The sequence below is a fragment of the Callorhinchus milii genome, unplaced genomic scaffold (assembly GCF_018977255.1).
Source record: "Callorhinchus milii isolate IMCB2004 unplaced genomic scaffold, IMCB_Cmil_1.0 Scaffold21, whole genome shotgun sequence".
NCBI classification, from domain to species: domain Eukaryota; kingdom Metazoa; phylum Chordata; class Chondrichthyes; order Chimaeriformes; family Callorhinchidae; genus Callorhinchus; species Callorhinchus milii.
Window position 1 is genome coordinate 7,693,603 of NW_024704762.1, and position 118,291 is coordinate 7,811,893.

Consider the following 118,291-nt stretch of genomic DNA (forward strand, 5'->3'; position numbering starts at 1 on the left):
GGCGGAGTCGCGTCTGTTTCTGTCTGTGTGTCTGTGTCTGTGTGTGTGTCTGTGTGTGTGTCTCTCTGCGTGTCTCTCTGTGTCTGTCTGTCTATCTGTGTGTGTGTGTCTGTGTCTCTGTCTGTGTGTGTGTCTGTCTATCTGTGTGTGTGTGTGTCTGTGTGTGTGTCTCTGTCTGTGTGTGTCTGTGTGTGTGTCTGTCTATCTGTGTGTGTGTCTGTCTGTCTATCTGTGTGTGTGTCTGTCTATCTGTGTGTGTGTCTGTCTATCTGTGTGTGTGTCTGTCTATCTGTGTGTGTGTCTGTGTGTGTGTCTGTCTATCTGTGTGTGTGTGTGTCTGTGTGTGTGTCTGTCTATCTATGTGTGTGTGTGTCTGTCTATTTGTCTGTGTGTGTCTCTGTCTGTGTGTGTGTCTCTATCTGTCTGTGTGTCTCTGTCTGTGTGTGTTTGCAGTCAGTCAGTGCAGGGATCCTGGTGGCCTCCTCTCACACTCTCTCTCTTGATGTCCACCAGAGATCTGAGCAGAACACAGCCCTCAGTGAACCACAGATCCATTGGGAGTTGTGACTTATTTGACACACAAAACCAGCCTCACTTCACTCACTCTCTCACCACTCCCTTTCCCGTACTTCATCCATCTCCTCCTACTCTATTCCTGCTTCCTCTCCTTCTTCCTGCCTGGAAAGCACTGATTTCAGCCTGGAGCCCAGTTCTACACAACAACAACAAAATTACATGTAGAGCGCCTTTCACGTCGGGAGGACGTCCCATAGCGCTGGGTTCGGATTCACTTGCAACGAGAGAGGGAGGGAGGGCGAGAGGAGAGGAGGTGGGGTGAGGAAAGAGAAGTAAAGGGGAGGGTGGGTTCTGCGTCTGTGTTTTAAAAACAAAATGAAGTGGCAGCTCTTTATTCCAAAGTTCTACTTCCCTATCAGCGTCTTGGGGAAGTCCCCTCCCGACGTGAAAGGCTCTATATAAAATGTAATCTGTTGCTGTCGTTGTTGTTGCTGTATTTTTGCTTCCCCCACACACACGCACACGCAAACACACACAATCTCCAATGGCGATTTATCACTTGTGAGCTTTGACTGCGCCTTGAGACGTCTTGCCGACATGAGAGGCGCCTGTACGAGTGTAATTTGCTGACACGGATGGGGTATTTGAGCGATGGCAGGGTAATTTAATTAGAAACTGGTCATCCGCTTCGCGGCTGTTTGTGAGACGTCGCTGTCTGCAAAGTGGCCGAGGCGTAGCTTACAAAATACACAGTCACTACACTCGACAGTAAATCCCGTTAAGCCTTTTGAGACATCCTCCCGACATGAAAGGCCCCTTAGCGAATGCAAGGATTATCACAACATTTTATTCTGTCTCCAGGATGGACTCATTTTGCCTTCTGTCAATGACTGAAAATTCTCTCAATAAATTCATTTCAGGACCTCTGTAAATGATTCCATTCCATTAATACCTAATCCAGAGTATTGCTCATGTATATAAATTTGTCCTTTCCTCTGCGCATTGTAATTGAATGAATCTCAACACACGAGCAATTTTATGGCTCTAATTCTTAGCAAAACATATCCTAACTGCACACTTGCAATCCACTGACTGACCCAACTGGGAGATTGTGAAGGTTTATGCAGCAATAAGGAAGTAAATACAATGCAATACTATTCACATTTCTATAGAGCCTTCACACCCTGGGTGGAAAGCGCTTCACAGAATATACTGTAAAGTGGCCTAACTATGTATTCTGCGGGCGAAACCCAGCAGCCAGTTTGCACACAGCGATGTCTGACAAACAGCCATGGAGTGGGGGATTGCTTCTAGGGTCCTGGGAGAAACACCCTTTCCTTTTCAAATCATGCCATGAATAGTGCCAGATGTTAATCCATATGAACAGTGCCTGTTTAACAGTGCCTGGGACCTCAGTTTAACGTTAAGAATGGCACCTCCGACAATGCAATAGACCCCCAGCACTGCATTGGAGTGTCAGCCCAGATTGTGAATTCAAAGTTTCGAAGTGGAGCTTGAACCGACAACATTCTGACCCAAGTTCTCTCTTCTATCTCCCTCCTCAACGTTTCCTGTGTTTCCTTTGTGAGAGGAGAGGTTTGATCTAAAAGCAAACTGTTCCATTTCCTTCTGACGTAACAAGTAAAAAAAGGTACCAGTATCTGGGATCTGGTCCAGTCGTCAACTGCTGTGTGTTTTCTGTAGATTATTTGGGGCCCAGAGGGTAATTTACAATTTCAAAGAAACACTCTTTGTTTTATTTTATGAGTCATTTTCTCTCATCTTTTTCCAGCTGTAGGGAGACTAACATGGATCATTGGTAAAGCTGCTTCTGAGAAGCTCTGCTTTTTCTCTCTCTTTCTCTTGCTCTTTCGCTGTTCAAGACTTGAATACAACTCCCTCATCCAAGATGATTTTCTCTGCTTTTACCTTCGACGGGCAGAGTAGCAGAGAGTACAGGACAAAGCTTCACATTCGGTAGGCAATCGATTTCTCACCTCTAGTCTCCCTCCCTCCTATTCTAATCTTTCTTGCCTTCTCCAGCCCTTGCTTCTTCCTCTGGGGGTTCTTCACTTGTGGAAGCCCTTAGAGTAGTGGTTAGCGCTCTCGCCTCGCAAACGAGTGGACCCGGGTTCGATTCCCTGGCAGAGCAAAACCTTAAGCAAGTTTCCTTACGCCACACGCCTGTTTACCTAGCAATAAGTAGGAACCTGTTGTTATTTGACTGGCGGATCACTTTCTGGGTGTAATAATCCAATAAAAATCCACACCTGTTTGTGGGACATTGCTATGCGTAATTGGCTGCCGCATTTTGCCCACAAAATACACAGCCAATTCGCTTTACAGTATATCCTGCGAAACATTTTGAGAGCCAATTGCGCACCGCAGTATCCCACAAACAGTCGTGGATTGATCCGCCAATCGACTAACAGCTTAATGCACCTACTTACTGCAAGCAGTTGTTGTTGTTTAGCTCAGTCATCCATTCCTTCTGGCCTCACTGTGTGGTACAGAGTTGGAGCTTGCAGACTGTACGCTCACAGGTTCAGTTCCTGGTGTGGCTAAGACGATACAAAACTTTGGCTTTTAATATATAATATACGACTGTTTGTGGGACATTGCTGTGCGCAATTGGCTGCCGCGTTCGCCCACAAATATACAGTCAATTCACTTTACAGTATATTCTGTGAAGCGCTTTGGGACGTCCTCCCGACGTGAAAAGCGCTATATCAAATGCAAGGATTATTATTATTATTATTATTATTATATGTGATTGCAATCTACAGCCTTTCCCATTCTCAGATTCCCATCTTTCTATCTCATTCATGTGGTTATGTATATACTGGTATGCTGTTGCCTGTTTTCTTGATATACAGTAAAACTCTCATAAGTCTGATCTGTATAAATATAATTTATACATAAATAAATATGTATATATCTCTATAAATCGTATAATACAATACATAATATAATATATAGAACATAAATAAGAACATAAGAATTAGGAGCAGGAGTAGGCCATTCGGCCCCTCGAGCCCTGCCCCACCATTCGATAAGATCATGCCTGATCTTCAGACATAACTCTAATTACCTGCCCTATCCCCATATCCCCTAATCCCTCTGTTTTTTAAAAATCTATCAGTCTCAGCCTTGAGGATGTTCAAGGTCTGAGCAGCTACAGCCTTCTGGGGAGTGAATTCCATAAATTCACTACCCTCTGAGTGAAGAAATGTTTCCTCAACTCTGTTCTAAAAGGCTGACCCTTAATTTTAAGATTGTGACCCCTGATTCTCCTTCCAGGGGAAACAGACCCTCAGTGTCTACTTTACCAGCCCTTTAAGAATCTTATATGTTTCAATAAGATCTCCCCTAATTGTTCTGTACTCTAGAGAATATAGCCCTATAATACAACATAATATAATATAATACAAATATACAATCAATTCACTTTACAGTATATTCTGTGGAGCGCTTTGAGACGTCTAGAAGAGGTGAAAAGCGCTATATCTAATGCAAGATTTATTATTATTATTGTTATTATAATCGCCCAAGTCCCATTCAAGGCTTTATATTCTATATAATTTGATCAAATCCCTACTTAGCATATGTCATATTAAATGTACGGTCCTAACTAATATGACTTATGTGAGGTTTACTGTGGTGAGAATATTATGTTAGTATATAACTACTGGGTATTAGCTGCTGTTAATTACTCTAGTCTCAGAACTGAGCCCTCACTTTCGGTGGGTGTGACCGCTGAGGTTTCTCTCCCACCTAGAAATTGATTTGATTGCGTTTAAAAACAGGATGTCGCCGCAGAAATGATGTTTTCAACGGCACGCTGTTTGGTTTGTGCAAATGCACACTTCCTTATTTTTACACGGTGTCCAAATCAGATTTCCACCATCCACATCTAGGCAGTCACTTCCCATCATGCAGCCTCTGTGTACAGAAGATAAGATTTAAAGCATCATACATTAAGCGTTTCGGTTTTGTGGGCCAGAAGACATCTGTGTGCTTCAACTGTGAAGTGAAAGCTTGCACACCCTTGCAAACTGCTGTGCTCTTTAGTGTTTAATTGACTACACTTGAGCAGGAGGTAAGCAGAGTCTCCTTAGGCTGTGAAGTGTCTGGGAAAGGAATTACTACGAATTGAGTGAATCCTTTGCATCATCAGAATCTTAGGGAATAGAAAGCTGTGGGAGAGAGTAAGGTGTGAGGAGACTCTTGTGTAGTAGACTTGGACTTGTTAGGTCAATTGCCCTGTTTCCATGCTGTACAAGTTCCTTAACTTAGTTCCTGAATAATGACAGTTACAGGAGAAGTGTATTGGATTAATGGCTGTGTTTCTCTGGTGAGTTTATCTAATTTTGAATTGTATTACTCTTTGCTCAGTTTGTTGCTGAACTCAATGCAATGTAGGAAAGAGGCAGTTAAGGAGTGACCTAATAAGATATCTTTAAAATGATGAAGCATTTTGATAGGGTAGAAATAGGGAAGATGTTTCCACTTGTGCGGGAGACCAAAACCAAGGGACGTCAATATAAAATAGTCAGTAATTAACAACCACAACAACAAGATTACATTTGTATAGTGCCTTTCACATCGGGAGGACATGAAGGGAGGAAATATGAAGGGAGGATGTGAAAAATGTAATATATCAAATAGGGAAGTTAGAAGAAATTTCCTCACACAGAGAGTAGTGGGAATGTTGAACATGCCACCACAAGGATTGTTGAGGCAAATAGCATAGATGTATTTAAGGGGAAGCTAGAGAGGTACATGAGGGAGAAAGGAATAGAAGGTTATGCTTGAAGGCTTAATGAGGAAAGGCAGGAGGAGGCTCATGTGGAGCACAAACACCGGCATAGACCAGTTGGGCCGAACGGCCTGTTTGTGTGCTGCATATTCTAATGTAATGTATTCTAAGGCAAATTTGGCCCCAAGAACACGCAATACCTCATCTGGGGACTGTCCCCACAAATGGGGGATAAATGGTCACCCTACTTAAAAGGCCATCGATTTTATGAAAATGTAACTTGTAGGCTACAGGATAAACTAGCCCCAATCTTGATCATTAAGAGTTCCTCCAAGTGAAAATGATGAGACCAGGTTAGTTAAACAGAGTGCTATAACTAATAATACTACTAATAATAATACTCCTTGAATTTGATATACTGCTTGTCACATCTTCTAGACGTCTCAAAGGGCTTCACAGAATATACCGTAAAGTGAATTGACAGCGTATTTGTGGGCGAAACACGGCAGCCAATTGCGCACAGCAGTGTCCCACAAACAGTCGCGGATTGAGTGACCAAATTCATAGAATCATAGAATTATACAGCTCAGAAGGAGGCCATTCGGCCCACCGTGTCTGTGCTGGCTCTTTAAAAAGAGCTATACAAATCAATCCCATTCCCCGCACTCTCCCCATAGCCCTGCAAACTCGTCCTCCCCAAATAATTATCTACTTCTTTCCTAAAAGTTGTTATCCAATTGGTGTCCACCAGCCTTTCAAGCAATGCATTCCAGATCCCAACAACTCGCTGTGTGAAAGCATTTTCTCCTCACCTTCCCTCTGTTTCTTTTAACAACTGTTTTAAATCGGTTTCCTCGGGTTACCGACCCACCCGCCAGTGGAAATAATTTCTCCTTGTTCACCCTATCGAATCCCTTCATAATTTTGAAAACTTCTATTAAGTCTCCTCTTAGCCATCTCTGCTCCAAGGAGAATAATCCTAGCTTTGCTCGCCTCTCCTGATAAATGAAGTCCCTCATTCCTGGTAAATCTCATTTGCACCCTCTCCAATGCCTTGACATCCTTCCTAAAGTGTGGTGCCCAGAACTGAGCAGTCTCCAGCTGAGGCCTAACCAGTGTTTCCTAAAAGGTTCATAGTAACTTCCTGATTTTTGTATTCTCCGCTCCTATTTATAAAGCCTAGTATCCCTTATGCTTTTTTTAACAGCTTTATCTACCTGTCTCTCCACCTTCAAAGATTTACTTATATGAGCCCCCAGGTCTCTCTGTTCCTTCGCCCCCTTTAAGATTCTGCCGTCAGCTTATATATTGCCTCTCCTCATTCTTCCTCCCAAAATACATCACTTTGTATTTCTCCACATTAAACTTCATCTGCCACGTGTCTGCCCTTTTTACCAGTCAGACTATATCGATTTGCAATCTGCTACTATCCTCCTCATTGTTTGCTATTTTTCCTGGTTTAGTAACATCTGCAAACTTGGAAGTTGTACTCCCTATACCAAAGTCCAGGTCATTTATATAGATCATAAACAGAGGTGATCCCAATACTGACCCCTGGGGGACACCACTGCACTTCCCTCCAGTCAGAAAAACAACTGTTCACCACCACTCTCTGCTTTTTGTCTCCCAGCCATTTTTGTCTCCTGTATCCATGCTGCCACTTTCGCTTTAATACCGTGGGCTTCTATTTTGCTTATAAGTCTATTATGTGGCACTTTATCAAACCCTTTTGAAAATCCATATAAACTACATCAACTGCACTGCCTTCATTCACCCTTTCCGTTACTTCATCAAAAATCTCTTATCAGGTTTGTTAGACATGATTTGCCTTTAACAAATCCATGTTGGCTGTCCTTTATTAACCCATATTTTTCTAAGTGACAATTAATTTTGTCCCGGATTATAGTCTCTAGAAGTTTCCCCGCTACTGGGGTTAGGCTGACTGGCCTGTAGCTCCCGGGTTTATCCTTCTGCCCCTTTTTATACAGTGGAGGAACATTTGCAACCCTCCAGTCCTCTGGCACCACCCCGGTGTCCAAGGAGGATTGAAAGATTGTGACCAGAGCCTCTGCTATTTCCACCCTTGCTTCCCTCAGTAACCTAGGATGCATCCCGTCCGGACCGGGTGACTTTACCTTGAGCACCGACAACCTTTTTAGTACCTCCTCTCGGTTTATTATTATCTTATTCAATTTCTCTCCCCTCTCCTCCCATACTGTGGCATTGGCTGCATTCTCTTCTTTTGTGAAGACAGATGCAAAGTATTCATTCAGTACATCAGCCATGGCCTCTGCCTCCACAAGAAGATTTCCTCTTTGGTCCCTAATTGGATCCACCCTACCTTTGACTAACCTTTTATTCTTTATATGCTTATAAAGTACCTCAAGGCTCCCTTTCGTGTTACCCGCTAATCTTTTCTCATACAATCTCTTTGCCCCTGTTATTTCCTTCTCAGTTTTCCTCTGTGCTTTCTATATTCTATTTGATAATCATCTGTATTTTGGACCTCACATTTATCATAAGCCTCTTTTTTCTGTTTTATTTTAATCTCTATTTCCTTATTCGTTCAGGGAAGTGGATTTTTTTTTGAGTGATTGTTACTCCCCGGAAAAGCGATCTGCTATCGACCAACAACTGGGATGCAAGTGACTGTTAGGTAAACAGGCACCTGTGGAGTAAGGAAAGTTGCCTAAAGTTTTGCCCCGCCCGAGAATTGCCTAACATCACGCCCCCCTCTCCCCGGCTCGGTGTCATACTCCGCCACTATCAAGGGCTCTGGGATACTACTATGTTTGAGGAGCGCTTTATAAATGCAAGTTGTTGTTGGTGGTGCAAAATTGGCTAATGAGAGGAGTTGCTTACACTGATAGTTTCAACCCAATAAGTCAGAGTGATGCGAGGCTGACAGGCAGTTTACCAGACAGTGTTTAAAATGCATCACTGCAGCATAGTATTAGCTGGTTAAACTCCAGCAGTTCCGTACCCTTCCCCCACCAACCCCCTAACGTATACTCTGGGGTCCCCAAAGCCTTGGCTCTTGCCAACCTGCGACTAATATTTTCCGGGATTAGGTAAGCGGTTTGCTGTAGAGTTGTACTGACGGCAATACAGTGTGTGTTTCAAGCTCCGGTTTTACTTGTAGCATCAGGAATTGCGGTACGTTCAATTTTTTTTTATATATGTCTCCCTAGTATTTGGGTAATTTGATAGTTTACAAAACATGGATATCCTCCCTTTGGGCTTTAGCTTGCAGGGTTAACAGGAGCTGAATGGGAAGATTCCCTGCTTCGCCTATTCTTTTACGTGGACTTCTACAGATTTGTTCAGATTGTACAGAATGGAAATAGGGCAGGTAGCCCAACTAGTCCAGGTCTGTGTTCATACTCCACAAGATTCTCAACACTCCTTACACCCTCCCACATCGCTTTCTATTGCCAAAGGTTTCCGATAAGCCAGGCTGTCTGTCTGTCTTTGAAGGTGACCAAATTATTATTATTACATGGACTGGCACGTTACACAGAGGAGTAGAAATTGTGTTTTGACAGGGAAAGAAAGAACACGAGCTTGTATTGTAATAGCATAAATAATTATATATGAATAATTATAGCTGACTGAAAGAGTTTCGCGATAATTACAGTCAGGGTACAGTGACTGAATTGGAGATCAAAGTGGCATCCATTGTGCTCACAGCCATGAAGAATGGCCAATTGACGCGGGGAGAGAAACTCCATTCAGCATTTAAGCATCTATCTGAAGAACAGGTAGACGGGACCTGGGTTTAATTTTTCCTCTGGAGGACGTTACCTTAGAAGGTTGCAAAGTTCCCCCAGCATTGCACTGGAGTGTCAGCCTAGGCTCTGTGAAGTAGTCCGAACACAGGGCTTGAACCTTCTACTGCAAACCTCACCGGATGCCGTCACAACGTCAACTCACTTTGGGGAACGAAAGGATGGTGGGTGGGCTGGCATGTGGGCTAGAAGGCATCAGCAGGCTTTGCATTGTGACCACATGATATGAAAGCAGCAGGTGTGAAACTGGAAATGTTATTGCTGAAATACTGCGGAGGGTGGGGTGTGTGTTTGTGTGAGGGTTGTGGGTAGTGTTCTCTTCAGTCTCTGTGTTAATACCAAAACGTCAGCTGTTGTTTTGTCATGGTTCCTTGGCGACAGCAGGTTCTCTGTGTTCAGACATGCAAAACTTTCCAAGTCAAATTCTCCTCTGTCCAAGTTGACCCTGAATGCCGATAAGGGGTGGAAAAATACAGTGTTTCGTTGCAGGTTTTCAATGGGACAATTATGAGGTTGAATCTTTTAGGTAAAACTGTATAACGATCCACTCGGGTGTGAAATGGGGGGAAGCAGGGAGATCGAAAGCACGGTTGAAGAGGAGGGTTTTGAGGTGGGTCTTGAAGGTGGCGAGGGAAGGGGTGAGATGGAGGGACTGCGAAATGGAGTTTCAGAGGGTGGGTTCAGAGTGGCAGAAGGCCCGCCCGCCTCTTCACCCTCTATATGCTCCCCATCGGTGACATCATCCGCAGACATGGAGTTAACGTCCACATGTATGCGGATGACACCCAACTCTACCTTTCCTCCTCTACTCTCAACTCCACGACCACCGATGTCCTGACAGCTGCCTGTCCGACATCGAGTCCTGGACGAGAGACAACTTTCTTCAGCTCAACGTGCGAAAAACCGAGGCCCTCCTGATTGGCTCACGTCAACGCCTCCGCACCTCAGGCGCTGACACCATCAGCATCCAAGGCTGCACTCTCCACCTCTCAAAGCCAGTCAGGAACCTCGGGTTTTGTTCGACCCTGAGCTGTCCTTTCTCCCTCACATCCGCACCACAACTGGCACCGCCTTCCATCACCTTCGGAACATCGCCAGACTACGGCATTACCTCACCCCTCACGCTGCTGAAACCCTGGTCCACGCCTTTGTCACCTCAAGGCTGGACTATGGGAACTCTCTCCTCGCCGGCCTTCCCGCCACCTCCCTCCACACTGCAGGTCATTCAGAACTCTGCAGCTCGTGTACTGTCCCGCACCAGACACCGCGACCACATCACTCCCACCCTCGCTCGCCTCCACTGGCTCCCCATCCCCCAGAGGATTGATTTCAAGATCCTCATCCTCACCTACAAGGCCATTCACGGCCTTGCTCCCTCCTACCTCTCCAACCTACTATCCCCCTACCTACCTGCCCGTACCCTCCGTTCCTCTGGCTCCGGTCTGCTCCACGTCCCCCGCCCCAACCGCCCTACCATCGGTGGTCGGGCCTTCAGCCTCTCAGCCCCCAGGCTCTGGAACTCCATCCCCCAGTGCCTTCGCCGCTTCCTCCCTTTCCTCCTTCAAGGCCGGTCTCAAAACCTTTCTCTTTGACCGTGCCTTCAGCTCCCCTCTCGACTCTCTTCCCCCTCCTCGCTCCCTCCCTTCCCTCCCCTCACCCTGACCATTTCCCCCCTGCTCGGGTCATGACCCAACTGTGCAGCGCCTTGGGACGTCCTCCTGACGTGAAAGGCGCTTTATAAATGGAATCTTGTTGTTGTTGTTGTTGTAGTGGGGCAAGCAAGGTGGGGGACGTGAAGCAGGCCGGAGCCCGCTGAGCGGAGGGAGCGAGCAGGGTGGTAGGGTGTTAGGTGGTCGGAGAAGTAGGGACGAGCAAGACTGTGGAGGGCTTTGAAGGTGAGGACCAGGATCTTGAACTGTATTCTCTGTGTGATGGGAAGCCAGTGGAGTCGGGCAAGGATGGGGGTGATAGGGTCGCGGAGCCTGGTGCGGGAGAGGACACAGACTGCAGAGTTCTGGATGATCTGCAGCCTATGGAGGGAGGATTTGGGAAGGCTGACAAGCAGGGAGTTTGCATAGTCGAGCCTCAGTGCAATGAAAGCGTGTATGAGGGTTTCAGCAGCCTGTGGTGTGAGACAATGTCGGAGTCGGGCGACGTTGCAGAGGTGGGGAAAGACAGATCGGGTCATGGCGCAGATGTGGGGTAGAAAGGATAGTTAAGGGTCAAACAAGACCCCAAGGTTCCAGACTGGCTTAGCAAGGTGGTGGGTTTCATACGGGTTATGGTGGTGGTGAGAGCGGAGGGGAAGATAGGTTCAAAGGTGTGGAGGGAGGGGTGGGTAGGGGCTGGGGTTGGAGGGGGAGATGGGGAGGGGGTAGCAGTTGCATTGGCAGAGGCAGCTGAGCAGATTCCCTTGACTTTGGATTCGAGTAAGTCCAGCTTCGCCTCGCAGTTGGCATTTGAGGTGAGGATGGGTGAGGCGTGAGAGAGTGGCCGGAGGAGTCGGTTTGTGATGGAGAAGAGGAGCCTGGGGTTGTCCTTGGAGTAGAACAATGATTTAGGGGAGGCGAGGGCAGAGTGGTAGGATTTGACACGTGCCTGGGCTTTAAGGGAGCGGAGGTGGCTGGTGTACCAGGGTGATTTGCGTGAGTAGGAGACAGTTCAGGAAGAGAGGGGAGCGAGGGAATTGAGAGTGGAGGAGGGAGCTGTGGAGAAGTTTGACTGAGGAGGATAGATCATTGCAGGAGGACGCCCAGAGGGGAAGGAGTTCAGATAACTCCGAGGCAGGCGAGAGAGAGAGGGGGAGCAGTAGATAAGGAGAAGTTTGAGGGAAAGATTGGAGCGGTGATAGAGGAGGGGAAAGTTCCAGAGGAGCAAAGGGATCGTCTGAGCCGGGAGGGACGAGTTGTGAAATTAGCAGGCGATGCGGTGACTTAATGTTAAGAGCACAAGTGTTTCTTGAGCCCTGTCCTGCTGCTGGTTCCATCCTTAAAATAAAGCATTGACCATCATCTATTGCACTTATTCAAGGACCCTTGTTTTTGTAAATTGAAAATGACGCAACTGGTTTGGGTTTGTAGAGTCCTGACTAGAAACTCAGATTGAAATGAGCAGCCAGGACATTGTGTTGACTGCGATACACTATGTACAGACCCACAGGCACACAGTCACTGAAGAGATAGAGGGGGATCTTATCCAGACCATTAAACCTTTTTTTGGGGGGGAGGGGCGCGGGTCAGCGAGAGAACGAGAGAGAGAGAGAGTGGGTAATGTTAGGAATTGGGGAAAGAGAAAATAAGCAGAGAGTAAAGAGAGGGGAGAGGCGCAGAAGGAGAGAAGAAAGAAGGGAGGAAGACAAAAGGGAAGGATTGTTAGAAAATGTAATTGATTATTTCTCGTACAAAGGCTTGGGCAAACTGAGCTAACTGGAATCTAAGTAGGTAAAACAACATAGTTTGTCAGTGAGAGCATCGTATCTGTTGATTGATGAGTCATGAGCTGGATTGCGCTAGAGTCGCCCTGGAATACTGTGGACCCGCCTGCCTCAGGAACCAGACTGGAGACCGCTGCAGAGGGTGGGATCGATTCCGACACATCACCTCGGAGCCAGGAGACCCTCTTGCCTCACTCCTCTCCATGCCTCGCTGGGAGAAAGTGAGTGAGAGAGAGGGAGAGAGAGAGAGACAGAGACAGAAATGGAGGGTGGCAGAGTGGTAGTCATGTGCAGTGTCTATCACAACACCGTGTAGCTTCTGCTGTTTGCCTCCACTCCATCAGGGCAACACACCTCTACCCGGTACACTGTGTGATCACATCAATTTAAGGAGAGGAGGTGGGGGGTAGTGCTTACGGTCACCTCACCCCTCCCCCTGGCTCGGGGTCAGACTCCGCCACTGTCAAGCGCTCCGGGATGCGATCCCCCCCCATGTTACTTAACCACGAGTTCTAGTCACTCAATCCTGAATCCTGACCTGCGTCACGTCCTCACCTTGTAGGACCTGAGGATGAATCCCATTTTTTCTCTGTTGCTCTCGGTCTATCTCAGGGGTTTTTCTCCCGGGGGAAAGAAACAAACAACAACAACTTGCGTTTGTATAGCACCTGTCACGTCGGCAGGAAGTCTGGCTTAGCAAGGTGGTGGGTTTCATACGGGTTATGGTGGTGGTGAGAGCGGAGGGGAAGATAGGTTCAAAGGTGTGAAGGGAGGGGTGGGTAGGGGCTGGGAGGGGGAGATGGGGAAGGGGTAACAGTTGCAGTGCCAGAGGCAGCTGAGCAGATTCCCTTGACTTTGGATTCGAGGAAGTCTAGTATCGTCTCGCAGTTGTCATTTGAGGTGAGGCGTGAGAGGGTGGGTGGAGGAGTCGGTTCGTGGTGGTGAAGAGGAGCCTGGGGTTGTCCTTAGCCTCCAAGATTGTCTAGGAGTAGAACGACGATTTAGTGGAGGTGAGAGCGGAGTGGTAGGATTTGACATGGTCCAGCCAAATCTGCCGGTGGACAGTTAGATTTGATTTAAACCAGGTGCGCTTATCGGAACGCGCCTGGGCTTTAAGGAAGCGGAAAGAAGACCGAGGTCCACCCACAACAAAACCAACAACAACAAATTGCATTTGTATAGCGGCTTTCACGTCAGAAGGACATCCCAGGCTGGAGCGTCAGCGATTTGGACCTGAATTGGGGTTTGTGATCAGGAGGGAATAGGAGGCTCAGGCGAAGAGGAGGATCTTGAAGGAGGCAATTTTTTTTAAAAGTCGAATTCGCCATCTTCAAATCCCACTAAAAACCTGCCTCTTCGACTGCATCCGGTCGTCTTCCCGATTCTCCCTCTTCTTGTCGTCTGACCCGACCACTGCCCAGCGCTCCGAAACGTTATCCCACGCGAACGGGGAGATGTACGAATGCAAGTTGTCGTCGATGTTGACAATCCGCTCCCACAGGCTGGAATTCTGAGCCTCACTGGCGAGAGAACAAAAAAACAACAACACGTTTAACAAATGTGCAAGTATCCTTATGGCTTAAAAATTATTTTGAGCTTCCTGCTCCTGAACAGAAAGGGTTAACGCAACAGCTACCTCTGCTGCTTTCTGCAGATTTGCCTCACAGGTATGCTGGTTGCGAGTTAAAGTGGAGGCTACGAGATCCGACAGATTACAATCCTTGTGGCTAGCGATTGTTTTCAGCCGCTTTCAATCAGCTAGAGTTTAAGGTTTATCGTGCCGGTGCCAGCAAATTGACTGTTTCTGTCGACAAGCCAACTGCGGAGTGGAGCGCTCGTTGCGTCCCATTATCCAGTTCTCAGAGAGAGCTTTCCAGTTTTCTGATACTGAAAGGTAATCGCATAATTACCTACACTTGGCACCGGGTATGTTCTCTTTCCTTAATCGACCTTGGCCGCAAATTTCTAATTTTTCTAAACGACTTGTTGCAGGCAACCGGAGTCCGGCAATGATAATGTAATAATAATCAGAATCTGTGTATTAAGAGTCCTTCCCATTATCATTTTATGTTTCTGCTCTGGGTGTAGCTTGATTGCCATTTTGTAAAAACTTATTGGTGGTCTGTTTTCTTACTCCACTCAGTGTTGCTGTCTCCGTCGTTCATTCTTTTCTGATGTCTTTCGCTGACTCTCTCTCAGTCACCCTATCTCTATCTACCTGTTTGTCTGCTCGGTGAACAGACAGCAGAAAGAGAAGCTCTGGGATTCTATCCTCCCTGAGGGGCACTATATAAATGCAAGTTGCTGGTCTGACTTTCTCTGTGTGTATATATCTTATCTCTCTCTTGCCTTGTCTCTGTCTATACATCTCTCTCTCTCTCTTCTATCTGGATTTATCTGTTTCTGTGTGAAGTTTGGTAGAAAAAATATAAAAGCAGATTATTTTCTCGATGGGGAAAGGTTAGGTCGTGTCAGTATTCAGAGGGATTTAGGTGTCCTTGTACACCAATCACAGAAAGTTAGAATGCAGGTACAGCAAGCAATTAGAAAGGCTAATAGCATGTCAGCACTTATTGAAAAGGAGTTAGAGTACACGAGTAGCAAAGTTTTGCTGCAATTGTATAGAGCCTTGGTGAGATCGCACCTGGAATATTGTCATCCTCAAAGCTTACTCTCCCACCTAGCTTAGTATCATCTGCAAATTTAGATATTTTAAGTTCTATGTCCTTTTCTAGATTGATATAGATTGTAAATATTTGAGGCCCAAGCACTGATCCTTGTGGCACTCCACTCGTCACATCCCACCAATCTGAGAAGGACCCGTTTATCCCTACTCTCTGTTTTCTTCCCGTTAGCCACTCTTCGATCCATGCTAATACATTGCCTTTAGTTCCATGTGCCCTAATCTTGTGTAGCAGCCTTTTATGTGGCACCTTGTCGAATGCCTTCTGAAAATCTAAATATAGTACACCTACTGGTTTCCCCCCCTATCTAATCTGCTAGTTACATCCTCAAAAAACTCTAAAGGATTTGTTAAGCATGACTTCCCTTTTGTAAAGCCATGTTGACTCTGCCTAATCATATTATGGTCCTAAGTATCCCACTACAATGTCCCTAATTAAGGATTCTAGAATTTTCCCTACCACCGATGTCAGACTGACTGGTCTATAATTCGCCATCTTCTCTCTCCCACCCTTCCTAAATAGTGGTGTTACGTTTGCGACCTTCCAATCAATGGGAACCATTCCAGAATCCAAGATCAATTTTGCAAGATCAAAAACAAAGCATCTGCTATCTCTACAACCACCTCTTTTAAAACCTGAAGACGCAGGCCATCAGGTCCAGGGGATTTGTCATTTTTTAATCTCAACAGTTTCTCTAGTACTAATTCTTTACTGATGTTAATTTTCCTAAGTTGCTCACTAACATTGGCTTCTTGGTTCCCTCTACTTTTTGTAAGAAAGGATAAACTCGCTTTAGAGGGGGTGCAATGTAGGTTCACTAGGTTGGTTCCTGGGATGAGGTGGTTGATGTATGAGCAGAGGTTGAGTATTCCTGCTCCTAATGTTCTTATGTTCTTTCTCTGTTTCTATTATTTTTCGGTCCTATCTCTTTGGATTTGACACTTCGCACAGACAGCCTGGATCATCGGCAGACACCCTGCTGACCAAAAAAACAATTTGCAATTCTCTGTCCCCTTTTCAAATAACACAATTGTCTATGTGGCTTTGTGTATCAGAGAATTCCACAATCTCACAGCAATGTAAGCAAATGATCTCTTATCTCAATTGTACCAGGTTTAGCTTTAATTTAAGACTATAATGCTTTGCATTGTATTCTTCCGCTGGGGTCTAGCGTCCAGGGCTGCCATTAATCTAAAGATTATAAACCAGTTTTTNATTAACCTTTCACTAGAACTAATAACTACAAGTGGCACTTCACCGAAGATAATATCTCAGGGATTAATCTAGATAAATATTGCCAGGTGGCTTACAAACTGAGAAGATATTTTCTAGCATCTCATGCAGGAGTTAATAATAATAACCCTTAGCATAGCAGTGTCCCACAAACAGTCGTGGATTGAGTGACCAAATTATTATTATTTTTTCGAAGGGATTATTACACCTGGAAAAGCGATCTGCTAGTCAACTAGCAACTGGAAGCCTTAACAATAACAGCACCCCAGAGTGCTTGCCAACTCACAGAAAACGATGACTCATAATACAATAGTTCAGGGCTTTGCATTGTGACAATTATTAATTTTGTTTGCTCTTCCCCTGCCTCCTTCTCCCCACTCCCCCCTACACACCCTCCCCCTCCCCACTTTTCTCCTCATTGCCATTGATCCACATTAGTGTGGGGTTTTAATTAATGTGATTGAGAAACATGAATGACGGTTTTGGTAAAACGCAAACAGGATGTGGTCAAAAAAATGTCACTAAATAATATTGAAAATATTGAAACTGGTTAGAACACTTGCTTGGTAAGCGAGAGGACAAGGGTTTGATTCTTGGTAGGGTGAAACCTTAGGCAAGTTTCCTTACAACGCACGCCTCTGTTTACCTAGCAGTAAGTAGGAACCCGGTTGTTAGTCGATTGATGGATCATTTCTCCAGGGGTAATAATCCCTTTAAAAAAATAATAAATTGGTCACTCAATCCACGACTGTTTGTGGGACGTCACTGTGCACAATCAGCTGCCGCGTTTTGCCCACAAAATACACGGTCAATTCACTTTACAGTTTATTCTGTGAAGCACTTTGAGACGTCTCGAAGACGTGAGAAGGTGCTACATCAAATGAAAGGATTATTACTATATAGGATTATTATAAAACTAGCTTGGATGGTTTTGCAAAACCTGTTTGCTCACTTAAAACATTCTGCCACATTTCTCCTCCTCTAAACCATTTAACTGCGTTAAGAATAGAGTAAGCACGTTATTCCTGGATGAAAAGTATTCTGTGATGAGTTTGTGCATTGATGTGCATTGAGGATATTGCTGGAGTCTTAACCAGCTAAACACCCAAAGCTTACCATGGGGAGCAAGCACTGCCTCCAAACAAAAACTTCCAATACCTGAAAGGTTCATAACGAATGCCCCTTTTTAACAGATAATTTATCTTGCTAAACCACTCAATCAACACTCCAATGGATCACAGCAGATTGAGACACTTCATGCAATATAACAATTGCTTTGTGGGTGGGCGGTTAAATACCGGTCAGTTTATTTATTGATCTGAATTCGGAACATCTCCGGGGGAAAAAACGTAAGTGAAAGTGTTCTAGAAAGAAGTAGGTGAAAATATTCACCCCAGGACATGATCTGGAACAGTGGTGGGACAACTTTGGTTCTTGATTGTTCTTGATTGATAGCTACTGGAAACATTTATTTGACACACGCAGTCATCTAGAACACGGTGATGATTGACAGGCCATTTTATGACTCATCCGGGCTGACTACAGCAGATCTAGACACTAGAGAATCATTGTTGGATGTCTTACAAGCTGAGCAACAACAACAACTTGGATTTATATAGCGTCCTCCACGCCAGACAGCGTCTCAGAGCGCTTTACGATAACGGATTCCGGGACCGAGCCGGGGGAGGGGGAGGAAGATTACCAAAGCGGCTTTTTGGGAGAGATATTGGCGGAGACGGGCGATGTGTCAGAGGTGGTAGAAGGCAGTGCTGGTGAGAGACTGGATGTGGGGGAGGAAGGATAATTGGGGGTCGAAACTGCTGCCTAGGTGGCATACGGGTTCAGAGAGTTTTAGCGGGAGGTCGGGTAGGTGGAGGAGGTGAGAGCCGTGAGATTTTAGACATTGACGAGAGCCAAAGAGTATGGCTTCCGTCTTGTCAACGTTCAGCTGAAGGAAGTTTGCGCTCATCCAGCCCCTGAGATCTGACAGGCAGAACATCAGGGGACTGGGGGTCGCAAAGAGAGGTGGAAAAATAGAATTGGGTGTCATCTGCATACACGTGGAACTGTACTTTTCTGCAGTGAAGAACTATCACACATAACAACAAATCAGCACTATCTCTGCTCACAGAGAGAGGAGATACAGGCTAGCTCAGAAAATAACCTTTGAGAACAGGAAGGAGAAGAGGGAAGTTGAAAAGCACTTTCTTCCCCTCGCAAGCTGGTCCTTGAAATGTGGAAGAAAATTTAAAATACAGCACTTTGCACTCCTCCCTGGAGCTGATATACATCAGAGTGGGTAATATCATGCTTGTGACTTGCGTGAATGTTGGAGGCTATTTCCAAGTGTGGTTGGAAAAAATGTCACCAAAGAACTGTGGAAAATGCTGAAATGGTTTGGCATATTTTGCCTTAACCTAGAGGACATTGGTTTCAATTTCCGGGCAAGAACCTTAGGCAAGGTTCCTAACTCCACACGCCTCTGTTGACCTAGACGTAAGTAGGAACCCGGTTGTTAGTCGATTGGCAGATAGCTTTCCGGGGGTACTAATCACTTCAAAGCAAAAATGTGGTCACACGAACGATGACTGTCTGTGGGACACTGCTGTGCGCAATTGGCCTCCGGGTTTTGCCCCAAAAATATACAGTCAATTCACTTTACAGTATATTCTGTGAAGCGCTTTGACACGTCCTGAAGAAGTGATAAGGAGCTATATCAAATGCAAGGATTATTATTGTTAATAAGTAATAATAATGATAATAGTCCTTTCATTTGATACATTGCCTACAAGTAGGGAGGAGTAGGCATCCAATTTGCACACAGCAATTGGTCAAACAGTGACAAATTTTACTGGCAGATTCTAGGCTTGGACACCTCGGTAGAAACTCTCTTCTCTTTCCTAATAGTGCCATCCACTTGAATGGTTAGACAGAACCCCAAACCATATTAAGATTTCTTGGAGACCTGGGGACCAAGAACGTTTGGGGTTCCTCCACAACCTGGAGACAAATAACCCCACCCCTGTTGGTTGCATTAGACAAGTGATATAATAATAATCCTTGCATTTGATATAGCGCTTTTCATGTCTTCTAAATGTCTCAAAGCGCTTCACAGAATATACTGTAAAGTGAATTGACTATATATTTGTGGACGAAACGCGGCAGCCAATTAGTACAGCAGTGTTCCACAAACAGTTGTGGATTGAGTGACCAAATTATTATTATTATTATTTTTATTATTGTAAACTTTTGGGACTGACCCTCCTTGTAGCTTCCAAACTAACAGGAGACACTTGCTGAACAGGTTTTACAGGAGGTCAGAGGAGGTTGGACTAATCATGTTGCTTAACATAACACTTTGGGTTAAATTCCTGTCATTTAGTCTCATTCTCTGAATTTGGCACACCTCTTGAAGTAAGTAAGCATGTTATATAAGGAAAGAAAGGTAGAAAGAAAGGTAGAAAGAAAGGTAGAATGAGAGAGAAAAAGAAAGAAAGAAAGAAAGAAAGAAAGAAAGAAAGAAAGAAAGAAAGAAAGAAAGAAAGAAAGGTAGAAAGGTAGAAAGGTAGAAAGGTAGAAAGAAAGGTAGAAAGGTAGAAAGAAAGAAAGAAAGAAAGAAAGGTAGAAAGAAAAGTAGAATAAGAAAGAAAGGTAGAAAGAAAGAAAGGTAGAAAGAAAGAAAGAAAGAAAGAAAGGTAGAAAGAAAGAAAGAAAGGTAGAAAGGTAGAAAGAAAAGTAGTAAGAAAGAAAGAAAGAAAGAAAGAAAGAAAGAAAGAAAGAAAGAAAGAAAGAAAGAAAGAAAGAAAGAAAGAAAGAAAGAAAAAGTGTTTACTGTGGTCCTTTAATTCTCCTCAGGTGAAGAATGAAGAAATTGTACAAGACACTCTTTGAAATGATTCTGCTCATGATGGTCGGGTCTTTTGGTATACTCTTTCTACTGTGCAGTCCAAAGGAATCAGCCACACACAGCCACGTTCAAAAGGCTGCCCTCAGGCGTGTACTCCTCCCAAAGTCTACCGTGACCAAAGCCAAGATAACAAAAACGGGATCCGTCTGCAAAGTAAATGCCTCCGTTCTCCAGCTTCCCGGCTTCTCTGAGCAGCTAGCCCACATCCAGGACTATCTGAAATACAGGCATTGCCGGGCATTTGAACTGCTCCGCAACCTTCCTGACAAATGTAGGGAGGAAGTCTTCTTGTTGCTGGTGGTAAAATCCAACCTGTTCAACTATAATCAGAGGGAGATGGTGAGGAAGACGTGGGGCAAGGAGCGGGAGATACAAGGGGTAAGAATCCGAAGGATCTTCATCGTGGCCCAGACCCCAAACCTGCAGGAACGGGGTAAAGCGAACCAACTGTTGGAAATAGAAAACAAGGAGCACCAGGACATCCTGCAGTGGGATTTCCTGGACTCCTTCTTCAATCTAACCCTCAAACAGTATCTGTTCCTCCAATGGATGGATGATTACTGCCCATCCGCCCAGTTTATCTTCAACGGTGATGATGACGTCTTTGCTAACACTGACAACATGGTGGAGTTCCTGTTGTCCTCTGGGTCGGGCCAGAAGCATCTGTATGTGGGATACCTCATTTATGGCGGCGGGCCTATACGTGAGAAATGGAGCAAGTATTTCATCCCCGAGATAGTGACCACCTCAAAATCCTACCCATCTTATGTTGCGGGAGGGGGCATACTCATGTCGTACTTCACCTCCAAAGCCATCTACAAAGCTTCCCAGACTCTGGAGCTGTATCCCATCGATGACGTGTTCTTTGGGATGTGCCTGGAAAAGGCTGGACTGAGCCCGAAGTCGCACATGGGCTTCAGGACGGCTGGTGTCAGAGATCCATCTTCGAATCGCATATCCTTTGATCCCTGCTTTTACCGCGAGCTCCTGCTCGTCCACCGCTTCTGCCCTTACGAGTTGTTGCTCATGTGGAAAGCAGTTCATGACCCCAACCTGAAGTGTAGCCTATCGCAGGACACCCCAACGTAGCGGACCTGCTGCCATCTCAACAAGTCGGTTCCACCTCCTAAACACAGAGAAACCAACCTTAACGGCCGTGGACCTGAGGCTTCAAAGGAACGTTGGTGCCTCTCGAGATTGGTTGGAGTTTTTCTACCAGTGATTGACTGGGAGTTGTGAGTTTTGCACTGGGATAGTTGCGAATTCCTCGCCTCCACAATGTACTGACTTGATTTGTCACATTGCCATTTAATTGTCAGTCTCGTTGAGACTCTATCTCTGAGGTTTACTCTGTGAATGGTCTTACATCTGTACAGTAGTGAGACTTTGGGAGGGGGTGGGCTGTCGTGGCTGGGGTGTGTGGGAGGGGATTGGGGGGAGATACGGTGGGGAGAGAGATACAGGGGATGTTGGTATATTAATTCTAGACACCATTCTCCTGCGAATGATACAACTTGGGGAACATGAGAGCAAATATTGCTTATTGCCCTGCTTTTTAAAAAAATATACAGTATATCATGAAAACTTAAAGCCACTTGATTATTTTTCATAAAGAAGGGGGAGGTGGGCATTATCCCAGTGCACACTCAGCAATGGCTAGACAGCTTCTAGTGGAAATTTCCTTCAGTCTGGAATGAAGAGAGAGCCATCAACATCCAGTCGAACTAGAAGTACCTGAACTGCTGTGGTTTTAATACATGGTCGCCACTAGATAATCATAATAATAATAATCCTTGCATTTGATATACCACTTTTCATGTCTGTGGATGGCTCTGAAAAGCACAGCATACCTCTACTCTGCTGCTGCTCAGTAATAATGTATAATAATCCTTACATTTGATATAGAGCCTTATCACATCTTCGAGATGTCTCAAAGCGCTTCACAGAATATTCTGTAAAGTGGATTGACTGGGAATTTTGTGGGGAAACGCGGCAGCCAATTGCGCACAACAGGGTCCCACAAACAGTCGAGGATTGAGTGACCAAATTATTATTTCATGTGAGACTCCCCTTGGTGTATTTACTGTGATGGGACAGTTGTCATCTGCATACTGTTGGGATCTCAACTCCCATTGTTCGAGTCAAAAGACCAGACAATAAAGTTTTGTGGCTAACTCAGTTGATTCAAATGTAAGCACAGCAAGAATACGTGCAACATACACTACCCAGTCCTGGAGCAGTCAGCGAGCTTTGGCCCTCCGCCCCTGTGTGCCTGGTTCCCTGCTGATTCTGCTGCTTTATGTCAACAATCTTTCAACTTTATACCTTTTTGTTTATCCAATTATCAGGCACGTAGGCCTTTTGCAACTGGGCAAAGAGTCAAGCGCTCTGTTACTTCTGTTTAGCCCAAGAACCGGGCATTTTGATTGCAAAACAGCTTGTATCCTCCCAAGGCCAATGATTGTCTTACTTCAACATTTCATATTGACCATTTCTTCTTAACCAGACAAAAATAACTTATGTTATTAACAGATGCTGAGTGATGATTCAAGTACAAAATGGTATTATCCGCCATTTTGATTCATATAAACAAAATTAACAACTTAACCTTTACAATTTTATTCAGCTCTGCCTTGAAGTGTTTCATTACATATATCATATTCTAACAGTCCCCACCTTGAGGGAGAAAGATCCTTCTTGATCCCTCACACATGGCTATGTTTTTTCGCAAGGCGGCAAGTTCATAACATTGAAGTTTAGACTGCATCTTAGTAGTAAAGGGGCGAAGGTAGGTTAAAGCAATCAGTAAGATAAGTAGTACAATAAGATGAGCAATTACAAAGGCATACGAGAATAAAGTAATCAATATGACGCCCATCTATTGATGTCAGGATTTGTTTTCGTCCATGAAGCCAGAAAAGGTGTCCGATCCACAGGAACCGCAATAATTCTTTCACGTTCTTGGTCTTTTGCGCCTTCAGCTTCTGCAAAATAAATCAAGCACAGTATCTTTAATTATTCCTTAGCAGTTTTCAATTGATTAATATGATGCCATCGTCCAATTTTCCCATTTCCTTTTTTAGAGGAAATTGTATCAAATATACCGATGGATTGGCTTTGTCAATGATGGGAAATGGCCCTTTCCATTTAGGATCGAATGGCCCACCTTTGTTGCCATAATCCCGAACCATTACGTTATTCCCAATTTGATATTCAAACGTTTTTACTGTTTTGTCAAAATGCTTTTTCGTTTGTACTGTAGATTTTCCCGTGTTAGTGGCTACAAAGGTATTGTATTTTCGTCACCCAATTTTCACTAACTACTCCAAGTGTCAGAGGGGTGCAGGTAGGTATGATACTATGGCCCAGAATGCGCATTACCCTGCCTGTCATTGCCTGGTGCGGGGATATTCCGATAGTGGAATGGGGCATGGCCCCTAAGACCATCCAACACATTGGTAACATCTGAGCCCATTTTGTGGGATCCGCACAATACTTTTTCAATAACATTTTAAGGGACCTGTTTCCCCTTTCCACCACTCCTGACGATTGAGGGTGGTGGGCAATATGGAATTTCTGTGCTATTCCCAGCATATGTTGCAATTCAGTAAAGATTCATCCTGTAAGATGTGACCCCTGATCACTATCTGCCTGTACAGGCAGTCCCCACCTGCAGATCACCTCACAAAGTAGTACCTTGGCCGCATATAGGGCTGTGTTAATGTGAGTGGGGAACGCTTTGATCCATTTGGTGAATTTATCCAGTACAACTAAGCAGTATTTGTATTCACCTTGTACTTGGGGTAAGGGGCTTATATAGTCAATTTGGAGGTGTGCCCAAGGACCGTCAGGAGGAGGAGCTGAAAGGACAGCCCTATTGAATGAGGGACCTGGGTTGTGTTGAAGGCACACAAGACATCGTTGGGTGGTTGGGCCACATCTAATTGACTGCAGGCCACCATGCAGTGGTAAGAATCTTTGCAGTAGTGGAATCGGTTGACATGTGGCCACCTGTTGGGTGAGTGTGGAACAGATGGAATAAATCCTCCGAAAAGGGCGGATGGTACATACACAACCAAAGGCTTGTCTACGGCGCCTGCATACATCAAGACATGTCCGGTCCCGAAACACTCGTTGTGAGGTAGCCCATGAGGTAGGTTGTGGCAGAGGGCAATTCTGATCATGCCATGCTTTAACATTACAGTAGGGCTCCCAATGATTCTGGATTGAGACGAGATCATCGGTAGTCATTTTTTGTCTTTGGACCGCCATCACTTGATATAGATCAGTTGGTGGTGTGGTCCGCCTGTGTATTTTCCCTTATGTGTTTGGAGTCTATTTTGGAATGTCCCTTCACTTTGGACAGACATAAGGGTGTCTGTCTATCCTGGAGAGTCTTCCAAATCGTCGCCAGGAGGGATCGATGGGTGAGGGCCTTCCCGTCAGGTACCATCTGAGCCCTGAGGTGTTCCTCTTTAGTTTCGGTAACAATCAAAATGTCATCAATGTATTGTAAAACCTCTGGACTTTTGCAGGGTCTAAGGACTTCAGTCATTCACTTGGGGAAAACAGTTATGGAGAGTTATGGAACCCCTGAGGTAACCTAACCCAGGGGTACTGGCGGTCTTGGAAAGTGAATGTAAATTTGTATTGGCCTTCTTTTTGGATGGGAATGCTCCAGAAACCATTTGAAATATCTAAGGTGGAAAACCAGCGACCCCCCCCTCCTCCACCCTTTGGGTACTTGGGACCAGAGAGTGGGAGAATCACTCACCACCGGGGAGGAAGCCGGAGCGATAGCATTCAATTTACGGTAATCGATAGTAAGACACCAACTGCCGTCAGGCCAAGTAGAGGAGTTGGTGGTGAAAGTGCCTTCTCGGATCACCCCTTGCTCTAATAAAGAGGAAATAGTGTCCTCCACATCGGGATGACTTTCGATGGGGATAGGATGCTGCTTAGCTGTCCCCTGGGACGGTCTGTTAATGCCTTTGTCCCCCTTTAGAAGGCCACAGTCATATTTATGGCGGGTGATCGCACTTAGATTATCAGCCAACACTTGCTGCACCTCCAAGTCTGTGTGTTCGGGTGGAGGGTAAGACTCAGGCTTTTTTACCGCGACGACAGACAATACATCAGATATCACGTGTGGGCCATAACCTGCATTATTGCCTCGCACCCAAAGGCATTCGTTAGCATAATCTACAGTAACTGCGTATTGGCACATAGCATCAGACCCAAACAGACCTCGACCATTAGGCATAGGCATTGCCACCACATCTCGCAAACACATCTGGATGTTTCCAGCCATTAAATGAACCTGGCTTAATTGCATCGCATTCTGAGTCGCCCCCATTAAACCCACTTAAAGATTCCCATTTCCCCCTTGGTTCCTGGATAGTTTTTGAGGTTCAGGGGTTTGTGAAATGGTGACATTCGCCTCAGAGTCAACCAAGAGCAATTGCTGAGGGGCCCCTTTGTACGCGAACGATGATACAAGGACGATTATCCCGAGTTGGGAGGAACTTAATGCATCCCGAGCTCGGGCTCGCAGGGCCCCAGATCCTGTCAATGTGGCACCTCCGTTGGAGGAGCGTAAGGGGTGGTGGAATTAACTTCTGCCACCTGACGAGTAGAGCTCCCCCCCGCGTAACCTGCTTGGCAGTTAATAACACCACAAGTTTTTCCAATGTATCTTGTAACGGGTCTGGGCGTTTGGAGCCACCTGTTGGCTGATCAGGATAATCCCTGGACTAGTGTCCATCCCGTCCGCAATGGTAACAGGCGCAATCACTGGTCCCTTGTCCAGCGTCAGCGCGCCGGAACCCGGTGCCGTTTCGTCGACCACGTCCGCGGCCAAAACCCGCTCTATTTGACTTTCAGTTAGAGTGTGAGGGGTCCTCCACCTCACACACTTGCTTTTTCACCTGCACTTCACAGCGCCTAACCTAGTTTATCAGCCTGACAGACTTTAACCAACAACTCATCCCAAAGGGTCTTAGTGGACACTGAGGCCAAGACCCCAAGCGCGGTTTTAGTCTTTTCACTCAGCTTATCCAAAAAGGTTCGCTTATATTGGCGGGAGTCTCGGAATGTCATGCCCACCTGTGCATTTTGCTGGGACAGTTCGTAAGTCTGATGGAGGCAAGCCTCAAACATTTGAGTTGTTTCACCCCTTCTTTGGGGTGCATTGATGTACCTGATCCATGACATTCAAATTATTCAGCGCCAGCACATTTAGAATGTCATTTAGAACTTCTCCGCCACTTCCTCACCCCTCAGACCGCTGAAACTCTTGTTCATGCCTTCATCACATCCAAGCTCGTCTATGCAAACGTCCTGCTTGTCGGCCTTCCCGACTCCTCCCTCCATAGACTGCAGATAATCCACAACTCTGCAGCCCATGTCCTCTCCCGCACCAAACTCCGTGACCCCATCTCCCCCATTCTCGCCCGTCCTCACCTACAAAACCCTCCATGGCCTCGCCCCACCCTACTTCTGCGACTTCCTAACCCCCTATCAACCCTCCCACTCCCTCCGCTCAACTGGCTCCGACTTGCTCTATGTCCCCTGACCCACCCGCCCCACTATTGGCGGGAGAACCTTCAGTCACTCTGCCCCCAACCTCTGGAATTCCATCCCCCAGTCACTCCGCCTCACCCCCTCCTTAGCCTCCTTCAAGTCCCGCCTCAAGACCTTCCTCTTCGACCATGCCATCGGCCACCTCCCCCCTTCCCCTCCCCTCTCTTCTCCCCCCCCNGATCCCAGCTCGGGTCTGCAATGCTGTACATTGTCCAGCGCCTTGGGACGTCCTCCCGACATGAAAGGCGCTATACAAATGTAATCTTGTTGTTGTTGTTGTTCGTGTTGGGTGGCGGCAGGCAACCGAGTAGCCGCTTGCAACTGTCCTTTAATGTTAGGCATTGAAGGCAGTTAGGAGCGCTCGTTTGCAATTAGAGGCGGACAATTCTGGGTGAGTAGCGACAAAGTAGTCCCGCGTATTTTGTAATTCAAGAGGGCTTCTTTCATCAGTAATCATAGAAATCGCCTGTACTAATGCCTGGCACTCACCATGGTTAATGGGTCTTTCCTCCTCATACAGGGCTGTTACGGCATGCGTTATGGGGTTAGTGCGGGCATTTCGATATACCACTTCTATCTTTCGGTGGCCCGGGCATTGAGGCTTAATCGGGTTGCCCCCCAACAGTAGTTTGGCGTATCCTCGCGATAATTGGCCGCCTTATCCTCCAGGCTATCCCGCCCTACATCATAATCATTATCTCCTCTCGTTACTGCAACTATGACTGCCTGACGTTGCCCTAGCTTACGCTGCAAATCTTTGATCTGAGCCTGGCATCTAGTATGATCGTCGGTTCCCGTCCCGATTTATTTTAATTCTTCTCCTGGCACCCCTCGAGGGTCACTCAGCTCCTTCTGCAATCGACTAATCTGCTGATCCTTTGCTCTCACTTTCCCTTTCTCTTTCTTTCTGTTCTTCTTTAGCTGCCCTTTGCCAAGTTAACAACAGCCTGCTGCTCCCCCACACGACAGTTCAATTCAGCAATTCTCTTGTACCCGACCCCTCAACTCTCTTACAGTTTCTTGGTATTGTTTGGATTTCCGATCCCACAGCCCAAAATTTGACTCGACAATCCAAATATGGTGTAGCAAGGTTTATTATGAACAGAGTGAACACAACATGTATTAACATATTACAACGTCACGGAAAATCTTCCTTGTGATTCTTAAAGGGAACTCTCCAAACTGGTCTCTCTCTCTCTCTCTCTCTGGAGCCTTCCTGTTCTTCTAACCTAGAGGTGTGATAGTTATACCCTTTCTTCAAGTGTCCTTCCTATGGCCCCTCTACCCCTTCCTGATACAGTCACGTACTCACGTTGATCAATCATTTGGCTTGGTGCCAACCTGACTGAGTCTCCCCATGGTCTTCCCTTTGTCCTGTCTAAGATAGGAGATTGATCAGTTTAGGGCTTTATCTGGTGCTTATTATTTTATTATGTGGGATCATTACTGTATTCCTTTTATGTGACTGGTTATTTCTTATTAGTATCCTAGTTTAAGTCCTCTCGTTTAAACAACTTGCTCATCAGTTGCTATTCTTGAGGGTTGCCTTTTGTCGCTTGGCAGGGCCTGTCAGAATCAAGCTACGACTGTTTGTGGGACACTGCTGTGCGCAATTGGCTGCCGCGTTCGCCCACAAATATACAGTCAATTCACTTTACAGTGTGTTCTGTGAAGCGCTTTGGGACGTCCTCCCGACGTGAAAAGCGCTATATCAAATGCAAGGATTATTATTATTATTATTATTATTATTACATTTGTTTAATGTTTCATTCTTCTCATTTTTGACGCCTTCTTCCTTAAGGCATCCCGCTTGCATCTCTTTCTCAACCCTTTCTCGGGCTTGAGTATAAGGGTCTTGTGCACTCACTATACCCATTCCATTGCCTTTTACAGAACCTTTAATCTTCTCCTCGTACTTTTCCCATGCCCTCGTCATATTGAATAATTTAGTTAGTCACTTGTCTGCCGCGGTTGCCAATTTGTTGGGATCTCAACTCCCGAGTCAAAAGACCAGACAATAAAGTTTTGTGGCTAACTCAGTTGATTCAAATGTAAGCACAGCAAGAATACGTGCAACATACACTACCCGGTCCTGGAGCAGTCAGCGAGCTTTGGCCCTCCGCCCCTGTGTGCCTGGTTCCCTGCTGATTCTGCTGCTTTATGTCAACAATCTTTCAACTTTATACCTTTTTGTTTATCCAATTATCAGGCACGTAGGCCTTTTGCAACTGGGCAAAGAGTCAAGCGCTCTGTTACTTCTGTTTAGCCCAAGAACCGGGCATTTTGATTGCAAGACAGCTTGTATCCTCCCAAGGCCAATGATTGTCTTAATTCAACATTTCATGTTGACCATTTCTTCTTAACCAGACAAAAATAACTTATGTTATTAACAGATGCTGAGTGATGGTTCGAGTACAAAATGGTATTATCCGCCATTTTGATTCATATAAACAAAATTAACAACTTAACCTTTACAATTTTATTCAGCTCTGCCTTGAAGTGTTTCATTACATATATCATATTCTAACAATACTTTGTTTATTTGTTAACCCAGATCTCACAAAGCTGAGATGTATTAATTCTTGCTTCCTCTATGGATTCACCAGCGTATAAATCTTTGTAATTCCTATACCATGTCTGGTGAAGGTTGGATTTGTGCATTTTTGGAATGGAAAATAAACCTTTGAAGGGATTATTCTGCTCCTTTGTCTGTCTTCCTCTTATACTTCTCTTGGTGAGGTAGAGTTCAGCCTAGCGTTTCCATTTCTATAGTGCCCTTCACACGGAATAGCATCTCAGAGCACTGCAGTGTGGCAGGGTTGGATGTCAAGCAAAGGGGAGCATGGGGTTGACCAGCGATGCGGTTGGAGAGATGAATCCTAATATACAGTCAATTCATTTTACAGTATATCCTGTGAAGTGCTTTGAGACATCTCAACAACGTGATAAGGCGCTATATCAACTGTAAGGATTCTAATTATTAGTAGTAAAGCATAGAGGAGGTAATAATAATAATAATAATAATAATCCTTGCATTTGATATAGCGCTTTTCACGTCGGGAGGACGTCCCAAAGCGCTTCACAGAACATACTGCAAAGTGAATTGACTGTATATTTGTGGGCGAACGCGGCAGCCAATTGCGCACAGCAGTGTCCCACAAACAGTCATAGATTGAAAATGACCAATTAATTATTGTTTTTGGTTTTTTTTTGAAGGGATTATTATTAGGCTCTGTGTGGAGTAAGGAAACTTGCCCAAGGTTTCGCCCTCTGCCTGGAATTGAACTCAGGTCTCTCACTTGCAAAGCGAGTGCTCTAACCACTGAGCTACAGGACGCCACGATTACTAGTTGCCTTCACTTGTCCTCTTCCCACTTACCACTCCTTCTTCGTTGATACTGATCTAAGTCAATGTGAGTTAGTGTGAATATGTGTGGTAGAAAAATGTCACCAAAGAAAATAAATTAGTACATGAGGGAGAAAGGAATAGAAAGTTATGCTGATAGGTTTAGTTGAGGAAGGTCAGCAGGAGGCTCATGTGGAACATAAACATGACCAATTGGGCCGAATGACCTGTTTCTGTGCCGTGTATTCCATGTAATTCTATGACAAGATAGTTTGCCTTAATTAGTAGTAATATTGAGAATTATCGTAATGTTGACATGTGTTCCGCCCCGAAATATACAGTCAATTCACTTTACAATATAAAGTTCACAAACACAGAGGTTGCGAGTATATTTTCTGGTAGAAAATGCCTAGATTTTTCATAGTACCATTGTAGTAAAGCTCTGCCTTCCCTAACAAACAAACACCTTTGGAATTTCCGTGTATAGGTGGGATAGTAATAATAATTCTTGCCTTTGATATAGCGCCTTATCACATCTTCAATATGTCTCAAAGCACTTCACAGAATATACTCTGAAGTGAATTGACTGTGTATTTTGCGCAGCCAATTGCGCGCAGCAATGTCCCACAAACAGTCGTAGATTGAAAATGACCAATTTATTATTGGTTTTGGAGGGATTATTATTAGGCTCTGTGTGGAGTAAGGAAACTTGCCCAAGGTTTCGCCCTGACCTGCCGGGAATTGAACTCAGGTCTCTCGCTTGCAAAGCGAGTGCTCTAACCACTGAGCTACAGGACTCCACAAACCCGCACTAGGCTCCATGACCCTATCACCCCCATCCTCGCCCCAACTCCACTGACTTCCCATCTCACAGAAGATACAGTTCAAGATCCTGTTCAGTTCAAACAGGCGCCATTCAAATGTAAATTTATTGCTGAATGCAAAATTTCGAGATCAACTGGTTTGACAAGTGAATAGAACATTCTGGGCAACAGCTGCAATACAAGGATTGCCTTGTGTTGAAATCCAGCCACTTTATTTGCTTCTCAGAATCCAGAGCAACAACCGAAAATAATCGAGTGAAAAGAGTGATTAGTTGTAGATGTGCTATTTTAATTACCATTATTGTCCCTCTTCCTCTCTCCTCAGATTGAGAATGCCTAATTGCAGCAGGTTAGTCTTTCTGTTCCTTGTCACTTTGACTCTGGGTTTAATCTTTGTACTGTTTTTCATTGGGAGCTATAGCATTTCAGAATCTTGCCTGAGCCCTGTGTGGCACCCAAAATACACCCAGAGCAAATACAAGACGACAAGAGTAAGGTCCATCTGCAAAGTAAATACCTCCGTTCTCCAGCTTCCCGACTTCTCTAAGGAACCAGCCCAGCTCCAGAACTTTATGAAATACAGGCATTGCCGGGAATTTGAACTGCTCCACAACCTTCCTGACAAATGTAAGGAGGACGTCTTCTTGTTGCTGGTGGTAAAATCCAACCCGTTCAACTATGATCGGAGGGAGATGGTGCGGAAGACGTGGGGCAAGGAGCGGGAGGTACAAGGGGTAAGAATCTGAAGGATCTTCATCGTGGCCCAGACCCCAGATGTGCAGGAACAGGGTAAAGCGAACCAACTGTTGGAAATAGAAAGCAAGGAGCACCAGGACATCCTGCAGTGGGATTTCCTGGACTCCTTCTTCAATCTAACCCTCAAACAGTATCTGTTCCTCCAGTGGATGGATAATTACTGCCCATCCGCCCAGTTTATCTTCAACGGTGATGATGACGTCTTTGCTAACACTGACAACATGGTGGAGTTCCTGTTGTTCTCTGCGTCGGCACAGAAGCATCTGTATGTGGGATACCTCTTTGAAGGCAACAAGCTGGTACGTGACAAACGGAGCAAGTACTATATCCCCTTGATATTGTCCACCTCAAATATCTACGCGCCTTATATTGGGGGAGGGGGCATCCTCATGTCTTCCTACTCTGCCAATGCCATCTACAACGCTTCCCAGACTCTGCAGTTATTCCCTATCGATGATGCGTTCCTTGGGATGTGCCTGGAAAAGGCTGGACTGAGCCCAAAGTCACATGATGGGTTCAGGACGCTTGGCATCAATGACCTGTTACGCAAAGGCAAAACTGAACAGCCCTGCATTTTACGCAAGCTCATGTTAGTCCACCGCTACCTGCCTCTCGAGTTGCTGCTCATGTGGGATGCTGTCAACAACCCCAACCTGAAGTGTGGCCATCAACCCCATCCATGAAGCCACCTCACTGTTTCTTGACCTGAAGCTTTAAATGAACTTTCGTGCCTGTCAAAATCACTTTTGGCGGTTTTCTATCCGTGATTGGGAGTTGTGAGCTAATAATTCTTGCTTTTCATATACCACCTCGTCACATCTTCGAGAACAGCTCAAAGCCCCTCACAGAATGTACTGTGAAGCGAATTGACTGCGTATCTTGAGTGCGAAACGTGACAGCCAGGAAGGTTATAGCGAATGGGGCTCCAGCAAATCAATCTTTGTAAATCTTTGTAAGTGTCATGTTCTTCCTGGGGCAGTTTGGTTGGATTCACTGTTGTGCACAATTAGAATGTAAAATAGTTCATTTTCTATCCTTTTTTTCTTCTTTCTTCTAGCAAATTCTTATGTTCTTATGAAGAACTCTCAACATGATGTTAAATGACTTAGGCAGATCCTTTGAATCCCTGTGAGTGTTGATTAAATGTCGTGAGGCCACAGATGTGGCTCTAAAACAATTTTATATCATTTTCTTGGGATTAACTTTTATGGTCTTCCATGCAGTTACCTGGTTATACTATTGGGGGTCGCAACAAGCTAACCCCCCCCTCCCCACCCCCACCCCCCGCAGGGGGAAATTGAACGCAGGTCTCTGTACTGTTACAGTAAAGCAGTCACTTGTTATTCTCTGAATTCGAACCCTCCTTGTGACTCTCATCTCACAGTCTGCGCTGACCCACCGGTGCGACACTGAGGGGAGCGTTGTTGCGTTGTCACAGGCGCCGCCGTTCGGATTACGTAACAATAATAATAATCCTTGCATTTGAGATAGCGCCCCATCATTTCGTTGAGACGTTTCAAAGAGCTTCCCGGGATACACTGTAAATTGGATTGACTATATCTTGTGAGCGAAACGCGGCAGCCAGTTTGCGTACAGCGGTGTCGCACGAACAACAACAACAACCAAATTACATGTGTTACAGCGCCTTTCATGTTGGGAGGATGTCCCAAGGCGCTGGACAGACAGAGTTACGGACCCGAGCTGAGGGTCGGGAGGGAGCGGGGAGGGCAGGGGGAGATCGAAAGCACGGTCGAAGAGGAGGGTCTTGAGGTGGGTCTTGAAGGTGGTGAGGGAGGGGTGAGATGGAGGGACTGCGGGATGGAGTTGCAGAGGGTGGGTGCAGAGTGGTGGAAGGCTTACCCGCTGATAGTGGGATGAGTGAGGTGGGGGACGTGAAGCAGGTCAGAGCCACCTGAGCGGAGGGAGAGAATAGGGTGGTAGGGGGGTTAGATGGTCGGAGAGGTCAGGGGGAGCAAGACTGTGGAGGGCTTTGAAGGTGAGGACCAGGATCTTGAACTGTATTCTCTGTGTGATGGGAAGCCAGTGGAGTCGGGTAAGGATGGGGGTGATAGGGTCGCGGAGCCTGGTGCGGGAGAGGACACAGACTGCAGAGTTCTGGATGATCTGCAGCCTATGGAGGGAGGAGTTGGGAAGGCTGACAAGCAGGGAGTTTGCATAGTCGAGCCTCAGTGCAATGAAAGCGTGTATGAGGGTTTCAGCAGCCTGTGGTGTGAGACAATGTCGGAGTCGGGCGACGTTGCAGAGGTGGGGGAAGACAGATCGGGTCATGGCGCAGATGTGGGGTAGAAAGGATAGTTAAGGGTCAAACAAGACCCCAAGGTTCCAGACTGGCTTAGCAAGGTGGTGGGTTTCATACGGGTTATGGTGGTGGTGAGAGCGGAGGGGAAGATAGGTTCAAAGGTGTGGAGGGAGGGGTGGGTAGGGGCTGGGGTTGGAGGGGGAGATGGGGAGGGGGTAGCAGTTGCATTGGCAGAGGCAGCTGAGCAGATTCCCTTGACTTTGGATTCGAGTAAGTCCAGCTTCGCCTCGCAGTTGGCATTTGAGGTGAGGATGGGTGAGGCGTGAGAGAGTGGCCGGAGGAGTCGGTTTGTGATGGAGAAGAGGAGCCTGGGGTTGTCCTTGGAGTAGAACAATGATTTAGGGGAGGCGAGGGCAGAGTGGTAGGATTTGACACGTGCCTGGGCTTTAAGGGAGCGGAGGTGGCTGGTGTACCAGGGTGATTTGCGTGAGTAGGAGACAGTTCAGGAAGAGAGGGGAGCGAGGGAATTGAGAGTGGAGGAGGGAGCTGTGGAGAAGTTTGACTGAGGAGGATAGATCATTGCAGGAGGACGCCCAGAGGGGAAGGAGTTCAGATAACTCCGAGGCAGGCGAGAGAGAGAGGGGGGAGCAGTAGATAAGGAGAAGTTTGAGGGAAAGATTGGAGCGGTGATAGAGGAGGGGAAAGTTCCAGAGGAGCAAAGGGATCGTCTGAGCCGGGAGGGACGAGTTGTGAAATTAGCAGGCGATGCGGTGACTTAATGTTAAGAGCACAAGTGTTTCTTGAGCCCTGTCCTGCTGCTGGTTCCATCCTTAAAATAAAGCATTGACCATCATCTATTGCACTTATTCAAGGACCCTTGTTTTTGTAAATTGAAAATGACGCAACTGGTTTGGGTTTGTAGAGTCCTGACTAGAAACTCAGATTGAAATGAGCAGCCAGGACATTGTGTTGACTGCGATACACTATGTACAGACCCACAGGCACACAGTCACTGAAGAGATAGAGGGGGATCTTATCCAGACCATTAAACCTTTTTTTGGGGGGGAGGGGCGCGGGTCAGCGAGAGAACGAGAGAGAGAGAGAGTGGGTAATGTTAGGAATTGGGGAAAGAGAAAATAAGCAGAGAGTAAAGAGAGGGGAGAGGCGCAGAAGGAGAGAAGAAAGAAGGGAGGAAGACAAAAGGGAAGGATTGTTAGAAAATGTAATTGATTATTTCTCGTACAAAGGCTTGGGCAAACTGAGCTAACTGGAATCTAAGTAGGTAAAACAACATAGTTTGTCAGTGAGAGCATCGTATCTGTTGATTGATGAGTCATGAGCTGGATTGCGCTAGAGTCGCCCTGGAATACTGTGGACCCGCCTGCCTCAGGAACCAGACTGGAGACCGCTGCAGAGGGTGGGATCGATTCCGACACATCACCTCGGAGCCAGGAGACCCTCTTGCCTCACTCCTCTCCATGCCTCGCTGGGAGAAAGTGAGTGAGAGAGAGGGAGAGAGAGAGAGACAGAGACAGAAATGGAGGGTGGCAGAGTGGTAGTCATGTGCAGTGTCTATCACAACACCGTGTAGCTTCTGCTGTTTGCCTCCACTCCATCAGGGCAACACACCTCTACCCGGTACACTGTGTGATCACATCAATTTAAGGAGAGGAGGTGGGGGGTAGTGCTTACGGTCACCTCACCCCTCCCCCTGGCTCGGGGTCAGACTCCGCCACTGTCAAGCGCTCCGGGATGCGATCCCCCCCCATGTTACTTAACCACGAGTTCTAGTCACTCAATCCTGAATCCTGACCTGCGTCACGTCCTCACCTTGTAGGACCTGAGGATGAATCCCATTTTTTCTCTGTTGCTCTCGGTCTATCTCAGGGGTTTTTCTCCCGGGGGAAAGAAACAAACAACAACAACTTGCGTTTGTATAGCACCTGTCACGTCGGCAGGAAGTCTGGCTTAGCAAGGTGGTGGGTTTCATACGGGTTATGGTGGTGGTGAGAGCGGAGGGGAAGATAGGTTCAAAGGTGTGAAGGGAGGGGTGGGTAGGGGCTGGGAGGGGGAGATGGGGAAGGGGTAACAGTTGCAGTGCCAGAGGCAGCTGAGCAGATTCCCTTGACTTTGGATTCGAGGAAGTCTAGTATCGTCTCGCAGTTGTCATTTGAGGTGAGGCGTGAGAGGGTGGGTGGAGGAGTCGGTTCGTGGTGGTGAAGAGGAGCCTGGGGTTGTCCTTAGCCTCCAAGATTGTCTAGGAGTAGAACGACGATTTAGTGGAGGTGAGAGCGGAGTGGTAGGATTTGACATGGTCCAGCCAAATCTGCCGGTGGACAGTTAGATTTGATTTAAACCAGGTGCGCTTATCGGAACGCGCCTGGGCTTTAAGGAAGCGGAAAGAAGACCGAGGTCCACCCACAACAAAACCAACAACAACAAATTGCATTTGTATAGCGGCTTTCACGTCAGAAGGACATCCCAGGCTGGAGCGTCAGCGATTTGGACCTGAATTGGGGTTTGTGATCAGGAGGGAATAGGAGGCTCAGGCGAAGAGGAGGATCTTGAAGGAGGCAATTTTTTTTAAAAGTCGAATTCGCCATCTTCAAATCCCACTAAAAACCTGCCTCTTCGACTGCATCCGGTCGTCTTCCCGATTCTCCCTCTTCTTGTCGTCTGACCCGACCACTGCCCAGCGCTCCGAAACGTTATCCCACGCGAACGGGGAGATGTACGAATGCAAGTTGTCGTCGATGTTGACAATCCGCTCCCACAGGCTGGAATTCTGAGCCTCACTGGCGAGAGAACAAAAAAACAACAACACGTTTAACAAATGTGCAAGTATCCTTATGGCTTAAAAATTATTTTGAGCTTCCTGCTCCTGAACAGAAAGGGTTAACGCAACAGCTACCTCTGCTGCTTTCTGCAGATTTGCCTCACAGGTATGCTGGTTGCGAGTTAAAGTGGAGGCTACGAGATCCGACAGATTACAATCCTTGTGGCTAGCGATTGTTTTCAGCCGCTTTCAATCAGCTAGAGTTTAAGGTTTATCGTGCCGGTGCCAGCAAATTGACTGTTTCTGTCGACAAGCCAACTGCGGAGTGGAGCGCTCGTTGTGTCCCATTATCCAGTTCTCAGAGAGAGCTTTCCAGTTTTCTGATACTGAAAGGTAATCGCATAATTACCTACACTTGGCACCGGGTATGTTCTCTTTCCTTAATCGACCTTGGCCGCAAATTTCTAATTTTTCTAAACGACTTGTTGCAGGCAACCGGAGTCCGGCAATGATAATGTAATAATAATCAGAATCTGTGTATTAAGAGTCCTTCCCATTATCATTTTATGTTTCTGCTCTGGGTGTAGCTTGATTGCCATTTTGTAAAAACTTATTGGTGGTCTGTTTTCTTACTCCACTCAGTGTTGCTGTCTCCGTCGTTCATTCTTTTCTGATGTCTTTCGCTGACTCTCTCTCAGTCACCCTATCTCTATCTACCTGTTTGTCTGCTCGGTGAACAGACAGCAGAAAGAGAAGCTCTGGGATTCTATCCTCCCTGAGGGGCACTATATAAATGCAAGTTGCTGGTCTGACTTTCTCTGTGTGTATATATCTTATCTCTCTCTTGCCTTGTCTCTGTCTATACATCTCTCTCTCTCTCTTCTATCTGGATTTATCTGTTTCTGTGTGAAGTTTGGTAGAAAAAATAGAAAAGCAGATTATTTTCTAGATGGGGAGAGGTTAGGTCGTGTCAGTATTCAGAGGGATTTAGGTGTCCTTGTACACCAATCACAGAAAGTTAGAATGCAGGTACAGCAAGCAATTAGAAAGGCTAATAGCATGTCAGCACTTATTGAAAAGGAGTTAGAGTACACGAGTAGCAAAGTTTTGCTGCAATTGTATAGAGCCTTGGTGAGATCGCACCTGGAATATTGTCATCCTCAAAGCTTACTCTCCCACCTAGCTTAGTATCATCTGCAAATTTAGATATTTTAAGTTCTATGTCCTTTTCTAGATTGATATAGATTGTAAATATTTGAGGCCCAAGCACTGATCCTTGTGGCACTCCACTCGTCACATCCCACCAATCTGAGAAGGACCCGTTTATCCCTACTCTCTGTTTTCTTCCCGTTAGCCACTCTTCGATCCATGCTAATACATTGCCTTTAGTTCCATGTGCCCTAATCTTGTGTAGCAGCCTTTTATGTGGCACCTTGTCGAATGCCTTCTGAAAATCTAAATATAGTACACTACTGGTTTCCCCCCCTATCTAATCTGCTAGTTACATCCTCAAAAAACTCTAAAGGATTTGTTAAGCATGACTTCCCTTTTGTAAAGCCATGTTGACTCTGCCTAATCATATTATGGTCCTAAGTATCCCACTACAATGTCCCTAATTAAGGATTCTAGAATTTTCCCTACCACCGATGTCAGACTGACTGGTCTATAATTCGCCATCTTCTCTCTCCCACCCTTCCTAAATAGTGGTGTTACGTTTGCGACCTTCCAATCAATGGGAACCATTCCAGAATCCAAGATCAATTTTGCAAGATCAAAAACAAAGCATCTGCTATCTCTACAACCACCTCTTTTAAAACCTGAAGACGCAGGCCATCAGGTCCAGGGGATTTGTCATTTTTTAATCTCAACAGTTTCTCTAGTACTAATTCTTTACTGATGTTAATTTTCCTAAGTTGCTCACTAACATTGGCTTCTTGGTTCCCTCTACTTTTTGTAAGAAAGGATAAACTCGCTTTAGAGGGGGTGCAATGTAGGTTCACTAGGTTGGTTCCTGGGATGAGGTGGTTGATGTATGAGCAGAGGTTGAGTATTCCTGCTCCTAATGTTCTTATGTTCTTTCTCTGTTTCTATTATTTTTCGGTCCTATCTCTTTGGATTTGACACTTCGCACAGACAGCCTGGATCATCGGCAGACACCCTGCTGACCAAAAAAACAATTTGCAATTCTCTGTCCCCTTTTCAAATAACACAATTGTCTATGTGGCTTTGTGTATCAGAGAATTCCACAATCTCACAGCAATGTAAGCAAATGATCTCTTATCTCAATTGTACCAGGTTTAGCTTTAATTTAAGACTATAATGCTTTGCATTGTATTCTTCCGCTGGGGTCTAGCGTCCAGGGCTGCCATTAATCTAAAGATTATAAACCAGTTTTTTATTAACCTTTCACTAGAACTAATAACTACAAGTGGCACTTCACCGAAGATAATATCTCAGGGATTAATCTAGATAAATATTGCCAGGTGGCTTACAAACTGAGAAGATATTTTCTAGCATCTCATGCAGGAGTTAATAATAATAACCCTTAGCATAGCAGTGTCCCACAAACAGTCGTGGATTGAGTGACCAAATTATTATTATTTTTTCGAAGGGATTATTACACCTGGAAAAGCGATCTGCTAGTCAACTAGCAACTGGAAGCCTTAACAATAACAGCACCCCAGAGTGCTTGCCAACTCACAGAAAACGATGACTCATAATACAATAGTTCAGGGCTTTGCATTGTGACAATTATTAATTTTGTTTGCTCTTCCCCTGCCTCCTTCTCCCCACTCCCCCCTACACACCCTCCCCCCTCCCCACTTTTCTCCTCATTGCCATTGATCCACATTAGTGTGGGGTTTTAATTAATGTGATTGAGAAACATGAATGACGGTTTTGGTAAAACGCAAACAGGATGTGGTCAAAAAAATGTCACTAAATAATATTGAAAATATTGAAACTGGTTAGAACACTTGCTTGGTAAGCGAGAGGACAAGGGTTTGATTCTTGGTAGGGTGAAACCTTAGGCAAGTTTCCTTACAACGCACGCCTCTGTTTACCTAGCAGTAAGTAGGAACCCGGTTGTTAGTCGATTGATGGATCATTTCTCCAGGGGTAATAATCCCTTTAAAAAAATAATAAATTGGTCACTCAATCCACGACTGTTTGTGGGACGTCACTGTGCACAATCAGCTGCCGCGTTTTGCCCACAAAATACACGGTCAATTCACTTTACAGTTTATTCTGTGAAGCACTTTGAGACGTCTCGAAGACGTGAGAAGGTGCTACATCAAATGAAAGGATTATTACTATATAGGATTATTATAAAACTAGCTTGGATGGTTTTGCAAAACCTGTTTGCTCACTTAAAACATTCTGCCACATTTCTCCTCCTCTAAACCATTTAACTGCGTTAAGAATAGAGTAAGCACGTTATTCCTGGATGAAAAGTATTCTGTGATGAGTTTGTGCATTGATGTGCATTGAGGATATTGCTGGAGTCTTAACCAGCTAAACACCCAAAGCTTACCATGGGGAGCAAGCACTGCCTCCAAACAAAAACTTCCAATACCTGAAAGGTTCATAACGAATGCCCCTTTTTAACAGATAATTTATCTTGCTAAACCACTCAATCAACACTCCAATGGATCACAGCAGATTGAGACACTTCATGCAATATAACAATTGCTTTGTGGGTGGGCGGTTAAATACCGGTCAGTTTATTTATTGATCTGAATTCGGAACATCTCCGGGGGAAAAAACGTAAGTGAAAGTGTTCTAGAAAGAAGTAGGTGAAAATATTCACCCCAGGACATGATCTGGAACAGTGGTGGGACAACTTTGGTTCTTGATTGTTCTTGATTGATAGCTACTGGAAACATTTATTTGACACACGCAGTCATCTAGAACACGGTGATGATTGACAGGCCATTTTATGACTCATCCGGGCTGACTACAGCAGATCTAGACACTAGAGAATCATTGTTGGATGTCTTACAAGCTGAGCAACAACAACAACTTGGATTTATATAGCGTCCTCCACGCCAGACAGCGTCTCAGAGCGCTTTACGATAACGGATTCCGGGACCGAGCCGGGGGAGGGGGAGGAAGATTACCAAAGCGGCTTTTTGGGAGAGATATTGGCGGAGACGGGCGATGTGTCAGAGGTGGTAGAAGGCAGTGCTGGTGAGAGACTGGATGTGGGGGAGGAAGGATAATTGGGGGTCGAAACTGCTGCCTAGGTGGCATACGGGTTCAGAGAGTTTTAGCGGGAGGTCGGGTAGGTGGAGGAGGTGAGAGCCGTGAGATTTTAGACATTGACGAGAGCCAAAGAGTATGGCTTCCGTCTTGTCAACGTTCAGCTGAAGGAAGTTTGCGCTCATCCAGCCCCTGAGATCTGACAGGCAGAACATCAGGGGACTGGGGGTCGCAAAGAGAGGTGGAAAAATAGAATTGGGTGTCATCTGCATACACGTGGAACTGTACTTTTCTGCAGTGAAGAACTATCACACATAACAACAAATCAGCACTATCTCTGCTCACAGAGAGAGGAGATACAGGCTAGCTCAGAAAATAACCTTTGAGAACAGGAAGGAGAAGAGGGAAGTTGAAAAGCACTTTCTTCCCCTCGCAAGCTGGTCCTTGAAATGTGGAAGAAAATTTAAAATACAGCACTTTGCACTCCTCCCTGGAGCTGATATACATCAGAGTGGGTAATATCATGCTTGTGACTTGCGTGAATGTTGGAGGCTATTTCCAAGTGTGGTTGGAAAAAATGTCACCAAAGAACTGTGGAAAATGCTGAAATGGTTTGGCATATTTTGCCTTAACCTAGAGGACATTGGTTTCAATTTCCGGGCAAGAACCTTAGGCAAGGTTCCTAACTCCACACGCCTCTGTTGACCTAGACGTAAGTAGGAACCCGGTTGTTAGTCGATTGGCAGATAGCTTTCCGGGGGTACTAATCACTTCAAAGCAAAAATGTGGTCACACGAACGATGACTGTCTGTGGGACACTGCTGTGCGCAATTGGCCTCCGGGTTTTGCCCCAAAAATATACAGTCAATTCACTTTACAGTATATTCTGTGAAGCGCTTTGACACGTCCTGAAGAAGTGATAAGGAGCTATATCAAATGCAAGGATTATTATTGTTAATAAGTAATAATAATGATAATAGTCCTTTCATTTGATACATTGCCTACAAGTAGGGAGGAGTAGGCATCCAATTTGCACACAGCAATTGGTCAAACAGTGACAAATTTTACTGGCAGATTCTAGGCTTGGACACCTCGGTAGAAACTCTCTTCTCTTTCCTAATAGTGCCATCCACTTGAATGGTTAGACAGAACCCCAAACCATATTAAGATTTCTTGGAGACCTGGGGACCAAGAACGTTTGGGGTTCCTCCACAACCTGGAGACAAATAACCCCACCCCTGTTGGTTGCATTAGACAAGTGATATAATAATAATCCTTGCATTTGATATAGCGCTTTTCATGTCTTCTAAATGTCTCAAAGCGCTTCACAGAATATACTGTAAAGTGAATTGACTATATATTTGTGGACGAAACGCGGCAGCCAATTAGTACAGCAGTGTTCCACAAACAGTTGTGGATTGAGTGACCAAATTATTATTATTATTATTTTTATTATTGTAAACTTTTGGGACTGACCCTCCTTGTAGCTTCCAAACTAACAGGAGACACTTGCTGAACAGGTTTTACAGGAGGTCAGAGGAGGTTGGACTAATCATGTTGCTTAACATAACACTTTGGGTTAAATTCCTGTCATTTAGTCTCATTCTCTGAATTTGGCACACCTCTTGAAGTAAGTAAGCATGTTATATAAGGAAAGAAAGGTAGAAAGAAAGGTAGAAAGAAAGGTAGAATGAGAGAGAGAGAGAAAAAGAAAGAAAGAAAGAAAGAAAGAAAGAAAGAAAGAAAGAAAGAAAGGAAGAAAGGAAGGAAGAAAGAAAGAAAGAAAGAAAGAAAGAAAGAAAGAAAGAAAGAAAGAAAGAAAGAAAGAAAGAAAGAAAGAAAGAAAGAAAGAAAGAAAGGAAGAAAGAAAGAAAGAAAGAAAGAAAGAAAGAAAGAAAGAAAGAAAGAAAGAAAGAAAGAAAGAAAGAAAGAAAGGAGAAAGAAAGAAAAGAAAAGAAAGAAAGAAAGAAAGAAAGAAAGAAAGAAAGAAAGAAAGAAAGAAAGGTAGAAAGAAAGAAAGGTAGAAAGAAAGAAAGGTAGAAAGAAAGAAAGGTAGAAAGAAAGAAAGGTAGAAAGAAAGAAAGGTAGAAAGAAAGAAAAGAAAAAAAAAAAAAAAAAAAAAAAAAAAAAAAAAAAAAAAAAGAAAGAAAGAAAGAAAAAAAAAAAAAAAGAAAGATAGAAAGGTAGAAAGAAAGGTAGAAAGAAAGGTAGAAAGAAAGGTAGAAAGAAAGGTAGAAAGAAAGGTAGAAAGAAAGGTAGAAAGAAAGGTAGAAAGAAAGGTAGAAAGAAAGGTAGAAAGAAAGAAAGAAAAAAGGTAGAAAGAAAGGTAGATAGAAAGGTAGATAGAAAGGTAGATAGAAAGGTAAGTAGAAAGGTAAGTAGAAAGGTAGATAGAAAGGTAGATAGAAAGGTAGATAGAAAGGTAGATAGAAAGGTAAGTAGAAAGGTAAGTAGAAAGGTAAGTAGAAAGGTAAGTAGAAAAAGAAAGAAAGAAAGGTAGGTAGAAAGAAAGGTAGGTAGAAAGAAAGGTAGGTAGAAAGAAAGGTAGGTAGAAAGAAAGGTAGGTAGAAAGAAAGGTAGGTAGAAAGAAAGGTAGGTAGAAAGAAAGGTAGGTAGAAAGAAAGGTAGGTAGAAAGAAAGGTAGGTAGAAAGAAAGGTAGGTAGAAAGAAAGGTAGGTAGAAAGAAAGGTAGGTAGAAAGAAAGGTAGGTAGAAAGAAAGGTAGGTAGAAAGAAAGGTAGGTAGAAAGAAAGGTAGGTAGAAAGAAAGAAAGGTAGAAAGAAAGGTAGAAAGGTAGAAAGAAAGGTAGAAAGGTAGAAAGAAAGGTAGAAAGGTAGAAAGAAAGGTAGAAAGGTAGAAAGAAAGGTAGAAAGAAAAGTAGAAAAAGAAAGAAAGAAAGAAAGAAAGAAAGAAAGAAAGAAAAAGTGTTTACTGTGGTCCTTTAATTCTCCTCAGGTGAAGAATGAAGAAATTGTACAAGACACTCTTTGAAATGATTCTGCTCATGATGGTCGGGTCTTTTGGTATACTCTTTCTACTGTGCAGTCCAAAGGAATCAGCCACACACAGCCACGTTCAAAAGGCTGCCCTCAGGCGTGTACTCCTCCCAAAGTCTACCGTGACCAAAGCCAAGATAACAAAAACGGGATCCGTCTGCAAAGTAAATGCCTCCGTTCTCCAGCTTCCCGGCTTCTCTGAGCAGCTAGCCCACATCCAGGACTATCTGAAATACAGGCATTGCCGGGCATTTGAACTGCTCCGCAACCTTCCTGACAAATGTAGGGAGGAAGTCTTCTTGTTGCTGGTGGTAAAATCCAACCTGTTCAACTATAATCAGAGGGAGATGGTGAGGAAGACGTGGGGCAAGGAGCGGGAGATACAAGGGGTAAGAATCCGAAGGATCTTCATCGTGGCCCAGACCCCAAACCTGCAGGAACGGGGTAAAGCGAACCAACTGTTGGAAATAGAAAACAAGGAGCACCAGGACATCCTGCAGTGGGATTTCCTGGACTCCTTCTTCAATCTAACCCTCAAACAGTATCTGTTCCTCCAATGGATGGATGATTACTGCCCATCCGCCCAGTTTATCTTCAACGGTGATGATGACGTCTTTGCTAACACTGACAACATGGTGGAGTTCCTGTTGTCCTCTGGGTCGGGCCAGAAGCATCTGTATGTGGGATACCTCATTTATGGCGGCGGGCCTATACGTGAGAAATGGAGCAAGTATTTCATCCCCGAGATAGTGACCACCTCAAAATCCTACCCATCTTATGTTGCGGGAGGGGGCATACTCATGTCGTACTTCACCTCCAAAGCCATCTACAAAGCTTCCCAGACTCTGGAGCTGTATCCCATCGATGACGTGTTCTTTGGGATGTGCCTGGAAAAGGCTGGACTGAGCCCGAAGTCGCACATGGGCTTCAGGACGGCTGGTGTCAGAGATCCATCTTCGAATCGCATATCCTTTGATCCCTGCTTTTACCGCGAGCTCCTGCTCGTCCACCGCTTCTGCCCTTACGAGTTGTTGCTCATGTGGAAAGCAGTTCATGACCCCAACCTGAAGTGTAGCCTATCGCAGGACACCCCAACGTAGCGGACCTGCTGCCATCTCAACAAGTCGGTTCCACCTCCTAAACACAGAGAAACCAACCTTAACGGCCGTGGACCTGAGGCTTCAAAGGAACGTTGGTGCCTCTCGAGATTGGTTGGAGTTTTTCTACCAGTGATTGACTGGGAGTTGTGAGTTTTGCACTGGGATAGTTGCGAATTCCTCGCCTCCACAATGTACTGACTTGATTTGTCACATTGCCATTTAATTGTCAGTCTCGTTGAGACTCTATCTCTGAGGTTTACTCTGTGAATGGTCTTACATCTGTACAGTAGTGAGACTTTGGGAGGGGGTGGGCTGTCGTGGCTGGGGTGTGTGGGAGGGGATTGGGGGGAGATACGGTGGGGAGAGAGATACAGGGGATGTTGGTATATTAATTCTAGACACCATTCTCCTGCGAATGATACAACTTGGGGAACATGAGAGCAAATATTGCTTATTGCCCTGCTTTTTAAAAAAATATACAGTATATCATGAAAACTTAAAGCCACTTGATTATTTTTCATAAAGAAGGGGGAGGTGGGCATTATCCCAGTGCACACTCAGCAATGGCTAGACAGCTTCTAGTGGAAATTTCCTTCAGTCTGGAATGAAGAGAGAGCCATCAACATCCAGTCGAACTAGAAGTACCTGAACTGCTGTGGTTTTAATACATGGTCGCCACTAGATAATCATAATAATAATAATCCTTGCATTTGATATACCACTTTTCATGTCTGTGGATGGCTCTGAAAAGCACAGCATACCTCTACTCTGCTGCTGCTCAGTAATAATGTATAATAATCCTTACATTTGATATAGAGCCTTATCACATCTTCGAGATGTCTCAAAGCGCTTCACAGAATATTCTGTAAAGTGGATTGACTGGGAATTTTGTGGGGGAAACGCGGCAGCCAATTGCGCACAACAGGGTCCCACAAACAGTCGAGGATTGAGTGACCAAATTATTATTTCATGTGAGACTCCCCTTGGTGTATTTACTGTGATGGGACAGTTGTCATCTGCATACTGTTGGGATCTCAACTCCCATTGTTCGAGTCAAAAGACCAGACAATAAAGTTTTGTGGCTAACTCAGTTGATTCAAATGTAAGCACAGCAAGAATACGTGCAACATACACTACCCAGTCCTGGAGCAGTCAGCGAGCTTTGGCCCTCCGCCCCTGTGTGCCTGGTTCCCTGCTGATTCTGCTGCTTTATGTCAACAATCTTTCAACTTTATACCTTTTTGTTTATCCAATTATCAGGCACGTAGGCCTTTTGCAACTGGGCAAAGAGTCAAGCGCTCTGTTACTTCTGTTTAGCCCAAGAACCGGGCATTTTGATTGCAAAACAGCTTGTATCCTCCCAAGGCCAATGATTGTCTTACTTCAACATTTCATGTTGACCATTTCTTCTTAACCAGACAAAAATAACTTATGTTATTAACAGATGCTGAGTGATGGTTCGAGTACAAAATGGTATTATCCGCCATTTTGATTCATATAAACAAAATTAACAACTTAACCTTTACAATTTTATTCAGCTCTGCCTTGAAATGTTTCATTACATATATCATATTCTAACAATACTTTGTTTATTTGTTAACCCAGATCTCACAAAGCTGAGATGTATTAATTCTTGCTTCCTCTCTGGATTCACCAGCGTATAAATCTTTGTAATTCCTATACCATGTCTGGTGAAGGTTGGATTTGTGCATTTTTGGAATGGAAAATAAACCTTTGAAGGGATTATTCTGCTCCTTTGTCTGTCTTCCTCTTATACTTCTCTTGGTGAGGTAGAGTTCAGCCTAGCGTTTCCATTTCTATAGTGCCCTTCACACGGAATAGCATCTCAGAGCACTGCAGTGTGGCAGGGTTGGATGTCAAGCAAAGGGGAGCATGGGGTTGACCAGCGATGCGGTTGGAGAGATGAATCCTAATATACAGTCAATTCATTTTACAGTATATCCTGTGAAGTGCTTTGAGACATCTCAACAACGTGATAAGGCGCTATATCAACTGTAAGGATTCTAATTATTAGTAGTAAAGCATAGAGGAGGTACAGGCTAGTTTAGAAGAGAATGTTTGAGAAACAGAAGGAGCTGGAAAGAGAGGCGTGAAGTAAAAAGCACTCACTTCCCTTCACAAGCTGTCCTTTGGAAACCGCAATAAAAGAGTGAATTCAGCACTTTGCGTGGGACAATTACTAGTTGCCTTCACTTGTCCTCTTCCCACTTACCACTCCTTCTTCGTTGATACTGATCTGAGTCAATGTGGGTTAGTGTGAATATGTGTGGTAGAAAAATGTCACCAAAGAAAATAAATAAGTACATGAGGGAGAAAGGAATAGAAAGTTATGCTGATAGGTTTAGTTGAGGAAGGTCAGCAGGAGGCTCATGTGGAACATAAACATGACCAATTGGGCCGAATGACCTGTTTCTGTGCCGTGTATTCCATGTAATTCTATGACAAGATAGTTTGCCTTAATTAGTAGTAATATTGAGAATTATCGTAATGTTTGACATGTGTTCCGCCCCGAAATATACAGTCAATTCACTTTACAATATAAAGTTCACAAACACAGAGGTTGCGAGTATATTTTCTGGTAGAAAATGCCTAGATTTTTCATAGTACCATTGTAGTAAAGCTCTGCCTTCCCGGACAAACAAACACCTTTGGAATTTCCGTGTATAGGTGGGATAGTAATAATAATTCTTGCCTTTGATATAGCGCCTTATCACATCTTCAATATGTCTCAAAGCACTTCACAGAATATACTCTGAAGTGAATTGACTGTGTATTTTGCGCAGCCAATTGCGCGCAGCAATGTCCCACAAACAGTCGTAGATTGAAAATGACCAATTTATTATTGGTTTTGGAGGGATTATTATTAGGCTCTGTGTGGAGTAAGGAAACTTGCCCAAGGTTTCGCCCTGACCTGCCGGGAATTGAACTCAGGTCTCTCGCTTGCAAAGCGAGTGCTCTAACCACTGAGCTACAGGACTCCACAAACCCGCACTAGGCTCCATGACCCTATCACCCCCATCCTCGCCCCAACTCCACTGACTTCCCATCTCACAGAAGATACAGTTCAAGATCCTGTTCAGTTCAAACAGGCGCCATTCAAATGTAAATTTATTGCTGAATGCAAAATTTCGAGATCAACTGGTTTGACAAGTGAATAGAACATTCTGGGCAACAGCTGCAATACAAGGATTGCCTTGTGTTGAAATCCAGCCACTTTATTTGCTTCTGAGAATCCAGAGCAACAATAATAATAATCCTTGCATTTGAGATAGCGGCCCATCATTTCGTTGAGACGTTTCAAAGAGCTTCCCGGTATACACTGTAAAGTGGATTGACTATATCTTGTGAGCGAAACGTGGCAGCCAGTTTGCGTACAGCGGTGTCGCACGAACAACAACAACAACCAAATTACATGTGTTACAGCGCCTTTCATGTTGGGAGGATGTCCCAAGGCGCTGGACAGACAGAGTTACGGACCCGAGCTGAGGGTCGGGAGGGAGCGGGGAGGGCAGGGCAGGGGGAGATCGAAAGCACGGTCGAAGAGGAGGGTCTTGAGGTGGGTCTTGAAGGTGGTGAGGGAGGGGGTGAGATGGAGGGACTGCGGGATGGAGTTGCAGAGGGTGGGTGCAGAGTGGTGGAAGGCTTACCCGCTGATAGTGGGATGAGTGAGGTGGGGGACGTGAAGCAGGTCAGAGCCACCTGAGCGGAGGGAGAGAATAGGGTGGTAGGGGGGTTAGATGGTCGGAGAGGTCAGGGGGAGCAAGACTGTGGAGGGCTTTGAAGGTGAGGACCAGGATCTTGAACTGTATTCTCTGTGTGATGGGAAGCCAGTGGAGTCGGGTAAGGATGGGGGTGATAGGGTCGCGGAGCCTGGTGCGGGAGAGGACACAGACTGCAGAGTTCTGGATGATCTGCAGCCTATGGAGGGAGGAGTTGGGAAGGCTGACAAGCAGGGAGTTTGCATAGTCGAGCCTCAGTGCAATGAAAGCGTGTATGAGGGTTTCAGCAGCCTGTGGTGTGAGACAATGTCGGAGTCGGGCGACGTTGCAGAGGTGGGGAAAGACAGATCGGGTCATGGCGCAGATGTGGGGTAGAAAGGATAGTTAAGGGTCAAACAAGACCCCAAGGTTCCAGACTGGCTTAGCAAGGTGGTGGGTTTCATACGGGTTATGGTGGTGGTGAGAGCGGAGGGGAAGATAGGTTCAAAGGTGTGGAGGGAGGGGTGGGTAGGGGCTGGGGTTGGAGGGGGAGATGGGGAGGGGGTAGCAGTTGCATTGGCAGAGGCAGCTGAGCAGATTCCCTTGACTTTGGATTCGAGTAAGTCCAGCTTCGCCTCGCAGTTGGCATTTGAGGTGAGGATGGGTGAGGCGTGAGAGATTGGCCGGAGGAGTCGGTTTGTGATGGAGAAGAGGAGCCTGGGGTTGTCCTTGGAGTAGAACAATGATTTAGGGGAGGCGAGGGCAGAGTGGTAGGATTTGACACGTGCCTGGGCTTTAAGGGAGCGGAGGTGGCTGGTGTACCAGGGTGATTTGCGTGAGTAGGAGACAGTTCAGGAAGAGAGGGGAGCGAGGGAATTGAGAGTGGAGGAGGGAGCTGTGGAGAAGTTTGACTGAGGAGGATAGATCATTGCAGGAGGACGCCCAGAGGGGAAGGAGTTCAGATAACTCCGAGGCAGGCGAGAGAGAGAGGGGGAGCAGTAGATAAGGAGAAGTTTGAGGGAAAGATTGGAGCGGTGATAGAGGAGGGGAAAGTTCCAGAGGAGCAAAGGGATCGTCTGAGCCGGGAGGGACGAGTTGTGAAATTAGCAGGCGATGCGGTGACTTAATGTTAAGAGCACAAGTGTTTCTTGAGCCCTGTCCTGCTGCTGGTTCCATCCTTAAAATAAAGCATTGACCATCATCTATTGCACTTATTCAAGGACCCTTGTTTTTGTAAATTGAAAATGACGCAACTGGTTTGGGTTTGTAGAGTCCTGACTAGAAACTCAGATTGAAATGAGCAGCCAGGACATTGTGTTGACTGCGATACACTATGTACAGACCCACAGGCACACAGTCACTGAAGAGATAGAGGGGGATCTTATCCAGACCATTAAACCTTTTTTTGGGGGGGAGGGGCGCGGGTCAGCGAGAGAACGAGAGAGAGAGAGAGTGGGTAATGTTAGGAATTGGGGAAAGAGAAAATAAGCAGAGAGTAAAGAGAGGGGAGAGGCGCAGAAGGAGAGAAGAAAGAAGGGAGGAAGACAAAAGGGAAGGATTGTTAGAAAATGTAATTGATTATTTCTCGTACAAAGGCTTGGGCAAACTGAGCTAACTGGAATCTAAGTAGGTAAAACAACATAGTTTGTCAGTGAGAGCATCGTATCTGTTGATTGATGAGTCATGAGCTGGATTGCGCTAGAGTCGCCCTGGAATACTGTGGACCCGCCTGCCTCAGGAACCAGACTGGAGACCGCTGCAGAGGGTGGGATCGATTCCGACACATCACCTCGGAGCCAGGAGACCCTCTTGCCTCACTCCTCTCCATGCCTCGCTGGGAGAAAGTGAGTGAGAGAGAGGGAGAGAGAGAGAGACAGAGACAGAAATGGAGGGTGGCAGAGTGGTAGTCATGTGCAGTGTCTATCACAACACCGTGTAGCTTCTGCTGTTTGCCTCCACTCCATCAGGGCAACACACCTCTACCCGGTACACTGTGTGATCACATCAATTTAAGGAGAGGAGGTGGGGGGTAGTGCTTACGGTCACCTCACCCCTCCCCCTGGCTCGGGGTCAGACTCCGCCACTGTCAAGCGCTCCGGGATGCGATCCCCCCCCATGTTACTTAACCACGAGTTCTAGTCACTCAATCCTGAATCCTGACCTGCGTCACGTCCTCACCTTGTAGGACCTGAGGATGAATCCCATTTTTTCTCTGTTGCTCTCGGTCTCTCTCAGGGGTTTTTCTCCCGGGGGAAAGAAACAAACAACAACAACTTGCGTTTGTATAGCACCTGTCACGTCGGCAGGAAGTCCCATAGCGCTGGACAGTCAGGGATGTGCACTGGGTTGGGGTTTAAAATACCAGCCTGGCTCAGCCGGTAGCACTCTCGCCTCTGGAGTCAGAAGGTTGTGGTTCAAGCACCGCATTGGGATTCAGTTGGTCTAGACTGATACACACAGCACACCAATGTGGTGCTGGAGGAGTCGGAGGAATCATGAGATGTTTAAACTGAGGTCCTATCTGCGGGTAAAATATATACAGTCAATTTCATTTGACACTTTACAAAAAAAATCAATTAAAACAGAATGTTGGCCTGATGTTGCTACATGTGAAATGACTGCCATGTTTGCCTGGTGGGGGGGGAAAAAAACCCATCACTGCATGACAGTAATTGAAGTGAAGCACTTTGTGGGGGTTTTGAGGTGATTAATAATAGAAGGCGATTTCTCTCATGAGCTCATTATGGAATGGAAAGTGTGACACGGGTGTGGATACCAGCAATCTGTACCGAGATGGTCTGCTCCTGTTAATAATAATATTGATAATAATCCTTGAACTTTACATAGCTCCTTATCATGTCTTTCAGACGTCTGAAAGCGCTTCACAGAATATACTGTAAAGTGAGTTGGCTGTACATTCTGTGGATGAAACACGGCAGCCAATTGCGCACAGCAGCGTCCCCACACAAACAGTCGTGGATGGAGTGACCAAATCTATGTATCTATTTATCTATTTATTTAGTTTATTGAAAGGTTTATTATGTAATGGGGTAACGTGGCCTTTTCTGGGAAGAGACGTCAGCAATGAGGTAACTTCATCTCCGGACTGCATCATAGGGCGGAGAGGGTGTTGGAGATTTAGTTCTGCCTTTCGATGTGACTGCGCTCCTAAGATAATAAAAGTTGCCTTGATGTTAAACTCTGTACTTTGAAAAGAAAAGATAATGAGTCAAGGCATTGCGCTATCACACAGCTACCCCTGACCCTTGGAACCGCAGCTCTGATAATTAGCACAAAAATACTTGACATTGGGACTGGATTGAGTAGTGCTTGAGTGACAAACAAATAGCCTGGACTCAAAGGGCAAGGCGAGATGGAGAGAGGGGAGCACAGCAGATGGGGTGGTGGTGTGGGGGGATGCGGTGTGTGAGGGGGATGACGGGTGGGGGAGAGGGGGGTGAAAGAGATGGAGTGGGGAAGGAAGTGGAGAGGCGTCGGGAGAAGATTTTAGTAAGTGGGGTTGTGTTTGTTACCATTACGTCTTGAAAAGTATAATTATTGCTTAATTAAAAATAATTGTAGGCCCACAGCTGTCGCAGAGCTTCAACAAAATGTGTCCAAACAGTGGCCATTTTGCTTGTCAGATGTGGAGGCACTTCCACATTGGTGAACCAACATCCAATTCAACCTGAGGGATTGAAATGGATCCCTTGTCACCTTATCGCATCAAAACACCTCAAAGGCTGGTATACACGTGACCAGTAGCCACTGGGTTGGACAGCGTCGGTTAAACATCTCAATCGAAGGACAAGATCTCCAACATTGCTCCCCCAGCTCTGTACTGGGGCGAAACCTTCGGCAAGTTTCCTTACTCCACACACACACACGCCTCTGTTTACCTAGTATTAAATGGGAACCCGGTTGTCAGTCGATTGTCGGATCGCTCTCTGGGGGTAATAATCCCTCCAAAATAATAATAATTTAATCACTCAATCCACGGCTGTTTGCGGGACACTGCTGTGCGCAATTGGCTGCCGCGTTTTGCCCACAAAGTGCACAGTCACTCCGCTTTACGTTGTATCCCCTGAAGCGCTTTGAGACGTCTCGAAGACGGGGGGGCAAGGCTCTGTCTCAAATGCAAGGATTATTATTAGTAGTAGTATTACTGACCGCCAGCCTGGACTGTGAGCTCAAAGTGAGTATATTCGCCAAACACAAGGAACACGCTCACAAAATAAATGGTACCGTAAGCCCGGCAGGTTATGCGGCAGATAAACACCGATCTCAGGTTACGCTCAAAAAAGTTATGATACAAAGTGGAATGAATTGAACCAAATTGTAGAGATTGGAGCAATGCCTTGGGAATCACAGCAAAAGCGCGCCAGCCTGTGGCCAAACCAAGAAATAGCAAGTCTGTTCGTAGATTCGAGCATCCTCATATCGTTTACACAAGTTGCATAATACAGAGTCTGGATCGAACTCTGTTGTTGTGAAATGTGCCCAATCACAAAGCAGGGAATGTGATGTTAATGAGCTGGTCCTTATTAACCAGCCAGATAACTAGCTAACTAATTGCTAGTTGCAATAAGCTAGATATAATTCAAAAATATCAAATGCAAGGATTATAATTATTATTATTATTATTATTAACTAGGAGCTTTACTTGTTATCTTCTTCAGGTGGACAGTGTAGCGGGAGCTTTACTTTGTATATAACCCATCCTGTAGCTGACCCGGGAGTTGTGAGAAGTGACGCTGTGAGCCTGAAAATGTGAAAAAGCTGCATTTTCAGCAAAAATATCCCTTTGTCTGAAGGAAAAGGAAACAATTTATCACAGTTGCATCTCAGTCACTTGTATTAGGTCAGCTTGGCTCAGTTGGTAGCACTCTCACCTCTGAGCCAGGACGCTGTGTGGTTTCAAGCCCCACATCGAGACTGGAAACTCACATAGACTGGGGTGACATTCCGGGGCAGTGCTGGGGGTGTGGGAGATTCACCATGTTCTGGATGAGACGTTAAACTGAATTCCCATCTGCTCATACCTTCCCAGGTATTCAGGTTAATGTTGAAGATCCTGCAGCGCTATTTGAAAAGAGAAGGGAATTTCTCCCAGTTTTCCTGACTCAACAATCCTCGAGATAAAAATGGCCATTCACTTGCACGGCTGTTTACTGCGCGCAATTTGGCTGCCGCGTTCACCTACAAAACCCATAGTCACTACACGTTACAGTAAACCCTGCGAAGAGCTTTGAGATGCCTTCCTCCTGGAGCAAAGGCGTTGTATCAAACTCCAAGCGATGGGGGAAGGAAGAGAAGCCGGGTAGACAAACATATCTTGTCCTTATAATTTAAAAAGGAAAAAAAATACATGTCGAACAACATTTTCATATCAGTGTAACTTTCAAGGCCAAGCCGAACGACAATCCAGCACATTCTATCAACCACCAAGGCCGTGAGGGTCAGAAGCCAGCTCCCCTCCAAGTAACACATGGCCAGTTGAGCCAGCAGCTGATAGCTGATGGTATAAAAGTAGCCATCGATCCACCAGGAGCTCAGAGCCCGCGTCTGTGCAGTGAGTCCCACTCCAAGCCGTGTGGTTATCTGCTTCCTCCGACCGAGCTTTGTTTTTACTTCATCTCCTCCGACCAGAGGCCGTTCTTCCTTGACTGAGACACCAGCCACTCCTCCACAAGCAGAATGAAGCTGGTTCTCTGGGCCCTGAGCTGTTGCCTCTTGGCTTCCATGCCGAGTGCGAGAGCGCAGGTGACTGAATACGGAATCAAGGTCTGCGGCCGGGAGTTTGTCCGCATGGTCATTGACTCCTGTGGAAGCTCCAGGTTGAGGAGGCATTCCTCTGAGAGAGCCCAGAGGAGGCACAGCCTTCACGGTAAGTGATGGCACCTGTGCCTATTGACGCCTCTTATCTGAACATTAATGGAGCTTTATTCAGGTGGGGAGGAAGAGGGGTTAAGAAGAAAAGTTTTCAGGCAGAGATTTACACTTGTTTTTCCACACAAAAGGCAGTCATGGAAATCTGGAACTCTTTCCCCCTCAAAAGGCTGTGGATTCTGGCTGGATCAATGGAGATTTTCCAGGCTGAGGTGGATAGAGCTTTGTTAGGTGAGGGTAGCAAGGGATATGGAGCAAAGGCAAGGAAATGGCACTGAGGTACAGGTAAGCCATGATCTAATAGAATGGAGGAACAAGCTCGAGTCACTGAATGGCCTACTCCTGATCCTCGATTCCAATGTTCCTAGAGAGCCATTTAGGACATGGAATGACTCACCACAGACAAACTTGCGGTCGAATTGTGTAAGCGTTGAAAAGGGATATTGTATAACTGCTGGAGGGAAGTGAATGTAAAGGCTGTGAGAACCAGTGTTGGGCATCTCATGTGGTTCAGAGCTGCGAGTTTTATGTTTACTAGAAACAACATAAAACACCCGCTCAGGACTTTTAAGGTAACCTGGATATTCGACCATCTAACCAATAATATCGATCATCATAATGATCCTTGCATTTGATATGCTGATGAAATTTTTATTTATATTTATATTTTAGTCATGCATTCGGTTTCTTGATTGTTCTGGCCAGGATTGTGTGGGTGAGGGGGTAAGTGGATGTGGAGGAGGGGTGGTGTTTGAGGGATAGAGGTGGTTAAGAGTACAAATGGGGAAGGGACCAGGTTGTAATAATCAAATCCTGGCATTTGATATATCGCCTTATCACGTCGTCGAGATGTCTCAAAGCAGCCAGTTGCGCACAGCACAAACAGCCATGGAGCGAGTGACCAATTTTACTTGGGGGGGGGGGGATTGTTGGCCAGGACATTGGGAGAAAGAAACTCCCGACTCTTTGCGAATGCCTCTGAAGTGGGCAGAGAGTCACTGTGTACAAAGACAGCAGGTTACCCTCCCAGAGAAAGTGATGGGGAACATTCAAGTCGACTATTGGTGAATGCAGCAAGTTCTGCAATTACTTTCTGTGTAATTTTAACTGGATTTTTTTTTAAGATACTTAGTCTCATCATCAACAACTCCCAAGTCATGTTTAGCGTGGGCCAGAGCCCTGGGACATCTTTCCGACATGAAGGGCACTATACAACTGTAATTTGTTGTTGTTCTTGGTCAGATCGAGAGCTCTTGCTCCAATCCAATGTTAAGAGGAGCGCATGGGTCTGATATTTCCATCTCGTGCCATGTTGAAATCATGACGACGATAATAATCCTCGCATTTAACAGATCGCCTTTCAATCCACGACGGTTTGTGGGACGTCGCTATACGCGATTGGCTGCCGCGTTTCGCCCACAAAATGCACAGTCAATTCACTTGACAGTATGTTTTGTGAAGCGCTTTGAGACGTCTCGAAGATGTGACAAGGCGCTATATCAACTGCAGGGGTTATTATTAATTATCACCTCCAACTTTCTCAAAGCACTTTACAAAGTTTTTTTTGTCAAGTGTCTTGATAAGGGCAAGTGTCCAAATTGTAGGCAATGCAACAGCTAATTTGTACGCAGCGATATTCCCACAAACACCCGTGAAGCACTTGTGTGTATGTTTTTTTTAAAAAGATCTTTTCATTTGGACAAAACTAAGTGCTTTGGGTTCAATTAAATGAAATAAATTGTGTTGCGTTGCAGGCAAGCTGTTGGATCCTCTGGATAGCAGTCTCTGGGGTAGCAACGAGGAGCCTGAGAGCTCAGAGATCGACAGCACGGACTCCTCTCAGAGCGAGTCGGACGCAGCGGGAGAAGCAGACACCTGGCAGCTCTCGGCAGCCGGTTTCCGGGAATCTGTCAGTCCCGCGGGGATGGGTGATGAGCCGCAGGAGGGAGGGGTCGCCGTACCTTCTCCCGGAAGGGCCTCGCGTCTCAGGAGGGGTGTTGGACTGGCCAGGGTTTGCTGCAAGTGGGGGTGTTCCAGAAGAGATCTCACACGACTTTGTTAATGGATAGGATGGGGATGAGGGATTTGTGGGCAGCTGCTCTTAGAATCCACTGCAATATAACCAGACAATTTATTTTTGGGAGGCCGAGGCGTTGCTCAAATCAAAGACAATTTGAACATCGTTCCGCGAGCCACCTTCCTTTCCCCCTTCACCCCTGCCCTCCCCGTCCATCCAAATTCTTGGAAGCAATGATATAATTACCATCACTGCTATTTATAGAAAAAATGTAGAGGCAGAGCCATAGCCTTTCCAGTAGGGTCACTAGTTAACTATCAGGTGTGGGTGACTTGTTTGCCACACTCCTCTCTGGTTCTGAAGCCAATTGTTGCCTCACCTGCTCCCAACCATCAACCCCAACCCGATTCTTTCTCTAACAAAAAACATCCTGTGTACCATTTCACAAGGAGCAATGAATGGGGTGGTAGTGGGGGGGAGGGGGAAGAAACGCTGCAATTGAATGTTTAGCGATTCAGAAACTGGAGGCAAAGTCAGATGGCGAAATTTGACTTTTGGTAGACAAAGAATTCTTCACTTTATTCCATGAAATATATCATTTGTCTGCTTCCAATTACTGCGCTAGGGTTTTGTAGGGATATTCGCAATTTTACAGCCTGTCCCTAAACATTTTGTGTGATAACTGAAGAGGAAAATAATAATTAATAATAATAATAATCCTTGCCTTTGACATAGCGTCTTATGTTGTTAAACCGTCTCAAAGCGCTTCACAGGATTTGACTGTGAAATGCAGTGACTGCAAATGTAAGCTTAGAAGCAAATGTTTTGGACGCCAAAGGAACATGAAATTAAATTATAAACAACCTTTACTGGATTCATTAGCAACCCAGATATATTTAAATATGTTATATTAATTTATTTCACCGCATACTAAAATAGAGCTAATTGGTGCATGTTTTGAAAAGTGCCTTTGGTGTATGGGTTAAAGCTTCATCATATTTATAGACTGTGGTTTTTTTTGTGTGTGTGCGTAATTTTGTGAGAGATCCTCATAAATTCTCTTGAGCATGGGAAAAGGGGAGTGGGGGAAAGAGAGAAAAGAGTCCGTGAATTCACTGAATGTTTCTCGTATGAATTCCTCAAATCTGTTACTTTCCTGACATTTAATCCCTTCCCTAATCTCGCGCTCCAGTGTTTTTGTGGTTGGATTTTGGATAGTTAAAATAAGACCTCTTTATCCCCTTTAAACATCCACAAACCCCTTCCCCTTTCCCCCTTTCCTACAAAGCCCAGCACTTTTCACCTCTACTGAGAGTGTGAGTGATTGAGCCCCCATCTTACCCCGCGGTGTGTGGGGGAAGAAAAAGCTCCATTGCTGTTGTGCATTGGAGCTTTATTTTTACACAGCACCTGTGCACTATTGAAATGCACCCAATTTTTTTTAACCAGAGGGTGGGAGGGAGAAGAAGGAGTGAAGTCACATACACACACAGGCTGTTGCTCAGAAATGACGCAGCTTTTGATCGAGAAGAACTGCGCTTATGATTTTTAAAAAGTCAATTTGCTTTAAGAACCTTCCTTTACAACATGGTTCTCTCATCGACTGACTCCATCATTGAGGCTCACGTGCGTCAGAGGGCTATTACCCACAAGTAAACTTTAAAGGGGTTTTATAACACAAAACTGGTCTAGGAATAACAGTGTCTCCTGATTTGTTGGGTTGGAACAACAACTTGCATTTATATAGCCCTGTTCAGTAGTGCTGTTTTCTTCTGTGCAGATTTCAAATGCACATTTGATAAAACCTGTGATGAACACAAGTCTCTCCAATGGAAACCCGAATGAGATTATTGTTATTGACTGTACGGATTGTTGGTTTGGTTACTTTTCCAATAAAATCAATACAAAAATAGCCTTTATTACAGAGCCTCATGTTTTATTTCGGGTGATGTTCTGGGCTTATTCATTCACAGGGACATAGAAGCTGTAGGAAGGCTAGTCAGTCCTTCGAGCCTGCTCCACCAGCTTCTTAGATCATGACAGATCTTTGAATCCCATTTCCCACCTTTGCTCCATACCACCTGGTACCTGCCTGCTTCACTGTTTGTTAGATAGGTTCTAAAATGGTCACAGGCCCAGGTTAAGGGGCAATAGAAACAGAACTTTGTAGCACAGAAGAAGCCTATTCGGGCCATCATGTTTCTCTTTGCAAGAGCAGTCCATTTAGTCCCATTTACCTGCCTTCCCTCCCACTGCTGTGCGCAATTGGCTGCCGTGTTTCACCCACAAAATACAGTCGATTTACTCTACAATATATTCTGTGAAGTGCTTTGAGACGTCTCAAGGTTACTTACTGCTAGGTAAACAGAGGCGTGTTCCTTTGAAAGCCTTTTGTTGGTGCCAGCTCAGCACAAAAAAATTACATTTGTAAAACGCCTTTCATGTCTGGAGGACGTCCCAAGGAGCTGGACAGAGTTTCGTTCCCGAGCTGGGGGTCGGGATCAGGGGGGGTGGAGGGCGGGGAAGCAGGAAGATCGAAAGCACGGTCGTAGAGGAGGGTCTTGAGATGGGTCTTGAAGGTGGCAAAGGAAAGGGACTGCGGGATGGAGTTCCAGAAGGTGGGGGCAGAGTGGCAGAAGGCCCGCCCGCCGATAGTGGGGCGAGCGAGGCAGGGTACGTGAAGCAGGCCGGAGCTCGCTGAGCGAAGGGAGCGGGCAGGATAGTAGGGAGTTAGGAGGTTGCAGAGGTAGGGAGGAGCAAGACCATGGAGGGCTTTGAAGGTGAGGACCAGGATCTTGAACTGAATTCTCTGTGTGATGGGAAGCCAGTGGAGTTGGGCAAGGAAGGGATTGATAGGGTCGCGGAGCCTAGTGCGGGAGAGGACACAGGCTGCAGAGTTCTGGATGATCTGCAGCCTATGGAGGGAGGAGTTGGGGAGGCCAACAAGCAGTGAGTTTGCATAGTCAAGCCTCGATGTAATGAAAGCGTGGAGAAACTGCTTAGATACCAAGCCCTGGATATACAAGTGTGTGTGTTGCACAAATGAGGACTTAGGTAAAGTGCTGTGGTACGTTACCCTGTGTGAGGGGTGCTATATGAATGCAAGTTGTTGTTGTTGTAACGACTGTCTTCCAGCCTGCTTTGCTTCGATAGAAAGCGCACAAGGTTTGGGAGGAGAATATGCAGTATATATTTTTTTTAAAAAACTGCTGGAGCTGATTAGTTCTTGTTCCTAGTCAAGGAGAGAAAGAAAGCTCAAATCCACAGCTGGAGTGCTATCAGCTTACACAAGGAACACAGAGTTCAGTGGAACACCAGAAAAACTGGAGCTGATCCTTTGTATTGACCTTATGCCTCTCCGTATCAACCGGGAGAAGCACCATTCCTCGGGAGTTTCCATCTGGGAACTTGTTACTTCTTGTCAGATTTCAGCCAAACTTCACAGGCAACTTCCTCGACTTTGACTCTGAGATCCTTGGTCCTGTTGAGAGCCCATATGTGCAGCCACAGAAGCAGATTCACCAGCTAAATGAATCACTTCAAAGACGCCGTCATATTCTTAACTTCGTCTCACTCGCTTTCTTCATTAACTCGCATTCAAAACAGGGAGGTTTGAGAGACCGAGTATCATGTTCAGGTCAATTCATTAAATAATAATAATAATAATCCTTGCATGTGAAATAGCATCTTCGAGACGTCTCGAAGCCCTTCACGGAATATATTAACTACGTGTTTTGTGGGTGAAACACGGCAGCCAATTGCGCACAGCAGTGTCCACAAACAGTCGTGGATTGAGTGACCAAATCATCATTATTATTTTTTGAAGGGATTATTACCACTGGAAAGGCAATCTGCCAATCGACTAACAATCGGGTTCCTACTTACTGCTGAGTAAACAGAGGTGTGCGGAATAAGGAAACTTGCCCTATGTATCGCCACACCTGGGAAGCAATATCTATCTGTTAGGTTAAGCCAACCCTATTACGCAATCCACCCCAGTCTATCTTAAGGGAGGTTTAAGATCGGCTATTCATTGATCCCCAGAAGTTATAACATGTAATGGAAAACTATTAATTTGATTCAACATTTTCACTATTTAACTTTGATGTAATTTCCATCATAAACATTTGCTCCCAATCCCCGGGAGGAAGCAGTAATAATATATATAATATGTGTATATAATTCTTGCATTTGATTTAGCACATTATCATGTCTTCGAGACATCTTAAAGCACTTCACAGAATACACTGTAAAGTAGATTGACTGTATATTTTGTGGGCGAAACGCGGAAGCCAATTGCGCACAGCAGCGTCCTCACAAACAGTCATGGATTGAGTGACCAAGTTATTATCGCTAGACCCATTTGGTAACATCCGAACCCAGCCCTAGCCCTGTAAACCCCAAATAGATCCTGACTGTGACTAACGCTAGCTCATTAAATTGCCTCAGAAAGCCAATGGTCGGAGGGTTCCCCTAAGGTTATGTTGGAGCGAGCGGATAACAGTCGATAATCAGCCAGCGTTCAGCAACGGTGACCTTGTCATATCACAGCGAGATAACCCTTTAAATTCTATAAATGCTTTCGTTGCTATCGGTCTGGCAAATGGCAATGAAAGTTAAACGTATCTCGTCATGGGTAGTTTCTATTCCTTCTGTTATTTTCTTTGTCTTTTGATAGCAACGCATCAATTTGCCCACGTTTGACCGCGAGGAACTGAAAGCAGTGGACGACAGCGCTCTGGAGTGAGGATACATTGGTTCCAGGTCTGCTCAGTGCGTTAAGCAACACGCAGTGCCTTTCACACCTGTGCACCTGAAGTACTTTGTGGAGATTATTAGTATTACCATCATCAAGCAAATGGTCGGTCAAACAGATTGTCTTTTAATGAGGGTTTTGAAACCAGGAGCAAAGCAAATGCATTTCGGGAGTCCTTTACTGAAGGGTGGAGGTGCAGTGGTTTAAGATTCGGCCACTGAACTGATGGTGGGATAGAGAGAATGAGGAACGAGGAATTCAATCCAGGTCCTTGCGCTTGCGAGTGCTCTAACCGATACACTGCAGGACTCTATGACTGAGTGTGGGATTGATTTCTGGTTAAATTACTTTAACCATGCGTCATGGGATCTTTAATGCTTACCTGAACAACTAGATGGGAGCTCAGTTTAATGTCTCATCCAAAACACAGCACCTCTGGCATTCCAGCACTTTCCCCTAGCGCAGTTCGTCTACAAATACACAGTCACTGCACTTAACAGTTCACTGTCAAAGCTTTGAAGGGTTATAGGCGCTACATTAAAATGTAAAGATTTTTTATTATATTTATTATTTCCTTGCGACAGGTGATGCTGGGAGAATGTGTTTTCAGCTGCTGTCCTTATAAAACCTCTTAGGTGCACATCAGCCTCATCAACAAAGTCGTTATCAGACAAGATCATTGGGATGAATAACTCCAATGTCTAATCTCAGGATACATAGGAAAGAGCTCAGAGAAAAGTGGATTTCCATTGCTTGTAAAAGACGAATGTTCTGGCTGTTCATTGTTTGTTGGGTGACTGCAACATTCTCAAAGTAACACGACTGCCTACCTCTCCCTCTTGCACCCCCACACTCCAATTCATCATCCCACATTACTCGATTCCTACGCCATTGAGCGTTTGTGTGGTTGGGTTGTATGAGTCTATAGCTAACACTTCAGTGCAGAGCTGGCAGAGTGCACTATTGTTTAATTCACTAGTTTGGAATAATTATTTCCTCATTTCAAAATATACAGATCGTTTTCTGGGAGCCATAATACCTTTTTTTTAAAAAAAGTGGTCACTCAATCCACGACTGTTTGTGGGACACACTTCTGTGCGCAATTGGCTGCCGCATTTTGCCCACAAAATATAGTCAATTCATTTTATAGTATATTCTGTGAAGCGCTTTGAGACGTCTCAACGACGTGATAAGGCGCAGTATCCAACGCCAGGATTATTATTATTACAGAAGAACAACTCTTACTGTACCAGTGAGATATCTTCCATTTCCTTGTCTGGTTATTGAGCACTATGTTGGAGTTAGCTTTCCATTTGACCTATAATCACTGAGGCCTGGGATAAGACTGTATTTCATGTACCCCAGCAATGATGAAAGAAGCTTTTAGTCCATCTGCTCAGTCGTCAGTTACCAGAAGATCAAATGCCAGTGCACTAATTGCCCGCAACTCCCAACCTCTTTTATCATCGTTGCAAAATACTAACTGTATGAAAACATTTTAACCAGTTGCATTACTGTGGACTGATTGAGAAAAGATATATACTTTATTATCATTAAGAATTTCTATGTTTGTTACATTGTGTGATAAGCCAGTGCACTATGAAAGAGAATGTTGAACTCCATAAGCATCAGTATCTAACAGAAAGTTATTGAACTTGTTGCACTTCTTCGGCAGAAGACAAAGTAGCTTTCATGGCACACAAATAGCACATTGGTATTCGATAAAGAGCAATTCAGGGACAGGATTTGCTTGAGATATTTATCATTAGCACTATCAAACAACACGATTTCTTCAGCCATTTAAAGCAAAGTTATGTTTAAAGTGATCAACTCCTTCCTTCCCAGAGTCCTTCCGTACTCCATCACCTTCTCCCACTCCATAAAGGAAGCTTCCATTTTTAAAATAAATTGGAAGAGGTTCACTGTAACTCAAGTGATCAATACAGCTAAGTCTCCATCTCCATCCACCCACCGCCACCCTCTTTCTCTCCTTTCCACACACGATAAAGACTCTACAGTTTAACAAAACTAATCTTCCATCACTCTCTACCAATCTCTTCCGCAAAATAAAACATGAACCGGAATACATACACTCATTGAGCCAATGAAGGAAGGTCCACAAGTCTTCATAGGTGTGATCAAGGTCATTCAGCCTTGTGCTTGTCCACGGGCTACTTTCGGAGGGCTGGTGACTTCCTTTCAGCTTCAAGAACCTGACAAGTCATTCCACCAGCACCAGCCTGGCAATTGAGGCTCATCTCCGGATGAGGTCCCGAAACTTGTTGATTTCTTGCTGCAAATAGGTGAAAGTGGGCCTTTGCTCGGGGTGGCAGTTCCAGCAGTTCAGCATCATATCATAAATCTGGCAACGCAGAGAACACAGGAATTCCAGTCAGCCAATGGGTCACAGAACAAGTAACACTCCCCAATATCACTGTGAGTTTCACACCTGTCCCTATCAGCAGCAGGGTTGACCATCCAGCCTCCAATATAGTTACAGATTCTCCCCTTGTTAGCAGTTTGAATAATTGCATCAGACAACTGTGTTGTATTTCGACTCAACTTGTACCATAAGCTTGTCCTGGGCGCCACCTCATTGCCTCTTCAAGATGGCCACACTTGACCTCTGACCCTAGCAAAGGGTCCTGATTAGTTGGTTTCCTTCATGTGTTCCACTTGTCCAATACCCTCAGCCCTCCTTTCCCAGCAGTCGTTATCTCCTTAATGCACAACACGTGGTCCCATATGCTCTGGAAAGTGAAGGGCACCAGGTCTGTCGACCAAGTCTTTGAGCGAAAAGTGACTTGACCTGTGACCGCACCCCCCTCACTCATCCCATTGCTTGACCTTTGATCCTTGATACCCCGACCTAACAAAAATCTATCCACCTCAGTCTTGAAAATTTGAATGGATTCAGCCAGAATCCACAGCCTTTTGGGGGGAGAGAGTTCCAGATTTCCATTACCCTTTGGGTGAAAAAATTCCCCTCCATAACACCCCTGGCGTCTTTCCGACGCGAAGGGCGCTAATTCATGTGTAATTTGTTGTGGCTGAATGAAGCGGAATCTATGGACATCCTGTGGTTTATTAGCTTTCCCAAACCAGGCAATATGACTCCCACCAACACAGCCCATCCCTCACACCCGCTCCACTCCATTTTATATTGGCTGATCAACTGCTGTTAGTGCGCTCCACAGTGCTGACCTCTCTGGGGCAGTTCTGGGGCAGTGGTAGTCGATTGCCTTTGAGGATTTCAGTCATGTGGAAGGGTATCTGCCCCTGCTTGTCATATCCAATCATCCTTAGATATTCCTACAGCAAATAAAATGAGAAAGAATTAAACCTTCGCGAGTGCATCTCCCAGTTAAAATGACAACCGCTACATTTGTATATAACGCCTCGAACGTCAAAATGTGGTCCAAAGAACTGTTGCCAAGTGTAGTGACGGTGTATTTATTATTATTGTTCTTAATGATAATAATCCTTGCATTTGATATGGCTAGGGTGGCCATATTTTGTAAACCAAATCCGGGGACACATATATATTTTAAAAAATTCAACTCACCACGGTTCCAGATTCAGGCAGTTAACGGAGAAGAGTGCTGGATTAATGCTTGTGTTTCTCCGATGAGTGTATCTGCTTCAGAATTGTATTGTTCTTGCTCAGTTTGTTGCTGAACTCAAGCCAGAGCAAATGTGCCCCAGGGACACACAATAACGATTTACCATGGAAATTGGGGACTTATGGTCACCCTAGATATAGCACCTTTCATGTCAGGAAACGTGCTATAGCTGTATCATTTATTATTGTGATATCATACGTCTCAAAGGGCTTTACAGCTGTAAAGTGTAGTCAGTATGTGTTTTGTAATGTGCTATTTGTGTCCCACAAATAGCCATGGAGTGAGTGGCCAGTTGTGTCACACTAGACTATCCTGACCTGAGTCCACAGTCGACTTGAACACAGAGCTCCACAGTAAAGGCTGGTCCACTTACCATTGGCGGACTCCTGCTTCTGTCGCTGTAAGTGAATAGCTCATAGAGCACAACTCCAAAGCTCCACACATCTGACTCTCTGGAAAACTTGCTCTCTGACAGGGATTCTGGAGCATACCTGAACACAATAATAATAATAATAATCCTTGCATTTGATAGCAACTTATCACGTTTTCCAGACGTCTCAAAGCGCTTCACAGAACATACAGTACATTATTTTTGTGGGTGAAGCCCTGCAGCCAATTATGTACGGCTGCGTCCCACAAACAGTCGTGGATTGAGTGACCGCATTTTTCTAGTTTGTAAATTATTTTTATAGGGATTATTACCCCTGAAAAAGCGATCCGCCAATCGATTAGCAACCGGGTTCCTACTTACTGCTAGGTAAACAAGATGCGCGTGGAGTAAGGAAACTTGCCCAACGTTTTACCCTGCCCGGGAATCGAACCCAGGTCCTATCGTTTGCGAGGCTGAGTGCTCTAACCACTTGAGGTCACCTCCTGCTCGTACCAAAAGATTGGGCTCTCTCCAGGATCCAGAACCTTGTAATATTCCTTGTCTTGAGGGAGAATCTTGGTCAGGCCGAAGTCACCGATCTTTACACAAGTATCGCTTTCCACTAGAACATTCCGCGTCGCTAAGTCTCGGTGAACGTAACGCTTCGATCCGAGATATTCCATTCCCTTTGGAGACAAACAGACAGGTGGCTTTCTGTGTAGTTAGTGATACGATTCTTTTCTAAGTGTCTGTCTGGCTCAGGTGATTTAGGTAAGGGATCAACTGAATGATTTAAACATCGCCAACTAGAGGAGATTTCATTTAATGGGTTTTCTAGTTCAGACCTTGATCAATAACTGCATGTTATATAGGAACATTCAGACAGGAGTAGGCCATTCAGCCCCTCGAGCCTGTTCCGCCATGCTAAAAGATCACGGCTGATCTGTACCTCAAAATGATCTCAATGGGAATTTTGAGACTGTGCTTTGTCGTTGAAGTTAGGTGGTCTGTGGGGTTGAACTGCGTGGATATTTAAATGACTGCAATCAATCTTCGTGAGGGAGATTGTGGGTCAGTGCGATAGAGAAGAGAAAGAAAGAGAAAGATGAGAGAAGGGGAAAAAGAAAAAGGGAGATAGAGAGACTAAAGTGGTCAATGAGGTCACCTCAGAGTCTCCTCTGGGAGAGAGCCAGGTCTGAACTGCTCCTAAAGTCAGGATGTTGGGATTAGGACTTGCCAATGCTGCTTACCTTACAGATTTGGGAAGCAAAGAGCAGGAGTTTTCTGTGGTCAACTCTTTCCTTGTTCTTCTGAAGATAATCCCGCAAACTTCCATACGGCAGATACTCCATGATAAGCCTCAGATTCTTTCTCCCTGCCAACACAAACACAGTGCTTCTTAACACAGTTAAGCTCACGCTACCTCCCTGCTTGTCGGCCTTCCTAACTCTTCCTACCACAAGCTGCAGAGCTCTGCAGCTCGTGCCCTCTCCCGCTCCAGGCTCCGTGATCCTATCACTCCCACCCTCACCCGGCTCCACTGGCTCCCCATCCCCCAGAGGATAGAGTTCAAAATCCTCATCCTCGTCTTCAAAGCCCTCCACGGCCCCTCTCCTCCCTACTTCTGTGGAACTGCTAACCCATCATCAACTTGTTGTTGTTGTTATTTTGCTGGCCACTCACCGAGACTGTAGCACACGCCTTTGTACTTCACAATGTGGTCGTTGTGGAGTGACTTGACGATCTTAATCTCCCGCTCGAAGTCCCGGAGGTGCTCTGTGGTACTCTGCTGCAATTTCTTCACCGCGATCATGTCTCCCGTGTTGTCACCGAGCGGATCGTAGCGACATAGCTCCACGCTGCCAAAGTTACCCTGTCAATGAGATTGCGAGAGGGGAGCAGGGGGGTAAGGAGTGGGGGCACGATCTTGGTCAATACAATGAGGAGAGACGTAGATCTACCTTCAAGACTCTCTTAAAGACGTCTTAAATCACCGTTCTTTTCATACTAGGTCCTCTCTTTTATCTGGAAGGCAACTTGAGGTTTCATCCTCCAAGAAAGACATTACTCCAAGTGCAGGTGAATGTAAGCAGCCCACCCTGAGTTACATGTGGAGTATTTCACGTTCCTTCCCTTCCTCAGTCTTTCCTCATCATGGAAATTTCATCCATCTCCTGTCTCCCATTCTCCCCAGGCATTTAATTTCCACATCATCTAATTTCCACTTTGTGATTTGCTGCCTCGTTCTCTCTTCTCCTCACAGATATCCTACACTTGCCCTTTCACCTTGTCTTGGCTTCTTAGTAAAACATTAGTCAAAGATTCAAACTTTCCTGTTTTTGTAAAGAAAGTGGGGTTAGGGTAGGGACATGAACCATCCAGGGTTCATTTGGTGGTGGAGTTGGAGGAGGTGTATGTATGTGTGTGTGAGGGATTTGAGGTCAGCAGAATTTTGAAACATGACCATTCATTCTCCTTACCATGTCTCTCCCCCACATCCCTTCACCTGTTCTCCCTCTGCCTTCAAAACCCATCTAAAAACCTAACTCTTTAAACATCCTATTTGGTCAACTATGCACAATTGGCTCCCGCGTTTCGCCCACAAAATACACAGTCACTCCACTTTACAGTATATTCTGTGAAGTGCTTTGAGGCGTCTTGAAGACGTGATAAGGCGCTATATCAAATGCAAGGATTATTATTATTATTTTTATTATTATAATCCCTTCTTCCTTTTCTCCCTGCTTGGTGCCTCAATATCTCCGAAACGTGCTTTGTGACACCTATCCTATGTCAAAGGCACTATATAAATATATATACAGTATATAAGAATATCTTAAATATAACTTATTGCAAAAACTAATTTGCCACCTTGCCAAGCACAGAGATGAACTTGAGATGCCTCTCTTCAAAGAATGTGGGGTCATCCGCCTTCCTCATGTCCACAAAGCTCCAGAAACCATCTTTGCTCGGTATCTCACTGGGAGGCAAATCGGACAAAAGCTCATAGTCTGCGAAGAGAAATAGGCATCAGGACAAAATCTCAACACAAGCACGTTGCCAGTCTCATTCATCCATTCGCTTCCCTGTCTGCAGCAAATACAGGTGAGATAAATGAATTAGGAGGCAGTGAATGGTGGCACTCTTGTCCCTAACTCCCACGTTGGGACTTTGAACTCACATAGTCTAGGCTGACAATCTGATAGCCTTGTTGGAGATGCCGCCTTTCTGATGAGAAGTTAAACAAAGGTTCCATCTGTCTGTTCAGGTAGACATTAATATTCCCATGGAGCTATTCGAAAAGAGAAGGGAATTTCTCCCGGTGTCCTGGCTAACAACCCACCAGATAAAAAATAGATCACTGACTTTGCAGCTGTTTGTGGGAACATTGCTGTGAGCAAATTGGCTATATTAAAAAGGATTATGATCAATATTATGAAGAGATGCTTTACTGGGGAATGCAAGGGATGTACTATCCAGCAAAACATCATTGGGAGTTTGGGTGGTGAGATACCTGAGGTGATCAATCTGTTCAGATCCCTGATGATGGCCCTGAAACAGGGTCGGAGTGAATACTGGTAAGCCATGCACTGATTGATGAGGTGAGCCAGCTCTGACCACTTGGGAGCAGGAAGTCGCAGGTAATCCTGGTAGAACTGCAACTTCTGTACAAGAGGGAGGCAAAAGGAGATAGGTGACAGGAAGGGAAACATACTGGAAAATATATATTTCAGCCATTTTAAGTTGCACACATTATTCTCTAATAATATACACAGATGTTGCTAGATTCTATAATGTACAAAGGGGCTGCTGTTCTCTAATAATACACACACAGGGGCTCCTATTCTCTTATATTGTTTCGCCCATAAAACACACAGTTAATTTACTTTACAGCGTGTCCTGGGAAGCACTTTGAAATGTCTCGATGACGTGATAAGGTGCTATATCAAATAAAAAGATTATTATACACATGGTTGCTGTTCTCCACAATAAACAAGAAGAGGAATCGATTAGGACGCGTATGAAGGAAAGGATTGGAAACATACCTGGGACGGCTCCAGGCTATTGAGTGGCAGATCCCCAGGGCTGAAGATCTCCCAGAGTGTTGTGCCAAAACTCCACTTGTCTGATTCCAGAGACAGGTTCCTGGGGTTTCCAATGCACTCTGGGGCCACCCAGGGGATCCTGTCGATTCTCACTGTTGTAGGGAGAGAAAGTTGTAGAGATCATAAAACAATAAGAAATCATTAAATGCCCCCATCTAACCCCACCCCCCCCCCATCCCACCTAACCTCCTAAACACCTAACCACCTATTCCCGGAAGCAGAAATAAGAATAATCATTGCAAGTAGTGTCTATAACATTGAAACAATTCAAAACGTTTCACAGAGAATTGCTGTCCAGTATCAATTGACTGGATTTGTAGATAAACAATAGCTAATTTGCGCACAGCAAGGTCTGACAAACAAAAGTGAATGAACGATTGATTTTTTCTTCTTGGCCAAGACATGGGGAGAAACTGCCTTCACTTCTCGAATTGTCTTGCGGAACATGATTCAAAACGCCTTTAACGTCCACCCTGAACAGGTAGACGGACAGGACCTTGGTTTAACTTCTCAGCTGACAGGCAGCACCTCTGATATTGCTGAACTGTCAGCCTAGACTGTGTTGCTCAAGTCCAGAAGTGAAGTATTTTCATAAGTTTTTCTCATATATATATAATAATAATCCTTGCATTTGATATGGAGCCTCATCAGGTCTTCGAGACGTCTCAAAGCACTTAATTGAATGTACTGTGAAGTGAATTGACCGTATATTTTATGGGCGAAATGTGGCAGCCAATTGCGCACAGCAGCGTCCCACAAACAGTCGTGGATTGAGTGACACTTACCTTCTATCGGCAGGATGGTGATGCTTATACCAGGATCGCTGAGCTTAATAAACGGGGGCAACCCCGTCATGGCATCGCCCTCTCTCGTGAGGAGAATATTCTTGGCGCAGATGTTTCCGTGAACAATGCGTTTGTCCTCCTGTGGGGCAAAACTCAGGTTAAGGACCAAACATTGCAAGGCTGGAGAGGTGCACTGCTCTAGGCTTATGTGTTGCAACCTTATCTCTCATGGGTAGCGAATGTCTAAGGAGGTTAAAGCCAAACAACTGTTTCTTTGTCCTTTCTGGCAAAGGGGCTGGATGTTTGAGAGAGAAAGAGAGATAGCACCCTGCATTCTTATACATTTTATTGACTTTCTCCTTCAATCTCGGGAGTGTGGATCTCCCCACCTTCCTCCTACACCACAGACAATTCCCCCTGGTAGATATTACCCAAGTAATATCTAGTCTTTGCTCCTACAATTTCCTATCTCACTGGTACCTGTACTGCGGTGGAGGAGACAATGAGAGACTTACCAGAAAGTTCATTGCGTAGCCCAGTTGCTTGGCCACCTCCAGCTTCCAGCTGATGTTCACTCGCGATTTGTTTTTATTTTTCTTTAGGTAAATGTCCAACGCTCCGTGTTTCACATACTCCTGCACCATGATGTCTGTGAGGGACAGAGGGTCAGGAGAGAGTGAGAACAAGAGGTGGGGGGTGGGGGGCAAGGGGCAGAGAGTGAGAGAAGGTGAGAGAGAGAGAGAGAGAGAGAGGAAACAGAGAGAGAGAGAGAGAAGAGTGAAGAAGGGCCAGGGCCAAGAAACCAAGGGTTGTGGGAGGAGGGTGGGTGAGAGAGAGAAAAAAAAGAGACTTACTGTCCTTGTTGACTGCACAGATTCCGTAGACCAGGATGAGGTGCTTGTGAGATATTTGGCTCATTATACTGGCTGCCTCAAAGAGGGACTGCAGGGTTTAGACGAGAAAGAATTCAGGGTTATGATGACGACTGCATTAATAATAATACCACTAATAATAATAATCGTTGCATTTGACATAGCGCCTTTTCACGTCTTCAAGACGTCTCAAAGCGCTTCACAGGATATACTGCAAAGTGGAGTGACTGTACTTTGGGGACGAAAACGTGGCAGCCAATGGTGCACAGCACCACAAACAGTCATAGATTGAGTGACCAATTTAGTATTCAGAGTCAGAGCCAAAGCCAGACAGTCGGTCGGTCGGGTAAATGTCCTTCCAAATGGGGTTCAGCTGTGTATCGAGGAGCAGTATTACCAGTTGATCCATTGGGAGGGACATGACCAGAGTGAACTCTGTGTGACTCCCGTGGAATAAAATGCAATGCTTCAGAATCACCTCCGAGTAGTTCCTGTGTGTGTGATCCAGAACTTTAAGCAAAACGTCCATTTGGTGAGAATCGCAGTCAATGTATTCCTCCCTTTTTCCTTTGAAGATCTTAGTGAAGGAGCCTTGTCCAAGACTTTCGCCCTGTCACCATTGAACAGAAAAGTACAATCAGTTTGTGTAATCAACCACTCTTCCATAGCCAGAAACATTGATCCAGTGGTACTGGCTTTATAATAATAATCCTTGCATTTGATATAGCGCCTTATCACGTCTTCGAGACGTTTCAAAGCACTTCACAGAATATACTGTAGAGTAAATTGACTGTGTAATTTGTGGGCAAAATATACGGTCAGCTCACTTTACAATTCACTTTTCACTCTTTGAAAGAAATGGGGTTGGGATGGGATGACAGGATCTCCCTGGAACTAGATCTGTTATGGGGGTTGGAAGGGGATTGTGTGTCTCCCCCCAAACTGGCTGTGAATAGACACCCATGGCAAGGTGGGAAGTCAAATTTTCAGTACATCTGAGGTATTATTGATCATTGATTATTGAAGGGTGACCAGCCTGAATGTCTCATCAATGACATTGTTGGGAGGTGTCATCTTTTCAGTCCTGTGAAATCAGTCCTTGCAGATTGGGAGATTCCCAACTGGACAAATACCACAAAACCTACCCCATTGTGATGCCCAAAAGACACGTTGAGCTTTTGAGTTGATTTCTGTCAATCCAACTTGTTGACCATTGGTACATTTGTGCGTCTACTTTCAAGGACTCACCCAAGTTAACTCTTCCTTCTTTATCTTGTGGAACATCATCTGACTGACATTTCTCCGCTGCATACATGGGGACGTGAGGAGAGCCGAAGATCCGTGACTCCGGATGATAATTAAATTGGATTTCTCTGTGGGTGAGAGAGTCAGGGAGGTGGAGGAGGGAGGCGGGAGGTGGGGGCAAGGGGGCGGGGGAGAGAGAAAACAAAGAGTGGTGAATCCTCGTCTTAAGTTGGAGGACGAGCAAGGTGGAAGAATGAAATAGGACCTTTACCTTTGGGTTTTGGAGGACAGCAAGCATGCAGCTCTATACTGATCCCCTCCGACTGGAGGCTGTTTTCGTGATAATAACTGAGCAGGTCCTTCAGGCTCTCAAACTGTCTCTGCACTCCAGCAAGGGAATAGTTCTTGTCTCGCACAATGAGGCAATCCTTGTAATCTTTGCCGAAAGCGGTCTGTGGCGCAGGAATAAAGAGCATTAGACCTGGAGCCCTGGCTCAGGTAAGCGCTCTGGGACACTCCCCTCAGTGAGTGGTGTTTTATATAAATGCAAGTTGTTGTTGTAAATTTGTTATATTTGTTAGGCCAGGGGATTAAGCGATACGGGGAAAGGGGGCACGGCTAACTAGACTTGAGGTACAGGTCAGCCATGATCTTATAGAATGGCAGAACAGGCTCAAGGGGCTGAACAGCCTGCTCCACCATTTCTATGTTTCTAAGTTAGGGTGAGATTGCAGGTAAGGGGGAATGTACATGTGGGATTGTGGGTGCAACAACAACCACAACAAAAAATTACATTTACACAGTGCCTTTCACCCGAGGACATCTCAAGGCGCTGGACAGTCAGGGATTTGGACCCGAGCTGGGAGTTGGGATCAACACACAGTGATCACCATCCGATCTACAAACCAAACACCGTCCGGCCTGGTGTAGGTGACAGAAACTTACATCGACGCAGACGGTCAGGAAATACTTGTTGAATTCCTTCGGGCTGCATCGGAGGATGTACAGGCCAGCAACATTCCCCGACTTCTTCAGTTTATGAATGGCAAATTCTGACCTGTTGACGGTGACACCATTTACAATGAAAAGGTGATCCTGCATATTATAGGGCACGCAGCTAATGTAAGAGTTTACCTTAAACAACATCAAATAAGCACATCCATCCCTTTGTCTGTGGCAGACCCATTCCATGTTTTCAGCCTAACAGGGGAGAGGGTGTGACAGGGTGGAGAGAATTCAACCCAATGAACCCTGAGGCTTAGTCAACTACTTTGAGGACAATATAAATCATTCACTTCACAGCTGTTTGTGGGACATTGCCTGCTCCGTTCATCGACAAAAACACAGTCGCTGCACTTTACGGTAAATTCTGTGAAGCGCTGTGAGATGTTTTGACAACGCGATAAGATGTGATATCAATGCAAGGATTATTATTAAATAATAATAATAAATAATAATAATAATCATTTCTGGACAATGTGTCATCGGGAGTGTTTGTTATAGGAAATGGGAAAAGAGTGGAGAATTGGGATTAGAGAAGGGGAGCTAGATGGGTCTAAACAGCAAGAGGAACTGACTGGAGGAGCCAAGTGACTCGCTCCCAAACTGTGAGGGTTTGAACTAGGAACATACGTGATGGGTCCGTGGCACTGGTTCTCGATGTTGGACAGCAGTGTCGGAGGAGCCACTTCTTTGCAGAAATAATGATGTGCATCAGCAGCGAGTCTGTAATAACCGTCGATAAGAGTCACGAAGGAAAGAGCCTCCTTCAGGCTGGGAAACTCTGCCTCCTGTAGGAGAGAAGGGAGACAGTCAACCACTACCGAACCCGAAGCCCAGAAAAAAACGAGAACCTTAATAAAAGTCCTGCGCTGATCAATCCAACGAACAATAAGAAAATGTAAAATATTTTGGTGACTCAATCCAAGATTGTTTGTGGGACACTGCTATGTGCAATTGGTTGCTGCGTATTATAGGGCACGCAGCTAATGTATATCCTGTGAAGCGCTTTGAGACATCTCGAAGACACGATAAGGCGCTATATCAATGCAAAGATTATTATTATTATTATTATATTCACACAGCACAGGACTGTAGCACAGCAATTCTAACTCTGGCCGCTAAACAAGAAACTGAATTCAAGAAGCGTCCACAATTCTGGGTTGATCTTACAGTTTTAACTCAAAGTGGTCTTAACAGACCTGGTTCAGTCGACAGCACTCTTGCCTTTGAGTGAGAAGGTTGTGGGTTCAAGTTCCATGTTCACACTATATAGCTCACATAGGCTGACACTCCAGTGCAGTGCCAAGGGGAGCACTACATTATTGGAGCCGGCATTTTTTTTTAAGACTGAAACCGTTGTGAATTCAGGCCTCTGGTCACAACTATAGCTATTTATGTTGTGGTCCTGACTGCCACACATCCTGTAGTTAGAACAAACTTCCTATTTATCTCCGGGTTTCTGTGTGAAGATCGAAACAACCAGAAACTAAAATAATCAGGGATTGAATTGAGCATCTTGATAGAAGGACAAATTGCTCCCTCCATCACAAGTCTTGGGCACCAGATGATTATTACTGGGCTGGATTTAGGCTCCAAAATACATAAACTCAGCTTTTCATCAACACTTACCAGAACTTTGCTGTCTTGTTTGGTCACCGTGACAATTCGACTTTCTTCTAAGATGTAGCCTCGACTCGCTTGCTTCAAGGTGATGTCAACAATTTCTGGGAAGTCACAGAACGGCTGCCATTGCTAGAAAGATACAAGGATGAGAAAGGCTCAATGCCGTGCCATATGTCATCAGCCCCTAACTCACTTTACGCCGCATAAAACTCTTGAGCTCACAGGCTAGCCTGACCCTCCAGCCTAGTGCCTGGGGGCAGAGCTGGATTATCAAAGGTGCTATCCTTCAGATGAAATATTTCCCATCTGATCTGCCTGCTCAAGTGCATGTTAAACATACCATTATAGTAATAATCAACCTTGTATTTGCTATAGAGCTTTATCACGCTTTCAAGACGTTTCACAGAATACACTGTAAAGTGAACTGACTGTACATTTTGTGGGGGAAACTGAAAAGAGAAGGATGCTGACAAACATTGCTCCTGGTTTAAAAAAATTGGTCATTCACTGAACATTACTTTGCACAGATTGACTGGCCACATTCACCTACATAATGAACAGTCACTACACTTAGGAAATCCTGTGAGGCGCTTCGACACATCCAGTTGACTTGAAAAGCACTGGCTATTATCAAATGCAAGGATTATGGTAGGATTCTCACACTAAGACTACATCAGAATATACTTGCTACAAAAACTACAGACGCACCTCATTGTCTTTCAAACTCCACTGAATACCAGCGTCTCCAGAGACGGAGATGAACTTGTAACTGTTTCGTCCTTCGCTTCTACCCATGGGATCTCTGACGCGGAATGTCTCTTTGCCCGAAACGCCCTCCATGTTCCTCATGTCCATCAGGTACTTCAGTTTGAGGAAACGCTGGTCGGTCTCGCAGAGGCTGATCTTCCTCAGGAACTTGTAGAACTTTCTCCGGATTCGTTTCCGGGTCACAAAGTTGTGCTGTTGGATCTGACAGCGGAAAGGGATTGGGATGCAGGACTTGTAACTGCGGAGAGAATGTAATAATAATAATCATCTTTGCATTTGATATAGCGCCTTATCCCGTTTTTGCGACGTCTCAAAGTGCTTCACAGAATATAGTGTAGAGTGAATTGACTGTATATTTTGTGGATGAAACCAGAAATAGAGGGTGAACAGGAGTCACCCTTTTGTTCACTTGGACCTTCTGGTACTGGAAGTCAATTGAGCCACTCCAACCCTGCTCTATAATAATAATAATAATAATCCTTGCATTTGATATAGCGCTTTTCACGTCGGGAGGACGTCCCAAAGCGCTTCACAGAACACACTGTAAAGTGAATTGACTGTATACTTGTGGGCGAACGCGGCAGCCAATTGCGCACAGCAATGTCCCACAAACAGTCGTAGATTGAAAATGACCAATTTGTTATTGTTTTTGGTTTTGGAGGGATTATTATTAGGCTCTGTGTGGAGTAAGGAAACTTGCCCAAGGTTTCGCCCTCTGCCTGGAATTGAACTCAGGTCTCTCACTTGCAAAGCGAGTGCTCTAACCACTGAGCTACAGGACTCCACAATAACAATAACAGCAGCAATAAATTACATTTGTAAAGCGCCTTTCACGTCAAGAGGTCGTCCTAAAAACTCTGGATTGAATTGGAGAGATATTGCCTGGGCATCTCCATTAAGAAATATCACAAGATCAAAGTCAACCTCCCTCCCCCAGTGTTTTGGAAGAAATCAAATACGTTTTGTCAAAATTTGACTGTCCAGATAGATACATCCCGTCAATGGCTCACAGAATAAACAAAGCCGATGGACAGGTTCAAGGACAAAGTTGGGAGAATAAGACGAGGAAACCGGACTGATGTCACGCGCTCTCACCTCACGTGTTCGTTGATCTGTCGCAGGCTCCATTTTCTCTCCTTTGATATGCGCATTATGTCCAGCACCGCCATCGCCAGACACTCCTCCTGCATCTGCAGGTTCAGAGGAATTGGAATGCGTCCACTGACAAAATCATGACGTGACTAAAAACAGAGAGAAAAGTTACAAGGTCTTAAAGACATTAAAACCAAGATCTCATATGCCTTTTTCAAGTAGATGTTACAGATTCCGTTACGGACTACTATTTGGAAAGGGAGTAAGGGAGATCCGTGGCACTGGTTCTCAACGTTGGACAGCAATAAATCTCATTGAGAAGTTCCAATTGCATTTGGTGCCTCTTTTTTCTTTTAAGCATTAAAACTTTATTACAAAGCTAAGCGAAATCCCTTTGCTTGTTTGTATGCGTTCGGTAGTGCTTACCTGAGCGAAGAGATAGTCTATCACAGAGTAATCCAATATGGTGTTAACGCTCTCTCTCGTCAGTCCACAGCGATGGGACATCTGGTCACCTTGTCCAAACCAATTAGGGAAGAAGAACCTGGAAAGAGAGGGATGCGAATAATAATAACAATATTAATCCTTGCATTTGATACAGCGCCTTATCACGTCTTCGAGACGTCTCAAAGCGCTTCACAGAATATACGGTAAAGTGGAGTGAATGTGTATTTTGTGGGTGTAACACAGCAGGGAATTGCGCACCGCAGTATCCCACTAACAGTCGTGGCTTGATATGGATTGTATAGTCTGATATGGACAGTGAGCTCCTCCAGATAGTGTGTTAGCAATGTATACACACACACTGCCAAATAGACTTCCACCACTTGCCTGATTCGGTAGAGGAGAACAGGCTGTGTTGACGCATCGATTCGGAAGATGTGGTTTGGAGGGAACCAGACCTTGATATCCTCGCTGGCCAGAGCAAAGAGACTGCTGTAGACAGGCAGGATCCCTGCGGAGATGGAGACAAAATAACAAATAAGGCCACTGGGCTCAACATTGAAAATTGAAGAGACCATTGTTACCACATTGGAGAGTTAAACAGGAAGTCCGTATTGACTGGGGCCAACTCTGCAATGAGCCCTGCAGTTTAACCATTGTTAACTTATTATATTCTATTGAATTATTATATTATATTGTTAAATTGGCTGCTGTGTTTCGCCCACGAAATATAGTCATTACACTTTACAATATATTCTATGAAGCGCTTTGAGATGTCTCAACGATGTGATAAGGCGCTATATGAAATGCAAGAATTACTATTATTGTCATCACTTCCATTCTATTGACTCTGCTAAAGCTGAGTACACCCACTCATGCCCGATGCCCAGCATGGCACGGTGCCACCAACACATGGCAACAGGTATTGAATGACCACCAGGATGGCAATGGTATTCACCACTGCATGGCACACACAATTGCACAGCAGAATATTAACCCACAAGGTGTCCCAGCAGTGTGGAAAGCTTTCCCGAACTTAGTTCTATATAAACCAAGGTCCTTACCACTGGCTTTGGCAGCCATGACACACAGCTCCTCGGCGGTGTATTCTCCAGAATAGAAGACCATCGTGTCTCCATTGGGCTCGCTGAGAGAGTGGTACAAACGAAGCTCGAGCTTCGAGCCTTCAGAGGTCTGAGGGCCACTGGCTGGACCATCGACAGCTTCCATGTTGTTGAAGGACCGTAATGGTGGCATCAGCACCGGCACTGCTCTCCACCAGCTGCAAGAGAGATCACTCATTATTTTTCTCCCCCTTCTGTCTTCCCCTGGCACCTCAATGCCATCACCATCACCAAAAGGATCAAGACAACAACTACAACAACAACAACAACTTGCATTTATATAGGGCCCTCTCAAGCGGGGTAGCGTCCCAGAGTGCTTTCACCTGGTTGCCCACTGTCTCCCCATTCCCCAGCGGGTTGCCCTTATCTTCCAATGACTCCACAGCCTTGCATCTCCGATGACCCTACTCAACCGGTGACTCCCTCCACTGTCAACTCTCTCTACTTCATACCCCACCCCACCATCGTCAGACAATTTCCAGTGACTTTACCTTTTGGGATTCCCTTCCGAAATCTTTAAATCTGTCCCCTTCTCTCTCTGATCTTTCAAAACCTATCCAGCGACTTTTCTCTTTGAGTGCGGCTTGGGCTGTCCTCCTCTCCTATCCCCTGGATGGATTGCTAAGAGTCTTAACAACGCATTTAGTCATTTGTTTCAAGCCTGCTCGTGGGACATCGCTATGGGCACGTTGGCTGCCGGGTTTGCCTACAAATACACAATCATTGCACTTTCTAGAAAATCCTGTGAAGCTCTTTCAGATGCTCTTCCTGACCTGAAAGGGGTTCTAACAATGGTAAGGATTGTTACTTTACAACATGTACACATAGGGGTTGAAGGGTTAAGGAAAATGAATGCAGACCAAGAAAAAAACCCTGTGTGTTGAGATGATCCAATCTACTGTTGCCAATCATTGGCTCATTGAGCATCATATGAAGCGAATTATCGGTAATATGAGTGAGTGCGTGATCTTTGTGTTGGGCGGTCTTGTGTGACATCATTACAGGGAAGTTACAGAGTCCATGACAGAGAAACATTATGACTCGAAAAGAGCATCCCAACAAGCCGGGGAGAGTTGTGAAGCTGGGATGACTCATTAACTGCTCTGAGGCAAGAGGCCAGAGGATGGAAAGGAAGGTGTGGGTGAGCAAGCGAGAGATGAGATGTGAAATCGTTCTCCCCCTCTGCGCTTGCACTTGTGGACGTTAAAGATCCAATGGCGCTATTCCAAGAGAGAAGGCAATTTCTTGAGGTGACTGGCCTGTCCATTATTTCCCCCAAGAAAACATTATTCATTTATGGCTGTTTGCGGGACATCGCCGAGAAAGACAGAGTCACCACGCTTTACTTTTAATTAGTTTTGCCTACGAAATACACAGTCAATTCACTTTACAATATATTCTGTGAAGCGCTTTGAGACGTCTCAAAGACGTGATAAGGCGCTATATCAAATGCAAGAATTATTATTATTAATTCTGTAAAAAAGTGGTTTGGGATATCCTCCTGATGTGAAAGGCACTATATCAAATGTAAGGACTATTTTTAATTTTATTATTCGAAGCTCAAATGCCCTTTAACTACAATTGGCGAGAAACAGCCCAAATACGAGAACCTTTCTCTGTTACCCAAAATGCAATCCGTGACATTTTCTTACGCCAATAACGGCCATTGGTTTAGAGAGATAAGAAGCTTGTGAAGATGGAATCTGAGATAGACATGGTGGCGTTAAGAAGCTGCCTATCACACTGATGAGATCATGTTCTCCCCAATGGTACCTAAACTCTCCATGAACTCTAGTGCCTACAGTGGTCAGACTCCACCGCTTTCAGGCGCTCCGAGACTTTACCCAGCGTGAAGGGCGCTATAGTTGTTGTTGTTGTTGTTGTTGTTGTTGTTGTCGTACATTGCCAGAGGTGCATGCATCCTTCCAATGAGACATTAAAACTAAAGCCCCTTGTGCCATTTTTTCATGGTGATGAAAACCCTGTTGAAAAGAGCACAGTCCAGATTTGTTCAGCTCATGGCTGTGCTGTTTGGGCATCCTTTGATGAGCTGTAAATTCAGTCAGCCTGCCCGACAATAAGAACAACACTCAGCTCTCTGTGTACAATGCTTTGAGGCACGATCAACGTGTGTTGAGGTGCGAAAAGAATAAAGCTGTCTGTTTTTGTTTAACTCCGTACTCAACCTCCCTGGTTTCCTCTCAGATAACATCTTCAAAACGACACATTACCTTTCAATGACTTCCTGCGGCATTGCCTGAATCTGTACAATTTCATCGTAGTGAACAGCTTCCCAAACCCCTCAGCTGTCCAGAAGAAAGACACAGCCTCTCCTTCTCCTTGACTGCCTCCTCCCCACTCCTGCAATTGCCATCAATGTCTTGGGAGATGACACCAATGGAAAGGACTTCCCAAGTCCCAAAGTGTGGCTCTCAGTAACATCTTCCCGACGTGGAATGCGCTTTGGGATACTACCCTCGGGGAGCTATATAAATTCAAGTTCTTGTTGTTATCTATACATTAAAAATTAAAATTACTTGATCAATTTGAGCCAAAGTTAAGGATTGTTTACAAAGTAGATTTAGATCCTTGTCATATAAACTTTTTTCGCCCTCGCCCAAAAATATTCTACACCCTCCCTGCCCTCCACCCCTGCTGATCCCAACCAACTGTCCAGCGTCTCAGGACGTCCTCCCGACGTGAAAAGTGCTGTACAATTATAACTTGTTGTTGTTGTGTGTTGCTGTTTCTTCCAATGTTTGTGGTCATGTCAGTTGTTGTGCTGCAATGCAAAGCCATGACACGTTTTTTCGCATCTACGGTTGACTAGAGATTGAGCACAGGATTGTCATATTCCCATCACTCTCGGTGCACCACAGATAAGAACAGCACAAACCCGGGCGCGCTGACAACAACAACAACAACAAGATTTCATTTATAGAGCGCCTTTCACGTCGGGAGGACGTCCCAAGGCGTTGGACAGTTGGGTCAGGACCCGAGCAGGGGGGAAATGGTCAGGGTGAGGGGAGGGAAGGGGGGGAGCGTAGTACTCAGAGAGCTAACATCCCCCATGGTCTCTGCTTGGGCGTCTCACAAACAATCGTGGATTCAGTGACCAATTTATTATAATTTTGTTTTTGAAGGAATTATTATCCCCGGAAAAGCGATCCGCCAATCAACTAACCACCTACTTACTACTAGGTAAACAGAGGCGTGTGGAGGAAGGAAACTTGCCCATCGTTTTGCCCTGCCGGGAATCGAGCACAGATCTCTCGCTTGCAAGGTGAGCGCTCTAACCACTGAGCTGCAGGACTGCACAACGACAACAAAATTCCATTCGTATAGCACCTTTCATGTCGGGAAGACGTCCCAAAGCAGTGGAAGGTTCTAGGTTGGCCATCGGTGGCCGTGCCTTCAGCCACTATGCCCCAAAACTCTCACTCAATCCCCCTGCCTTGCCCCTTCCCTCCCCACTTTCAAATCCCTCCTAAAGACCTTCCTTTTTGATCATCTTTGTTTATGGTCACCTCCCCCCACCTCCCCTCCCACCCTCCCCCTGGCTTGGGGTCAGACTCCGCCACTTTCAAGCGCTCCAGGATGCTGCCCCGTATGAAGGGCGCTGTATGAATGTAAGTTGTTGTTGTAAATTGGAATCCCAATGGGTTGAAATTTGAAAGCTTACGTCTCAATCCACCTCGATCAGCTGAAACAACCCCCTAGTGAACCAGCTAGGAGGAGACACACACACATCCAATGGAGCCAGCCTTGACCACCCAAGGTTGACCAGCCTGCCTGGCTCATGGAGATCAGCAAGTATCCCTCACTCAGTCTCCCTGGTTAAACAGCTTCTCTCTCCCTCGCTTCACATCCAGAAGAGCAACCAAGCTCCCAAGAAAACCTCAGTCTTATCACAGCAATGATTGAAACACTCTCTCACTCACTTACTCACACACACACAGACACACGTGCACACACACCACACAAGCAATAACACAATACCTTAAAGTTTCTCCAAGTCAACTTTCCCAGTGATTTAAACACAGTACCACGACCACGACAACAAATTAGATTTGTTCAGCGCCTTTCGCCTTGGGAGGACGTACCAAGGCTTCACAGCCCAGTGTCAAAAGAACACACAAACACACACACACACCAAAAGTAATTTGCTCCACTTACACGTTTGTTCGTTCGTTCGTTCGTTCGTTCGTTTGTTTGTTCGTTCGTTCCTTTTAAGTACAATTTCTTCTCAGTTGTAGTTTATCCAGACTCCAAAACCCGGTCAGAAAGGCACATAATAAGCATGCCACACAAGCAGTGATGAGGGTGGTGGTATTTTGGTGGTGGTAGGGTGGTGGGGGGTGGGAGGCGGGGGAAGATAGCACATGTGAATATGCAGCTCTAAACTTACTCTGTAAGGACAGGGACTCTGTTACCAGAACATCTGTTACCCAGGACTGTAAGGAATCTACGCTTCGAGACCCTCTAAATTCGCAGACTGAGGAGTGCGGGCGAGAGATACGCTTCCATCATTTATCAGCGGCAGTTTATCTGCTTGTAACCGGGTGAAGCTCTCAGCTCTAGACTTCCTGTTGAGAGAACTAGGTTGCACAGCGGTTTCCTGCTTCACAACAGACTTGACAGTACCGAGCAGTAGTAGATGAAGCAAATCCATGGCGCAAAAGGTCTGAGATTCCGCACTTAGTCTTAGCCTGGCAAGTGTTGTTTTAATAATAATAATAATAATAATAATTACAATCACAATAATCCTTGCATTCGATATCACGTTGTTGGAGACGTCTCAAAGCGCTTCACAGAATACATTGCGAAGTGGATTATATTCTAAGTGGATTGACTGCCTACTTTGCGGGCGAAACGCGGCAGCCAATTACGCACAGCAGTTTCTTTTAAGGAAATGCATTAAAAATTTACAGTCGCGCAGAATTAAGCGAAAACGGTGAAGATCCTCTTTTTGAGAAAAAAATTAAGATCCGCCAAATTAAGATTGAATGTTAGAACTGACCACAATTTTGAATTTGAACCTGGAGGAGATCGAGTGTTGGGAGTGGCTGGGGGTGGAGTGGGGTGGGGTGGGGTGGGGGAGGGGTGGATGGCGGGGGGGGTGGGCTGGAGGGGTGGATGGCGGGGGGGTGGGGGTGGGGCTGCTACATGGTCGGAGGTGACGGCTTTTGGATAGGATGGTAAACTGTGCTTTGAGACCGTTCCCCCGAAGCAAACCGTGCTATATAAAACGGGAGGATTGTCAAAAAAAGCAAAAAGTCATTTTTTAATGCATGATTTTAGCCCGCAAAAAAATTGTTTCGCCCACAAAAATATACAGTCAATTCAATTTACAGTACATTCTATGAAGCACTTTGAGACGACAAGGCGCTGATAATAATCCCTCAAAAAAAACAATAATAAACTGGTCATTTTCAATCCACGAGTGTCTGTTGGACGTTGCTGTGCGCAATTGGCTGCTGCATTTCGCCCACAAATATAGAGTCAATTCACTCTACAGTCTATTCATGAAGCGCTTTGAGACGTCTAGAAGATGTGAAAAGCGCTATATCAAATGCAAGGATTATTATTTATTATTATATCAAATGCAAGGATTATTGTTATTTATTATTATTATTAATCCTGAGCTGACCCAACTTCGATTATGATTTGCATTAAACAGGAATCACAAAAGGCTCTTGATTTGCACTGTTGCTCCTGACCCAATAAAAACACACGGAAACCACAATGTGATATAGGGTTTCCGGCCATGGTCTCTCTCCAATACGACAACACTTTTATGTGACGTTCTGTGTCAAAACCTCAGAGCTCAGCTGCATAGCAACTCTTGTAAGTCGTTGGCTGCCAGGAAATGAGGCCTTTGAGTGGAGTTTCCAGTCAAAGAGCTATTCATGGGTTCAAGAACCAATGAGATAATTCACAGCGAATGCAAATAAGGCAACATTTAATGGCAGGATATATATATATATATACGCCCACACAAGATTGTTATAAATAAATATATATATTTTAAGCGCTCTGAGACGCCACCTTGCTTGGAGGGTGTTATATAAGTGCAAGTTTTGTTATATATATATATCTATACCATGTATATACATATAGTAATAATAATCCTTGCATTTGATATAGCACCTTATCGTGTCTTCAGGACATCTCAAAGCGCTTCACAGAATATACTGTAAAGTGAATTGACTGTAGAATTTGTGGGTGGAATACACAGATTTGCTCATAACCATCTTGTGACAAAAGTAGTCTTTGAACAAATGCATATATAGTTACGTTTTTAAAAATTGATATAAATGTTTATTAATAATAATCCACAAAGAGGACGGGGTGGGGGGGGGGTGCGGAGAGAAGGAGGGATGGTGTTGGGAAAGAAGTATGGGGGGGAAAGGGGCAAAAGGGGTGTAGAGGAGGAGGTGGAGGTACATGTCCCCAACTTCTGGTACAATTCCCAAGAGGTTGTTGTTAACGTGCCAGACTACATCACGAGGGTTGGCAGGTATTCAGCATCAAATAACTGACGCATTGTCTTGCATTATAACAGAGCAGCACTCAGAGACACTATCCTGCGTGAAAGGCGCTATATAAAGGCAAGTAGTTGTTGTTGTCGTCGTCGTAAAGATGCCGTGCAGCTTCTGTTAAAAGAAAAGGGAGTTTCTCTTGGTGCCCTGGTCAACAGGCATTCAGATAAATTAGTCATTTGTCTCATGGCTGCCTCTCGAATTTTACTGTACACAAAGACCGTGTTCACCTGCAGTCACTACACTTCTGTGAAGCGCTTTGAGACGTTTTGACGTGCTCAGCCCTTATTTCCCAATGCAAGGATTATATATTTGTTACCAAAATGTTGGCCACTCTCCTTCTGCCCGAGTAACCAACAGAGCATTGAGCCGCACTGCCACCTCGTGGCATTGCTCACTCATCACACACTACCCTGGTAACCGCTGGGAGTGACCAAGTTCCTCGTAATCATGAGTCGTGCAATTTGGACTGTGAAATTCATCTTTAGATCAGTGTCACTGTAGAATTGCATATTTTTGCATGAGTGGGCCTGGGTTTTTCACTCCGGCAATCGAAATATAGGCCAAAAAGTAGGTGATGAAACCTCCCTTTAGGATACCCTATTATCTAAAAAAATATATATATATCATCATTTCTTTAAGACTTATCAGACATTGTACTGGTCTCACGACTTTTTGGTCATCCTGTATATACACCATGGTAACATGACCAGAATGTCTGAGCTTGTCCACAAGGCTGGAGATGACCATGTATTCGTAGATGTCTCCAACACATGATAAGGCGCTATATCAAAGGCAAGGATTATTATTCAATGGTGGATTAACAGTGGCGCCGTGAAGCCAGGTCCACGCTCACTAGTGACCCGTTCAATGGCAGAAAATTCCTCTGCCGGCCCCCTTGATTGGCTGCCAAGCACCCCCTCCCCCCCCGTCCCCGAATAAAATAATAATAATAATAATTTGATCACTTAATCCAAGACCGTTTGTGGGACGTCGCTGTGCGCAATTGGCTGCCGCGTTTCGCCCACAAAACAATTTGCTTTATGGTATAATCTGTGAAGCCCTTTGAGACACCTTAACGACGTGACAAGACACTATATCACATGAAAGGATTATTATTATTATGATTGGTTGCTGAGACTCCCATGGTTGGTTGCTGAGTGCACCCCCTGCACCCCCCCATGAATCATCACCTCAATTTTACCTTACACTCCCGAGCCCTTTTGGGGAGCCAGTCCACCATTGGGCTCATTGATTATAAATAGAGCACATGAAAAATGGGGCCCACAAATATTTTTATCGCCAGGCCCACAAAAGGTTAATCTGGCTCTGGATACTTCAAGTTGAAATCAAGGGATGTGTGGGTGGAAATTCTTTCCTTATACCATCTAGCAAAGGTCATCCAGGTCTGTTGTCAAAGCAATTTTGAAGCCAGTTTCAGCCTCCCAGAGGCTAGGTTTGCTAAGAGTCTTAAAATAATAATTCTTGCATTTGATATTGTGCCTTTCACGTCAGAAGGATGTCTCAAAGTACATCACAGTTTGGCAGCCAACTTGAGATGAACAATATCCCACAAACAGCTATGAATTGAATAACCAGTTTTACCTGGAGGATTGTTGGCCAGGACACAGGGCAAAACTTCCTTTTGTTTTTCAAGTAGTGTCATATAATCTTGAAGAGTTTAAAGATCAGAGTCCTGTAGCTCAGTGGTTAGAGCACTCGCTTTGCAAGCGAGAGACCTGAGTTCAATTCCCGGCAGAGGGCGAAACCTTGGGCAAGTTTCCTTACTCCACACAGAGCCTAATAATAATCCCTCATAAAACCAAAAACAATAATAAATTGGTCATTTTCAATCTACGACTGTTTGTGGGACATTGCTGTGCGCAATTGGCTGCCGCGTTCGCCCACAAATATACAGTCAATTCACTTTACAGTGTGTTCTGTGAAGCGCTTTGGGACGTCCTCCCGACGTGAAAAGCGCTATATCAAACAGGTAGACAGAACCTTGGTTTAACATCTCATCCGAAGAACGGCACTTCCAACATTGCAGCACATCCCCAGCACCAACCTGGAATATCAGCCTAGACTGTCACACGGGGTTTGAATGGTGCCATGGGATCGTTGAAGTCCACTTGAAAGTGCATGGACAGCATCTCCGTTTAATGTCTTATCAGAAAAGTCTCAGAGACTATGATCTCAATATAAGACTTGAAACTTCTGACTCAAGAGGCGAGAGTGCTAACAACTGAGCCATGCTGACACCACGCTTCTCCTGTTCTTAGAATATTTCCTTTCCTAGTGACTGGCAGGAGCAGTGGGTCAACTTCACTGAATAAAAATTAAACCCAGACTGACGTGCTAAAAATCTCTCATTCATTCTCATAGAAACATAAACTCTCTTTGTGAACACCTCCTCAGGATAAAAATGACTGGAATTTGGCCGGGGGTGAGTGTAGCTTGGCACTGTGACTTAGAAACACATAAGGATGGTTTGTTGTGCAAAACAGAGATGGGAAATCAATTGAATGTTGCTAAAAGAGGTCTCTTGGCAAATCATCAGTCTGTGCCAGTTGATCAAATGTGACAATGCATGAGGTTGGCCCTTTTTCTCTCTCCCTCTCGCTCTCTCGGTATCTAGGGAGTACTTGCCAAGTGCTGTTAGAATCAGACCAAACTAGCCAGGCAACAGCATGGATAGTTCAATGGCAGGATAGAGAGTCTTGTTTTAAAGGAATAACCTCCCTTTAACAATCTGTCTGAAGCAGACACATAAGGGTTGGCTTCAATTTGCAACTCGTAGGTTTGTGACCCGGGATAATCGATCACCTTTCTTGTTATCGCTGCCTTTCACGTCTTTTTTGACAGAAGTGCGAGTGCCTCCGACTACACTCTTTTATGAGCAAGCCAAGTTCAGCAAACTCCTGATAACTCATCACTCCAAGGTAAAAAGGGCTCAGTGACGAGCTATCAGGAGTGGCGAGTTAGGCATATGTATAAATACATAAATAAACATGGCCGGGACATTGACAGCAAGATTATCTAGGAACATAGGAGTAGACCATTCAGCCCCTCAAGCCTGTTCCACCATTTGATTAGATCATGGTTGATCAGCACCTCAATTCCAAATATTCCCCTTTGCCCCATATCCCTTGATAAGTTACCTAACTTAAGTGGTAGTGACAATTTAAGCCAGAGTTGAGTTAAGAGGAGTTTACTGTATAGCCAACCCAAACTAAGACCTGAAATTCCACCTAGTCTTTGTCTAAGACCATTTTGCCATACAGTTTATTAATATGGACAGAATTGTCCAGAATTCTCAAATTTGGAAGCCATTTAAATTTTGCCCAAAAAATGCACAATCAATTCACTTTACTGTATATTCTGTGAAAAGCTTTGAGACTTCTCGATGGGTTAATAAGGCGCTATATCCAATGCAAGGATTATTATTATTGATATTAAATTATTCTGACTGAAGGAAAAAATGAACGAGATTTGGGTTTGGAGTGAGCGAGCAGGAGAGAAAAGCCTTTTGTCCCACGGCCCTGGACTTCAGCAGGATTGGGCATTAAATCCCTTTCATACTTCACCTTGAAGGTAATCTGGGAGTAACTTGGCCTAAATCATTTGAAAATATTTCAATTATCATCACGTCCTAACGCAGATAGGATGGGCTGCGAGCACTCATTCTCTGGATCAATGCCACAGACCTGTCATTTTACAGCTGAAATCTTTTATAAGAAGCCAACTCTGGCAAAGGAGACTGATGTGAACATTTGCAACATCATATTACATTCGAAGGGGGGAATGCTTCGAGGGATACTTTAGCCCCTTTTCTCCCCCATTTCCATGTATTGGAAGTGGAAGAGCCAGCCACTGTTCCTCATCATTACCTTGTGATTGATCGTTGACGGAAAGTACTTGTGCTTGAGGCAGATGAGGACACGATGTGCGAACACCACGGATGTAAAACTGATAAAAAAACAAAATATTAGGAGGAAGAGGAAAGAACAATAAGGTGACGGATTATTTGTATGAAAGGTTGGAATGAGTCAGCCAGTGAAACAGATAATGACTGTGGGATTCAAGGGACAAATAGATGTTCTTTTGGAGAAAGAAGGGATTGAGGAATGTGGTCAGGAGGTGGGTTTCAGTGTTGGGGTCCTCTTCAAAAAGAACCAAGTTCGTTTTTAAAACGCCTGCTTTTTATCTACTCAACGCACAGGCATCAGGGTGTATGATGCTGGGCTTCATGACAATCATTACATGAGAAGCTGTCAGTCTTCACTTACCTCCCATAGTGATAGGGTGAAAGGGTTGCCTGAAAGGGTGGTGGAAGCCGATCCGATAACAACTTTTTAGAGCGAAGTAGATAATTATTAGGGGAGGACAAGTTTGCGGGGCTATTCGGAGAACGCGGGGCAGTGGGATCGATTTGGAAGCTCTTTTCAAAGAGCTGGCACAGACACGATGAGCCGAATGGCCTCCTTCTGTGCTGTATAACTCTATGATTCTATGAAGTGCACCTGAGAATGATTGGGGAGAGACTGGGGATGGCTCAGCCCCAATCTCCTGGGATTTGTATCCGAGACCAAGTGTGGGCACGATGGAAGGCCACACTTTGTTGCACTCTCCAGTCCAGTCAACAATGAAGCACGTCCTTCAGGTTCCTTCAAAGAGTTAACAGGTACAAACAACTTCAGAGAAGCACTGCTTGACCTTGATGCAGAATAAATCATATCCAATCTCCTCATATTACAGGTACACTTAGCAATAGGAATCATTGACAGTAGTACTTGCGTGCAAAGCAAAACTTGTGCAAAAAGCCGAGCGAGAGCATCAAAGGCACTTTCATTCCAACTGAAGAACATTCCAGGAGTTTGCGCCATTTCATTTTTTTAAGTCAATCCACCGTGATTTCTCTGGTGCAGTTTAGTTGGCGTCCCATAGCTTAGTGGTTAGAACCCTCGCCTCGCAAGTGACAAGATTTGAATTAAATTCCTGAACAGGGTGAAACTTTAGGTAAATTTCCTTGATAAATTTGCTTATTCCTGTTTACTGTTCAAGCAGCAAGTAGGAACCTGGTCATTAGTCGATCGGCAGATCACTCTCCGGAGCAATAATACCTCCACAACAAACCAAACATTTTTTTTTCTTGAACCTTTACATTCTTGGGAATGTTGGGTGGCTCTTGCAGATTCACCGAGCACAACTCTCCTTCGCAAACTTTCTGTGAGTTTCGCAAAGTTTGATTCCTTTGAACATTTGAAGAACATTTTGCTACAACTCTCGTTGGCATTTTTTGGGAGCTTGTAAAAAAAAAAAGCACAACTTTCCCTAACTTTTAACGTCGATCTGTGGGAATTTACGTAACAAGCTGAAACTTCCGTCTGGAATTACGGATCGAAGAAGAGCAATGGATGCCAGGAGTCAATCGTTCTCCTTCTTTGACTATGTGGTTTTCTCTGTGATGCTCCTTATCTCCACTGGAATTGGGATCTTCCACGCATTCCTGAACCGGAACAAGAAAAAGGACACGGAGGAGTTTTTTACGGGGGGAAGACGGATGTCCGCGCTGCCGGTGGGCATGTCTCTCTGTGCCAGCTTCATGTCGGCCGTGCAGGTCCTCGGGGTTCCCGTAGAGGCCTTTAGATATGGGGCTAAGTTTATGCAGATGTGCATCGGACAAACCCTGAACGCTGTACTGACCGCCTATTTTTTCCTGCCAATCTTCTATCGATTGGGATTGACCAGCACCTACCAGGTAAGATGGTTGATGGCTCTTCAGACAAGGAGCCCCTTTGATTCGATGCCCAAGTCTTTAGAGCAGGAGGGCAGTCGAGTTAAGTGAAGACCAACAAACAACAACAACTTGCATTTACACAGCGCTCCTCATGCAGGGTAGCGTCCTAGAACGTTTGACATTGGCGGAGCACGAACGCGGGAGGAGAGTGGGGAGGTGATCGTAGGGAAGGTGGAGGGATAGAGGAAGCATGCTCCAGAGTCTCGGGACATGCAGGAGACCGGAGCCAGTCATAAGACACATTGCTTAGGTTATGTCGCAGTTCAATTTTAAAAGCCGTTTTTGGGGCTAATGGCATGCAAAGTGATACAAATGGATGCACGTGAGTCCGAAAATGCAATGTTTTGCTTTTGCAGTACCTGGAATTGAGGTTCAGTAAAAGCGTTCGACTTTGCGGGAGCGTGCAATACATAATCGCTACGGTAGGAGTCAAAAACTTTTGCTTCTCCCACCTCCCTCTCCTCCCCTTGGCATAAAAAAGGACTAATAAATCCTCAGGCTTTGGTCCCGAATATTATAGAGAACTGTTTCCCTTGCAAACTTCTTATTATGTTTCAACAATTTCTAACCGTAGAAACACTCACAATTCACAGCTTCCAGCAACATCTAACTGCGTGTGAGTCTGGCTCAGTTGGTAGCACTCTGCCCACCTGGTTCGAGACATTTCAATGTAATACGATGCTGTAATCACATATTAAGTATTATTATTAAAAGGAATATCAAATGCAGATTACTGGGTTGACTTGAAACCAAACTTTCTTGGATCCTCCTTCACCACTTGTTCTGCTTCCAATGTTTCAGATGCTCTTCACTGGAATTGTCATCTATGCACCTGCATTGATATTAAACCAAGGTAATGGCTATGGCGTAAGAGCAGGGGAGCGTGACTAATTGGATAGCTCTTTCAAAGAGCCGTCAGAGGCACGATGGGTCGAATGGCCTCCTTCTTTGCTGTGGGATTCAAAGAATCATAGAATCATATTTTTGTGATTGTATGAAAGTAACTGGGTCTCTATTCTGTTTGTCAAGGCTCCTGAATTCTATTCAGCTCAAAGCTGAATAAAGCTCACATTCTGCTATTCTATGCTGCGATGGAGTTGAGATGTATTTATGGAACTGAGAGATGTATTTCAGTGCTGATGGTATGCTTTGTTGAACTTTAGTTACTGACTTGAATATCTGGGTATCACTGGTCTCCACTGGATTAATCTGCACATTTTACACTACAGTGGTGAGTACTGTCTTACAAAACTTGAAAGCTTGCTATAATTACTCGTAGACCAGCAGCCTCTCGCTGTGCGAGTACAACATTGTCTGTCCTACATCTCCAGGGTGGAATGGTAGCTGTCGTCTGGACTGATGTCTTCCAAGTCATTGTCATGTTAGGAGGATTCGTCGCAATTATAATTCGAGGCACCTATTTGGTGGGCGGTGTAGACAAGATCCTGGAGGCAGCTTACAATGGGTCCAGGATTAACTTTGGAGAGTAAGTCAACTCTTCACCTTCTTCACTAGTGATGCCTATGAGTTATTTCCATTTAATTGTCCCGCCTGCTCACTCTGCAGGCCAGCCTAGCACTGCTTCACTCTAGCTCTCTCTGTCTCTAGCTTTCTGCGAGCTTTCAACAATTTTGCCCTCTCACTACCTCAATCCCGGGTAAATGGACCTGAGGTACACATTAGCCATGATCTTATAAAATGGCAGAACAGGCTTAAGGGGCTGAATAGCCTACTCGTGTTTCTACGTCTATGTACCTATGTCTGACTGTACATGCCTCGTGCTGTGTCGGATTTTGATTGAAATATTCCCATCAGTTTCGATCCAGATCCTCGAAGACGCTACACATTTTGGACATTTGTTGTTGGTGGGACAATGCTGTGGCTTTCCATGTACGGTGTCAATCAAGCTCAGGTGCAGCGCTATGTAGCCTGCAGAACAGAACAACAAGCCCGAGTGTAAGTCACAGAGTGAGTGCCCGGGCAGTGGGTACAACCCTTCCCGCTGCCAAGGGCACAGTGGGTGCGGGGAGCGAGATTACAGAGTGATGTTTAGTGCTAACGGTATGGTTTGTTGAGTTATAATGTGACTGCCTTGAATATCTGTGACGTTTCACACTGGGAGTTGTTTGGATCTGGAATGCACTGCCTGAAAGTGTGTTGAAAGCAGATTCGATAACTACTTTCAAGAGAAAAGTGGATAGATATTTGGGGAGGACAAATTTACAGGGCTAATGCGGGGAGAGCGCGGGGAAGTGGGATTAATTTGGATAGCTCTTTCAAAGAGCCGGCAGGGCAGGATGGGCCGAATGGCCTCCTTCTGTGCTGTATAATTCTATGATCTATGTTTGAGAGGATCAAATGCTTGTATTTTTCAGCCAGAGGCCTAAAATTCCACCTGGTCTTAGCCTGTAATCTATTTCATCTTAAAGATTTAAGAGGATGCAGAAAATGTTTAAACTACCTCTACAACCGCTTGTTAACAAAGACGTGATGAGGCGCTATATCAAATGCAAGGATTATTATTATTATTTATTATTATTAACTTACTGCTCCACCCGCTCCTTGTGTTCAGTAATCAGCAGCCTGCTTTAACAAGGTCTTTGAACAAGGTTGCAGTCTGCCGGTAAGTTTAATAATTCTGTGCTGAGTTCTTGGAATTAGAGGTTCCATCTGCAGTCCTCCTAGATTTGATCTGGCATTTCCAGGCACGAGGTGGGAGAGTTCTCCTGTAAAACGAGTAAGGAATGAACAACTGACTATTAACAGGGACAAAAGGTCAGTCTTCCTATTTTTAATAAAGGCTGTTGCGTTGGGAAAAGGTCACCAGTTTCTTTGTGGTTTCAGTTTGAATACAAATTTAATTTCATCGTTAGGCAAGTTTCCTTACTCCACAAGCCTCTGTTTACCTAGCAGTAAGTAAGAACCCAGTTAGTCGATTGATGGATTGCTTTCCGGGGGTGATAATCCCTTCAAAAATAATAATAAAAAGTATGCAATCAGTTCACTTTATAGTATATTCTGTGAAGCGCTTTGAGATGTCTCAAAGCTAAGGCAAGGATTATTATTATTATTATTATTTCCAAAATTAATTTGTTGTTGCTCCTGATGTGTATTTTCATGTTATTATGAATCTTTGGGATAAAACATAATTTCTGATGACATCTATCTAATTGCTCATTCTCTGGGTGGCTGAGAGGTAGTTGGTTCAACTTGTAAATTCACACACTTTTCATTTGCCAAAGGCAATGAGACAGAGAAGAGATTGGTTTGGTTCTGACAAGTCTTCTCAGGTCAAGCCAGGTCTTGCTCTGTGCATCAGGCAGCGATAAGGGTCATGTATTTGATCAAAATCATCTGTTTCTTCCAATTTTCTGTTGCAAACTAACTGTGGTAGAGAGGCCAAGCTCTCTCTCTCTCTCGCCCTCTCTCCGTTTCCTCCTGTCAGAAACTCTGAAGTATTTCTCAACAGTGTGTAAGCCACTGTCACTATTCCCAGTTTGCTGCCTATACAGTTCTTGCTTGCTGGAGTTCATCACAAGCAACTGTGCTTAATGGGATCATGTAGTGCCAAGCACCTTGAGACGTCCTCCCGGCATGAAAGGCGCGATATAAATATAAATCCTATTGTGTCACACTTCCAGTAGGATGAATGGAAGAGTATTATGGAGGCAACTTTCAATGGATACCACACTGTTCTGAGAGCAGTGACCCACAGATCTCTAGTAGTTACGAGTTAGTTTCAGATTCGGAATAAAAGTGAGAGTAAAGGAGGAAGAAGTATGCCATTTACCATCACTCTCCTCGTTTGCTGGGCAAGTGCAGGTTGTGATTTAATAATGATAATAATAATAACCTTTGCATTTGGTATAGCGCCTTATCACGTCATTGACATATATCAAAGTGCTTCACAGAATATTACGGTAAAGTGAATCGACTGTGCGTTTTGTGGGCGAATATTTGACTCTTGGTTTGTTCACAGCGCCATCTTTGTGAACCAACTTGGACTATGGATGATCGTTACGAGTGCAGTGATCTGTGGCATAATCATGTTTGCCCTGTACGAGGATTGTGACCCCGTGATTGCAGGTTACGTCTCTGCAAGCGATCAGGTGAGTCAAGCAACACAAAGGAAATACTCCCGATACCAGTGCAGTCTTAGGCGAGCAAGGTGTGAAACATTCCCAGGTGGCATCTGATGGACTACGCCAGTGGGCATGTGCCCAGCTTGCTCTTGGCAGTGGGTCTTTGGCCAGAGACTATCATGGTGGTCTAGCGCCTTCGGACGTCCTCCTAACGGGAAAGGCGCTGTATGAATGCAATTTGTTGTTGTTGATGGCATTGGATTTTATGTGTTTTTATAGATGATTCCATACATGGTGCTGGACATTTTTGCAACATTCCCAGGAGCCCCAGGACTGTTCCTAGCCGCAGCCTACAGCGGGACACTGAGGTAACAAAGACCGCAATTTATAGAGCGCTAAAAGGCTTCGACGGTTGAGAAGGAGCCACAGAATAAAATATGTGCTCCTCCTTTACAGCACGGCTTCCACCAGCATCAATGCTATGGCCGTAGTCACTTTGGAGGACGCAATCAAACCCAGGATGAGGCAGTTATCTCAAAAGAAGTTGATTATGATATCTAAAGGGCTGTGTGAGTATCTGTCTGCCGGTCTTTTTGTCTTTCTTCATCAGGCTAGTTAATGAGGGAGGAAAGATTCCCACGGCACTATTCGAAAAAAGAAGGGAGTTTATCTCGGTGTCCTGGCCAACAATCTCCCAAAATGCATGGCTGTTTGTGGGACACTGCTATGCTCAACTGGCTGCTGCGTTTCACCCACAAAATAATAATAATAATAATCCTTGCATTTGATATAGCGCTTTTCACGTCGGGAGGACGTCCCAAAGCGCTTCACAGAACACACTGCAAAGTGAATTGACTGTATATTTGTGGGCGAACGCGGCAGCCAATTGCGCACAGCAATGTCCCACAAACAGTCATAGATTGAAAATGAACAATTTTATTATTGTTTTGGGTTTTTTGGAGGGATTATTATTAGGCTCTGTGTGGAGTAAGAAAACTTGCCCAAGGTTTGGCCCTCTGCCTGGAATTGAACTCAGGTCTCTCGCTTGTAAAGCGAGTGCTCTAACCACTGAGCTACAGGACTCCACAGTAATACACAGAAATACACAGTCAATCCATTTAAAGTATATCTTGCAAAGCGCTTTGAGAAATCACGATGACGTGATAAGGCACTAGATCAAACGCGAGGATTATTATAAGTGTCTTCATCTGATCCTCAATGACCTCCTCTCTACTTTTCTCTGTTTTCCAGCCTTGCTGTACGGTGTGGCTTGCGTTATGTTTGCTGCTTTGTCCAGCCTGCTTGGTGGAGGGGTTTTGCAGGTATGATCGCATCAAACCAAGTGTCTGTTAATACACGTGGAGAGGTTAGATGCTGTTGACATACATTTACTAAACATAGGAGCTGAGGGTTTTGATTTTAATCTCCTGCCAATTTCTCCTCCTTCCAACAACAACAACAACAACAACAACAAGATTACATTTGTATAGCACCTTTCACCAGACGTGACAGTGCGGGGGCTGGAGGAGAAACCGCACTGTCACGATAGAGGCAACAAAGTGGAGACGGTGAGAGAGAGAAGAATCGAACCAGGCAAGGGCAGGTCTGCGAAGATTAAGTAAGGAGGAGAGGCGGTGTATGAGGATTGAGTGGTCGACAGTGTTGAAGGCGGCAGAGAGGTCGAGGAGGATAAGGAGGCAGAGGGAGCCCTGATCACAGATGTTCAGAATGTCATTACCTCTGATTTAGGCCAGAATCCCATTATGTCTGAGTCTTTACAGTGAATGTTGGCATGGGAGGAAGAGGAGAGGCAAGGAAGGAGGAGGGGACCCAGAAAATCTATCATTAATAACAAAATTACTCAGTGCTGTGTAAGAGTCCGGGCTAAGTGGTGCTATTTTATCCTAGGGTTCCTTCACTGTGATGGGAGTCATCAGTAACCCACTGTTGGGAGCATTTATCCTCGGGATATTCATTCCTCCCTCAAACGCTGTGGTAAGCATGGGCTCAGGTTGATAATACAATACATTTTATGTCGATATAATGCGTTTCACATTGAGAGAACGTCTCAATATTTTGTGAGATTGCACAGAGACATATGTCCTATCACACCAGACCATATTTTAATAATAATAACATTATATTTCCCTTTAACTGATTCTAGAGAAGGTGTTTCCTCACCTGGGGAATCCCACCCATTGGATGAGGGTCCTCACCTATAACATACGGAACCAGGAAGCTCACACCTCCTATCCACTACTATACTTCCAACGTAAAATACATCACAAGCGAGTTGTGCAGAGAATGAGAGATAGACAGATGGATCACTCCTTGCCTTCCACTTGTTGGCTGCGGTTACAATAACAATAATAATCCCTGCATTTGATACAGCGCCTCATCATATCTTCGAGACGTCTCAAATCGCTTCACAGAATATACTGTAAAGTGGAGTGACTGTGTATTTTGTGGGCGAAATATACAGTCAGTTCATGTTCAACACTGAGACAATTTATCAAGAAAGAAGCGGGAACTACATACATATAAATGCCTTGTGACATGTGTCTCCAAATTGATCCCTCCACCCATCCTTCAGTTCCCGAGAGTAAATAATGTAAAATGGCTTCTGGCCTCTGGATTTAGGGGGTGCTCGCTGGCCTGGCTGCTGGTTTCGCGATCTCTCTCTGGCTGTCAATCGGAGGCGCAATGTACCCACCCACCCCTGAGCTTATGGGAGTCTTGCCGTCCTCCGCCATGTCTTGCCCTATCTTGGACACCAATTCTACGATCAATGGCACGGTCTTATTTGCTGGACGGATACCAATGGCACCAGAGCATCCGAACAGGTAAGAGACGCTGATCGAGTAAAATAAGTTTCAACAACAACAAATTACACTTGTGTAGCGCCCTCCACGTCGGAAAGACGTCCCAGGGCGCTGGACAGTCAGGGATTTTTGGACCCAAGCTGGGAGTTGGGGTCAGGAGGGGTGGAGAGCAGGGTTGGGTGGGGGTGGGAGAGTGGCCTAAGGCACCGTGGAAGAAGAACCAGTTTCAGTTTCAAACTGTTAACCTTGTATCGGTAACCTTTGATAGTTCTGCCGTCTTTCCCTCTGAAGGTTTCCCATTGCAGACGAGTTCTACGCCTTGTCCTACCTGTACTATGGAATCGTGGGCTCTCTTACGACCATCATTGTTGGTGTTGTGGTCAGCTACTTAACGGGTGAGTTGATTAAAATTTCCGGTTGCGTTCTGCGGACGAAAGAGAAAGGTTTCTTTTTAAAAAAAGTTAGCAATTTGCCTCATAATTTTAAAATTCTAATTATCCCTTCGCTGCAAAATGGCGGCTCATCATTCTGAAGGTTTCTCACAACAACAACAACAACAACAACTTGCATTTACACAGCGCTCTTCACGAGGGGTAGTATCCCAGAGCGCTTGACAGTGGCAGAGTCTCACCCCGAGCTGGGGGGAGAGGGAGTGGGAGTAAACACGATAAAAAAGGAAGGTCCTTAGGTGGGATGTGAAAGTGGGGAGGGAAGGGGCAAGGCTGAAGGATTGAGGAAGAGAGTTCCAGAGTTTTGGAGGGTAGTGGCTGAAAGCACGGCCACCAATTGTGGAGTGGAGGAGGTGAGGGATGAACAAGGAGGCCTTAACATCTATGTGTGTTCATTGTTTGTAGGTCCAACCAAGAGGCAGAGCATTGCTCCTGGCCTGTTGTGGTGGGATCTATCAAAGGGGCAATCATTTCCCCAGCAGCCGGACGTTGAGGGGTTAAGAACAGACAAGTTGAAAGACAAACGGGTAAGGGCACATATTAAATGGTCAATTATCACTGGTAATCCTTCAAGTTTTTCCCCAGATGGAACGTGTTTATTCAGGAGCAGGAAGGGGGCATCTGCTAAAGAGAATTAACCGCCACGTACTTTCATTTTTGCTAGAAGAATGAGTGAATATAATAATAATCCTTGCATTTGATATAGCACCTTATCACGTCTGCGAGATATCTCAAAGCGCTTCTCAGAATATACTGTAAAGTGAATTGACAGTATATTTTGTGGGTGAAACGTGGCAGCCAATTGCACACAGCAGCGTCCCACAAACAGCCGTGGATTGAGTGACCAAATTATTATTATTATTGTTATTATAAGTATAGGAAGATTCCTCCTCACATGGTCTTGTGTATGTATCACCTGCCTTGTTTCATCTCCCTAAATCTGATGGTGGCTTCCATCCTTCAGGTCAGAGGCACAAAAGTCTTCATAGAGGTCGGAATCGAGTGTGAGAACGAAGAACCCACTCAGCGAGACAACATTACGGGCGATTGCAGCAACTTATTGATTGATGAGACATATCTTCCTCTGGAATCAGAAACTAGTGTTTAAGGAAGGAGTCTGCCAACGAGAATCTATCCATTGTCCTCCTCGCATTGACTGTAGGCTACTTCTGGAACTCTCTCCCTCGATCGCTCTGCCTTGCCCCCTTCCTTCCTCCCTCCCTCCCTCCCCACCTTCGAATCCTGCATAAAGACCCTTCCTCCCTCCCTCTCCCCCCTGGCTTGGGGTCAGACTCCGCCAACATGAAGCCCTTCAGCACGCTACCCTGCACGAAGGGCGCTATATATAAATGCAAGTTGTTGTTGTCATTGTACCTATCCCCGCCTTCAACCCTCCCAGAAATAAATCCCTTAGATCTTATGACTTTGGTGGACCATCTTGGTTATTTCCCTGCTGGGTGTACACCGCTACATACGCTAAGAGCTTTCCTTTGCAGGAACGGTACTGTATAAATCGAAGTTGCTGTTGGATACCATACCTTTTTCACCCAACTGCAATCGTCACCCTTGTCCCCCAATCTACATGAATACTGACATCAAGCGGGCATTACAAGAACTGCAACAGCCACTTTAAAGCTTCTCTGCTTTATCTGCTTCCCGACTTATCTTTGTGAATTCCATAGGAATCTCTCCATCTTGACCAATCAAATTCACAAGAGAGATTCGGATCAATTTCAGCTTTTTTGATCATTGTCCCCATTGTAATAATAATAATAATCATCCTTGCATTTGATATTGCGCTTTGAGACGACTCGATGATGTGATAAGGCGCTATATCAAATCCAAGGGTTACTATTATTATTATTATTATTATTATAATTTTCCTGAAATTGCCCTTCAAACCCTCGAACCTGAGGTGTGAATCTTATTGAAGAAAGTCGTTCTGGGTCTCAATCCCATTGTACTTCAATAAGGTTCTCTCTGAGATGTTTCTTTAAGCCTGAAGACCTCGCTTGTCCTGTTGTTTTTCCGACAATAGGTCACACACGAAACATCAGCCCATATCTTTCAGAGGAGATGAGGATATAAATATGATTTAATATCTTATTTTTTTAAAAACACGAGAATTACTGTCCAAAGTCACTGGAATTTCTAAAGCACAATGTATTATAAAATCGCAGCCTAAAAATATCTTCATTAAAAGTTGCAACACTTTCGAGAGGCTTGTTTGACAGGCTGGCTCGTGTCTGGTTGCTAAAGGGCACAGCTGTTGAAATATTATTCCTGTGAAAAATTAGCATTTTGTATTTAAACAGCTAAAATTATTTTTTTTAGTGCGTGATGATTTTCAGAGATGAAGGAATTCTAGTGCATCCATCGCTCCCAGACCAGCGACAGCACTGGTTGGATACAGAGTAAAGCTCCATCTATACTGTCCAGACAGGACTCCCGGATCAACTCTAATACTTATATTGTCACAAGTTTAATAATAATAATCCTTGCATTTGGTGTAACATGTTTCACGTCAAGAGGACATCCCAAAGTGCTTCACAGGAAACGCTGTAAAGTGTAGTGACTGTGTTTTGTGGGCGAAAGCGGCAGCCAATTTTGCGTGCAGCAGCGTCCCACAAACAGGGATAAAAAAATAGCCTCGGCAGCTCTCTGCTCCCGAGGGGGCAGACACCATGTTTAACAAGAGGGTTTACGGAATCTATAAAGGCCCGGCATCACTTTAAATGGGATGCAAGTGTTGTGAGAGCAGATTAATCACTATGGCTCACTCACACTTGACCAACAGGGAAATCTGCAAAATGCTAAAACCCCCGATAAATAAATAACAGGGAATCATTCATGTCAGACGTTTGCCCTCTGATTGGTTAGCGCTACGCGCCGGCCATCTGTGTTTGGTGGAAATTAAGTGGGAGCGCATTTTTTTCCCCCTCACTGGGAGACGAGCGGGGAGGGCAGAGGTGATTCCCAACGTGCCCTGAGGTGATTAAAACCAATCCGCCAGAGATATCCGACGGCTAGACTCCCCGCTTTATTCATTTAGATGGAAACAAATGGTTGCTCTTGAGCCGCAGAGATGTCAAGTGTCAGAGTTCAAATGTCAAAGAGCAGGTGACCAAGGTCGGCAGCCTTTAAAAAATCTCCATTACGAAGCTCAGCTGCCTTGGGAGTCGTTGGTGTCCGTTCTTCCTACTATTGCTGAGCGTTCGCAAATAGATTGTGGGGAAATAAGCCCTCCTCTCCTGTAACTCCTTCCCCAAACCCCCAAACAGCACGAATCCAGAGGTCTACATCAGCAAAGTACAATTACATTTGTACAGCGCCTTTCACGTCGAGAGGACGTCCCAAGGCGCTGGACAGTCATGGATTTGGACCCGACCTGAGGATCGGGATCGGGAGGAGTGGAGGGCAGGGATGGTAGGGAGGATGGCCGAAGGCTTGGTTGAAGAGGAAAGTTTGCCCACAAATACAGTCACTTCACTTATTAGCAATTACCCGCAAGACGATAGATACAGTGTTCGAGGCGTTATATAAAATGCAAAGGTTATAATCTTTATTTTTGATCATCACTCGAGTTACTGGGTGGTGTTGTTGGTGGGAAGTGTCTCTGGCAGATGGAGCCTGCTTGTGCGAAACAAATCAGAGGGATGTTTGAGCGAGGGATAGAGACTGTGGGACCTACACTCCCCTTTCCTTTGTAAAACCGGGATGAAGTCAAACCACCAAGACCTCTCCACTGTAGCTTACTTGGAGTCCCGTAGCTCAGTGGTTGGAGCACTCACCTCATAAGTGAGAAGACCTGGTTCGATTCAGGACAGGACGAGACCTTAGGAAAATTTTCTTACTTCATACATCTCTAGCAGTAAGTAGGAACCTGTTTTTCCCAGGGATAATATTCCCATTAACAAAACCAAACAACCAAACAAATAAATGTGGTCACTCAATCCACGACTGTTTGTGGGGACATGGCTGTGCACAATTGGCAACTGTACGAGTTTCACCCACAAAATACACAGACACCGCACTTTACAATATCTACTGTGAAGCACTTTGAGACGTCTCAACAACATGATAAGGCGCTACATAAGAACATAAGAAATGCTAGACGAATAAAGACCAAGGTCCATCTCGTTCGCCTTCCACCTTCCTGGCGGTCGCATGGACACAGATGTCCCGAACTACCTATGTACAATATCCCATAACTACCTGTATCAAACGTAAGAATTATTAGCATTAGTCGTGGTATTATTGACGAGAGATAAGCGCGCTTTGAGATGTGCAGAGCTCCTGCTCTCAGATATTATTGGCACGGTGTTAGCTGATGCGGAACAATCCTTCTGGGCTCCCTGCATGAGTGAGCTAACAGCGTCCTGGCCGTTAATGATCACACCACGGCCCAGCGGGGCAAAGCTGGCACCGGTGCCTTGTGCCATTTCTGGTGCTAAGTGACATTTCCAAGCCACGCACAAATATTCTTGGCTCCGGTAGCGGCCCGCCTCTGCCTACACGAAGCAGAATGATAAACTGATGGGAGGTCGGAGCTCGAAGATTTAACACTGAAGATGCAGATTGTTGCACAGCCCCCTTCCTCACCCAATCTACACCCTCAAGTGTTGGGGTCAATATCATGTTTGATTCTAACGGGATTTCAAGATTGTTTCCCACCCCCACCCACCTCTCCCATTAAGTAGTGGTGGTTAGACTAGCCTCACAAGCGAGGAGACCCGGGTTCAATTTCCGGGCAGGACGAAACCTTAGGCAAGTTTCCTTACTCCACATGTCTCTGTTTATCTAGCAGTAAGTAGGAACCCAGTTGTTAGTCGATTGGCGGATCGCTTTCCGGGGGTAATAAACCCTTAAAAAAAATAATTTGGTCTCTCAATCCACAACAGCTTGTGGGACACTGTTGTGCGCAATTGGCTGCCGTGTTTCGCCCACAAAATATACAGTCGACGGAATGCTAACACATCTCGACGCTGATCACATTAAGATTTTTGTCTAAACTAAAGAGATCGGCGCTCGATAAGCCTATCCCAACAGGTGCCTCCTCCTGAATCCCTTCTGTCGCTCGCCTTCCTGTCTGCCATCAGCGATCCATTTTTCTTTGTTCCCCTCTGCGCTGTGAGCTGAGCTCCCAGACTAAACAAGGTCAAATGTTACACTGGTGCCTGGCGGGATCACACAGCTCACAGATCAAGGGTCACAAATGCCAGGAGCTGAAGGTGAAAGGGCAGCCTCTTGCAATCCCCTCCTGCTCCCAATCCTCCATCGCACTCCCCTTCCCCCACCCCCCAAGCCCCTCCCCCACCTCCCCAAACCCCCCCACCTTAGTAAACTTGTGATGTGACGGATAAGGATTCGCTTGACAGTGATGGTACAATTATTGGATTAAGCAGCTTCAATAATCATTGGTGCTGGGAACGTTTTTGGAGCAAGAGTGATTCTAACTGGATTATTTGGCTTTCCAACAGCGCTGATGATTTTCGCATGAGACCTTCCAATCCTTCGGCTGAGATATTAAACCAAGCTCCCGTCTGCGCCTGGTCACGTGGTGTTAATGATCCCTACTCAAAAATGGAAGGGAGTATTTCTCTCTCTCTGTCTCTCTCTCTCTCTCTCTCTCTCGGTGTCCTGTCCAAAGAATCCCACAGATAAAATTGCTCATTCACTTCATGACTGTTAGTGGGAGCATGGTGGTGGGTTTCCATATGTATCAGACACCCGGCTGACTCCACACCCCCAAAACATTGTGGAACATCGCTGTATGCAAATGGCTGCCCCGTTCACCTACAAATTACAGAGTACACGGTACACTTTACAGTAAAATCCTGTGAAGCGCTTTGAGGCGCGATAAAGCGCTGTATGTTCTCTCCTCGCTTCTTTCTCTAACCCTAACCCACTTAGCGTGCGAGCCAGCCTTGGCAACCAGTACGTCTGAGGGGTGGGTGGGGGTGGAATCGCTTGCAAACGATCAGAGACTGGACACTTGGCTGATCTTTCCCTCTTTAGCCCAAGGTCAGTTATAGAGACAACCACTGTCTGGCTGAGATCGAAGATTGGTTGCTCAATGAGCACCATGAACAGAAACCTGGGGTCTTCCACCAGTCTGTGTGGCTTTACTAAATCCACTGGCCCAGATCACAATCTTAAAAGCAGGTCTGTCTGTTCTGTCTGTCTGTCTGTCTGGAAACTCTCACTTTAAAACCCATCTTGAAGAGGACAAGATTTACTTTTTAACACAATCTGATGCTTGCATAGATTCACCCTCCCCCTCCCCCTTCTCTGCCCTCGGTATCTATGGTGCTACCGTTCTCCAGGCTGAGTAAAAGCTGATCTGATTAGAAAGACTCATTTTTTTTGTTTGCTTGAGTCGTGGTAAAGTGGCAGTGAACTGCAGTGACCTCCTTTTTGTTCAGGATCCTGTCCTATTAATCATCCGTTAACATCCCATAGTCATGTCAATGAGGGGCTCGGAAAACTCATCAGGATCAGCTTGGTTCGGCCGCTTGCGTTTCCGTCGCTGGGTCAGAAGGTTGTGGGTCAAAGCCCCATATTGGGAGCTGAGCTCAACATCCAGGCTGATGCTCCAGTACAGTGCTGGGAGGGTGTGAGCGTGTGTGTATGTGGGGGTGGGGGGGGGTGGTGGGGTGGGGGGGGAGAGAACGTTGCATAGTTACAGGTGTTGTCTTTTGCCTAAGATGCTAAACTAGGTCCAGTCTTCCCGTTCAGCTGAATGTTAAAGATCCCGAGGCACGATTTGAAAGTCGTTGTGCTCTCTGACAAATTGATCATTCGCTTACTTCAACTTTGTGTTTGGCAGTCGCTTCACTTGACAGAACAGAGGGGGTGTTTTGAGACATGAGTTCTGCCCCTCTTCCCCCCCCCCACCCCCGCGCCCCCACTCTATATGAGTCAGTGTTAATATGACAAAGGGGAGGGAAAAAAAATCACCATGAGAAAAAAACTATTTATAAAAATCCTGGTAGTGATGCTTGATATTGTACCTTTCGTGTTGGGAGGTCTTCTCAATGCATTTCACAGGATTTACTGTAAAGTGTAGTGACTGTGTATTTCGTAGGGGAACGCAGCAGCCAATTTGAACACAGAGAGATCCCACAAACAGCCGTGAAGTGAGCGAGCAATCTTATATAACAACAAATTACGTTTGTATAGCGCCATTCACGCCCGGAGCACATCCCAAAGCGAAGGACAGTCAAGGATTTGCACCCAAGCAGAGCGGTTGGGATCGGGAGTGGTGGAGGAGGGCAGGGGTGGGAGAGGCTGTCTGTCAGAGAGGGATAAGATGTCAAAGGGTGTCGTGGGATACGGATCACCCAGTGTGGGAAGTGAAGGGTGTGTGAGGGTATTGATACGAGATTGGGAGGCTTTTTTAGGAGGTTTTCTTTAGGAGGTTTTCCAGGACAAAGGAGGAAAGGCGTGAGGCCAAGGGAATTTGGGAGAAAAGTAAAGAGTTCTTGTGCAAATACCTGTGCGAGCGGAATTCGCTTACATTCCACACATACAGTGAAATCGTGGAACTCTGAATCCCAGCTGGTGGGACACAAATCCAACCACCCTTCTCAATTCAAAGTGAAGTTTGACGATGTCGCGACACTGAGATATCCTCGGACCCTCCTCTCCCTCTCTTTTTGGGTCTGCCCGTCTTGTCCTTTTAAAGAAATTGTCCCGGGCAGGTTTATCGGAACCCGGTTGTTCGTTCGAAGATTGGCGGATCGCTTTCCCGGGTGTCATAATCCCTTCAAAAAAAAAAATAATAATAATAATAATAATAATTTGGTCGCTCAATCCACGACTGTGTGTGGGGACGCTGCTGTGCGCAATCGGCTGCCGCGTTGCGCCCACAAAATATACAGTCAACTCGCTTTGCGGTATATTCTGCCAAGCGCTTTTGAGACGGCTCAACGATGTGATGAGGCGCTGTATCGAATGCAAGGATCGTATGGGATTATTATTATACCTAATCACACTCTTACTGGATTCTTGTCTTGTGTGTGTGTGTGTATGTGTGCGTGTGTGTGCACAATACTCTGTTTGAATAAACTGTCTCAAGTAAAAGTGAAACCCAGCCAAAGCACCTGAGTGGAGACCTTGGGGGCAGACCCTTATTATGAGCAGCAAACACCCCCTTTCCCTTAGTTCCCTGACACCAAACTTCCTTAAAAGGCAGCCATCTCCTTAGCAACGTTCCGGCTTGAATAGGAGTGTCATTGCTCACACAGACAGTCACTGACTCCCTGCCCCTGTTTCATTCAGTAAAAATCAGCCTCTCCAGCCCTTGTACTCTTCCTCTGGCAATGTACCCATACAGGCTGTGCGCTCTCTGATTGTCCAGACCAGCAGACATTTCTGCTCTTTGCTTCTCTCCCATAACTTTTTTTCCACGATCCCTAGTTCCTAAGAGATTATTTCCCCCCTTTCCTTCCTTCCTTCCTTCCTTCTCTCTCTCTCTCTCTCTCTCCTTCCCCTCCTCTCTCCCTCTCTCTCTCTCCCTCCCCCAACTCACCCCTATCCATTCACTCCCTTTTCTCCTGGGGTGGGAATGGGGGAGAGGAAGTTTTTTTCCTTAAACTACCAACCAAACAAACCCCCACCACCCCCAAAAAAAACTTTTCGGAAGAGGCGAGAGACTTTTTAAACGGATGCTTTTATTTTGTTTGTTTGTTTGTTGTCTTTGAAAGTAACTCTGAACAGAGAGAGAGAGAGAGAGAGATACACATTACATCCATGGACTTGTTCAGAAGCTGCTGATGCCTGGACTGAGGTCAGGAACAGAGCGAATTGACTATAACTACAGGGAAAACAAGTGCAGAGATACATTTATATCCTCAAAACAGGGAATGGTATCGTTTTGTTGGGAGATTCCAGGCGAGGATGCCAGGAGAGAGCATGCCAAACCACTTAGGTATGAATATTTTCTTTCCTCTCTTCACTCACTCACTCACTCACTCACTCACTCACTCTCTCTTTCTCTCTCCAGTAGAATATTTGTGAAAACTTAAGTTTGCTTCTCGAACGAGAAAATTCAAATCTTTAAAAGTTTTTTAGGTAATCTTAACCAAAGCTTAAAGTTTTAAGACGGTATTAAGCACTTGAACGTGTTCATTTTTTTAAGAATCGTTAACGCGAGTTTACGTTTTTAAAATTATCTTAATCCTAATAAAACCTTCAGGTTTTAAGATAATATTAATCCCAATAAAACCTTTCGAATGTTTTTTTTTCAAATTTCTTTTGCAAACTTTGTTTTTGCTTTCCGCAAACATTTTGCAAAAACTTTAAATGCTGTTTAATCCTTTTAAATCTAATATTTCTCTCTCTCTCTCTCTCTCTCTCTCCCTCCTCTCTCGCTCTGTCTCTCTTTCTCCCCCCACCCCCACCGCCTCCTCACCCCAATCCAAAACACAGACTTTCTCAAAATCCTTGCTGCTGTCTTGCTGGTCTGATTGAATGAAGGGGTTGTTGTTGTTAGCCCAGTGCTAACAACTTGGCTTGGCGTTTGGAGGAAAAGAATGGCAACAGTGGCTGATGACTGGAGGGACTCTCACACTGACTCCAAACCTCGCTCTTGCAACCCAGAGGAAGCCTTGAAGAGCCCAGCTCCATCCTCACACGCTGCGGCCAGCGACCCTGACCTGGGAGGACAAGGCATCCAAGCCGAGTGTGTGGTGTGTGGGGACCGGGCAAGCGGAAAGCACTACGGACAATTCACCTGCGAAGGGTGCAAGAGTTTCTTCAAGAGGAGCATACGGCGAAACTTGTCTTACTGTTGCAGATCCAACAGGGACTGTCACATCGACCAACACCACAGAAACCAGTGCCAGTATTGTAGGCTGAGGAAGTGCTTCAAAGTGGGCATGAAACGAGAAGGTAAACCAAACATTGTGTGTATGTGTGGTAGGGGGGGGGGGGGGGGGGGAGGGGGAGGGGGAGTGCCCCTTTCATAAGGAGAAAGTCCACGTCGATGCAGAGGCTGCATGTTATCAGGTGCATGTATGTATAGGTTTGAACTGCCCTGGAGTACACTTTGAGTTTGTTGTTGTTGTTGTTGTTGTTTCTCCATCCACCTGTTTAAATGGTATATTTGATCCTCTGGTTTGCTGGATAGACAGTGGGCAAGAGGTAGAGTTAATTCTGTTTGTATCAGCCACAACAGAAAGAATAATCAGGTACAAAGCCTTAACTGTCCAACGCCTTGGGATGTCCTTCTGATGTGAAAGGTGCTATACTGTATTAATGTAATTTTGTTGTTGTTGTTGCGTTTACACAGTAACAGGTAGTGTACAGGATTCCCTGACCTGGGTGTGCTGGACCAGACAATATAGAGGGAGTGTTCTGCATCGAATCCTGTAATGTGTTGTACCTGACCTGGGAGTGTTGGAGTGGACAGTGCGGAGAATGTTTGTACAATCTTTATCCAACACACCACAGAAATCACTCTCAGAGATCAAACCCAATACATTCTGATCTATAAGAGTCAACTCTGTAACAGTCAATGCATTTAGCAACTCACTCTCCGGTGTAGGATCTCAAATTTGGAGTGTGTGAGAAAGTACAAGAGAGAATAGTGAGAAAGCGAGAATGTGAGAGATATAGAGTGCAAGAGAGAAGGTGACAGAGTGTGAGAGAGAGAGATAGAGAGAGAGAGAGAAAGAATATCTGAGGGAGAGTGTGAGAGAACGTGGGAAAGTGTGAAAGAAAGAGGGAAACAGTGCGAGAGAGGAAGTTTCCAAGAAAGAATAATAATCCTTGCATTTGATATAGCGCCTTATCACTTCATTGAAATATCTCAAAGTACTTCACAGAATATATATATATATATAGTGCAGTGACTGTGTATTTGTGGGTGAAACACTGCTGCCTATTGCGCACAGCAAAATAAAAATAGGAGAGAGTAAGAGCGCAGAGAGAGAGAGTGAGTGTGAATGCAAGAGAGTGAATGAGATCGAGCTCATATGGGGCAGTGAGATTGGTATAGAGAGAGAAGTGAGAATGAGACAAAGGGAGAGAGGGAGAGAAGAGAAGAAAGTGTTAAACAAGCTGGAGGAGCATCACGCACAGTTAGTGATGCCAAAAACCTCCCGACTGAAATCCTTCTGTTGTAAAACTGAGAGCAACGGTTTCTCTCACACTTACAACCCTCAAACTTCCCCCACAGTCAGTGTGTAATAACACAGATTGCATTAATGCCTACAGAGCCAGTTGTCTAAAGGTCAGCATTGAACCTCTTTGGTGGGACAGGATGCTGTTGACCTCTGCAGTATCGTCACTCTCTGCACGAAAACCCTCCCCCCACACAAAATATCTTGCCATCCTGGACAGGACACAACAAACACTGGAAAAGAGTCTGGAAAGAGATCTCCTGCAGCTTCCAACTTTTCTCTCTCGCATATTCTCTCTCTCTCTCTCTCTCTCTCTCTCTTTCTCGCTCATCGTCTTCTCTCTCTTTCATTCTTTCTCCCTCTTTCTCTTTCGCTCCTTCTCTTCTCACTCACGTTGTTCTTCTCGTTCTCCTGTATTTCACTGACAACTCTTCTCATTGCTTCTCTCTCATCCACATAAGGGCTATTTGTCTGTCATGCTCTTGCTCCGAGCACTGACATCAAGGCTCATCACCCCACTCAATTTCCTCCTCCAACTCAGTCTTTCCCAGGACCTCAAGATTCTGGAGCCCCCTCCCTTAAGTTTCCCCTTTCCTATAACAATCTCACATGCCCACAAATTACACAGTCAATTCACTTTACAGTATAATTCTGTGAAGCGCTTTGAGACGTCTTGAAGACGTGATAAGGCACTATATCAAATCCAAGGATTGTTATATTATAACTTCAAGCTTAGTGTCACATACTAATAATAAATAATAATAATAATCCTTGCATTTGATATAGCGCTTCCCTCATCTCTCCCACTCTTTCCAGCTTTGGTGTGGACCTGCATAGTCTTATCCTTTTACCATAGATTTCTCAATAAAGCCTCCACTGTCCGTGAACCAGCTGTGGAATATCTGCCCCCAATAACTGGTTTGACGATAAAAGGCACCAACGTATGATCCTGGCTCTGGCCTCCTGCTTGGCTCTCATCCTGCACACCATCAGCAGCCACTGCACCCCGAAACTTTGAAACACTCTTCCTCAATCCCCTCGCCTTGCCTTCTCCTTCCCCATTTTCAGATGACGCCTGAGCACCTTTCTCCTCGACCGTGCTTCCGATTACCTCCCCTGACTTGGTGTCAGGCTCTGCCACTGTTAAGAACGCTGAGTGAAGGGCGCTGTATACATACATACAAATTGTTGTTGTTGAACATTTGAGTTGTACTGGGGGTAATTGATTCAGATATAGGCAGTTGTGGAACACTGAACCTTAGCTGTTTGTCTGTCCCTCTATCTCTCTGCCTCTCTCCCCTTATCTTTTTCTCTCTCTCTCTCTCTCTCTCTCTCTCTCTCTCTCTCTCATCCCTCTTTCCCTCGCTTTCACTCTCCTCCCTTTCTCTTTTTCTCTCTCGCCCTCCCATCGCTCTATCCATATTACACTCGTTCCTTTTCTCTCCGCAATAAACAAACGTGGCAAAACACAAAACCCCTTTTACTTTCATTCCTGCTTCTCTTAGGGCCCTGTCCTCCTCCTTCTCCAGGATGTGGAGAGATCAAAGGTCAGTCTGGCCGGTACAGATGACAGCACGGCATTGCCTTTGTGATCCTAATACAATAGCTCAGGACCTCGTGCATCACTGACAGAGTGTTACGTTCCACACATTTTAGTACATTGTTCCTTTCTTTTAAACGGCAAAAGTGTTTAAGAAGCCGCCAGTTCAGTCCCAAGAGGTTTTGAGTTAACATTGCAAATCACTGAGATAGGTTCTTAGTAAAAGCAGAAATTACTGAACCAGATTACAGGGCCAGACAGCCCTGAACAGTCTCATTAATAAAACCCTGAGGTTTGGACACGCTCATTTTTTTGTTCAGAGCTTTGCCAGCTGGAGAGTGTTAGAGGAAGCTTTTCTCTGTATCTAACCCATGCTGTTGTTGACTTGTGAATGCTAAAGTGAATGGGACAGTGTAGAGAGAGCTTCACTTCACGCTTAGAGCTTCACTCTACCCGAGGGGTACCTGGGTTCGGTTTCCGGGCAGGGCGAAAACTTAGGCAAGTTTCCTTACTCCACATACCTAGCAGTAAGTAGGAATCCGGTTGTCAATTAGCGAATTGTTAAGTCAATTGGCGAATTGCTTTTCCGGGGGTAAGAATCTCTTTTTAAAAAAGATAATAATAATTTGGTCACTCAATCCACGACTGTTTGTGGGACACTGCTGTTGCTCAATTGGCTGTCGCGTTTTGCCCACAAAATATACAGTCAATTCACTTTACAGTATATTCTGTGAAGCGCTTTGAGACGTCTCAAAGACATGATAAGGTGCCATATTAATTGCAAGAATTATTATTATAATATCTAACCTGTGCTGTAGCTGACTTGGGAGTGTTGGATTGACAGTGTAGAGGGAGCTTTATGCTGTCTCTCCTGTGGTGGAGCGGACTTGGGAGTTCTTTAAAAGTGCCAATGAGGTCAATCCCAAAGGGACAAAAGAAGTATGAAAAGTTAGAGATGAATTTCTAATAATTAATTCTGCAATTTCTCTTTCTCTTTGCTCTTTCTCTCCCTCTCTTTCTTTCTCTTCCTCTCTTTCTCTCTCTCTCTATGTACATGTTTTATAAATTTTATATAATATTAATAAATTAAGTATAATGGTCAGTTAGTTCTCACATACTCCTGTACAGTTAAACCAACCAAATGGAGAAATAGCCAAACACGCATTTGTTGGAGCGATTGAGAGTGTGATGTGGTGATTTGAGTTAAAAAAGTGAAGATTCTTCAGGGGTTGGAATACTTGGAATAACACTTCTGGTGAACAAGAATTAATGATTAATTCACTCAGAGGTGAAAAGGGGTCAGCATTTGTTTCACTTAAAAGAACCTTTTAAAATGTTATCTAACTGGACACGGTTGACTGCTGCCTTACAGAAAGACAACGCAGAGCAAGGTTAAATGTCCTCTTCACTCATTAACGGCTCAAACTTCCTTTGCTGTCTTGTAATTGCACACATGGGGTAAAAATCTTAGAAACAATTTTATGGAGAAAATATGTTTATGTTTTGCTCTGGGACTCTTTTCCCGGTCAGTCAGTCACAGCACAGCTAACACAGAGTAAAGAAGGGGAATGGGTTAAATCGCAGCCAAGCTTGAATTTAATACTCACCGCTGTGTCCACACCTTCACTGGGTGCTGTGCTTCAGGGGGTGCTGGAGCGTTGGAGCTGCCGTGCGTTGAAGAGAATTATCCAACTTAGAATCCATTGGGACACTATTGGGAAGAGTGATCAAGAGCAACATGTCACTCCCATTACATCCAGTTTTGTCTCTCCTAAGCACTCTGGGACGTTACCCTACATGAGGGATGCTGTATAAATGCAAGTTATTGTTGTAAGTCTTGATTCTAATTTCCTTTTTCTTCTCCCCCCCTCCTCCCACTTTGCCCCCTTTCCCCTTTGCCCCCAGCGGTTCAACGAGGGAGAATAGCCCCAGTCCAGTCCAGCCCGGGAGAAATCTCGCTCACGAGCGGAGACCATCTGAACGGAAGCAGCGTCCCAAGTCTCATCTCCCTCCTGCTACGAGCCGAGCCTTACCCGAGCTCCCGCTACAACAGCCAGTGCAACCTCATGAGCATAGACAACATCTGCGAGTTGGCGGCTAGGCTGCTTTTCAGCGTGGTGGAGTGGGCGAGAAACATCCCCTTCTTTCACGAGCTCCAGATCCCAGACCAGGTGGCCTTGCTCAGGCTGAGCTGGAGCGAGCTGTTCGTGCTCAACGCAGCCCAGTCCTCGCTTCCCCTCCACATGGCCCCGCTCCTGGCCGCCGCCGGCCTCCACTCTGCTCAGATGTCCGCCGAGAGGGTGGTGGCCTTCATGGACCAGATCCGTATCTTTCAGGATCAAGTGGAGAAGCTCAAGAATCTGCAGGTGGATTCTGCTGAGTACAGTTGTCTAAAGGCCATCGCCCTGTACACACCAGGTGAGTGCCTCAGGGTCTCAGAACATGGTAGAGTGTCAGAGGAACATCCATTGGGGGTAATGACCTATTAATCACTTTGGGGCTGAGTTTGGGGTGGTGAAGATGGAGAAGGAGGTTAGTAGGGTCTCTTTGAGGCTGAGCTGCATCCCACGTGGCAATCATTTGACAAGGCAATGGGATATCGGAATCGATTGATCCTTTGTGGTGGTCCACCTCCTGAGCCGGACAGTTGTGAAGTGCCCCAAGGCACTGTTGAATAACGGGACATGGAGGAGCTGACCGGTCGTAGGAGGTAAGGTATTTGACTATCGGTGTGTGTAGGGAACATTGGATGTTTATCCTCACCTGACATCCTAGGTGTCAGCTTGGCTCAGGCCGTAGCACTCTTGCCTCTGTGTCAAAAGGTTGTGGGTTCAAGTCCCACCTTGAGTCCTGTAGCTCAGTGGTTAGAGCACTCGCTTTGCAAGCGAGAGACCTGAGTTCAATTCCAGGCAGAGGGCGAAACCTTGGGCAAGTTTCCTTACTCCACACAGAGCCTAATAATAATCCCTTCAAAACCAAAAAAAAAAACAATAATAAATTGGTCATTTTCAATCTACGACTGTTTGTGGGACATTGCTGTGCGCAATTGGCTGCCGCGTTCGCCCACAAATATACAGTCAATTCACTTTACAGTGTGTTCTGTAAAGCGCTTTGGGACGTCCTCCCGACGTGAAAAGCGCTATATCAAATGCAAGGATTATTATTATTATTAGGGACTTTGAGCTCCTACTCTGAGCTGACACTCGGAGTTGGTCAGTCTTTGAAATGAGAAATTGAACTGAGATCGAATTTGTTTGTTGAGAACGTTACCGACTATTTGGAAGAGAGAGAGTTTCTCTTGGTGTCATGGCCAACAATCCCCCAGATAAATTTCTCATAAACTTTGCGTGCAAATTAACTACCACAATGTCCCGCAAATGCACAATTCCCTGTGAAGCGCTTTGAGATATTTTGGCATTGGAGGAGTCATATCAAATACAATGATTATTATTAATATGGATGTCACGTGCTTCAGATTACAGTTGGCAAATATAAAGTCTAAACACACCGAGAGCTGGGGGCAATGTATTCATTGCAATAACATTTCAGCTAAGATAATGTTTAATTCAACGTATCATAGCTGTCAAAATTGACTGCAAACTTCAATACAGTCAGCCTGAATGATATCTTTATTTTGTGTTGTTCATCCACCCTGTTTATTGATAGTGAAAAGGCTAAGCCTTCCTCCCCCCCTCTCCAATAAATAAAAATAATACTTGCATTTGATATAGCGCCTTATCACTCCCCTGAGATGTCTCAAAGTGCTTTACAGGATTTACTGTAATAATAATCCTCGCATTTGGTATAGCGCCTTATCACGTTGTCAACACGTCTCAAGGATATACGTAAGGTGGATTGACTGTGTATTTTGTGGGGGAAATGTGGTAGCCAGTCGCACACATCAGTGTCCCACAAACAACCATGGAATGAGTGACCAATTTTATTTGGAGGATTTGTTGACCAGGACTCCGGGGGGGAGAGAGAAACTACCTCCTCTTTTCGAATAGCGCCATGGGATCTTTAAAGTCCACCTGAACAGGGAGACAGGACCTCAGTTTAACATCTCATCCAAAGGGACGTGTGTAGTGACTGTGTATTGTAGACTGTTAACCGCTTCGCTACTTTAATCATGGAAGAACATGCTTGAATTCTGTCTGCTTTCCCTCCCCCCCCCCCCCCCCCCCGTCCTCTCTCTCTCTCCACTAGATGCATCCGGCCTCTCAGAGCCAGCCCACATTGAGAGTTTACAGGAGAAGGTTCAGGAGTCATTGGCGGAATATGTGCGTTCCCAGTACCCACCCCAGCCCCAGCGCTTCGGGAAGCTGCTCCTGAGGCTCCCGGCGCTCCGAGCCGTGCCCGCCTCCCTCATCGGACAGCTTTTCTTCATGAGACTTGTGGGCAAGACTCCCATCGAGACCCTGATCAGAGACATGCTCCTGTCAGGAGGCTCCTTCAACTGGCCTTACATGTCGGCTCAATGACTCGTCGGACACGATCCATCGATCCCACAAGGTTCTGCCACCACAGAGGGAATATCCCATGCAATTCCCATTCCGCAGCAGCTGAAAGGTCTATAAGGGATAACACTGGAAGAACTGGGCAGACTCGCAAGTCTTAATTTGTCAGCAAGATATAGATGTCGAATTAAACAATGACCCTTTCAACAAGAAAAGGCCATTTGGCCCATCAAGGACTGTAGACTCCTCAATCACTGTAGCTTGTGGTGGGGGAGTTTGGATGGATGTACCCAGGCCCCAGAGCAAAAGGTCCTCCACTCTGACAGGCAATCTCCTCCCTCACATCATCACTATCCCTCCCATCCCGTTATGAGTTGGGAAGTACAGGAGTAGTTCGTTCCTGTGATGGGGTTTATTCCAGCGTTCAGGCCTGGAAGCTGGGTGGGTGTTCAAAATCTTAATCACAGGTCCCAGATCACACTGTCTTGAATTTGTCGGTCCTCATTGGAGTATGACAGACAAGGCTGGCTGCTGGGTTCTGTGATGACCCTTGTCAAGGCTGACAGACCTCCACCCCATTCTCAACCCCCCCCACCCCACCCACTCCCCGAGACAAACAAACAGTGCAGACCCCCCCCCCAGCCCAGACCAGCTTCTCTGTCGTCAGGACAACAAACACTGTGAGATATGCCAGCCTCAGGCTGTGTGGCGTGTCGCCCCTGACTACAGTCTCCGCGGGGATGGTTTTCATTCAGAACATCGCTGGGCGAGAGCGTGGAAAGTAGGTCAGTGACAGGCCGTCCAAACCTGCTCCTCGTTCCCACCGGCAAAATAGCAGCAGACCTCACAAACAGCTTCCCGGCTCCTCGGAAATCCACAGCAGAAAGAACACGTTCCAGAGAACGTCACTGCATCTCAGAGCTTAACCTGGAACAAACGTGGACAGAACTCCTTGTGGACTGAGAATCCCTGTGTTTTCTTTTGTGAGTTTGTAAAGAGAAATGAATACTTTTAAATACGTTTTATTTCGACAACAAGATCGTAAGGAAGGTTTAGGTGAAAAAGACTCCTTTGGGCCAATTTTGATCTCAATCTTCCAGTACTTTTGTCCCAAAATAGCATTGAGCAGTTTCTGAAATGAATCCCAGCGTCCTAGCTGTGGAGTATTTGTGTGTGTCCTAAACTCACCCCTTACTCCGCACAGGCTTTGCTGTTGGGTTCTGGTTTGTCCACTGGGTATCAATGAGTCACATTCAGTCTTGAGAGAAGCCGACGCATTAGAGATGTACAAGATTTTAAATGGGATTGAAAACGTAAACTCAGATCATACTTCAACATGTATCATGACAGTAGAACAAGAGGACATAGGTTTAGAATTGTCAAGAGCAACTTCAGGACAGACACCAACAAGTTTTTCTTTATGCAGCGAATAAATTCAGAGATTAAAGAGAGAGTTCAATAGTTGGACCAGGTTGCCAGGAAAGGTGATAAAGAGAGGTCAGGGCACTAGACTCATTTAAAAAGCACCTTGATGCAGTGATGGGGGAGATGGTAGGGTGTTATGGAGGGATGAAATCAGATGGGCCAAAGGGCCTTCTTCATCCAGACCAATCTTGCGACTTTATGAACAGTGCTGATTTCTGATCCTATAAAATAATGTCCTTCAGACAAAACCTGACAATAAGTTCCCCAATGACAGCTTCTCAGCTACATGTAAAATAAATAACATTTAGTGTCTGAATGATGGAAGATTGGTATAAACCAGAACTAAACGAAAACTAATAAAAGATTTAGTTACAAAAGGAACAATATTTTTAATGTATTTGGAAATACGTAATGGGATTCTCCCATGTAGAGTGAGATCACTGTACATCCACTGAGTTATGTTCCATTCCTCTGTAATGTAGAAACATTCTACATTTTACAATAAATATTACACTCAGCTTTTAAGCATTTTAATTATCTTTATTCAGAAATCAAGCTGAAGGGCTGAGATCCTAAGAGAGAAGATGAGGTGAATCAGGAAGTGGTTCTGAGTTGATACAACGACTGTAGGTGGAAGCGAGATGAGGAGTTTTATAGTCTTGATGACCTGGGAAAGAATGTGAGTAGGAGATGGGATAATCAGTCTGGATACCTGCACATCAAGCACAGAGAGAAGTCAATAATAATAATAATTAATAATTCATCTGCAAGAGTGCTAGGACATGGGGTTGGGAGAATCAAGTGAGCAGCAGCATTGCACCACATGGATATTGCAATTCCCCCAACAGCTGTCCTTCTGGGAATGAAGTAATTTGGTTCCAGTTCCTGGTTAGTTTTATTCTGCAGTGAAGCGTGCAGTCAGAGCTGGGTTAGTATTGTGTCATCCTATTTAAAGGAAATTTTCTGGCTCCTCATCCAGTCCTGCAACTTCTGAAAGTGATGGTATAAAAGTTCGAAAAATAACATTGAAGTGTGCAGGAGTAGGGGACAGGGATTAGTGTAGAGCGCTCCAGTGCGGGAGCGATCACCGGTCTTTGCTGTAAACATAACAACAATAACAACTTGCATTTGTATAGCCCTCCTCGCGAAGGGTAGTGTCCCAGAGCGCTTTTATACATTCTATGATTTGTATATAAGTAGCTGAAGATGACCTCAGTCTCATCTCTTGTGCCTTTGGCTCCTATCTTATCTTGATCAATAACACAGCGATGTTGCTGCTCAGTGTTAGAACACGTGTGAGTCACGATGGAGCCACTCAATACAGTAAACCTCACTTAAATAAGTCGTATCAGTTGGGAACCATACAATTAATGCATTAATTAACATATGCAAAGTGTGAGTTATGTCAAACTTGCAAAGAATATAAACTCCTGAAAATGGGACTTGGGTAGATG

At 45.1% G+C, this 118,291-nt stretch overlaps 7 protein-coding genes and 1 long non-coding RNA gene across 17 annotated transcripts; 6 read left to right on the forward strand and 2 right to left on the reverse strand.

The window, feature by feature from the left end:
* Positions 1 to 2,236: 2,236 nt before the first annotated feature.
* LOC121850542 (N-acetyllactosaminide beta-1,3-N-acetylglucosaminyltransferase 3-like) lies at positions 2,237 to 21,910 on the forward strand. Of its 6 annotated transcripts, none has more exons than XM_042342797.1 (2): positions 2,237 to 2,493; positions 20,269 to 21,910. In XM_042342797.1, the coding sequence occupies exon 2, from the start codon at positions 20,276 to 20,278 to the stop codon at positions 21,407 to 21,409; it is 1,134 nt and encodes a 377-aa protein (XP_042198731.1). In that variant the 5' UTR covers positions 2,237 to 2,493; positions 20,269 to 20,275; the 3' UTR covers positions 21,410 to 21,910. The 6 variants fall into 6 exon arrangements, with proteins under 6 accessions (XP_042198731.1, XP_042198733.1, XP_042198732.1 ...); XM_042342799.1 differs by lacking the exon at positions 2,237 to 2,493 and adding an exon at positions 4,438 to 4,615; XM_042342798.1 differs by lacking the exon at positions 2,237 to 2,493 and adding an exon at positions 14,127 to 14,422.
* Positions 21,911 to 22,923: 1,013 nt separating this feature from the next.
* LOC103181971 lies at positions 22,924 to 28,524 on the reverse strand. Its single transcript, XR_488265.2, has 2 exons — positions 27,392 to 28,524; positions 22,924 to 23,304 (listed from the first exon to the last, which is right to left on the reverse strand). It is a non-coding gene; the product is annotated as an uncharacterized LOC103181971 (long non-coding RNA).
* A 2,880-nt stretch (positions 28,525 to 31,404) lies between these two features.
* Positions 31,405 to 32,659, forward strand: LOC103181970 (N-acetyllactosaminide beta-1,3-N-acetylglucosaminyltransferase 3). The gene is given in 1 exon segment (XM_007898792.2): positions 31,405 to 32,659. A coding segment is annotated over 1 exon segment (1,107 nt). The 3' UTR covers positions 32,512 to 32,659.
* A 29-nt stretch (positions 32,660 to 32,688) lies between these two features.
* LOC121850537 (N-acetyllactosaminide beta-1,3-N-acetylglucosaminyltransferase 3-like) lies at positions 32,689 to 45,660 on the forward strand. 5 transcript variants are annotated; one of them, XM_042342676.1, is made up of 2 exons: positions 32,689 to 32,780; positions 44,019 to 45,660. In XM_042342676.1, exon 2 carries the CDS (start codon positions 44,026 to 44,028, stop codon positions 45,157 to 45,159), a length of 1,134 nt encoding a protein of 377 aa, XP_042198610.1. In that variant the 5' UTR covers positions 32,689 to 32,780; positions 44,019 to 44,025; the 3' UTR covers positions 45,160 to 45,660. The 5 variants fall into 5 exon arrangements, with proteins under 5 accessions (XP_042198610.1, XP_042198607.1, XP_042198608.1 ...); XM_042342673.1 differs by lacking the exon at positions 32,689 to 32,780 and adding an exon at positions 36,994 to 37,289; XM_042342674.1 differs by lacking the exon at positions 32,689 to 32,780 and adding an exon at positions 36,994 to 37,257.
* An 8,772-nt stretch (positions 45,661 to 54,432) lies between these two features.
* On the forward strand, positions 54,433 to 58,696 carry LOC103181974 (relaxin family locus C type II precursor). The gene is made up of 2 exons (XM_007898795.2): positions 54,433 to 54,765; positions 56,522 to 58,696. The coding sequence occupies exons 1-2, from the start codon at positions 54,576 to 54,578 to the stop codon at positions 56,827 to 56,829; spliced, it is 498 nt and encodes a 165-aa protein (XP_007896986.1). The 5' UTR covers positions 54,433 to 54,575; the 3' UTR covers positions 56,830 to 58,696.
* A 4,369-nt stretch (positions 58,697 to 63,065) lies between these two features.
* On the reverse strand, positions 63,066 to 82,784 carry LOC103181975 (tyrosine-protein kinase JAK2). Its single transcript, XM_007898796.2, has 24 exons — positions 82,771 to 82,784; positions 78,535 to 78,752; positions 77,858 to 77,981; positions 77,453 to 77,570; positions 77,030 to 77,175; positions 75,875 to 76,172; positions 75,173 to 75,295; positions 74,174 to 74,331; positions 73,487 to 73,598; positions 72,813 to 72,993; positions 72,545 to 72,669; positions 71,775 to 71,906; positions 71,279 to 71,366; positions 70,940 to 71,073; positions 70,425 to 70,563; positions 69,580 to 69,731; positions 69,048 to 69,198; positions 68,405 to 68,544; positions 67,217 to 67,406; positions 66,784 to 66,908; positions 66,047 to 66,219; positions 65,537 to 65,654; positions 64,745 to 64,852; positions 63,066 to 63,902 (listed from the first exon to the last, which is right to left on the reverse strand). Exons 2-24 carry the CDS (start codon positions 78,725 to 78,727, stop codon positions 63,795 to 63,797), a joined length of 3,336 nt encoding a protein of 1,111 aa, XP_007896987.1. The 5' UTR covers positions 78,728 to 78,752; positions 82,771 to 82,784; the 3' UTR covers positions 63,066 to 63,794.
* A 7,265-nt stretch (positions 82,785 to 90,049) lies between these two features.
* slc5a5 (solute carrier family 5 member 5) lies at positions 90,050 to 99,507 on the forward strand. The gene is made up of 15 exons (XM_007898797.2): positions 90,050 to 90,897; positions 91,293 to 91,358; positions 91,738 to 91,789; positions 92,100 to 92,167; positions 92,268 to 92,422; positions 92,752 to 92,892; positions 94,916 to 95,045; positions 95,298 to 95,386; positions 95,475 to 95,587; positions 96,270 to 96,340; positions 96,927 to 97,013; positions 97,659 to 97,861; positions 98,132 to 98,235; positions 98,695 to 98,816; positions 99,254 to 99,507. Exons 1-15 carry the CDS (start codon positions 90,550 to 90,552, stop codon positions 99,395 to 99,397), a joined length of 1,893 nt encoding a protein of 630 aa, XP_007896988.2. The 5' UTR covers positions 90,050 to 90,549; the 3' UTR covers positions 99,398 to 99,507.
* A 7,309-nt stretch (positions 99,508 to 106,816) lies between these two features.
* LOC103181977 (nuclear receptor subfamily 2 group F member 1-A) lies at positions 106,817 to 116,016 on the forward strand. Its single transcript, XM_007898798.2, has 4 exons — positions 106,817 to 107,221; positions 107,722 to 108,183; positions 112,861 to 113,373; positions 115,162 to 116,016. Exons 2-4 carry the CDS (start codon positions 107,826 to 107,828, stop codon positions 115,434 to 115,436), a joined length of 1,146 nt encoding a protein of 381 aa, XP_007896989.2. The 5' UTR covers positions 106,817 to 107,221; positions 107,722 to 107,825; the 3' UTR covers positions 115,437 to 116,016.
* The last annotated feature ends 2,275 nt before the right edge of the window (positions 116,017 to 118,291 follow it).

Bases quoted from the DNA above. Each gene is read 5' to 3' on its own strand.
- LOC121850542 (XM_042342797.1), top strand. From the start codon at position 20,276: ATGAAGAAATTGTACAAGACACTCTTTGAAATGATTCTGCTCATGATG.
- LOC121850537 (XM_042342676.1), top strand. From the start codon at position 44,026: ATGAAGAAATTGTACAAGACACTCTTTGAAATGATTCTGCTCATGATG.
- LOC103181974 (XM_007898795.2), top strand. From the start codon at position 54,576: ATGAAGCTGGTTCTCTGGGCCCTGAGCTGTTGCCTCTTGGCTTCCATG. The intron at 54,766-56,521 runs GTAAGTGATGGC...GTTGCGTTGCAG, and splicing joins GAGGAGGCACAGCCTTCACG to GCAAGCTGTTGGATCCTCTG.
- LOC103181975 (XM_007898796.2), bottom strand. From the start codon at position 78,727: ATGCCACCATTACGGTCCTTCAACAACATGGAAGCTGTCGATGGTCCA. The intron at 74,332-75,172 runs GTAAGTGTTGAT...TCTCTCCTACAG, and splicing joins AACAAGACAGCAAAGTTCTG to GAGGCAGAGTTTCCCAGCCT. The intron at 66,220-66,783 runs GTAAGCAGCATT...TTGTCTCCAAAG, and splicing joins TTGCTTCCCAAATCTGTAAG to GGAATGGAATATCTCGGATC.
- slc5a5 (XM_007898797.2), top strand. From the start codon at position 90,550: ATGGATGCCAGGAGTCAATCGTTCTCCTTCTTTGACTATGTGGTTTTC. The intron at 97,862-98,131 runs GTAAGAGACGCT...TTCCCTCTGAAG, and splicing joins GCACCAGAGCATCCGAACAG to GTTTCCCATTGCAGACGAGT. The intron at 98,817-99,253 runs GTAAGGGCACAT...TCCATCCTTCAG, and splicing joins ACAAGTTGAAAGACAAACGG to GTCAGAGGCACAAAAGTCTT.
- LOC103181977 (XM_007898798.2), top strand. From the start codon at position 107,826: ATGGCAACAGTGGCTGATGACTGGAGGGACTCTCACACTGACTCCAAA. The intron at 108,184-112,860 runs GTAAACCAAACA...CTTTGCCCCCAG, and splicing joins AGTGGGCATGAAACGAGAAG to CGGTTCAACGAGGGAGAATA. The intron at 113,374-115,161 runs GTGAGTGCCTCA...TCTCTCCACTAG, and splicing joins CATCGCCCTGTACACACCAG to ATGCATCCGGCCTCTCAGAG.